This window comes from Pelodiscus sinensis, chromosome 2 (genome assembly GCF_052426305.1).
Source record: "Pelodiscus sinensis isolate ZL-2025 chromosome 2, ASM5242630v1, whole genome shotgun sequence".
Classification (NCBI taxonomy): Eukaryota; Metazoa; Chordata; order Testudines; family Trionychidae; genus Pelodiscus; species Pelodiscus sinensis.
The window spans coordinates 254,269,111-254,410,313 of record NC_143053.1 but is presented as its reverse complement, the minus strand read 5'-3'; the positions used below and the strand labels follow the sequence as shown (position 1 = coordinate 254,410,313).

Here is a 141,203-nt window from a genome sequence, read left to right as displayed (position 1 = left end):
GATTTCAGACCAGCTGCCCTTCTCTCGCTGGAGCTGGTGACGGATTTGTACTGGGGCCAATAACTAATAAGAATCTTGTAGGAAGATACCATTCATTGTGAAGAGCAGGAGTGCTCCCCAGCAGAAGAGCTGGGGAGTCACCTACAGCAGGGAAGTTGATATGCACAGTGGTATATTAACCCATGTTTGAGAACCTAAATCGGGACAAAGTCCACAGAGCCCCTGGATGGCCAGAGCCAGGGTTGAATGCTCAATGCTCTATTACCAGGAGACACTAAAGGAGAAGTTACTTCGCTTACAGCAACTTGAGTTCTTCGAGATGTTCTGTCCCTATGGGTGTACTCACCATAAGATGCAGGCATGCCCCTGTACTCTCAACCAGGGACAGCAAAGCAAGTCTGCAGGGGTGTACAGTTTGCACTTCATGCCCCCAAAAAGGCCATCAAAGGAGGCGGAGACTCATTACCACTCGCTTCCTCCTCTACTGGGAGGCAGAACCTCTGCAGCTGAGAGGAAGGAAGGTGGGAGGTGAAGTCGCACATAGGGACAACTCCTCTCAAAGAACTCAAGGTCCTATCAGGTAAGTAACCTCTCCTCCTTCGAGAGTGTGTCCCTACGGGTGCTCCACCAGGGGAGACTCCCAAGCAGTAACTTGACAAGGAGGCAAGTCCAAGTTGGTTCGCAGGACTGCGTCTCATTCCTAAGGGTTGGCAAGATGCCCTAATGCCTGGGAAAGGCGAGAATGGCAGACCGGGCTGAAGTCCTACAGATTTCTGTTATGGGGCCATCTTTCAGCTGTGGACTGAGGTCCAGGGAGAATGAACTGTCACTTGATGCAGGGCCTGCGTCATACCACGTTCTAAACAGGCTGCAATGTAGCCCAAACCGCTAGACAGTGGAAACAGGGTGTTCCTTCCAAGGCCGGACTAAGGGGGGGCTAGCCAGGCAGCTGCCCAGGGTGCCAACCTATGGGGGGCACCTGGCTCCTAGTGGGCTGCAGGGGCCGTGTTAATCCCCGCAGCACCGGCCAGCAGCACCTTTCCCCCCGCGGCCGCAGGGCCCTGCATGGCCAGGCGCAGCCCGCCTCAGGCGGCCCCGGACTGCACGCTATTGGCGGTGGCCGGGCCGACTGGGCAGCGCATCTCCATGCTGAGACCGGTCACTCAGTAGCGAGATAGATGACTCCCTGTGCTGTTAGCGGACTTCTCCGCATGCTGCTTCTCATGAGGTGAGGGGCTGGAGTCTGGAATCAGATGGCGCGTGAGCCGTGCCCTTACAGCAGGGGTGGCGAATCATTTTTGACCAGGGACTACTTCAGAAATTTTTGAAGTGGCCTTGGGCCACCCCGGAAGGGGCGGGGCCAAGACACTTCCGTGCTTCCCCACCAACAGACCCCGATTGGTCTGGGCGCAGGGGAGCAGCAGCCTGGATCAACCTGTTTGGCAGGCCGTGGAGGCCTTTTTTGCCCGTCCGCCTTAGAGAAACAGGTCTGCTGAGAGGGGGATTTAGGAGGCGATCCTTGACAAGGGGAGGAAGCTGCTTCTTTTCGGAAGTCCGCACCTCTCAAGGTGCTGCTGGAGGGGCCTGGGACATTGAAGCTGATGTACAAAAGACGACCCAAGCACCACTAGGGCTAGCGAGCATTTCATTAGAAGGAGATTCAGTCGAGCCTCTCTGTTTTCCTGAGACCAGCCTTTAAATCGTCAACAGCTCTCACACTTGGACAGGATGAGGGAGCCTCCGAGGCAGCTCGAATGCCTGTCGCTACGTGGAAAAGACCTGCGGCAGGTTTGGCAAGACTTACACCCCAGGATCCTATAGCATAATGCAGACTGCTAATGAACCAAAAGGGACCACGGGAAGAAAATGGGGGAGCCCGCATTCCAACACCACTTGAAAACTGAAAGCAGAAATGAAATAACCACGCACACAAAGCAAAAGTTAAGAATAAATCATGGTGCTAAGAAAGACGAGAAGCTCAGAGCCAGCAGAGATACAAGTGCTCCATTTCAAAGTGCAGACAACCGAGAAGAAAGTGAGTGGTAGCAGATCCATGTCCTCTTCTATGCCCTCGTTTGGAGGCACAAGGTGCCACTCCATGCAGAAGTGGGCCCGCAGACACTGCTTGGAGTCTCCAGTCAAGAGGGCATGGCATGCATGCATTCAATAGTGCAGCATCCAGGGACATATGCTCAAAGGACTAGTTGATGCAATGGTAGAACTGAGAATTTAAATACACAGAGGTCTGATTTAACCACAGGATGGGGGTGATCTGGCTTTTTAAAGAAAAAGGATGGCCTTGAATTTTGGGCACTAGCCTGCTACTCAGCACACTTGGGTTCCACTTGTGGCTCTGCCACGGATTCCCCAAGTGACCTTGGTCAACTCACTTAAATAAGCTGAACCTGATCCAAAGCCCTAGGAAGTCAATGGGAGACTTTCCATATGCTTCAAAAGGTTTAGGGAAACTAAATGTTAGAATAAAAGAGGCATCACAGCTATAAACAGGCTCCTCGCCTATTCTGCAGCGTGTAACTAAAAGGGTTACCTGCAGCTAGGGAACACTGGACCAGATCTACATCTGCAATTTCCAATTTGTTTTACATAGGACGGTGTGTGGGACGAGCTGCCTATTGTAAACTCTCTGGAAGCAGTGAGCCACTGGAAAGCAAAGGAAATGGAGAATAAGTTGTAATTGGAACCAGAGTAGGGGCTGATTCTAATCCAAGTGGAAACCGATCCTTACCCAGAGAGATGAGGGTCTCATAGTTCCCCTTCATCACATTCTTGTAAAGCTCTTTCTGCCATTCCTCCAAGTTCTCCCACTCCTGCTCGCTGAAATAGACTGAGATGTCATCAAATGTCACGGGCACCTGGAATCACAATGGTTACAATAAGGCCACTGAAGTGAACCGACTTCTAGCAGCTTTGAAGAGCCTTATGACAGAGAATGTAACTTGCGCCGAGCTCTTACACGCACCAAGTCTGGAGCAGTAATTGTCGCGGAAACTCTGAAAAGTCAGAATTCAGCAAGAAAATGTGTCCTGAATGGTACAGAGCTCTCTTCCTCTCCTCCCACTGACTACACAGAGCTTTTGCTGATGGTCTGTGAAGAGCACATGGTGCTGGTTCTTAACTAGATTTCCAAACAGTGTTTCCAAACTGCATCAGAGGTGATACATACGTACACTATGGCTGTGTCTACACTGGCATGAATTTCCAGAAATGCTTAAAACAGAATAGTTTTCGTTATAAGTATTTCCGGAAAAAGAGCGTCTACATTGGCAGGCTGCTTTTCCGGAAAAGCCCTTTTTCCGGAAAAGCATCTGTGGCCAATGTAGACGCGGTTTTCCGGAAAAGAGCCCTGATTGTCATTTTCGTGATCGGGGCTTTTTTCCGGAAAAGACTACTGGGCTGTCTACACTGGCCCTTTTCCGGATCAGTGTTCCGGAATAAGGACTTATGCCCGAGCGGGAGCAGCGTAGCTTTTCCGAAATAGCGGCTGATTTTGTATAGTAGAGTGTCGTTGCTTTTCCGGAAATTCAAGGGCCAGTGTAGACAGCTCGCAGCTTATTCTGGAAAAGCGGCTGATTTTCCGGAATAAGTGGCCCAGTGTAGACACAGCCGATTACTATTACTGCTCCACATTAGCACTTGCTGGAGATGAACAACAAATCAATGACTAAGCTGGAAGCAAAGCCCAAATATTCTGACTCTTAGCCCTGTACATTGTTCACCCTGACTGGGTCTGGCCAGTGAGTTACTGGACACTTTGAAGTTAAGAAGATTACTCCCTCCATCCAAGAACTTATCTAGTGGTGAATTAAAGGGCCAGCAGGACAGAAAACATGAAACCTGTTCAGTACCTAAGCTTCTACCCTTCAGCACTAGCTGGGATATTGTTACCTTGGGGACTTCTCCCTTAGCTCCTGGGGGCAGTCTTAAGATCCAGAAGTTCCTGTTTCTCAGCAAGTTCTCCATGTTCTCCAGCCTCCTCTGCAGGAAGTTATTCTCCTGGATCAGAGTTCCCAGCAAGGCCCACTTACTCTCCAGCTGGTTCCCAAATTCCAGCGCTGTCCTCTCACAGGCTGTCAGTTTCTTCTCCGCTGTCCCTGTTCTCCCCTCCAGATTCAGTAACCGGGTGGCATGAGAATCCACCTTCCTCTCCATGGCTTGGATGGCAGCCACCACTGTCCACAAGGAGATCTCGGTAGCGTGATAATGGGCTTCTCTCACAGGAGTGTGCCTAGGGGCAGCAGGAGCCTGCTTGTATGCGGAGAAACTGAGTCAGCATCTGGGAAACGGAGCCCAAGGGCCCCTCAGCACTGCCCGGGGCTGGATGTGCTGCTGCAGTCCGGATCCACCCAGGGGAAAGCTCTTTCCCTTCCTGTACTGAAGCGGGTTTGAACTGGGAACCCCGCGATGTTGGACGGGGGAAGCGCGGAATAATCTGCCCTGACCTCCTGCGCGCCACAGGCCCCTGGGTCTGAGCCAGCCACCCCGTACGGAGCCCGAGAGTCAGCGGGTCCCGACAGCTGGCGGCCTGCCCGGCACCGCTCCGCGCAGCCCCCGGGCGAGCTGCGGCCCCAGGCTGGCTCCTGCCCGCGGCTCTGCAGACAGAGCCAGCGCTCGCGGGGGCCAGGGAGGCTCCGCGCACCCCCAGCGCCGGGCCACACGTGCGTCGGGGAACCCGGCTCCGCGCACCCCCAGCGCCTCCCCCGCCGGGCCACACGTGCGTCGGGGAACCCGGCTCCGTGCCCCCAGCGCTGCAAGCCCCGGCGCCTATCCCCGCCCGGGAACCCCAGGGAACACCCCGGGGCATCCCCCGCCGGGCCCGTACCTGCGCAGCGGCCCGCTCGGCCATGGCCCCCCGGGCGGGCGGGGCTTCTCCAGCGGCCCCGAGCTGCGCTCCAGCTGCGGGCGGGCAGAGCCCCGGCGAGCGCAGCCACAGGGAGGGAACCGCGGCCTGGCTGTCGAGCCGCACAGTGGCCCCTGCCGGCGGGAAACTCCTCCTGCCTTTACCCGGACTGTCAGTCACTGGGGGAAGCCGAGTTCCGCCTCTCCCCTGCACCGCCCATCCCCGTGTCCTCAGACCATGGGGTCACCGCCAGCCGGAGTTGGGGCCAAAGAAATGGCACGCAGGGATGGGCACTTGTCCCTAGTCTAGGGCCCATGGACAAAGCACTGAGTCCCAGGAACCCAAGTCTGGGAATAGGGCAAAACAGGCAGCAGCCTCCAGGGCTGAGGCAAAACCCAGGGGAGAGTAGAGGTGAGAAAAGGGACTGAAGAGATTTTTAATGCAAAGCTGTTAGAAAGTTTGCTTGGTCTCATATTGTCAGTGACTTAGGGAGGTTTTTTTTTTAAAGAATCTAAAATACCCAGGCCTTTTATCCTTCCTCCCCAGCACCAACCTATTTTTGGATGCTGAGAGTCACCTGCATTCTCTTTTTAAGAGTTGACAGGTTATATTCTCCTTTTCCCTGCCCCTGGCTGTAATGAGCTCAGACTCACAATGTACTAGGGGATTAGGATATAATAGCAGATTTAAGACCATAGAGAAGCACTTTTCACAACACAGGGTCAACCTCTGGAACTTGTTGCCACTGGATGGTACGAAAGCAAACGGTATAGGTTTAAAAAACTGCCAAATAAAGCCTCCTCGTATAATTAAACTTTGCCTTTAGTGATATGATCAGAAAGAAGACTTTGTCAGGTGACAGGTATTGTGATGACAGAGATGCTTTAAGGAAAATGTTAGGAAAACCCAGGTCTGCTCTCATTCATACAGGTGTAAATCAACAGTAATGCCACTGAAGTCAAAGGAGTAACACTGCCTGTTGCAAATGAAGCAGAAGTAAGGTAACCCCTATGGGACAGAGACCTTCAGCAGTCCCTGTACAGATGGGGAGGGGGAGGTACTCATGAAATGTAGCCACACAAGAAAGATACTCATAGCACTGCCATCTCCACAGGTTCAAAAGTTGTGAGCCAGGCCCCTCAAAATCATGATTTAAAAATAAATGTTGGGTTCTTTTCTTTTGTTGAATTCTGGTCTGTCACATTTTCAAGTTTTTCTCTGAAAGGACAGAAATGTGGGGGATTTTTAAACAAAAGCTTTGAGTCTCATGTAATCAGTTCGTTCTAGGAGTTGGGGCTTGAAAAACATTCCATATCCCAAGACTTGAGACACAAATTTAAGTTAATAGTGTCTTTTGAATGGGAGTTAAGATCCTGTTTCTTAATTAAGAAACACTTTAAGAATCAGTAAGGGAGAGAAAAAAAGCAATGGGGACTGAAGAAGCACGTGAGCAGCTTGAAGGAGAAAGCAACAGCACCTTTTACCCCACACTGCAATAAGGTCCACATTAAAAGTGTGATCTGCCTATTAAAAATACTTACAATATCCTGAATACTACAGCAGGTAACAGCAAGCTCGCTTCACTCTAATGCTACATGTTCCCATTTCTGGGCTCATGCAAGAGGCTCTGTTTAGCCTTGGTTAGCACTGGGCAATAATCTTTTATTCGGATGTACATTCTGTAATTAGTAAGAGAAACCCTGAAATAGCCGAGGTGGTGTTAGGGATGGAGATGGGAATGACAGCCTTCTGACTCGAAGGGAAGGGAAGACAGTTACCTTTAGATCTTAAGAGTCATGATCAGATCAGACATGTTACATAATAAGAAACAGCACAAGTACCCCACATGCAACCCGCCTGCCCATGTGACAATCTCCACACTGGTGATTGGAGATCTAGCTCGAGCCAGGATTCTGGGGGAAACATCTCTTTGGCATTATCTACTAACATTCCATGGGTATTCCTCATCATCTCCTCTATTTTACTTGAGTCCCTCCTCTGCTGGAGTCACTACAGAAATCACATGTTCTCCAGGTGAGTGTTCTTGAAAGGCCAAGAACAGCTGTTTCCCAGTGTTCCAGCTCTGAGAGGGGGAGGGATGGCGCATGAATCAGCAGATATATGGTGCTCCAGAAGTGCTCGGAGGGAAGGGCAGGAGTAGGACGTGCAGGGCTCCAGTGCACAAGGTGTGGAGGGAAGAAGACGGGGTCAGCAGCCACAATTGCCCACCACTGGCCTAGGGGCTGAACTTGAGATGTCAGCTTGCATTTCAGGCAATTCCAATTCTGTGTTGACCAGTGAGGCTTGGCCATGGGCCTTCCAGACAGAGTGTCGGTCCCTCTCCTGCTCCCAGTTGTTGCCCCTTCTAGTTCTTCCTCTCCTGCTGCTGCATGCCAGCCACTGTGTGAAGATTCTTCCCAAGCAAAGGCTGGTTCCCATTTCAGATGGGGACAGAAGGAAGCCCACTGGCTGGGTTTCCGCCTCTCCACCAGGGACCAGTCATAATCTAATCTGAAGCTCTCTTGGGGACCTTATAACTCCTCCTCTTATCTTCCCTTCTGAGTGACTAGCACCCGCTGTGTGTTAACTCCTCTGGCTACCACGTATCTTCCATCTTTACAACCAGGAGCCCAGCCTCTGCTTCCTGTGCAGGGCTCTGAGAAACCGCCAGCTGCCTTTGCTCTGCGCTGTGCAGACTCTGATGTTCTTTCAGGGATTCCTTGTACCGAAAGCTTTTCCCACATGTGCCACACGGATGCGGCCCTTCCCCGGCATAGACCTGTTGGTGTGTTTCCAGCTTATGCTTCCCCCTAAAGCTTTCCCCACCCACCATGCAACACTGCAGCCCTTGTCCCGAGTCTTTACCCTGATGGCCAACAGGGCAGTTAGTAGCTGGGTCTCCCCTTGGGTGTCTCTCTTCAACATGGTTTCTTTGGTGCTTAATGAAGCTCGTCTTCAGCATGAAGCTCTTGCCGCACTTAGTGCACTGGAAGGGCCGCTCGCCGGTGTGCAGGCGCTGGTGGTTGAGCAGATATACCTTGCGGCTGTAGCTCTTGTCACACTTAGAGCACTTGTAGGGCCACTCTCCTGTATGGATGCGATAGTGGTTGTTGAGCTTGGACTTCTCACTGAAGCTGTCATTGCACTGGGTGCATTTGTAGGGCCGCTCGCCGGTGTGCAGGCGTTGGTGCGAGATGAGCACGGCCTTCTGCCGGAAGCTCTTCTCACACACTGGGCACTGGAAGGGCCGCTCCCCCGTGTGCACACGCTGGTGATTCAGCAGATACACCTTGCGGCTGTAGCTCTTCTCGCACTCGCTGCACTTGTAGGGCTTCTCCCCGCGGTGGATCATCTCATGTCGTAGCAGGTCTGACTTGCAGTTGAAGCTCTTCTCGCACTCAGTGCACTTGTAGGGCCGGACCTTGGCGTGGCTCCGCAGGTGCTTGACCAAATTTCCCTTCAGCCGGAAGCTCTTCCCGCATTCACTGCAGGCAAAGGGCTTCTCTCCCGGCTGCACAACGAAGCCCTTGAGCAGGCCAAAGCCTCGGTCGCACTGGGTGGATTTCTCCTCTCTGATAACGACAGAGTGAGCCAGCTGTGCACCTTCTCCCTGCTGTAGCCTCTGCAAAACCTCCTCTTCTGATTTCACCGACGACATCCCATGGGGCTCTAGTTTTTCCAGACATCTCTCCTGTGGCTTCGTCTCTTTGCTCGCTGTCCCACCACCTGCTAGGATACAGACAGCCAAGTGTTACTCCTTTGATCTGGAAGGAAAGCTGCCAAAGCTAAGAAATTCTGTGCAGAAAAATACCCTGATTTTTAATGGCCCAAAGAATATAAGTTTTGCATAGGAAAACAATAGACCTGAACTTGGGCTTGTTCCGGCTTAAATCTTATGTGCTAAACAGCACAATTTGGATTGGATGTCATGACACTTCTAGCCTAGACTCCTCCTGCGTCACAGTATGACTGATCTTAATGGGCCTGAAACCACGCCGCGTGTGAGGGATAAATATTCCCCCCACAGATGGCATGGGAGGAGCCCTGCTCTTCTGCAGCCATCAAACTCTCAGAAAAGTGAGACAGGATGAGTTGCCCCCATTAGTCCTGGTAGGTGGGGAGCTGTGACAAACTCCCACCATCAAGTGATGGCTGCGCATTTACGACAGGGCTATTAGACTGAAAGCTCTTTGGGGCCGAGATCGTCTGTTCTGTGTTCCAACAGCACCTACCACAATGGGGCCCTAATCCCGAACTACAATACAAATAAAAAACAATCACTTTGAACAAATAAGAAAACCCAGAGGTGGAAAAGCCCAATAGGAGCTGCAGGTAGCTCCTCCACTCATCTCTTTCGAGGCATTCCAATTCCATAAGGCCTCACTCCCCTCTACAGCCAATGGGAGTTTTGCACATGCAAGACCTGCAAGAGCAAGACATTGCTCACCCATGCTGGAGCCTGTGAGAATTGTTCCTTCTTCCCCCATGTCCTGTTGATCCCCAGCATCCAGCTCTTCCTCTTGCATGACCCAAGTTAAAGTGTTAGATGTGGAAACTGGTGATCACATTAAGAAGAAACAGAAGCAAATTAGAGTGTGTTCCACCAACTCCTGCTGACCTCTTCCTACAAAGGATCTGGGACTAGAGTTGTCTGGGATAGGCAGACAGTTGACCAACATTTTGTGCAGAAAAAGAAAAACAGATGAGAAAACACATCCAGACACATGCAGTTATACAAGCTGATAGGCCAACTGCTGTTCCCTCCCCTCACTGAGTCCAAACTGTAACCCCTTGCTCACCTGTGCTGGGCTCCAGATGAATTTCTCTGTCCTTGGAGCTCACCAGGTTCATGATACATGGCTCCTCTCCTCCTTCTGCCAGGGGGGGCAAGATTTCAGAGGTGGAAACAGCATTGCCTATTCATGAAGAAATGAGACTTTTATTCATATTCACCAGATATTTGTGCCTTTAACCCTTAATTGAACGGAGGCAGAACTGGTGATATTCAGGAAAGCTGATCTCTGCTAGGAAAGGGACTGCTTTTCCCATGGGAGCCTGAGTAATCCCAATATCATTGCCCCCAGTGCCACACCACTGCCCTTCCCACTCTTTGTCCTCAGCTGGTTCATGTCTGCCTGGGCACAGGTTAAGGTGAAAAGGGGGCGTGGCAGCCGATGAGAAGGGCATGGCTGGCAGATACATTTTAGGGCTCTCAAACTCCTATTGCCAGTCTGGAGTAGCAGCTCATCCGAGAGTATCTGCAGGTACATTTCCAACAGGAAGTTCAGTGCCTTTTATGGTGACAACAGGGAGCTTTGTAGCCCACTGACCTGCGCTTACAGCCCTGCTTTTCTCATCTCCCTTCAGCTTGTTGGATAAGTAACAAAGTACTGGGCTCATCACCAGCCTACTTACAACTCTCTCCCAGCCCTCACCCAAACCCTGCACATCCAAGCCACGTAACACTTGGCATAACTCACCTGCGCTGGAGACCTCTCTTTCCACCAACCCTTCTTCCTTTGGGAGTCTTTCCTCTAGTCCTTCCAGAGATTCCTGCTCATCCCCGACACATGGCTTCTCCCCTCGTTCAATGCGGGCCAGGACGTCTGGCTTAGACACAGCGTAGTCTGTTCATGGTAGCAGATGTTAAGAGAACATCACGGCCTATTTATAGTCATTGCAAATAATGCTAAATGATTTCAAACCAGCTGCCCTTCTCTCAATGGAGCTGATGGTGGATCTGAAAGGAGGCCAATAATTAATAAGGATCCTGTAAAAAGACACCATTCCTTGTGTAGTGTGCTCTCCAGCAGAAGAGCTGGGGCTCACCACATAGTAGGGGAGTTGATATGCACAGTGGTATATTAACAACTGATTTGTAAATCTAAATCTGGACAAAGTCTACAGAGCCCTTTGAAAGCCAAATCCAGTTCAGGATCGAAGGCTCAATTCTATATTACCAGGTGAGACAAAAGGAGAGATTACTTACCTTACAGTATCTTGAGTTCTTTGAGATGTTTTGTCCCTATGGATGTGCTCACTGTAAGATGCTCATGTAACCAACTTGCCTAAGAGGGAGATATTTCTAAGACAGTGGATCTCAACTCACAGGCCGGTCAGCACAGGGCTGTGGCCCATGTGACATCCTCACATACACGTAGTCTATATATTGCGTGGATGAGGCTCACATAATACACAGAGAGCTACATATGTGGCCTCACAGTGTGAAATCAGTTAAGGACCACTGCTTTAAGAGATCTAAGTGCAGAGAAGGTGGAATGAAGTTGCCCCTTGCTCATTGTTGCTAGGCAGATTTAGCACTCCACCTCCACTCGTTTCTGGAATTGAGTGTAGTAGCTTTGGGTCCAGTCCAGTAGGTTTCCTGTTGCTGGGGTCAGACTCCAAGAGGGCAAGGAGGCAGGGCAGCTGTTTTACAAAAGGCAAAGTGCCCTGTATGAGTTGGGAAGCTGAGGCCAGGAGCTGAGAATAAGTTATTCTCCCTAACACAGAAGCATTTTGCAGCAAGTTAGTGATGTTATCAATCCTACAACAGGGAAGCATGGCCCATATTAATTAAAGAAAAGGGAAACAGTGAGGGTACATTTACTTTATTTTAACTGTATACCTGGAATGTTGTTTTGGTTTTAGCCAAAGGACTTTAATTAAATTGTCTCAACTAGTATGTTTAAATGTGATTATGGGGAAAGAGTAGTTTATATTTTACTATTCTCAGGGTGCAGCTACACTGCGGGGGGGTTTTCGAAAGAAGGTATGTAAATTGTGCTCTCGTTTGCATATCTTCTTCCTATTCTTTTCCCAGAAGAGGTTTTTCCGATATTTGGCTCGTCTACACAGGGCCAAATATCGGGGAAAAAACCCTCTTTCGAAAGCCTTCTTATTTCTACAAGGAATAATGGGGCTTTTGAAAGAGGGTTTTTTTCCTGACATTTGGCCCCGTGTAGACGGGCCAAATATTGGAAAAACCTCTTCCAGGAAAAAATGGGAAGAAGATATGCAAATGAGAGCGTAATTTGTATACCTCCTTTCAAAACACCCCCTCCCGCTCGCAGTGTAGCCATAACCTCAGTTTTGAATTTTCTTGTAACAAGGTTTGTTTTATGTGTAGGTGCCTAATTGAGTGGTTGGTTAATCAGTTAGCTGACTGGCTAACAGCGATTTCAGCAGAGGAAGGTCTGCATGGATTCCAACTGAAGATTCCTTCAAGCAAGTGGAGGGAAGATGTTTCTTTTGACTCAACAGAGCGTATAGTTTGGCGATCAACAATTCATTTGAATTTCCTCTCACTGTTTCTGTGGAGACTGACTTGACTAGATTTGTATTCTTTATTTATGTTTACTTATAACTGTGAAGACAAGGTATGTGGATTATAAACTTGCCAAGAAACATCATAATTTCTACAATGCAACATGGCAAGTTTATAATCCACATATATTGTCTTCACAGTTATTGCAAATGTGTCTATTGCAAATGCTCTGGAAGCAGTGAGCCACTGGAAAGAAAAGGAAATGGAGAATAATTGCAACTGGAACCAGAATAGGGGATGATTCTAATCTGAGTGAAAACCGATCCTTACCTAAAGAGACGAGGGTCTCATAGTTCCCCTTCATCACATTCTTGTAAAGCTCTTTCTGCCATTCCTCCAAGTTCTCCCATTCCTGCTCATTGAAATACACTGAGACATCATCAAATGTCACCGGCACCTTGAATCAGAAGAGTTACAATAAGCCCACTGAAGAGAGAGCACCTGGCGGGTTGTCTCTCATAGGATTCCAACCATTGCTTCTGATGCAACTTGGAAACAATACAGAACTATGCTCGTAATATTACTTTTCCACATCAGATGTGCTTAAGATAAATAGCAAATCAGTGACCAAGCTGGAAACAGAGCCCAGATGTATTCTAGCCCCATTCTTTATCCACAAACAAATGGTGGTCTGACTGGGTCTGGCCAGTGACTTACTGGACAACTTGAAGTTAGTAAGTCACAAGGATTGCAATAAACCCACTCAAATGAATTCCACTGACTTCCAGAATCTTTGAACAGCTTTATGACAGAGATCGTCAGATGGTCTGTCGAGAGCACACGGTGGTCTGGCCACTACGGATGTTAAATATTGGTTAACTGAATAGTCGATTAATCTCATGAATTCTTATCAGTTACTTGACTGTTCTATAGTCCTCGGGGGTGGGCCAGCAGCCAGTGCACTCCGGCCCCACTCTAAAGGAGCTCCCTGCCACTCCGCACTGCTGCCTCTGTATCCGAGGCAGCAGAGTGGGGTGCTAGGCTGGAGGTGGTCCATGAGGGGAGCCAGTTTATAAACCAGTTGTCCCCTCATGAACAGGCTGCCTGTCACCCTGCTGCTGCCTCCAATACAGAGGCAGCAGCACAGGGTGGCAGCACCCCTTGTCTGGGGCAGGCTAAGCTCCCAGGCCTGGTGCAAGCTGGAACTGACCCAGGCTGCCCGCCCGCCTGGCTTCTGATACACTTTAAATGAAGAGCCCCAGAGGAGGTAGGTCCCGGACCAGGAGCAAGCCGGGACTGCGGGGGCGGGGGGAGAGGGAAATGCATGTAATCTATAGCACTAAACTCTGAGACTTTGCTTATCGGTTAATCAGTTAAATGATCACACTATTACATCCCTACTGCGCACATGGAGCTGACTCTCAACTAGATTTCCAAACAGTGTTTCCAAACTGCATCAGAGGTGATACATACATACACTATTACTGCTCCACATTAGCACTTGCTGGAGATGAACAGCAAATCAACGACTGAGCTGGAAGCAAAGCCCAAATATTCTGACTCTTAGTCCTGTACATTGTTTACCAATGACTGGACTGACTGGACACTTTGAAGTTAAGAAGATTACTCCCTCCATCTAAGAACTTATCTAGTGGTGAATTAAAGGGCCTGCAGGACATGAAACCCGTTCAGTACCTAAGCTTCTACCCTTCAGCACTAGCTGGGATATTGTTACCTTGGGGACTTCTCCCTTAGCTCCTGGGGGCAGTCTTAATATCCAGAAGTTCCTGTTTCTCAGCAGGTTCTCCATGTTCTCCAGCCTCCTCTGCAGGAAGTTATTCTCCTGGATCAGAGTTCCCAGCAAGGCCCACTTACTCTCCAGCTGGTTCCTAAATTCCAGCGCTGTCCTCTCACAGGCTGTCAGTTTCTTCTCTGCTGTCCCTGTTCTCCCCTCCAGATTCAGTAACCGGGTGGCATGAGAATCCACCTTCCTCTCCATGGCTTGGATTGCAGCCACCACTGTCCACAAGGAGATCTCGGTAGCATGATAATGGGCTTCTCTCACAGGAGTGTGCCTAGGGGCAGCAGGAGCCTGCTTGTATGCGGAGAAACTGAGTCAGCATCTGGGAAACGGAGCCCAAGGGCCCCTCAGCACTGCCCGGGGCTAGATGTGCTGCTACAGTCAGAATCCATCAAGGGGAAAGCTCTTTCCCTTCCTGTACTGAAGCGGGTTGGAATTGGGAACCCCATAATGTTTGACTCATACTAAGCATGTAGTATTCATAGACCTTAGGACCAAAAGGATAGTCTAGGTTAGGGCTAATCAACTTTGCAAGCCCCGGGGGGCCACAATGATACTCCCAGCACATCCCAAGGGCCGCCACTTAAGTGTGGTTGCATGTACATGCAAATATATATGCAAATAGCTTCTTTAATGCTGAGGGGCATGAATACAAAGATTAAGACAAGACTACGCAACACGCAGGCCCCACGTAAGTCAGTTCGGCTGAGATTAATAAAATGTAATATTCACCCGATTGCCTCTTTTAGTGACAGCACTAAAAAAATAATGACAGGGCAGGAATTTAACTACTAAAACCCATCTCAATAGAAGACCATGATACTGACTTCTTTTTTGGTTTGGCTCCCACCCCTGGGCCGTGTGTGCAGTAGACCGGGCCTAGCCTGACCTACTGCACGCCTCAGGCCATCGTGTTTTCCCTGGTACCCAGCCACATAACTGGCGCGGCGGTTTCCAAACCGTGGGGCGCCACCCCCCTGGCTCCCTGTTCACGGGGCTGCAGGTGCCGTTTGCAGTGGGAGGGAGGAATCAGGAGGGTTTTTTTTTAAAGTCCAAAACGGGGCCACCAGCACCACAGGTCTGAGCAGCACGGACCGAGCCTGCGCGGGGGCCCCCTCCCGCGACCCCCCCCCCGGCCGGGCCCCTCCCGCGACCCCCCCCCCGGCAGGGCCCCTCCCGAAACCCACCCCCGGCAGGGCCCCTCCTGCAACCCCCACCCCACCGGGCCCCTCCCGCGACCCCCCCCCCCCCGGCCCCCCCCCACCCCATCGGGCCCCTTCCCGCGACCCCCACCCCATCGGGCCCGCTCCCGCGACCCCCACCCCCGCCGAGCCCCCTCCCGCGACCCCCACCCCCCGCCGAGCCCCCTCCCGCGACCCCCACCCCATCGGGCCCCTCCCGCGACCCACCCGGCCGGGCCCCCCTCCCGCGACCCCCACCCCATCGGGCCCCCTCCCGCGACCCACCCGGCCGGGCCCCTCCCGCGACCCCCCCCCGGCCGGGCCCCTCCCGCGACCCCCACCCCATCGGGCCCCCTCCCGCGACCCCCCCCCCCGGGCCCCCCCCCGTGAGTGACCCCCCCCCGGCCGGCGCCCCCCCCGTGAGTGACCCCCCCCGGCCGGCCCCCCCGGTGCCTGAGGCTGCTCGGGGCAGCCCCGCCGGGCCCGTACCTGCGCAGCAGCCCGCTCGGCCATGGCCCCTCCCCCTCGGCGGGTGGGCGGGGCTTCTCTCGCGGCCCCGCGCTGCGCTCCCGCGGCGGACCAGCCAGAGTTCCGGCGCCGCTGCCGGGGCGCGGTGCATGCCGGGAGGGCCCGGCCAAGAGAGGCGCCTGGCGCGGATGTCGCAGACGAACGCACAGCGCCACCTGCAGGGCGCGGCGGGGGAGCGCAGCGCTGAGCCGCGCTCGCCCCTGGGCCGAGCTCAGGGCAGCGTGACTGGTTCGCATTTTAACCCCCCCCCCCAGTGCCCAGGCGGGCCCCCAGCCTGAGCCCCTGCAGCAGCCCTCCTGTTTCACCCCTCCCCCTCCTGTCCCCAGCCCCCCTCCTGAACAGTGACACCCGGCCAGTAAGTACCTGGCCCGGCTGCAGCCCCGCTGGGAAGCGAAGCCCCGTCACACCCTGGCTGTGTCTACACTGGCCAGGTTTTCCGGAAAATCAGCTGCTTTTCCGGAAAAACTTGCCAGCTGTCTACACTGGCCGCTTGAATTTCTGCAAAAGCACTGACTTCCTACTGTCTGAAATCAGGGCTTCTTGTGGCAGGACGATGCTGCTCCCGTTCGGGCAAAAGTCCTTTTGTGCAAAGGGCCAGTGTAGACAGCTCAGATTTGTTTTCCGCAAAAAAGCCCCGATGGCGAAAATGGCGATCGGGGCTTTTTTGCGGAAAAGCACGTCTAGATTGGCCACGGACGCTTTTCCGCAAAACGTGCTTTTGCGGAAAAGCATCCGTGACAATCTAGATGCTCTGTTATGAAAATGCTTTTAACGGAAAACTTTTCCGGAAAATCATGCTAGTCTAGATGTAGCCCTTGTGCAAGCCACTGCCACTTGCCCGGGAAGGGTGACAGAGCAGAGCCCGGGCTTCGTCCATCCCCGCCTTGCGTCCCTGAGCCACGGGAAGTCTCCCAAGGGGCTCTGATCTCTGAGGACCGATGGCTCCACCACAATACAAAATAATAAAGAGGGACGGGCAGTAAATTCCGCACAAGAAGAGATTTTAGATTCCTTATGGCATGTTGGCCTGACAGATGTAACAGCGGCTGTTCTCATTGTCTAAGCTCTGAATTATGCTTCTGCAGCCCTACTAAAATTGGCCTGGACAATATCTTGTGGCACACAGTTCCACTGGTCCGTTATGTGTTGTGTAAAATAGCATTTATTTTTAATCTGGCTTAAATTAGTTGCTTGTCAATTTCATTGGCTAGCTCTTCAGTCTCCTTTATGAGACAGAAAAGCAGCACACCAATTTACCTTCTGTGCCATTTAACTCAAAAACAGATGGGGGGGGGGAGGAGGAAGCACTATTAAGTATTCATCACTTTTGACCATCTAATAAAGTGCTCACAAAACTCCCAATCTACATCTCCAGCTCTGTTAGAAGGACCTCTATGAAAAAAGGGCAGACTAAACTTGACATCAAGCAGGAAAAAGAAATGTTAGTTTAAAACTAACAAAAATCTTTCAGGTCTTTTGTATACACCACCATAAAAAACCCAAGAGCGCAAACAGCTAATTCTTTTATTCCTTTTGCAAGTCACCTTTGGGAATGCTGTTTTTTATCGTAGTGGCACAGCTGTTTGTTGCAGTTATCACACCCATTCCTCACCACAATGGACAATTATTTTTTGACTCACCACCATGGTTTATGGCCATTTCACTTTTGTTACAACTGTTTTTATTAGAATAAATGGCAGGCTGGTAGCATTACAGGACAGATTTGTCATCCAGATTTTAAGACAAAAGAGGTACCAAAAAAGGCAGACAAGAGCTTTGCATGGTGCAAATATCCATTTCAAGACCAGCTGGCTGCGAACTATATAAAGGCAACCCAGGAATAAAAGCCCATGGTACAAAAAGCAACCAAAAATGGCACCCAGCAATAGTAAAGAGGAATGTACGTAACCTGGAGCTACTGAAACACCAGAACAAGTGGAAGGGGTGAGGAGGAGTATCAGAAGCAACGTACACTTAAACAACTTTGCTGTTTCGGTAACATCACAAAACTGGAACATCCATGCTCAGGGTATTTACAAAGTTGGTCCCAAAGCACAGCATTATTGTGAGAATCGATGCTACCCCAGTTTGGTTTCTTGGCAATCATAATAGTCCACTGTTCCCCACAAACAATTCATGGCGGGCCAGGATCCTCAGCCATTCTCACCAGTGAGTGATGATGGGGTTGAGCTGTCATTATGCATGAGAGAATGTGAGCCCCTATAAAACACCACACAGTGAGAGGCAAGGAAACTCCTCCTCCCTCCCCGAATAGTAAACAAAACTCTAGGAGGCCAGACCAGGCACAGCCGTAGTGCTGAAATGATCATCTTGGACCAAAAGAAACATACTTCAGAGGACAGCCAGCAAGAGAAGGGCTCTGGCATTGCAGGACAGCCACAACTCCCCACTAGGAGGGCAAGAGTACTAGGGTAAAATAACAGGGCACAAACTTTGCAGGAACAAATGATGAGATTTCAGCCTCACTAATCTAACCTACACTCTGCCTCAACTTGGCTTATGGGGATCCAGACAAGCTCCCCTGCCAATCTTAGCCCAGCTCACACTGAACTGTGAGCAAACGTGTGAACATCCAGCGTGATGCTTTTAGACGTCATTGTATGCAGCATCTTGCTAAGACAGCACTGCACAGACCTAGACTTTCTTTGTGCTTTCTTTGTGATGGTACAGCCCATAGAAAGGGAATAGGAATTCCCCTGCGCGTACCGGCACCTGTTTTCCTGGGGCAGCTCAGCTCCTGACGGAAGCCTGCTCGGGACACATGGCAGGTTTTTTTTCCTGCTCCCAGCGCTGCCTTGTGGCTCTTAAAGGGGCTGCAACTGCATTTTGGCTCCCAGCGCTTCCCCCACCCCCCAACAAGTTTTCTTTCCTTTTCTTTGGTCAACAAGTTTGCCCCAGAGTACCTGCACTTTTTTCTTACAAAAAAAAAACCACTGACTAGGTCACTGTCGTCATGCCCAGAGGGGCTTACCACCTATGTAACAAGACACAGCACAGGAAAACAGATCAGGTGTGGGGACTACTGGCAGGCAGGAGTTGCTTGGAGAAGAGAAATGGCTCTGTGCAGATGAGAACAGAGATGGCTCCAGAGGCGTGGGGCAGCATGATGCTGGGGGAGGGGGGAAGACAGGCAGAGCTAGGAAGGAGAAGCTGGACTCAGCACTCCAAGGTTTTACCATGGAGGTGCAGGAATCACAGCAGTAAAGCAGTTAACCCTTTCACACACACTGATTTCTTCAGGCAGCTCCAGCCTCCCCCTGCAGCACTGAGTGAGCAGAGAGCCCTCACGCATGTTTTAGTCAGCTCCACGGAGCAGAGATCAGACCCTTGTGTTTTCCCAGGGTGCTTACGGGAGAATGAGATACCTGGGGAGCTCCCCTTTATACTTCCCCCGAACAGGGTCATTTCCAATTGGCCAGGGAGACCCCTGCCCCACCCACCCACCCTCGCTCCAGCCCTAAGGCCACAAGGAGCACTCTGGGTGCTTTCCCAGCCATCCAAGCGCAGGGAGGAACTGGCGTGGAGACAACCTGCTAGTTACGACCTAGTCACCCATCCCACTCCCTGGGGTCTTCCCACTCTCCAGCCTGCCCTGGGGACGCCGGCTCTGGCTGGGGGACCCTTTGCTGATCCTGTGGTGGTGTGGTACATGGGGAGCCAGCCCCGCACTTTGCATGCGTACAAGGCTTCCTGGTCTTGTGGCTCAGCAGGTGCTTGTGGAAACTGGCCTGGACCTTGTAGCTGTTCGTGCAGAGGGGGCATAGGGATGGCCACTCCCCACAGTGCGCTTGCTGGCCATTCGGCAGATGCTGTTTCTGAGCAGGTGTCTCCCCACCCTCGGTGCACTGGCCGGCCTTCCCCCTAGCCTGGAGCCACTGGCCAGCCCAGAGCTCCGCAGGGCAGCTGCAGCCCTTGCCGCGTTCCTGTGGGTGCTTCCTCCCATGGCCTTGCTGGGGTCTGAGAAAACTCCCCTTCAGCCGGAAGCTCTTCCCACATGCAGTGACCGGCAACAGCCTCTCCTCCACGCGGACTTGTTGGCTATTCAGAAGGAACCACTTCCGGCTGTAGGTCGGCTCACAGCCGATGTATTTATAAGGCCTCTCACCAGCGTGGCTTGTGCAATGTCGGAGGAACTCCGTATGGCACCGGAAGCTCCTGGCACACTTGGTGCACTGATAGGATCCCTCCCTGGCACGATTCCTGTGCTGCTTCCCAAAGCTCACTTTCAGACGGAAACTCTTCCCACTCTTAGTGTCCGTGAGACATGGCCTCCCTCCTGCGTGGCTGGCCTGAGGTACGAGGAGAGGCTTGATGGCACCAAAATCTCCTCCACGTGGAGGTGGCTCTCCCAAGACTCCTGGGCTCCTTGGTGGTGTTACGGAGCCACACTGATCCTCCCGGGCCGCTGTAGCAACCGGACTCTGGGAAACACTTTCCCCTGGACTTCCCAGGAGCATGTCATAGGACTCCAAATCTTCAGGGTTCTCTTCGTGCTCCTGCATCTCCGTCTTAATCACAATCACATCATCTGCAGCAATAAAGAGAGAATCAGAGACACCACTCTCTTTGCTTGCGGAAGCCAGAGAAAGGAAGTCTCGGCTGACTATTAAGAATCTGCTGCAATGACTCCATGCCGAAAAATCAAACATGCTGGCTTACTGAACCTGGCAGTTAAAGATGAGAAGAGGAACGGGTTTCAAAAGAGCCCAGGAAACTTACAAAACGTAGTCTCATTTTCAAAAGTTACTTGAGACTTTTGAAACTGGGAGTTAGGCACTTTTGAAAACTTTATCCAAGATAAATAATGAGCCCACAGGCAATCTAGGGCCCGATTTTCAAATCAGCAGAGAAATCCCTCCCTCCTGCTCAGCACTTCTGAAAAATCAGAGCATTTAAACTGAGAGAGGAGATTTCTGGCCTTTCTGATTTTCTGGCCAGAAAACTTGTCTATAAACCTGAAGCTACAACACTTTTGGGTGGAACTCTGGGAAAAGGGTGTATTTAAGTATCAGAGAGTATGAAGCATCAATGCTGAGTTCAGAAGATCTAGACAACTGGAGGTCAACATTCACTACTGAATAGCAAAACCATCTAATTATGGTTGTAATTTTAATCCCATTATAATCCTATTTTCAGAAACAATCTTCAGAAGTTACTCCTTTGCCCTAAACATTTTCATACGTGGCCTGAAACCACTTCTTCTCAAAAAGTTTGAGTTAGATTTGTCTAGACATTCATGGAAAAAATAATTAACTTTCTCAGTTTTGTAATTTTACTGCTCATATTGGCAGGAGGTAGTATTTGAAACTTGGGAGGTCAAATTCTCAGCTGGGATAAATCGTCATTCCTCCATTGACTTTAATGGAGCTCCACCATTTTACTATAGCTGAGCATAAAGTCCATTTCAAATTTCACATGTGGCTAGTCCTTAGTGAGGAATAACTGTTTAGTACTTTTTTGGGGGAGGGGGATTTTAAACTGTAAAATCATAACAAATACGTGGTTTTTGGGAATGTGCTGTAAAGATGTCTATTACACAGTTAGCCTGCAGTCCAATATAGACGCAAAGTTTACATCATGCTACCCTGTCCAATGCTGCTAGAAGGCATATGGCATATCAACCCAGTGCTGTTAACAAAAATAACGTACGGCATTGCAAAGACTTGACAGACACATCTCAATATAGCACAGATCACTTCGTCCCCTTCCCCCATTTTTCTCCCCTCTTTTCTGCCTTTTTAAGAGAAAAGACAGAAGGAAAAAAGAACTTAAATGCAAAATCTTATGCGAGTTCAAAACTGGGGGCCTAGCATTGCATTAAGAACTATGGATAATGCACAAATGAAGGTTCTGATAATGATGTTAACTCGGCTACATCATGATTCTGTCACATTTAGGAAATGAAATGTATTTTGTAGTAGTTGCATTTGGACAGTGTCAAGGTTGGAAATTGTCTCTGGGTTTGAGGAACAGATGATTCCACGCCTTGTCTAAGTAGTTACAAACTCTCTCACCTGGGCAGAGCTCTGTATGGATTTGCCTTTCCTCCACGACCTGCACATCCCGCACGCTTGGCTCTTCCTCAACGTCCATCCAGCACGCAGGGCAGCGTGCCGAAGCGGAGCAGCCTGTGCATGGCAGACAGAGGAACACTTGGCTTTTCAGATCTCCACCAACACTACACAAGGACACGTCAGCAGACCAGAACCCGGGGCTGTTTCTGGCTTCTAATGGCTACAAGATTCTACTAAGGAGCCAGAGGAAACGAATGCAGGAGAAGTGGAGACAGGTGGAAATCCAAAGGTGGCAGCTGTGTCCATAAAGGGGCCGGTGGTACCAATAGACATGAGCTGCACAGAACAGCATTGCTCCAGGAGAGCTCCCTGGGAGTACAGAGCCTGGCCCAGCCCTTCGGAGAGAGCAGCCCCCCTGGCAGTGTGTAAGGCAGGGGAGGACTACAGCCTGTGGGCCACATCCAGTCTGTCGGACCCTTCAGTCCAGTCCCCAAGCTCTCGCCAGGGAGCCGGATTGGGAGAGTTTTGCTGGGAGGAGCCAGCCCAAGTCCTGGGCAGCGTGGTGAGCACAGGCAGCTAGCCCATAGCCCCTCTTCTATTGCCCCTCTCTCCTGCAGCCTCAGCTCCCCCAGCGCCTGGGCGCCGCCAGCCTCAGTGCCCTGGGGAGCATGGTCGGGGGTGGGGGGTTGTCTGGGTAGCAGGAGGCCTGGGAGGGATAGTGGAGGGTAGAAAATGGGGGGTGGTGGATGGGATAGAGGTACCTGGGCGATAGTCAGGGGGTGAGAAATGGGAGGGTTGGATAGGAGGGGGGAGGTCCCAGGGGTGGTGGTTGGGAGAGGAGCTAGATAGGGGGCAGGGTCATGACATGCCTGGCTGTTTGGGGAGACAGGACTCCCCCAGACTTCCCTACCTGGCCCTCTGTACAATTTTTGTACTCGGTGTGGCCCTCAGGGTAAAATGTTTGCCCATCTCTGGTGTGAGAGGTCTGGGGTAAGGATCTAAGCCGTCTCCTCTTTGGGGTACAGCTTCCAGCGGATTAGTGGGGAGCCATGACTGCACTCAGGACTGTCACAGCCAGGATAGGCAGAGGCTCCTTGCGCTAGAATCTCTTGCTCATCTGTACAGATACCAACCAGAGTCTGGGCCAAAGGTTTCCCTGGATTTCACTCTCTGCTTGGGCAGCTTAACACATCACTCACCAGCACATGGGTCTGTAGAGAGCTGTCCTTCCCCAGTGTGTTTCTGATCCTCAGCGTCCGACTGTTCCTCTTGTATAATCCACGATACAGCGTCACAGCCAGAGACTGTAGAAGTGGTTCACAGAAAGAGGTCTCAACAGGAGACTAGGGATGTTAAAATGCGTGTATTCAGGTAAACTTCAGCCGTTACACGTTTACACGCGGAGAGGAGGCAGTTCCAATGAAGCTGCCCGCCCCCACCCCCACGTAGCTGCTGCTGATACAGAGGCAGCAACGCAGGGTGGAGTCGGGGGGAGGGAGGAGGACGGGACACCTCTGTGTAATCAGACACCTCAGGCTCATTGGTTAGGCGTTTACATGTGTACACTATCACATCCCTATAGGAGACACTGTTTGACTCAGATCCTACATTGACTCATTTCTACAAAGCATCTGGTGCCACTTTAATCTGAGCAAAAGTCTCAGAGAGGTGGCCGTGTTAGTCTGTAACTGAAAAAAGACTTTAAAAACCCCAGCAAAGAGTCCTGCAGCACCTTAGAGACTAACAAAACATGAAGATGGTATCATGAGCTTCCTTACAACCCACTTCTTCAGATAAATGGAGTTTAAGGGGTCCAGGTTCCAAATAAATAGCGAAGAAAGGAAGGGGATGGGGGAGAGGAAAGGAAAGAAAAACATGGGGAAAGAATAGTCAATTAGAATGCAGCTGATAGAGTGTGTTCTATGTAATCTGTAAGTATCTGGTGTTTGTTTTTTTTACGTAGCAGGTGATCCAGTTAACGTCTTTGTTTAAACTTCTGTTCTAAATATCAAATTAATTATTAACAATCAAACCTATAACAGAGGTTTAAACAAAGACCTTGACTAGATTCCCTGCTACATTCCACATCCTAAAAAGCATGCATCCAGTGCTGAAAACACTGGATAACACATTAAAACCACGCTGAAGTACGCAGAATTTTTAATGCCAAAAGGGACCGTTGCAACTTATCTGACCACCTGCATAATGCAGACCAAAGAAAAATCGCTCAATAATTTCTGCATCCAGCCCATAACTTTGGTTCGAACTACACACTGGCAGAAAGGAAGGCATAGGCTATGTTGGTGATACAAAAGACAGTAAGTATGTAGGTATATACAAGCACATGAGAACTGCATAGGTAAGGAGATAGTATAATACATATACAGTAAAACTCCCATTGTCCGGCATCCAGTGGTCCAGCACTCCTGATAGTCCGGAACCAACTGGAACCCAGAAGTGCTCCAGCCAGCCGGACGGGGATTATACCCCTGTGATGGGTCTGCTGGGACCTGCACTGCGGCCGGGCGGGGTCGGCGGGGAATGACATGGCGAGGGGCAAACCCTTCATTGTTTTGCAGGGAGGCAGGGGAAAGCCTCACACAGCCGCCTGCTGCAGGCCAGCTGGGACGGCAAGTGGCGGCGGAGGAGAGGGGGTGAGGCGAGGGGTGGTGCTGCGGGACCAACCTGGCAGCACTCCAGCTGCTCTGCCCCACTGCTTTCCCAAGTCTACCGTTCATCAGTTTCAGCAGTGGCGGACTTGGGGAAGCAGCGGGGCAGAGCAGCTGGGGTGCTGCTGGGTTGGTCTCGCAGAGCCGCCCCTCACCTGAGCGGTGCTGCGGGACCAACCCAGCAGCACCCCAGCTGCTCTGCCCCGCCGCTTCCCCAAGTCTGCTGCTGCCGCTTGTAGCCCCAGCTGGCCTGTCGCCAGCGGCTGCGTGGGACTTCCCCCTTCTCCCTGCAAAACGGCGGAGGGTTCGCGCTGTTCCCCGCTGACCTCCTTCTGTCCCCCGCAGACCCATCACAGCCCCCCCGCCAGAGTACCTCCTGATACTCCAGCATATCTGATAATCCAGCACCCCCCGGGTCCCAAAGGTGCTGGATTATTGGAAGTCTACTGTAGCTTGATGCTATCAGCACAGAGGCGGGAGTATTACAGATGCCTACATTAGAAGGTAATATGCAGGTACACATAAGAGAGGTTGAATTTGGTCAGTTTGTAGTGGCAAAGACAGCCTGCACATTTCCTGGTTGCTGTTATTTTATGCTCCAGAATCTAAGCTTTCATTAAAAAAATAAAATCAAACCTAGCTTTTATAGTGGCATGACAACTGAATTTTATCATCACAACGATGTCTGCTGAAGTGTGCAAACAGCTTGAAACAGCAGCTCAGAAAGGGACACACCGCTCTTATTTATAGTGATAAGGTGTTGCCTCTGGAACCTACCGATGGCAATAGACTCTCCCCCCCCCCCAACATTTTAAGCTTTCACAGCTGATCAAAGCTCACAGGAAAGAAGAGGAAGCACACAACGAGTCATCTATTTTGGTGTCGCAAAAGGCAAAGCCGGGTTGAAAGTAAGACTTGGGAAACAGCCCAGCTCTTCTTTCATCTTTGATCGCACCGTGCAATCGGGTATGAGGAGGAGATGAATGTTTGGAGATAAATATTTCTACCCAATACTCTGCATTCTGGCAGAAGATCAATAACTTTCCTTCTGTCACACGTCACATGCAGAGAGGTAAGTGCAGGCATGCCGCTAGGCAGTGGTAGAAAGCTGGCATTAGATAAATAAATAGAGGCAAATCTGATTACTCCATGATTACCTCCATTCTGCTGTCAGTTAAGGTGTCTATTTCAGAGGCTTTTATTTTAGCCTTCAGCAAGGAATGTCTCTCTCTTCACTAACTCACAGGTCCAAGTGTAGTTAGAGAATAGCTGTGCAGCAGATGGCAAGGAATTGATTTGGTCTGACTATCTATTCCAACAGCTTTTTACTTCAATCACCCCGTGTAGAAGACAACATAAGCTTGCTGGGACTTAGGCGATATCTACCCTTTGAACCCATCTGAAGTGATGACGTCTACTTTTTGGAACGGTTTCAACCCATTACTGACCTGTGCTGGAGTCTGCAGGGACACGTCTCTCCTTAGCATCCCCCTGATCTCCAACACGCGGTTCTGTGCTTTGTTCGGGCTGGCACAACAGGCCAGGCGCAGCAACGGGAGAGGCTGCTCGTGGGGAAAAAAAGAGAGAATTCCATTCTGTGCATCTAAGATTGACCATTTTGGATACTGGCAACTAGGGATGTTAGCTATCGGATAACTGAATAGTCGAGTAACCACATGCATTCTTATTGGTTATTCGACTATTCTATGGTTTCCGGGAGCGGGGCCAGCAGCCCCACTCCTAAAGAGCCTCCTGCCACCCCGCAATGCTGCCTCTGCATCAGAGGCAGCAATGCGGGGTGCCAGGCAGGGGCCATTTGCAAGGGGAGCCGGTTTAAAAACTAGCTTCCTGCGCAGACCAGCTGCCTGCTGCCCCATGCTACTGCCTGATACAGAGGGAGCAGCACAGGGTGGCAGCAGCTCCTGTCCGCGCGGGGTCCGAGCTCCCCATGGACAGAGGCTGTTGTGGGGTGGACAGCTGCTAGGAAGCAGCCTCTCTCCACGGTGACCCGGGATCAGGGCTGGCTTTAGCAAACGTGGGGCCCGATTCCGGGGGGCTGGGACGCTCCTGCGTGGGGCCGCGCCTGCGCTATGGAGCCTCCGAGTGGGGCCACGCCTGTGCCACGCACCCGGGGCGTCGCCTACCCAGGGCAGCACTGCGCGTGCATCGCGCACCTGGGAGCAGGGCCCCCTTACGCGGGGGGCCCCATTCCAAGGAATTGGCCAAATCGGCCTAAAGTCAGCCCAGCCCAGGATGGCCGCAGACAGAGGATGGTCCAGCAGCAGCCCCTGTCCACGGAAGGGTCTGAGCTCCCCACGGACAGAGGCTGCTCTGCCTCCCATGGAGCAGCCTCTGTCCACAGTGAGCTTGGGCCCACTGCGGGCAGAGGCTGCTTCATGACAGCCTTTCCTGCCCCCCAGTCCCACGCCGCTGCCTCTAATAGAGGCAGCAGCACGGGGAAGGAGGCCGCGACACCACGGAGCCAGTGCTGGGAGGAACTGGCTTTTAAGCTGGATGCCCCCTGCACCGGCTTCTGCTTCCCCCACACCTTGCTGCCTCTGACACAGAGGCAGCAAGGTGGGAAGGGAATGTGAATATTTGACAAGATTAACCCATATGCCTAGGCTTATTGTAGGGGACCTCCGAGGCTGGAGGTTAATGCAGTGAGGCAGGAGAGAAATCTAGAAGGAAAACTTTATTATGCGTGCATGCAGGCTGACAGCTACCAGAGTGAGAGCAGCAGCAGCCCTGAGAGACAGTTTCAGGGATCCATTATACAGTATGTTCAGTTTAGTTGTTGATTGTTTTCTTTAACATATCAAAGTCTCAGCAGAAGTACTCTGAGAGGTTTCTGTTTTACAGTACAAAGGCACATGAGAACCTGAGTGAGGAGTCTGCAAGGCAACTGTGACAAAGATAAGAGTTTACATGGCAATTTGTGACAGACTAGGAGTCTCCATGAACTTGAGTTAGGAGGCCTTGTAAGGGTCTTGATTAGAGTTAAGATGATTTTCTGTTACAGGGAGAGAGGCCTGGAAAACTTTTAACCTTTACAGCAGATTTCTTTTAGAGAGTTTTGATTTCCTGCACAGTCCCCCCTTAGACACAATTGGAGTTATTTGATTTCCCCCCACATTATCGGTTAATTGTATAGTCGACTACTCGTTTACATCCCTACTGGCAACACATTCAAAACGTCTGAAAAGCTGGAACCACCGAGGTTCACAAGAACTTTGGTTTTTGCTTTATCCTTCTCGTGCCCTTTCTACATTGTTTTAATCCATCACTTACTGACATGGGGTTCAATAGAAACAGTCCTTTCTTCAGAGTCCCGTGGATCCACGATATACGGCTCCTCCCCTCGTTCTATCCGGGACAGGAGGTCAGGCTTAGAAACAGCATAGTCTGTTCACGGGAGAAGATATGGAGTGGGATACGGTTGGGTATTTTATTCATGTTAGTTACACCGAGATTGCAAGGATCCTTTCAACTATGACACGTGTTGGCTGTGTTTAAAAAAAAAAAAATCGCGTTCACAGCAAATCAGTTTAAATGAAAAGTAGAACCTGGGTTTGCTTACTCATTGTCTAGCGAGGGGCCGATCCTGCAGATGCTTTACTGCCAAGCACAGGGCTTATTGTTGTAAGTAGGCCCATTAACTGTGATGCCTGGCAAAGTTCTTTCCTGCAATACAGTAGCACTTAGAGGCACCAGACAAGATCAGGGCTCCATTGTCCAGATGCTTGTTCTTTTTGCTCCCCATGCTGCTGACATGGCTCCAGCCCGTGGACTATGTCTTGCCCACCGCAATCTACATTGAACTTGAACACGTAAATCCCACCATGCCTCTAGGGAAGTGGTGGCCCAAAGCCCAATAGTGCATCTTTTGGCACTTCTTCAACAGCAAGATGCGAGGAACCTGAGCTGTTGGGAACATCTAGAAGACTAATGGCAGCTGCCCAGCAAAACAACCCAAAGGGATGCGAGCGAGAGGAAACCCAGCCCACGAAAGCTCTCCCCACTTCTAACAAAGGAGTGAAAACTGATCTTACCCAATGAAATCAGGGTCTCGTAATTCCCCTTCATCGTGTCCTTGTACAGCACCTTCTGCCAGTCACTCAAGCTCTTCCACTCCTGCTCATTGAAATAGACCGAGATGTCATCAAATGTCAGCGGCACCTGAAAGACAAAGGGTGACACGTGCTCACCACTTTCTCACTCTTGTCGCACCCTAAGAACGTTTTAAAGTTATTTTAATGTGAGTTGGGCCAGAATCAAATTACTAGGGGCCGGATATTCAGCAAGTGTAAATCAGTATAACTCCACTGACTGAAAGCAGCAACACCTGGTTACACTAGCTGAGGGTCAGGTTGTTATGATTTAACATGACAATAGGTCCCTGAGGTCCCAGTCAGAATCTCTCTCTATTGTACTAGATCAGGGGCAGTGTTCTTGTAAGCTAGGCGCTTGTGCGGCTGCTCAGGAGGGATTCCAGTGCTGCCCAGCTGATTAGCAGAGCGCCCACAGTTAGGTTTTGTTCCTACTGGTGGTGCACAATCACACATGCCTCAGTGCACATAAAATTATTCCGCACATGGGTGGAAAAGATCAGAGGGACCACTGGATGGTGCTGTAGAAACAGCCGAGAAGCAGAGAGTTTTAAACAGATTATTTTTAAACATACAGTTTTGGGGAAATGTTGGATTACAAATGTTGCAGTCTGAGGGTCTTCTGAATCTGGGGTTTTGTTCAGTCCATTATAGCAACAGGACGCTTAAATCTAGAGCTTTGGTTCATGCTCATCTCCAAATTGTTCATAAAAGCAAATCTAGACACTGAGTTCTATCATCAAGTCACAAAGCAGGAAACAGCACCCCCCCCACCCCACTTTCCTGTGATCTGGAAGGATCATATTTAAATAAAAAGGATCGTTCCATGTCTGCAGCCCCTTCAGATATTGGCTTTTCCATTTGTCAATTACAGGAGCAGTTACCACTAGTTGTGCTGGTGGTGTCCATGACTGTCTGCAGGGAATATCTGAGCCCACAAGCCCCCATCCACTCTCATGCAAGGCAATGGGAGTTTAACACAATAAACATGATTCACTTTGCAATCTGCAGCTTAAACATCGCTGATATTCCAATGAGAAGAGTCTAACTAACATTGACTGAATTTGACCGAACAGCTCCAAGGAATCACAATCAGCTGATTGGCACAGTCAATAAGGTGCATTAACTAAGCACATCTGAATGGATTATTTTCCACTCTGTTGGAATTTCCTAACATTAAATTTGAGTGACACCGACGTTAACTGATCTAGGTGGTTCCCATTATGCCTTTCTGTTAACGGGCCCATCTATACAATCCTCTGCCAAGTGAAAAATAGACAAGAAAGCTTACCGGAGAGAGGCAACGCAGGTTTCACTTCAAGTGGGGTTTCACACACACAATAAAAGTCTGAGTGAGGAAAATCCAATCCCTTTCAGGCTGTTAGGGTGATTATAATTGCTCAATTAGTATCGGGGCAAGAGGGTAACATTTTGAAACACTCAGGCCCATTGGGCTTTGCCTAGGACAATGTAGAGTGCTGCGACGGAAGGCTCTAAAATGGAAGAGGCATCGAGGAAAAGTCGGAAACTAAAAAGGATAGGTTAGATTGGAAGGAGATCGATACTCCAGTGTTTGTGTGACCCACACACCTGCTGGGTGTGGTTCACGGTCTCATGTAGTAGCATTTAGACCACTGACAGAGAAAAAGAGAATGAGTTTGCTCTACTAGTCTTAGCTGAGTGCCAGCTGGCTCTTAGCTCAAGCTGTAGTGGCTCCTGCACCAAGCTCTAAAGGTCCCAGGTTCAGTTCTGCCCATTAGCATTACACTTGCAGTGCCAGACTGGGCTCAGGTCCTTTTGGCTATGAATATCCCAGAGGCCCTTGGACAAATCAGTCTTTCTGTGCCTCAAACTTACACATGGGGATTATAGCACTGTCCTACCTCACAGGGGTACAAATATTTTAAAAGATGGGGTGTCGCTCTCATGCAGGGCCACATAAAATAGATAGGGAGGATTTCCTGCTTCTGTCTCAGGCTATGAATTTCAGTCTTAGGTCTCTAAAATCTGGAATAAACTCTTCTGATTAAGGAAGATTGCTCTACCATTCCCTCCCCTTTCCCTCAGCTGTCCCCACCATCATCAGAATAGAGTGGGGTCTAAATAGTCTATCCAGTTCTGACCAGCACAGTGGTTGGCTTGAAAAACCCTCTGCAGCTCCATCAAATCCAAGCACTTTAAGAATAGCGAAGACAGCAATAAGATGGGGAAAAGAACTGGCATGGGGAGGAAAAAACACTTCTGTATCCAGTAATAAAAGGGACTTAGTTAATCCATATTTTAATGTAACACTGCGCCGTCCATATGGAGTGCCAAAAATGCTTTCCAAATACTCGTGGCTTAAGCCTCAGGTATCCCTATGCAGAAGGTAAATATCAGCCCCCTTTTAAAGGTGAGGCCCTGGAAAGTTAAGAGGTGTGTCCAAGACTGCACAGGTAGTTCGTGGCAGAGCTGAGAAATAAATCATAGAATTATAGCAGTGTAGGACTGGAAGGGACCTCATTTATTCATATAGTCCAGTCTCCTGCACTCAAGGCAAGTCTAAATAATAATTAGACCCAGATTTTGATTCCCAGGTCTGTGCATTTACTACAAGACCATCCTTTCTAGTCTATGCTGACTTCTAACTCCTTAGTACTATGTCTTGTCTACAGTAACCCCCGCCGTTGATCTAATCTACTTCACTTCCTCTACGCAGATCGTGTAGCTGAAGTCGACATACCTACCATGGCACCCTGTGCGTGGCAAGGTCAATGGAGGATGCTCTCCTATCAACTCCGTCTACTCTACTTGTCCTGGTGGGGTACTGGCATCGATGGGAGAGTGCTCGGTGATTGATTTATCATGTCTAAGCAGACATAATAAATCAATGGCCTGTGGATCGATACAGGAGACAAGCCTCTCGTTGAGATGTGCTGCTACAAAGCTCATTTTCCTAGCTCATCACTCTGATCATGTCACCCCCTCTACTGCCCATCACACCAGCAAAAAATGTCTCCTCTGTCCCCGCCCTGTTCCATCTCATTCAATATTTTATTGCGGACTCCTTGGAGGACTGTCTTTTAGTTCTGTGTCTGACAGCACCTGCTACAATGGGCTCCAGGGCAAGGACTTACCTTGGGCACCTCCCCGTGAGTCCCTGGGGGCAGCCTCAGGAGCCAGAAGTTCCTGTTCTTCAGCAGGTTCTCCATGTTCTCCAGCTTCCTCTGCAGCAGCCCGTACTCCTGGATCAGCGTCTCCAGCATGGCCCACTTGCTCTCCAGCTGGTTATTGAACTCCACTGCGGTTTTCTCACAGCCTATTAGTTTTTTTTCAGCGGTCCCCATTCTCCCTTCCAGACTCAGCAACTGCGTGGCGTGAGAATCCAGTTTCCTCTCAACAGCTTGGACTGCGGGTAAGACTGTCCAGAGGGAAGCTTCTGCACTTGCAGGGGGCGTCCCTTGCACAGAGGTTTGCTCAGGGAGGGCAGAGATGTGTAAAGCTGCCATGGGCCGAGGCTCCACCTCCCACTCATCAGCCTTCCCACTCATCATCTTTCATAGAGAGAAAACGAAAACGGGGTTGAGGTCACGTTCCTTATCAAAAAAGAAACCAGGCAAGCAGCGGCTCGCATGCAGGGAGCCGCCCGGACTGTTCAAGGATTGTGTCATTAGCATTATCGTCAGTCCACATGTCAGAGGCGTTGGTTAAAAGGCTGCTGGCATTTCCACGACTATCCTTGTTTATAGCGTCAAAGGGAACGGGAATGTCCCAGGCATCGGTTTTTGCCCTAACTTATTTGAGGAAAACTGCACTATAAGGCCAGAGCATTTCTAATCATATTCAGTTACAAACAAGACTAAATTAGCCTCAGAGAGGTAGCCGGGTTAGTCTGTAACTTTAAAAACGAGTTGTCCTGTGGCATCCTAGAGACTAACTAAACTAACTATACACACACACACACACACACACAGGGCTCGAAAAACCACAGCGAGAGCTACATGCCAGCACCGCACCACGCATGTGCCAAACCAGCACTGCTCATGCGCGCAGCGCCGGCGAATAGGGCGCACAGAGCGACCAGCTGAAATCTACTCACCACGGGCAAGTAGAAACAGCAGTTTGTCGAGCTTTCGTGGGCAAAGCCCACTTCTTCAGCTGATGATTAAATCACTACCGCAGTCCGACTCAGAGAGAATTCATGAGTGTGGTGCAATGGTCCCCAGAGACTGTTTGCACTGGAGCTGCAGAGGTAATTCCCTGCTTGAAGAGATCTACTTGCCCTAGCTCTAGAGAAGTGTAGGGCTAACTGCTCTGACTCCACACTGGCCAAGTCGAGTGGCCACACTCGCGGTAGCTGGCCTCTCCTGCTGCTTGCACCATGTCTACGCTCTACTTTTAGCATGTGAACTCAAGTGGCACTAGTGCGACTATGCCTCCTTAAGATGGGAATTACACAACCAACACAAAGTGTGGACGTTCCCTGGGTGTGTCTCTCCTCCCGTCATGGCCCATCTGTGCACCAACATTTCGCCCGGCAGGACCGTATCAGCAGTGACCATACAGGATAGGAACCAGTGGTGACTGGTGACAATGGAAGGGGTGAGCCCCACCTCTCCACCCTGGCGCGTTCCAGCCATTCCTGAAGTGATGCAGATGGAGAGTGGTGCCATGTGGGCTGGAGCCGCCTGCTTGTGCCCTCCCTACCGCTACTGCAGGAGAGTGGATGAGTGAGGGGGCGCATGGTACGGATACCTGCTACTGGCGCCAGCCTTCCCGCTGGCTGCTGGCCAGCTCCTCCCAGTGCATGGAGTTCCGTGTGCACTGCCTACGTGTCACCTATCATGGGAGCAAATTGAATCAAAGCAAACAACACTTCATCTCACAGCATCCCAGGGAGGTAAGTCCGTACCACAGCTGTCCCATTGTTTGCGTGCAAACACTGCTTAGAAGTGTTAAGCAAGGGCAGAGTGTAAACGTGGCCAGACCAACATTTGACTCCATGTCCCCTACTCCTCTTGTCCTTGTCACAAACTACGAGTTTGTCCAGCCCCTTCTCCACAGGTGCAGGAGCTAAGGGTGCAAGGGGGCGGGGGAGGGAGAGGTGCTGCAGCACCCCGGGTGACTCCCTGTGAGCTGTGGGCTCTGCTGCTTGCTTTGCATCCAGGAACCCAGCGGCTGCCCCACACTCTGGGGGTTTTGCTGCTGGTTCCATACCTGGGGGACCAGCTGCTGCCAGCCCTGTGCTCTGGCTGCAGCACTGCACACCAGGGCTTTGCTCTGGATCTCAGCTGAGGGGAGCAGGACAGGCGTAAGGGAGGAAGATGTCAACACTGGGTTGTTAGAGTTTAGCCGATTAACTAATAAGCTGACGCTGATCGGTTAATGTTATCAATTGAACTCTTCCCTGTTCGCAGGGAGGTGGTTTCCCAGGAGCAACGCCAGCAGGGGAGGCTTCGCTGAGGGCTTTGCAGTATAAAACGTATTTAATACTGGAGAACCCGCAGCGCCTGTAACCATGGAACCACAGAGATTTTCAGCAGTTACAGTTTTAACCGACTTTTAACATCAGCACGCCCACTCTTAAAAACCTTCCTGCGCCACTGCCTGTCTCAGTACTAATGCCGTAGCTCACTGTGCTTCTGAGGCAAATTATTTCACTCTGTCCCAGTTTCCTTTTCAATACAACGGAGTACTAAATCTGAAGGTCCACAGGATGGAAGATCTCTTCAGTCATCTAACTTGCTTGCCTTCCTAACTAAAGTAGTATTATCACTGTTCTTACAGACAGGGGTGGCCCGTGAGCCTAGGCGAGCTAGGCAGCTGCCTAGGGCGCTGTTGGCCCGGGCGCCCGATGATGACATCACGGGGCGCTGGGGCACCCTGTGATGATGTCATGGCCATTGATGGCCGTTAAGGCAGGGGCGCCGTTTGCGCCGCCCCGCCTAGGGCGCCAGCTGCTGCAGCCGGCCTCGGGCTGCTCCTGCTTACAGATGGGAAACCTGAGACCTGCTGGGGCTAAGAAACTTGCCTAGTGGTCACTGTGGTCCAGCAGTTTAAATACAGGCCTGAGTGACAGGAGAGCTCGGAGTGGGAGACCACGGACCTCCATTTATTCCCTCCCCAATTAGACAGAAGATGGCAGTGAGCCCTACTTATAAAGCACTAGAGAAGTGTAGTTTGGAATGGATCCCATATGAAGAGAGATTAAAAAGACTGGGACTTTTCAGCTTAGAAAAAGAGGAAACAAAGGGCTCTATAAAATCATGACTGGTTTCGAAAAAGTGAATAAGGAAAAGTTATTTACTTATTCCTACAATATAAGAACTAGGGGTTACAAATAAAATTAATAGGCAGCAGGTTTAAAACAAACAGGAAGTTTTTCTTGACTCAGTGCACAGTCAACTTGTGGAATTCCTTGCCAGAGGACTTGGTGAAGGCTAGGAATTTAACAGGGTTCAAAAAAGAACTAGATCAGCCATTCTCAAACTTTTTGGACTCCGGAGCCCTTTACGTGCGTAAAAATGTATGCAGAGCCCCAGTGGTCTACTGATTGCATGTGTTATACCTATCAATGTTTCCAGTTTGTCAACCCTGTGGAGCCCCTGGAGATGTCTCGTGGAGCCCCAGGGTTTGAGAAACACTGAGCTAGATAGATTCATGGAGGTTAGGTCCATCAATGGCTATTAACCAGGATGGGTAGGAATGGTGTCCCTAACCTCTGTTTGTCTGGAAATGGGTGACAGGAGAGGGATCACATGAGAATTTTCTGTTTTGTTCCCTCCCTCTGGCATTTGGTATTGGTCACTGTTGGCAGACAAGATACTGGGCTAGATGGACCGTTGGTCTGACCCTGTCTGGCTGTTCTTATGTTCTTAAGTGTAAAGCATTATCAAGGCCGGACAGTAACAGAATGGAAGTAGAGTTCAGGATCACAGATCTGTGCTCATTTCTCTAGGCCTGCCGAGATCCTCCTGGATTCACTCATCTTTTTTGTCCACCCCAAAACTGCTCCATTTTTGTCTAAGGTTCAATTAACAAGCTCAGATGCATGAAAACTCATAACCACCCCAGAGAGGTGTCCAGTATTATTCCCATGTAGATAGAGAAAAAAACTGAGGTTAAGTGACCTATTCCAGAATCACACAGCAAGTCAGTGGCAGAACTGGGAATGGAAACCATGACTCATAATACTCAATCCTGCACTTCAGCCATGAAACCGTCCTCCCTCGCAACACGAACACATAGCGTTATCCACAGACATTTGGGTACCTCGGGGATGACTTTTTTCCGGAAGGCTCCTCTTCCTTTTGGCTGCGATCGGGATGGCGGGTTCCCATTCATGTTCAGGCAGACATTCAGAGTGGGAACTGCTGTTTTGGTTAAAAGCAACCGCTTTCCAAATTCTAATTTTTTTTGCGTCATGCTGGAAATGTCAAAGCACTCGTCTGTGAAGTGCGCGGAGCAGATCAGCGAGCGGTCGTGTCCCCCTCTCCAGTCCACTCTCTTCAGCTGAACAAATCTGTCCCAAAGGCTCCTAAAGTGAGGGTCTTTTGGAAATTTGAACAAGGACACACCATCTTGGGTGGTGTTGGAACACCTGGCCACCACGCAGCGAGCTGGCATGGCGTGTAATGTAAAATGTTACTACATTACGACGTCACTAGCAGTTCTAGAGATTCCTGCAGCTGATGTTAGGGAAGAGACTTCAAAGATTTCTAAGTAGCTCCAGGAGTTGGTTGCTGCCTGGCCCAGGGAATCAGAGTAATGCTCAGAATCCAAAGGTGAGAATACTCCCTTCTTCAAACACCTTGGCTTTTTATTTGAACACCACCTAAAAAACAAATAGAAAATTCTCTCACGCACATAACTATACTGAAGTTCTGTAACCACACCAGGTGCACTTAAACCCTCAGGTATTTATTTTAAAAACAAAATTATGCCATGCTTTCAGAGCCTGGTTTTGAAAAACATTACACATGGAACTGCACATGCAAAACGAGTGCCCAGCTCCATGCACACAGTCCAGGTAACTGTATGAACAAAGACCTGGTTAGCCCCATATAAGAGTTAAGGGAATGTGGATTGAATAAATGGGCGGTAAAATGGACAGAAAGCTGGCTGGAAGGTCGGGCCCAGCACGTAGTCAGGATGGTAGTTGGTATCTAGCGGAGTGCCCCAAGGTTCGGTTCTGGGACCGGTTTTGTTCAACATCTTTATTAATGACCTGGATGAGGGGATGGATTGACCCTCAGCAAGTCTGCAGATGATACTAAGCTAGGGGGAGAGGTAGATACACTCGAGGGCAGGGATAGGGTCCAGAGTGACTTAGACAAATTGGAGGACTGGGCCACAAGAAATCTGATGAGGTTCAACAAGGACAAGAGTCCTGCACTTGGAACGGAAGAATCCCAAGCATAGTTACAGGCTGGGGACCGACTGGCTAAGTAGCAGTTATGTAGAAAAGGACCTGGGGGTTATAGTGGATGAGAAGCTGGACATGAGTCAACCAGTGTGCCCCTCTAACCAAGAAGACTAATGGCATATTAGGTTGCATTAAGAGGAGCATTGCCAGTTGATCCAGAGATATGATTATTCCTCTTTACTCGGCTCTGGTGAGGCCACATCTGGAGTATTGTGGCCAGTTATGGGCCTCCAATTACAGGAAGGATGTGGATGCATTGGAGAGTCCAGTGGAGGGCAATGAAAATAATTAAGAGGCTGGAGCATATTTCCTATGAGGAGAGGCTGAGGGAGTTGGATCTATTTAGTCTTCAGAAAAGAAGAGTGAGGGGGGATTTGATAGCAGCCTTCAACTTCCTTAAGGGAGGTTCCAAAGAGGATGGAGAAAGGCTGCTCCCAGTGGTGACGGATGGCAGAACAAGGAGCAATGGTCTCAAGTTGTGGTGGAAGAGGTCCAAGTTGGATATTAGGAAAAACTATTTCACTAGGAGGGTGGTGAAGCACTGGAATGGGTTACCTAGGGAAGTAGTGGAGTCTCCATCCCTAGAGGTGTTTAAGTCTCGGCTTGGCAAAGCCCTGGCTGGGTTGATTTAATTGGGATTGGTCCTGCCTTGAACTTGATGGCCTTCTAAGGTCTCTTCCAGCTCTATGATTCTAAGAGACCTAACCTCACCCAGCCTGTCTCTCGAATATGTTGAGACGGATACAGCTACAACTCCACCGCACCGAACATTTGCTGTTACAGAATTTGTGCCCACAATCACAACAGCACCTGTGAAAGTCACACACCTACGATTTTCCAATTGGGCCCTACCTGTTCAAACTACCGGGTTCCTCCCCTGCCCACCAAGAGCCTTTCATCCCTGCAGGTCAAAGCACTTTAAAAACAATGAATGTGTTTTCAAAACCCTTCTCTGAAAAATAAGAATCAACACCCACTCCCCTTTTGCAGGGGCAGCCTATTAGAGATGAAATAACCAGTGCTTCATTTGTGCCAGGGCTTGCCAGAGCTGAGCCCTGGTACCTTCAGGCTTGCCAGTGCATAGCCCCAGCATCTCCAGAATTTCAGTTCTGAAAGTCAAAACATTGCGTGAGCCCAGCACCTCTCCAAGTCAGCAGCAAAGTCAGAAATCCAGCTCTCTGGCACTGGGTCCTGCTGCTCTAACCACTAGTCCATACGCTGGCCTTTCCCAGCAACGCTCCTGGGTAAAAGGATGGGGATGCCCAGCCGCGGCCAGGCCGTGACTGCCACCCCCAGCAGGCATCTAGACAAGCGCAAGGTCCAAAGCCCACCTGAGACAGGTGAGCCGGGTTGCTAAGAGCCGCGCACCAGGAATCAAGGCATTTCCTTGCTCGCCGCCCACGGGAGCCGGGCAGCAGCTTCTCCCGGCTACACAACCTGTGGCAGGCAAGGCCCGGCTCTCCCTAGCGCTCGGAAGCGGGGTGCTCCCCCCGGGCTGGGGGTCAGGAGGCCCGGCCCGAGGGATCCATCGGAGCAGGGCATTCGGAGCAGCCGGGACGCGTGTAAACGCCCAGCCCAGGGGGTTCCGAGCGAGTCCCTGCGGGGAGGCGCCGGGCGAACGTGCCCCGGCTCTGCGGGGACATCGGAGCCACGCACCGCGGCGCCCCGGCCTCACGCCCTTACCTGGGCAGCGGCCCGCTCGGCCATGCTGCTCCGCTCCGGCCGCAGCGAGCTCAGCTAGGGAGAGGGAGCCGCGGCCGGGCTGGGACGCGGCCAGGCGGGGCGTGCCAGCGGCCCCTGCCGGCGGAAGCTTGGAAGCAGGAGCCGCTTTGCTGCCCTGGAAGCGCCCCAGCGGATCCCAGACCTGCTCTGGCTGTGGAGGAGGGAAATGAGCAAGAAGCGGCGACCCCAGGGGAGGACACTCGAAGGGCCGTTTTAGGAAAACACCTTTTCCCTCCGCATGGCACCTGTTTGTCTCCCCCGTGCCCATTTCTCCTGCCCAGGGCACTTCTCACCAGTTCAGGGGACGCTTTTGTTAGCAGCTGTAATGTCTGCCAACGCGACTTCCAACAAGGGACAGGCAAAGCAAAAGCAAAAAAAAAAAAAAAAGGGTCCCTCCCTTGTAGTGAGGGACCTGTGGTCACCCTACTTGTAGGGGAGAGTTTTACCACCTACTTGTGGGTGAGGGTTTAAAGGGGCCCACTCCTCCCTCCTTCCCTGTGACTCATTGCAAGATGGGTGTTGAGTCTGCTGTGCTCTTTTCTCCTCCCTCCCCACATTAGGAGCCTGTTAGGATCTGAGCCCTACTGGTCCTTTTCCCCTGTTGTCCCTGTTCTTCTTTCCCACTCCTCCTTTTTCCTCTGCCACACTTATTCATTGTCAGGCCTTGGTTTCCCTTCACTCCCGGCGCCGAGCAACCGGTTCCCTTGCAGACAATTTGCTCTTTACAGCACAAAGTGGACAGCTACTTTCTACCTGCAAAAGTTTCTGAGTGCCTGTGGATGTCACCCTAAGAGACTGCATTGTTAAAAGCTACTAAAATTGTCCTCGACATACACACACTCATACAAACAGTTCTACAGAGGGGATATAATTAAAGACAAAGTAGTTTCTCACCTGCACCCAACATTTTGGATTTCTTAAAAAAAGGGATTAATTTTTTTCCATTTAATTTGTCATTTTTTAAAATGGGAATTCCATCAAAATTCACAAGTGTATTTTTGTCTTCATCCTTATAAATGATTATTTACTATAATAAAAAAGCACCATAGTCAATGTGGTTTCCAGTAACATTGTCTTCTAGTTTTCAAACCTTGAGCATTGACATAGCTGTGTCAAAACAGAGCACTAGTTCACATTTCCCCATTTTTCTCTTTTCTGCAAGATTGAGAAGTGCTACTATTCCAGATTCATCCAACTTTTCTGGCTCATCTTGGTTCAGTCTCTTTCAACATTCACTCACTTATGGCAATTTTGAGGACTGTATTTGTTCTGGTGATTGTCTGGTGATTGTCTTTTCTGCTTGGTTTTAAGAAAAGCAATCCCGTTTCAGGCACACCCCTTTTATCCTGGCATAACCAAACCCTTACACTGCTTTAAGTTATTATAAGATGAAACTGTGTAGCAAATTTGATGGTCCTAGCTTTTACCATTTAGGAGTTATTAAACAGACAAACTCTTTAAAATAAATAGTAGACTAGCACTTTTATCTGGCATTGCTCAGGTCCTTAAGGAGGCGCTCTGGGCAAGGGGTGCAGGAGTCAGGGTTGGGGATGAGGAAGGGCTCTGGGCAGGGGACTGGGTGTGTAGGTGTGTGGGTAAGGGGGTGGGCAGGAAGTCTCCTGACATTTGTACCAGGACTGCTTGCTCTTCCCTTTCCTGTCCCTGTCAGGGAGCAAGGGCAAAGTGCACAGCTCGTCTGCCACCTGCGCTCCCCAGCCATAGTGAGGAATGCACCAACTGTGCACTTCCCCCTCACTGAGTAAGGGGAACAGCCAACAGTGTCTTCAATTAATGTTTTTGGGGGTGGGTTTGAGAACTTCAGTCCCACCCACCCTACCTACCTAAAGGGCATCTGAGGAGTGGGTGGCTTGGGGATGGGGCTGTCCTGGATGGGTGGGGAGGTACCCCAAGCCAGCCCTTTTCACCTGCCTGGTGATTCAGTCTCTTTTCTGTATAGTTTTATGAGAAACAATGCCATTCTGGACACATCCCAGTTTCCTGGCACAGCCAACCCCTTAAATCTTGCTTTAAGTTATAAGAGGAAAATATATACCGAATTCGGTGGTCCTAGCTCTTACCATTTAGAAGAAGTTCTTGAACAAACTCAAATATATAGTAGATGTTTACTCAGTGCCTATAATATCACTTCTCTCCCACTCCCATTTACATGCTTCCATGAAGATCTTCTAACAAAACACATGATAAAAGAGTTACTATGTTTGGCATCCTTCATGTACTTCTTTGACCAAGTTCAGATCGACTCTAATTTATTCTAAAACATCCCCTTGTATTAGGATAATTGCTTATTTTGCTGTGCTCTCCAATGTTTTGCTCATGCTGTAACTTGTCAGACTAAAATCACTTTTTAAAATTTTGTTATTGAATATTAATAGCAAACTAGCTTCACATACAGTATGTGACAGACTGTTGCCATATAACACAACAGGATACCATAGAAAGAAGCACTTAAAATACAAGTGTAGCTACATGAAGACATTACACTATTTGTGGGTTGTACGTATATTCATTCTGTTTGGAGACAGGGTAAATGGCTCTGCAACAGTCCTCGTCTTGGGTAACGAATGGATTGGAAAACTGTTCAAGTAGTCATTAGCAAAAATGTTTCATATTTTATTAATGGTAGGCATAAATCCAAGGTATGTTTTCAAGATCTGTGTTGGTAGAATAAAGGTGCTTTTAACAGAGATTCAAGGAACAAACATTTAAATAAGAGGTTAACTGAACTCAGAAAACATCTTTACTACTATGTTATTTCTGAAGGTGACTAGCCTCACATGAAAAAATACCTACTAATTTTACACAGTATAATATTACATGCTGGGGGTGGTGGTGAAATTCACATAAAAGTTATTTATCCACTCTGGGTCCAATCTTTCTCCCATTTAAGCAAATGGCAAGATTTCCATGGACTTCAATGGAATTCAGGAACATTCCCTATAGCTTTAGAAACTAAAACTTATCTTCATTAGCTCCAAATGGCCTGCTGAAGCTCCATATTTTCTTTTTCACTTTATTTTAGGTCCAATAAAGCTTTGCATTTTATCACAAAGATACTGCTTCACAATTAAAGCAGACTGTTTCTAACAAGATACAATAATGCTAATTCAAGCTAAATCTACACTGGCACTTTTCAGTGCTGTAATTTTCTGTTTCAGGTAGGGATGTTAAAATGTGTTCAATTGTGTAACCAATGATATTTTCTGTGGTTACACAAGTGGGGAGGCAGGCAGGAGCTTCTCCCTATAGAGGCAGCAGCATGAGGGTGGGGAGGAATGGGGGAAAAAGGGCAGGAGGCTCCATGTGCATAACCATAGAGGTTAACTGATAAGCCCAGGCTCACAGGATATAATCATGCTAATTCATGATTGCTAGATACTGTCTAAATCTACATTGGCACTACAGCACTGTAATTTTCTGCCTCGGGTAGGGTGTGACGTAGTGGGGGTACCTGGCTGGGTTCTATGCTGCTGGCTCTGGGGTAACCCCCACTGGCTGCCGTGGGTACCACGACCCAGCAAAACAGGATGAGTCACTATGCAAACCAGTATGGCCAGACACCCCCCATGGAGAGGAACAAAGGAAGGTGGAATGCTGCCCTGGCTGGGGGGCAGGGCTGGAAGAGAGTGTGTTGCTTGCTGTCTGGGAGCATGGAGGAGACAGCCTAGGGAGAGGGGCTGGAGTTTAGGGGCCCAGTCTCCCCCCCATCTCAAGGGGGCCTGAGGCATCCTAGCCCAGCTCTGTGACCAGATTACATCTGTGCTGTGCTGTATCCTGGAGAGGCAATAAACTTCCTCTATTCCACCGGCTGGTGCAGTCTGTTTGTGCCATTTCGGGGTGCAGGAGACGGGGAACCCCAACGCGCCGTCACATAGGGACAAGATACAATTCTGTAAAGCCACAATATAGACTAAGCTATAGCACTGGGAGTTGTGCTCCGAGCACTGTTAGCTACCCCCTCATGGAAGGGGTTTACATAGGGCACTGGGAGATCTCCCTTCCAGTGCTTGTGCCACGGCCACACTGTGGCTACATCTAGATTGCAGGCTTCTTTCCGAAGAAGCTTTTCTGGAAGAGATCTTCCAGAAAAAAAAAAAGTTATTTTGAAAGACAGCATCCACACAGCAAAAGTGCATCAAAAAAAGCGATCTGCTTTTTTCAAAGAAAGCGTCCAATCAATGTGGACACTATCTCACGTTTCAGTTGTGATTACTATGGACGGAGTGGCCACTAGGGCACCTGTGCTTTTTCCTGGAGGCCTCTTCTTTTGAAAAAAGGCTTCTTGCTTGTAGAAAGGGGTTTACTGCTGTCGGAAAAACCCCTTTGTTCTTTCTGCTTTGTCAAAAGAACACAATTGCAGTGTGGACGTAAGTGTAGTTTTTCAAGAGAAACTCTGCAGTGTAGACACACCCTTTAGTAATCAGAAGTCAGCATTGTGATGCCCTACTGAATCTCCTGCGCTGTCAGTGATAACTGTTCAGGTGCATGTGTTGTGTTGGCTGCCTGTGCAAAGTCAATACAGCAGACTCTTGCACCCCCAAAGACCACAAAAATCAGGTAAGGATCAAAGGCACCAGGCCAGGTTTATTGTCAAACAAAGTACAATAATAGTTGTCAGTAGACTCTACCAAACCACTATGCATATGTACCCCCAACAATGGTCCAGCTCAGTCAGCAGGAGGTCCCACTGACCCCTAGGCTGGTCAAAGACGGCTCCTCCGAGACACAACTTTATATACAGGTACAAATAAGTTACACATCAGTCCTAACATACCAAGTTGCCACCCTCTAACATTACCTAGATACTGCCCATCACTCTGTATCTAGTGGTTCAATTAGAACTCCTCTATGTATCATGCTGTTATTTTAGAGACTGTCCTGAATCTGGGTCAGTATGACCCTGTTATCTGTGTAGAGCGTGGGGTAAAGGTGCTTCTTAAAAGGGTGTTACCACACTTCTAAAGGGTGCTTTCAATCTATGCCCAGTACCAATTAGTGTTTTACAGCCAGTGCCTAGTACCAATTACTGCTTTACTGTTTGGACTAAATTACGTGAGCAGGAGCCTGCCTTTTGCTCGCAGTTTACATTTGCTTTATACAGTAAAACTCCAGTTGTCCAGCATCCAGTGGTTCGGCACTCCTGCTAGTCCAGCACCACCTGGAACCCAGAAGTGCTCCAGGCAGCTGGACAATTGGAGCTGCTCTGCCCCGGGCTTCCCCGAGTCAGCCGCTGGACAGTTTCAGTAGTGGCTGACTTGGGGACGCCTGGGGCAGAGCAGCTGGGGTGCTGCTGGGTTGGTCCCGCAGCGCCACCCCCCCAAGCTCCCCAGACCCCTCATAGCCCCCCCTTCTGATAGTCCAGCATATCCGATAATCCGGCCTCCCCTGGGTCCTAAAGGTGCCGTATTATCGGAAGTTTACTGTATTAGGAAAGTCTTGACCATTGTTAGCTAGGCCTCAAACCAGACCTGTGATACATGAGCTTATATTTCAGGCTCTCATCTTATATACTATCAGTTTAAAATGCTGCCATGGCTGTACTTTAAACTTTTAAGGGTACCAAAGCCTCAGCGAAACACTTCACAGAAGACTCAGAAGGGGAGTAGTTCTCTTTTTGCTGATGTGCTCAATCCCAAATTGGGAAAAGCACACATTTGGTGCCATTTACACATCCTTGTCAATGTCCTTCTGCCCATGTGCAAGTGCAAGTGAAAGTGCAATTTCCACAAAGTAACAGATACAAAGACTCATGATTCCAGGTTTTTACTCACCTCATTTCCAACTAAGGACAAACAATCCAGTTAAACAATAATGGCATCTGATTCTTTGTCACCCTTCAACATTTTGAGCTGTTGGTTACAAAATAAATAAAAACAAACAAACAAAAAGCAGCCCTGAATGCCATTTCTATAGTTCTCCAGAACTCATATTCCCTTTAGCTCTGAATTTCCATTACATTCTATGGAACCAGGGGCGGCCCGTCCATATAGACGAACTAGGCAGTCGCCTAGGGTGCCAAGCTAAATGGGGTGCCAAATGGTGGCGCAATATCCTTGAGGGGTTTGGAGGTGGGGGCGCTGATTGAATGGTTTGCCGAGGGCACCAGTTGCTGGCAGCTAGTTTAGGGCTGCCCCTGTATGGAATGGTAGTGGGCACTGAGGCCCAATTCCTCTAGTTCCCCTCCACATAGTTTCCCCCCCTCCACCACTATTGCTAAAGTGACATGCACTTAAAGCAAAGGGCACATGAAGTGAGATGTGTGCTGATTGCACATAACACTGACAGAGAGCCCTGTGCATAGAAGGCACTGCTATGGTTCAGTCAGCACAGCCTGCAAATTCTAGGTATACAAGTGCAGTTAGCAAAACTACCCTATCCCAGAAGACCATCTTGGTTACAACAATCTTGCAGTTCACTGAGATGACAGAGGGCTACTCATATGACCCACTAACTAGCCTAGGTTGCCTATTACTGCTATAGGAGCTCACCCTTATTGCTTAACAGCTTTCACTCTGGGGCAATGTCTACATTGCATCCCTCTTGTGCAAAAGCCTATGCAAATGAAGCATGGATTAGCTTTTGCTGTGCTTCATTTGCACAATTAATTAGGGGCCGGGACCCTTCTTCCTCATTTTTTCAGGAAGAACAGCTCTTGCACAAGAGGGCTTTTTTGCATAAAAAGGAGCTATGTAGACAGCTCCTTTTTGCGCAAAAGCCTCTTGTGCAAAAATGGCCCCTAATTAATTATGCAAACGAAGCATGGCTTTTACACAAGAGGGATGCAATGTAGATGTAGCCTGGGGGAATCTAATTTTATTGCCAATCCTCTTCAGTGGTCAAAGTTTTCAGCTTAATGTTTTATCTGATTACCATCTGTACAACATTAGAACGTATAAAGTGTTATAGGGCTAGGCTTGGAAGGATTAGATTTTTATCAGTGTCGGAAAACGTCAATTTCACCACACAAATAAAAAAAAAATATTTGCATTAATAACTGCCCTTTACAGACAGGCAAAGTTAAAAAACAAACAAAAACAACACCCACCAACACCCCTCCCCCCCCCCGACTGAGAACTTAAGAGTCAATCCAGTGATTGAAACTTCTGAATTAGATTTGGTACAAACAGACTAGAGAATGAATATTAAAAACAGATAAAGATTTGTTGATTTAAGGATATTTTGATATGTGATGTTGAAATCTTGTGTTTGTGATTTATAAAACTTTAGCATTTTACATCTCAATGTCCACCATTTTTCAATAATTTTCTGATCTCTCATAATTTCCTGCAAGTGTGAAAATTCAAATGGATAAAAATAAGAGTATAAAATCCATCATTTTGCACAGTAAAATTTTTAAATCAGTAAAAATTTAAAAAATGCTTAACATACACTCATCTGCTAAAATGATATAAAAATATCAAATTATGCCAAACTTTTGATAAAGTTTTGCATCCGCAACAGCTATTGTTTACTTGTGTTGTTGTTGGATGTTCTGCTTTATATTTTCTATCTGTCATCAATGTGCGCTCTCTGCCCTGGAACTGAACTATTGTTACCACATGGAACCTTCCTTCCCAACAGTGGAAATTACATTTGCTATTGTACTTGTTGAGCAAGGAGGGAAAAAACATTCTACATAGTCATTTGACTAGATCCTGCCCTTGGTTGCACCTGACCAGCCAACTGTAGGAGTGTACTAGAGCGATAGATACAGCCCTCTGTTCCAGAAGGTTGTTGAACTAGGGATGTAATAGTGTAGTCGATTAACCGATAAGCAAAAGCTTATCGGTTAATGCTATAGATTACACGCATATTCCCCCCCCCCCCCCGGCCGCACAGCCAGTAAATTTTTTAGCAGGTTGGCCAGCAGACCAGCTCAGTCCTGACTTGCAACAGGTCCAGGACCTACCCCTGCTGTGGCTCTGCATTTAAAATGTATTATGAACCAGGCATGCAGGCAGCCTGGCTCAGTTCTGGCTCACACTAGGCCTGGGAGCTCAGACCCCCTCCCAGACAGGGGCTGCTGCCTCGCTTTCAGAGGCAGCAGCACAGGGCAACAGGCAGCCGGTCTGAAAGGAGAACTGTTTTTTAAACTGACTCCCCTCATGGACCAGGTCCTGCCTGGCACCCTGCACTGCTGCCTCTGATACAGAGGCAGCAGTGTGGAAAGGCAGGGGGCTCCCTGGGAGTGAGGCAGGAGTGCACTGGCTGCCAGCCTTGCCCCCAGGGACTATAGAATAGTCAACTAACCAATCAGAATTCATGAGGTTACTTGACTATTCAATAAACTGATATTTAACATCCCTATCTTGAACCATTTCATGGTTTGAATCACATTTTAATGCAGAGCTCATGTAAGGGATCAAATGCCCACACATTCATGATTGCAGAGAATCCCCATATACGAGCACATATTCTACTGCAGCTGCTTACATGGGAAAGTAATAATTGTAAAATATTTAAAGTAAGTTTAAGTCCCTCCCGCCCCCAATGTGATTTAGCAGTTAGAAGGAGAAGCCAGAAAAATAAGAGAGAGTTCTTTACAGACCCACCACTAAGCAGTCATGGACCATCTTTTGAGGACCTCTGCTCTATTGAATATGCACTTTGCAAAATTCATTATTTTAACTGCTTATTTGCCAGTTAATAAAACAAATATTTAAGAAAGGAAAAGACTAAAAGTTAGAGAAAACAGAATAGTAAAAAATGTGGCAAACCTTCCCATCAGTTCAGTTACCAGTAGAGTTGCCAACTTTGTAATATTTAAAAACCAGACACTCCACCCTTCCAGAAACATCTTGTCTCTGCACCCCCCATTTCCTCCTGGCATTCAAGGTCCTGCTTCTGACCCTAAGGCTTCACCACCACTTGCTTCTCTTCTACTCTCCCGTCACTTGCTGCTTTCCTTCTTTCCGCTCCTCGGTCCTGGCTGGGAGGGACTGGCCTGAAGAACCAGGGCTGGAAGCTGTAGCTGCCCAATGCAAGTAGTAAGTGACCTTAGCTAAGTAGGGGCTGGCACAGGTTAGTGACCAGGTGCCTCCCTGCCCTGATTTTGGGTATTCAGTCAGTAGATCTGACCAGACACTGTCAAGTCCCCCATTCAATTGGATTTTCCAATCGAACACTAGGCACTTGGCTGCTCTGGTTATCTAGCAGCATTCACTGAAAACAGATGTTATTATGTATACTACAACACAGTATTCTCCATGTAACAGCTGATCATACAAAACAAAGTTTTACTGCCCCCCCTCCCCTCCCACCTTTAACTCTCCCTAACTGTTCGTATGTAGACACAATTGGGCAGTGTTAAAATCAACACTATAGAACTTGGAGTATTTATTTTAATCCCACCCCGACCCCAGGCAAGAAATTCTACATCATGAAGTTAAAAAAGGGGCACAAATCAGATATTTATAACTCTTTGCAGGCCACCTTTAAGCAAGGTATTGAACAAGATGCCTATGATTGAACAAGATCTCTATGATTTTTCTGACCTGTTGATAATGTTTTTAAGCAGATGACTCCACTATTTGTTCCCTGTCTCCATGAGCTGGCTCCAACTTCAGATGAAGCATCAGTCTCCATTTGGTTTATAGTGAATAATCTCTTATAAATTTCACCTCTCATCTTTCATGTGGCATAGAAGCAATAGAAAGGAAAGTATTATACATTTGTTTTCCCTTCCAGGAGCTAAAAAATGAAGCCTGTATCTTGTGTGCTACAAATTACTCTAAATTGTTGAAGTTTGAACTGCATTTTGGTCTTTGGCCATACTAACATGTGTGGTTGGTACTTTCACTGTTGGTATCTCTGTCATTTGGACTATACTTAATGGACTTTTACCATTTATTTCCACATAATATGGAAATATACCATTTCTCAGAACTAGAAGGGACCTTGAGAGGTCATTGAGTCCAGTCCCCTGCCCTCACAGCAGGACTAAGTACCATCCCTGACAGATTTGCCCCAGATCCCTAAATGGCCCCCTCAAGGATTGAACTTACAACCCTGTGGTTAGCATGCTAATGCTCAAACCACTGAGCTATCCATCCCCCAATTACTAAAGAAGCCCAATCTCTAAATGTGATCTAGAGCTCTTTGAAGCTCTAACTTCTATCAAAAATTCTGTGAATGACCATGCTCTGTCCCTGGTGAAGTGGTCAAAGATTCCACATGTCAAAAATCTCCATTTTCTGCAATGAAACAGTCTCTCTCTAATATAGGTGCGTTGATATTTTAGAATGTTTTTTTAAATGTATTTTTGGTATAGTCAATGTTCTTTTATATGTCTGTTCCTCCCTGGCATGAATCATTGATAGCTCAAATTCAATTGATGCTCAAGGTTTAAACAGAGGAGCTACAAGGATAGGTCCAACACATGCTTGAGTTGAATTCAGTGTGATAAATGTCTTCTTAAACAAAAGCTTTTCCTCCAGTCAGTAAAATGTGTGTGGTCCATATTCTCAGATGGGTTTGATGGTGACTGAATGGAAAATCAGTTCTCATAAAATTTTTGCCACAGTAGTTATATGCAGATGTTGTGAGTTCGTAAGTGATTAGTAAGTCTTGGTTTCTCAGTAAAGCTTTTCTGGCATTCTGTACATTTATAAGGTCTCTCTCCTGTATGAGTTCTCTGGTGTCGAATAAGATCGGCATGGCGACCAAAGCTTTTTCCACAGTCTGTACATATGTATGATGATACTGGACTCTTTTTTGCATGAATTCGCTTGTGTTTTAGAAGGCCTATCTTCAACTTAAAAGTTTTCTTACATTCTGTACATAGGTATAGTCTCTCTCCTATGGGTGTTTCCTGATAGAAAAGGATCTCTCTGAATTTATTGCCATCTCCTTCATCCGAAGTAGTGTTACCCATTCTGTTTCCAGTAAGATTCCCTGGCTCTGTTTCTGTTCTCCAACGACTCTCACAAGTCATTCCCCTGTCAGAAGTTTGGAAAACCAGGTCTTCTGAGCTTGAAAATGATCTATGCAATTCCATATTTTCTGGAGCGTCCTCATTATCCTGCACTTCAGTTTTGATCACAATCCCATTATCCTCTGAAATAAAGAGCATCCAAACATTCATTTCATCTGCTTGGAAAAAGGAGATCTAAGAATAAAACAGTCCTGATCCATAATTAACAAAATGTGTTTAGGTCATATTGTTCTGGGGAGAGCGTGAGGAAGAGACATAAAAGCCAGAAAAAATGATAACTTATTGGACCCATAAATAGTGTATGTCACTCAAACTTTTGCATATAAAATGCCTCTTGAACTTCCAATTTCTGAAGTTTAAAGAATTTAGGTTAAAAGAACTCCACTCTAGGTTATCTATTCTATCTCCCTGAATTGTAACAGGATTTATTTGACTTCCTAAGCTATCCCTAGTAGAAGCCATGAGTATGGCCAGAAGTGATTCTACAATTTTAGTACCCTCAAAATCCACCTGTGCCCTTCTATTGTTACTGACAAAACCATTGTCCATACCTTTGCCATCACACTTTGATTTTTTGTAATTTCCTCTGTGGCCCCCTCGAGTCTAACCCCTTCCACTCCACTCCCTGCAAAAAGCCACTGCTAATGTCATTTTTCTCCGTCACTTAAACTGAATTACTTAACTCCGACCCCCTTCACTGTCTTCCTCTTAAAAAAACAAAAACAAAACGAAACAAAAAACCCCTACATTAAACAGAAATATATCCTTACCTTCAAGGCATTTAGATCATCCTCCCCCCGCCCCACTCCCTCTCTATATTTCCCATGCTTCTCCCTGTTCCCTCACCTTACTGCTACCTTTTCCTTTAGCACTGTTCCTTAGAGTCCCCCTATATGTGGGGCATCATCCCTTTTCTTTGGCAAGCACTTTCTCGACTCTTTCAGACCTTTTATTGAAACACCTCATGGAATTTTTCCTGCCTCATGTGCCTTATTAATAATTCTTCGCCACCACCAACTGTCCTGAATTATTTTTCTACATCACTCAACCATTATGTTAATAATGATGGTCATACAAGTACCAAAGAGAGGTTTCTTTTTAGACCACATGTTCTGTAGGAAAGGGCATGTGTCATACTATTTGTTTAATAATGATTAAGTACATTTTTTATCAGTAGGGATGTAAATGGTTAATCAATAAGAGCTAGAGCAGCTCCCTGCCTGCCCCATGCAGGGATCTGCCCCAGCCCCATGGGCCCACCAGAGCAGCCTCTATCCGCAGTGGGCCTGGCCTCTCTGCTGCATGCTACACGCTGGCTTCCCAGAAACAGGCTGGCAGGGAAGCCAGCTGCAGAGCCTGCAGCAAAGCCTCCCTGGGAGAGGGGCTGGCAGGGGCTGTGGCTTCACTGCGGGCTCTGCAGTATAAAGCTCAAATAAGATTATTTAAGCTTTACACTGACAGCATGTAACTGCTAAAAGTCATAGCAGTTACAGTTTTTTACATCCCTAATCAGTGTGATTTTTAATCTTAAAAAAATGTTAGTCATATGTATTAGTTACACATAACATTACACATAGTAATAACACACTTAATCCAAGCAGTCAGAAATAGGGTGATGAAAGGAGAGAAACTGCCTTGTATCACAAAGTTCATTGGTTCCCATATCTACAATGGGTTCACGACAATTTCTGGTTATACAATAGCTCTATAAGAAAAAAGACAAAGCTATAGGAGTTCATCATGATGGTTTTTCTTGCCATCTTTAAGTCATTTACTCTTCCAGAGATGTCTTAATCCATTACTCACCTATGCTAGGATTCACAGACATTTCTCTTTTCTCCAAGCCCTGCCGAGCCTTGATATGTAGCTCTTCTCTTGACTGAATATCATGTTTGGAGACTGAATAGTTTGGACAGAAAATTAAAAAAAATGCCCATGATATCTTAGATATTTTTCAACTTCAAAGAATGTCACATTATCTGACACTAAGATACTTACATTGCAGAGGTAGTAGATAAACGGAGCAGAAGCAACAGTGTTAAAGGTGTCCATTTTTGAGCCTGTTTATATTTTCAGCTTATGAGATTTTTGGCCTACCTATTTGTGTGTGTCAAAATCACTGTTTTCAGGAATATCTGTTAAAGGCAGTGGCTTTGACCTGTCCAGGAAAACCAAGGGACTGAAATGTAAGTTCTGCCCCTTGCAAATGGAAATAGATTTTTCTTCTCCATCCCCACACAACTCCTCTGTACTGACAAATGGTATATGTATCATCTAGACATGTTAAAATTAGATTAATCGGCTAATCGAATTGTCAATGGAATTTCCATCAACTATTTGATTAGTCAATAAGAGTGCTTCTGCTTTGAAATGTACCAAGAGCCTGCCCAGCTGTTGCTACATTTCAAAGGCAGAAGTGCTGTGCAGCATTCTGCTTTTGAAATGTGCAAGAGCCCCAGCAGAAGCTCTTGTGCATTTCAAAGATTGAAACACTGTGTGAAGCCTGGCCCCAACAGGAGTCCTGCCACAGGCCCCAGGCTCCATGTGGCGCTTCCACCTTTGAAATTTACAAGAGCCCTAGCGGGGACTCTTGTACTTTTCAAAGGTGGAACTCCGCCACTGCGCCCCTGCTCCCTCCCTCAGAGCTGGAGGGAAACCGGCACCTCCTCCTCTTCTCCCCACTAGCTGCCTCTTTCCGACGGAGGCAGCAAGGGGGAGGGGTGGCAAATGACTAGTCACTTACATACCTAGTACCATGCCTACAGAGCATGCTCTAACTCTGGGGCTGGCAAGATTTGGCCTGCCACGCCTTTTAATTTAGCCCATGGCACACCCTGCCTGTAAGGATATGACCTTTTTCTGGAGCCATATGGGAAGGCCTGTAGGCATAATGGAAGGTCTAAAACTTAGGGCCTTCATCTGCAGCCAGACTGAAAGAATAGTAGCCATCAGCTGTAAAGCAGGAGTCACAGACTCACATTCCATCTAAATTGCATTAAAATAGTGTAATACCAGGCTGTTAAAAAGACAGCACCCACTATTACCAAATAAACAGATTTCAAGATGGGTAAAGAAAATGTAAAAGCATTTCATCTGTCAAGAAACTCCTTAGAAATAGTAGGGATTCTGGAATCCTCATTCTAGGATTATGGTCCTCACTTCCCTGTTGCTAGTCTGTATGCTTTCTGGTTTTTTTAATTGTTTCTGTTTGCCGTATAATTAATTTTAGTAGGTGTAAATCAATTAAGGTGATGGGGTATGATTGGTTAGATAATTCTATTACAATAGGTTAGGACTGGTTAGTAAAATTTTAGTAAAATAATTTATTATGGTCTAGCTTAGCAGGAACCAAATTTCAGTATATACATTGGGGGCCCAAAAGGAAGTTCTTTGGAAACCAACTCCAGAACACAGCTCCACGATCAGAGCTGCCAGACCCCAACCTTGTGCTAGTACTATGCAGAAACTGGAGTCCCCCAGATCCTGACTGGCCATCAAAACAAGTTAATTGTCTTATTGGAAGTGGTTAGTGCGTGCATTCTGCTGAGGACCAAATGTGTGCCCAAAACTTCAATGGGGGGAGGCGGGGAGTACATGATTAGAAGTAAAAAACAGATGTTAATTTATGAGTAATCCTGCAAGACATAAGAAAGGATTTGCAGATTACTGTTAATAAAGATCCTGCAGAAAAATAGAATGTTTGCTAAGAAACTCAGGGAGAATCCCGATTGCACTACATGTAGTAAGCCACCTGGCAGTTTGTAAGTCAGCTGAAAGTCCAGATTCTCTTCAAGAGGAAGACCATACACCCCTAATCTTTTCCACTGCCATTTTTTTTGTCTTAGAGTTTGCATACGGATTAGAAAAGATATAATCACAGATGATAACTACTTAAATACTTCATTTTTGACATCCTTTACTGAAGCAAAATACAGGACTATGTAGCACTTTAAAGACTAACAAGATGGTTTATTAGATGATGAGCTTTCGTGGGCGAGACCCACTTCCTCTGATCAAAGGTACCTTACCCATTACAAAGATAGCTTCCCCAATTATCACCTCTAATACCATTAACTCACAGACACCTACCCTTCCCCACCTCTAATATCAACTCACAGACATTTACCTTCCTTTCTCCCCCCCGTATCACCCCTTCTGTTCTGAAATGTGATTTGTCCGTTTCATATGTGTTCATTTTTTTTAATTGTATCCTTTGGTATATATGGTTGTGACTATTTTCTTCCACTATTTGATCTGAGGAAGTGGGACTGGCCCACGAAAGCTCATCATCTAATAAACCATCTTGTTAGTCTTTAAAGTGCTACATAGTCCTGTTTTTTGTTTCAGCTACACCAGACTAACATGGCTACATTTCTATCCCTTTACTGGAGGAGTGTTTTATTCATAACACACATGGAAAATAGCATCTGTGCATGCGGATTCAACATATATGCTATTTAGTTGTGTAAGCATTTTTCACTGCAGAAAGGCAGTGGATGTACAGGCACTAGAAGCATGACTGTGTTTAGCAATGTTCTTTTACCGAAAAAAACATATGGAGTCGATCTTTTATCAAAAGGTTCTGGAGAACCTAAGCAATGATTAACCAGCAATCAAAAGTTTGAGAAAACTGTTAGGCTGGCTTCTGTCTAAGAACTGTACATATCTCAAGTTCTAGAGAATGGCGTGAAAACTGACCGTTACCCAGAGAGATTAAAGATTCATAATTGTCCTTTATCACTTTTTTGTAAAGCTCTTTTTGCCACTCTTCTAAATTCTTCCCTTCAGGAGCTGCAACAGTATCAAAAGTCCCTGGGACCTGAAACAGAAAGTATTACATACTTAGTATCATTGATTACATCCTGACAAGGATATTACTGAGAATATTAAATGAACAGTTAGTTGCTGGGTGTTTCTGATGGCACTGATGCTACTATATATATCACCCATTTGCAAAAAGGAATTAGATAATTCTACTGCTATTTCTATGTCTCTCACAAAGTCAGCATAATATATCAAGGTGGTATTCCTTAACTCCTTACTGAAGTCATGATTTCTCAAGCAAAAGAATCAAGAGAGACACATTGATCAATAAAGTCATCTTGACCAACCTCTGAAAGTCAATGCAGTTCTCTTCAATACATTATTGAGTGCTTTCTTTGTCCACAGTATTTTAAATGAGTCAAGCTATGAGGCAACTCCACAGTTTAATTGATCTGACTGCCAAGATTTCTTTTCCATAACGGACCTAAACTTTTCCTTTACTCTTTTATAATACCTTACTTCTAGGTACACTGCCTTGCACCACACTAAGTAATTCTTCGCCCTCTTTAGAAAATTATACCTTTCAAATATTGGCAGACTAGGGACGCAAAATCCCATTTAACTTAGGGATGTTAAATAGTGGTTAGGAAGCTAATCGAGTAATTGATGGAATTTTGCCGCTGCTCTGCTTTTTCAATGTAGTGAGAGCTACCAGGCAGCAAGTTTAAAACAAACAAAAGGAAGTTTCTCTTCACACAGTGCACAGTCAACCTGTGGAACTCCTTGACAGAGGATGTTGTGAAGGCCAGGACTTTAACAGGGTTCAAAAAAAAGAATTAGATAAATTCATGGAGGTTAGGTTCATCAATGGCTATTAGCCAGGATGGGTAGGAATGGTGTCCCTAGCCTCTGCTTGTCAGGGGCTGGAAATGGAGGACAGGAGAGGGAGCACATGAGGAGTTCATTTTCTGTTCACTCTCTCTGGGGCATCTGGAATTGGCCACTATTGTAAGACAGGATACTGGGCTAGATGGACCTTTGGTGTGACCCAATATGGCCATTCTTATTGTCAAGAACTCCTCCTAAACAGTAAGATCATGACATTTAATACACAGTTTCCTCTTATAACTTTTTCAGTACTACACTGAAAAAGAAGAGGCACAGCATCTGGGATCCAGTGGGAGCCGGGAGTGCTCAGTCCCGGCTTGCACCATTTCCCCCCACTGTGCGTCTGCCTCCCCTGCCCCTCACAGAGACGGTGCTGGATGGAACCAGCTTTTAAGCTGGCTCCCCCCAGCTCCGGCTCCTGCTCTCCTGCCTTGCTGCTTCTGATACAGCCTCTGTTTAACCCAGAGGTGGGGAACCTAAGACCTAGGGGCCAGATGCAGCCCCCAGCTTGCCTGGGTCCAGCCCTGAGGCTCAGGGTCCCCCCCACCCCAGCACTTGGGAACCTGCACTGGCACTCCAGCCCTTTCTCTCTGCCCCAGGAGTGGAGCACTCAAAATCTACTAGGCTGGCCCCACCCCATAGACTCTGGTGTGTGAGGAGAGTGTGTGGAGTGTCTTTCTGCTTCTCAGTCGGGGGCCACATCAGTGACAGTTTGGGTTTTGTTTCGTTTCATCACTTGTGTGAGGCCCCCCCAACTGATTCTTCTGTGGGTCAGCAGCCCTCGATCCAAAAAAAGGTTCCCCATCCCTGGTTAACCCACTAAGTGGGTTCCTAGGTGGGGCTGCCAGCTCCTGGCCTGTGAGGGCTGGGAGTTGGGAGTCCTATGCTCCAGTGGGGCTGGAGCAGTCCTTTGCCTGTGGCAGGCCATGGGCATGGAGGAGTTCCTGGTAACAGTTACCCAGTAAGCATTACTCAATAAATGTGATGCTTACTGGGTAACTGGTTACCTGTCCACATTCCTATTGCAGAGTGGTACATCACTTCTTCACTAAATACATTTAAAAAAAAAATCTTTCCTTATAAATCAAACCCTCCGACCCTTTAGTCTATTTGGTTGCTCCTTTTTGAATTCCCTCCAACTCATCTAGACCCTTATGATTTGAGATAACCAGAGCAAGTGCAGTATTATAGCTGCAGTTTCTTAAGTTCTTTTCCTCTTCCATGTCTCAGATAGGAAGTGCCTTTTTTGGTCTTGAATCTTGTGCAATGCCCACAACTTCCACAGAGATTAAACAATTTCTGACATTTTTGCTAGTATTCTTCCCCTCCAGTTATAAGCATAAAATTTTAAAAGTAAAAACATTAATGAAAAGCTAGTGGAAATACATTCAAGACTGCTAATGACATATCTGGCCTGTAGTCCCCCCCCCCCCCCCACAATTAATTTTAATGTTAAAAAGGACACACTACATGTAAAATTGTATGAATACTTGCCTGATCACTATTATTGTTGCAGGACAGCTTTTATCCATTTGGAAATTTGTGAGTGAACACTCTGCCTTTTTGTACTGTCTTTCATTTGAATTGGTATCTAAGCATTTAACTAGTATTGATAGTACAACATATGGACCCAGTTTTACAAACCAATAGTCAAATGAGTATTCATTTTTAAATTAGCAAACTATTCCATAAGTAAACTCTACTCAGATGTGGGTTTGTAAGATCTGGCCTTAAGCAGATAAAACTCATGTACAAGATACCAAACTGAACCTTAGCTACTGTTTAACAGTTCTCAGCAAGGTCTACCTGGATCTGAAGAAAAGATCTGTGTAGCTCAAAAGCTTTCACCAACATACTGGTACAATAAAAACAAAATCTTCCCATTTTGTCTAATATACAGAAACCAACAGTGCTTCAATACTAGACCCAATAAATGCGTACAGTATAAGCTTTATACTACAAAATAGTCAGCCCAAAGAAATTGAGATTATTCACATGAGTAAGGACAACTCACTCATATGAGCACAGTTTTGCAGGATCAAGATTCATCTTAGAGTAGGAAGTAAAGAAGAGCATGGTATCCAATTGAAATGCCAGACAGAAATTTTTACTTGGGCAGAATGCTATTACACAAGCTGAAACAGGATCAAGAGAAGGGTACTGAGATATTTTCTGGATTTACAAGAACTCAGCAACCATATGCCTTCTAACTCCAAGGTATACAATGATTAAAGTAGCAATTCAAAAGGAAAAGTGCACTCTACTGAATTATTTGTATTTTTTATTTCCTGCAGCACTGAGGGGTTCCCTTGAAGAATTCTCATCCAAGTATTCTCTTATTATGCCCTCTTAATTGAGCAGAAATAATCAGAAGATATAATATTGAAAATTACCTTCAAATTTTCAGGATTCCGGATTCGTTTTCGAGTTTTATTACTTATTCCACCACAGAAACTTTGAGGTGTTCCAACAAGCCAATTTCCATCTTCACCCAAAATGAATTTTTTGGGCACTGCTTCTTTCAGTAGGCGTCGGTTTTTTCTAATTTTTAGAGGATCAATTTCAAAGGAACTGTCCTCAAAATGTTTAGAACATAGTCGTTGGTGTTTTGACGGAGTTCCCATTTCCCGACCCATATTGTGAATCCACTGCTTCAAAAGAGGTTTGTTATGCAAAGGAAAACCATAGAAAGTAACTGTATTGTTCTTATATACGCCACTTGTAGCATTTTGACAGTTCAAAGCTGAGCAATAAACCATTGTAAAGTGAGCAGAAGCAGCAAAACTAAAACAATAATATGATGCCAAGAGGTCAGTTTGAAGGGTTTAAAATAAACTATTGCTTTAATATGAAGAGTAGCAGATATATGCACCTCAACAACATACAATACTGTAAAATACAGGAAAAGATTAAGTTCTCAGTGAAGCAAAATGTAGTCGTGGAGCTAGACTTCAATATAGGAGACATGTGGCCCTCAGCATAGCTGACATCTGTAAAATACAGAGAAAAGTCAGGCTCCTGCTTTCTTAAATAATATACTGGTCTTAAACATATACTGGTATACAGTTTCCACAACTTCAAGTACCTATTTACACCTCTGAAGTAAAGTGTTCCTTTTAAAACAACATAATTTAATATTATTTTGCATATCTCCCAAGTATTAAACACCCCTACATTACGAATACAAACAAATATATGCTATCCATCAGTATATAGTCTTAGGATTTTGCCATATTCAGGAACAAAAAGGTATTATAACATTAGGGTTACACAGAAGGCAGCAACAGAAGGGTGATGTACAATGTCCAAAAGCAAAGCAAAACAAAAACGAAAACCAAATCACACAGGCTACGTCTACACTGGCCCCTTCTTTGGAAGGGGCATGCTAATTTTGAAAGTGGGAATAGGGAAATCCGCGGGGGATTTAAATAAACATGGCCGCCGCTTTTTTTCCAGCTTTGGGAAAAGCCGGAAAAAAGCGTCTAGACTGGCCCGATCCTCCGGAATAAAGCCCTATTCTGGAGGATCTCTTATTCCTACTTCAAGGAATAAAAGATCCTCCGGAATAGGGCTTTATTCCGGAGGATCGGGCCAGTCTAGACGCTTTTTTCCAGCTTTTCCCAAAGCCGGAAAAAAAGCGGCGGTCATGTTTATTTAAATCCCCCGCGGATTTCCCTGTTCCCACTTTCAAAATTAGCATGCCCCTTCCGAAGAAGGGGCCAGTGTACACATAGCCACAAGGAAATGTTAGCTTGATACCTGTCAAGAAAAGAAGAAGACTTTGAGATTTCCTTCTTCAGTGTGCAACCACAGGAAGAATATATGAGCAGAGCCCTGCATATATGCAGCTATCACATCTGCAGATTTGCAGGGTTCTAGGAACAGATTTTGTATTGAAACAAAAGACAGGACTATGTAGCACTTTAAAGACTAACAAGATGGTTTATTAGGTGATGAGCTTTTGTGGGCCAGACCCACTCACTTCCTCAGACCAAATTGTGGAAGAAAATTGGCATTGGTCCCTGTGGCTCATTTTTGCAGATATTGATAGAAATGCTATACTTAGATCCCTGCTAATTTGTGAATGCAGAGATCTGTGGAGCATTTCTGCACACATGGATTGCAACTTGTACCTGCGCAAGGTTCTATATATGGGAAACCCAGGGGGAGGGAGAAGGTCTTAGGAGAATTAGGCTGGCATGCAGGAGCACAAGTATATGCGGATGCACAGGGAAGGGTGGACAATACATCAGCTGCGAATTAGCGTTTTAGATGGGGCCCAAGGCACGTGTGAGGGCAAAGACAATGTGGAGAGAGGAGCAGCTAGAAGGGAAAGGGCTGGGGACGCCTTATGCAAACCAATTTAACCCGTTCGGGGGGGGGGGGCCTTCCTGTGGGATACATCTCTGAACCATTCCCACATTCCTGACCTGCAGCTCTGGGGTGGGGGCAAAGCAGCTGCAGCCCCCGCTCACCGCCTTGATGCATGATGGGGGGGGGGCGCTACACCGCCACCCCAATGCGTTGCGGGAAATCCACTGCCCCCCCCACGCAGGGCATGGCGGGCAGAGACCAGGCCCTCTCAGAATTACTGGGGGGGGGGCATCCCTCCCATTGCCCCGGCGCATCATGGGAAGCGCCCCCTCCCCCCCCGGCTGCACGGGATTGTCTCACCTCCGCTGCCGGGCAGCCACCTTCGCCCTCTCAGGCCCGCCCTTTATCCCGGACCCACCCACCTTCCCTGTGCCCCCCTCAGCGCGCGCCGCTGCAGCCGTTTATAACGGCCCCGTTCTGCGCCCAGCGCGCACCAATGGGAGGCGGCCGAGCAGCCGTGACGAGAGCAGGGAAACGATTAGGGGATGCCGCGAGGACAACGACCAATCAACAGCGACGCCACGCGCCCTGCCATAGTAACCGAGCTCACGAACCGCGCCGCAAAGCTTCAGACTTACCCGAAGTGCGACTGTATTCTCCCGTTCGCCCCTTTGATTGGTCAATTTCTTCCGGCTCCCGTCTACTGGCTGATGATCGACGGCCTGAGGAACCAATCAGCCTCCCTATTTAGCGCTTTACCCCTCCAATCATCAGTTGGTGGGCCGCTCTCTTCCTAGCATTCCTATTGGCTCAGAGATGGCAGAGCCTAGTTCTGATTGGTGGAGAGAGCTGTCGCTCTTGCTAGGAGCCCGGGATGGTTGCTAACAGGGTGAGAACCAGTGCATGCTGGGAATGTATAGTCCAAAAACCGCGGCGGGAAACACTGGGACTTTGTCGTGTCATTCTCCTGCCGCGCTTACTGGTAGGTGTCTCCCTCAGGCACGCGCACCTCGCCCGCCTCCCACCACCCCCAGTCACACCCAGCCCCCCCGTCACACTCAGTGCCCCTGAGCCCCCAGTCACACCCAGCCCCCCCGTCACACCCAGCCCCCCCGTCACACTCAGTGCCCCTGAGCCCCCCAGTCACACTCAGTGCCCCTGAGCCCCCCAGTCACACCCAGCCCCCCAGTCACACTCAGTGCCCCTGAGCCCCCAGTCACACCCAGCCCCCCAGTCACACTCAGTGCCCCTGAGCCCCCCAGTCACACCCAGCCCCCCAGTCACACCCAGCCCCCCAGTCACACTCAGTGCCCCTGAGCCCCCCAGTCACACCCAGCCCCCCAGTCACACTCAGTGCCCCTGAGCCCCCCAGTCACACCCAGCCCCCCCGTCACACTCAGTGCCCCTGAGCCCCCCAGTCACACCCAGCCCCCCAGTCACACTCAGTGCCCCTGAGCCCCCCAGTCACACCCAGCCCCCCAGTCACACCCAGCCCCCCAGTCACACTCAGTGCCCCTGAGCCCCCCAGTCACACCCAGCCCCCCAGTCACACTCAGTGCCCCTGAGCCCCCCAGTCACACCCAGCCCCCCAGTCACACTCAGTGCCCCTGAGCCCCCCAGTCACACCCAGCCCCCCAGTCACACTCAGTGCCCCTGAGCCCCCCAGTCACACTCAGTGCCCCTGAGCCCCCCAGTCACACCCAGCCCCCCCGTCACACTGTGCCCCTGAGCCCCCCAGTCACACCCAGCCCCCCCGTCACACTCAGTGCCCCTGAGCCCCCCAGTCACACCCAGCCCCCCCGTCACACTCAGTGCCCCTGAGCCCCCAGTCACACCCAGCCCCCCCGTCACACTCAGTGCCCCTGAGCCCCCCCCCCAGTCACACTCAGTGCCCTGAGCCCCCCAGTCACACCCAGCCCCCCAGTCACACTCAGTGCCCTGAGCCCCCCAGTCACACCCAGCCCCCCAGTCACACTCAGTGCCCCTGAGCCCCCCAGTCACACCCAGCCCCCCCGTCACACTCAGTGCCCCTGAGCCCCCCAGTCACACCCAGCCCCCCAGTCACACTCAGTGCCCCTGAGCCCCCCAGTCACACTCAGTGCCCCTGAGCCCCCCAGTCACACCCAGCCCCCCAGTCACACTCAGTGCCCCTGAGCCCCCCAGTCACACCCAGCCCCCCAGTCACACTCAGTGCCCTGAGCCCCCCAGTCACACCCAGCTCCCCCGTCACACTCAGTGCCCCTGAGCCCCCCAGTCACACCCAGCCCCCCAGTCACACCCAGCCCCCCAGCCACACTCAGTGCCCCTGAGCCCCCCAGTCACACCCAGCCCCCCAGTCACACTCAGTGCCCCTGAGCCCCCCAGTCACACTCAGTGCCCCTGAGCCCCCCCGTCACACTCAGTGCCCTGAGCCCCCAGTCACACCCAGCCCCCCGTCACACTCAGTGCCCTGAGCCCCCCAGTCACACCCAGCCCCCCGTCACACTCAGTGCCCTGAGCCCCCCAGTCACACCCAGCCCCCCAGTCACACCCAGCCCCCCAGCCACACTCAGTGCCCCTGAGCCCCCCAGTCACACCCAGCCCCCCCGTCACACTCAGTGCCCTGAGCCCCCCAGTCACACCCAGCCCCCCCGTCACACTCAGTGCCCTGAGCCCCCCAGTCACACCCAACCCCCCAGTCACACTCAGTGCCCTGAGCCCCCCAGTCACACCCAGCCCCCCAGTCACACTCAGTGCCCCTGAGGCCCCCAGTCACACCCAGCTCCCGCAGTCACACTCTGTGCCCCTGAGGCCCCCCATGTCACACCCAGCCCCCCAGTCACACTCAGTGCCCTGAGCCCCCCAGTCACACCCAGCCCCCCAGTCACACTCAGTGCCCCTGAGCCCCCCAGTCACACCCAGCCCCCCGTCACACTCAGTGCCCCTGAGCCCCCCAGTCACACCCAGCCCCCAGTCACACTCAGTGCCTCTGAGCCCCCAGTCACACCCAGCCCCCCGTCACACTCAGTGCCTCTGAGCCCCCAGTCACACCCAGCCCCCCCGTCACACTCAGTGCCCTGAGCCCCCCAGTCACACCCAACTCCCCCAGTCACACTCAGTGCCCTGAGCCCCCCAGTCACACCCAGCCCCCCAGCCACACTCAGTGCCCTGAGCCCCCCAGTCACACCCAGCCCCCCAGTCACACCCAGCCCCCTAGTCACACTCAGTGCCCCTGAGCCCCCAGTCACACCCAGCCCCCCATCACACTCAGTGCCCCTGAGCCCCCCAGTCACACCCAGCCCCCCAGTCACACCCAGCCCCCTAGTCACACTCAGTGCCCCTGAGCCCCCCATGTCACACCCAGCCCCCCAGTCACACTCAGTGCCCCTGAGCCCCCCAGTCACACCCAGCCCTCCTGAGCCCACCATGTCACACCCAGCCCCCCGTCACACTCTGTGCCCCCCCAGTCACACTCAGTGCCCGAGCCCCCCAGTCACACTCAGTGCCCCTGAGCCCCCCAGTCACACCCAGCCCCCCGTCACACTCAGTGCCCTGAGCCCCCAGTCACACCCAGCCCCCCAGCCACACTCAGTGCCCTGAGCCCCCCAGTCACACCCAGCCCCCCAGTCACACTCAGTGTCCCTGAGCCCCCCAGTCACACCCAACCCCCCCAGTCACACTCAGTGCCCTGAGCCCCCCAGTCACACCCAGCCCCCCAGTCACACTCAGTGCCCCTGAGCCCCCCAGTCACACTCAGTGCCCCTGAGCCCCCCAGTCACACCCAGCCCCCCCGTCACACTGTGCCCCTGAGCCCCCCAGTCACACCCAGCCCCCCGTCACACTCAGTGCCCCTGAGCCCCCCAGTCACACCCAGCCCCCCAGTCACACTCAGTGCCCCTGAGCCCCCCAGTCACACCCAGCCCCCAGTCACACTCAGTGCCTCTGAGCCCCCCAGTCACACCCAGCCCCCCGTCACACTCAGTGCCCCTGAGCCCCCAGTCACACCCAGCCCCCCGTCACACTCAGTGCCCTGAGCCCCCCAGTCACACCCAACTCCCCCAGTCACACTCAGTGCCCTGAGCCCCCCAGTCACACCCAGCCCCCCAGCCACACTCAGTGCCCTGAGCCCCCCAGTCACACCCAGCCCCCCAGTCACACCCAGCCCCCTAGTCACACTCAGTGCCCCTGAGCCCCCCAGTCACATCCAGCCCCCCCATCACACTCAGTGCCCCTGAGCCCCCAAGTCACACCCAGACCCCCAGTCACACTCAGTGCCCCTGAGCCCCCCTAGTCACACCCAGCCCCCCAGTCACACCCAGCCCCCTAGTCACACTCAGTGCCCCTGAGCCCCCCATGTCACACCCAGCCCCCCAGTCACACTCAGTGCCCCTGAGCCCCCCAGTCACACCCAGCCCCCCTGAGCCCACCATGTCACACCCAGCCCCCCAGTCACACTCAGTGCCCCTGAGCCTCCCAGTCACACCCAGCCCCCAGTCACACTCAGTGCCCTGAGCCCCCAGTCACACCCAGCCCCCCAGCCACACTCAGTGCCCTGAGCCCCCCAGTCACACCCAGCCCCCCAGTCACACTCAGTGTCCCTGAGCCCCCCAGTCACACCCAACCCCCCCAGTCACACTCAGTGCCCTGAGCCCCCCAGTCACACCCAGCCCCCCAGTCACACTCAGTGCCCCTGAGCCCCCCAGTCACACCCAACCCCCCCAGTCACACTCAGTGCCCTGAGCCCCCCAGTCACACCCAGCCCCCCAGTCACACTCAGTGCCCCTGAGCCCCCCAGTCACACCCAGCCCCCCCGTCACACTCAGTGCCCCTGAGCCCCCCAGTCACACTCAGTGCCCCTGAGCCCCCCAGTCACACCCAGCCCCCCAGTCACACTCAGTGCCCCTGAGCCCCCCAGTCACACCCAGCCCCCCAGTCACACTCCGTGCCCTGAGCCCCCCAGTCACACCCAGCCCCCCCGTCACACTCAGTGCCCCTGAGCCCCCCAGTCACACCCAGCCCCCCCGTCACACTCAGTGCCCCTGAGCCCCCCAGTCACACTCAGTGCCCCTGAGCCCCCCAGTCACACCCAGCCCCCCGTCACACTCAGTGCCCCTGAGCCCCCCAGTCACACTCAGTGCCCCTGAGCCCCCAGTCACACCCAGCCCCCCCGTCACACTCAGTGCCCCTGAGCCCCCCCGTCACACTCAGTGCCCTGAGCCCCCCAGTCACACCCAGCCCCCCGTCACACTCAGTGCCCTGAGCCCCCCAGTCACACCCAGCCCCCCGTCACACTCAGTGCCCCTGAGCCCCCCAGTCACACCCAGCCCCCCGTCACACTCAGTGCCCCTGAGCCCCCCAGTCACACCCAGCCCCCCAGTCACACTCAGTGCCCTGAGCCCCCCAGTCACACCCAGCCCCCCCGTCACACTCAGTGCCCCTGAGCCCCCCAGTCACACCCAGCCCCCCCGTCACACTCAGTGCCCCTGAGCCCCCCAGTCACACTCAGTGCCCCTGAGCCCCCAGTCACACCCAGCCCCCCCGTCACACTCAGTGCCCCTGAGCCCCCCAGTCACACTCAGTGCCCTGAGCCCCCCAGTCACACCCAGCCCCCCCGTCACACTCAGTGCCCTGAGCCCCCCAGTCACACCCAGCCCCCCGTCACACTCAGTGCCCCTGAGCCCCCCAGTCACACCCAGCCCCCCAGTCACACCCAGCCCCCCAGCCACACTCAGTGCCCCTGAGCCCCCCAGTCACACCCAGCCCCCCCGTCACACTCAGTGCCCTGAGCCCCCCAGTCACACCCAGCCCCCCCGTCACACTCAGTGCCCTGAGCCCCCCAGTCACACCCAACCCCCCAGTCACACTCAGTGCCCTGAGCCCCCCAGTCACACCCAGCCCCCCAGTCACACTCTGTGCCCCTGAGGCCCCCCATGTCACACCCAGCCCCCCAGTCACACTCAGTGCCCTGAGCCCCCCAGTCACACCCAGCCCCCCAGTCACACTCAGTGCCCCTGAGCCCCCCAGTCACACCCAGCCCCCCGTCACACTCAGTGCCCCTGAGCCCCCCAGTCACACCCAGCCCCCAGTCACACTCAGTGCCTCTGAGCCCCCCAGTCACACCCAGCCCCCCGTCACACTCAGTGCCCCTGAGCCCCCAGTCACACCCAGCCCCCCCGTCACACTCAGTGCCCTGAGCCCCCCAGTCACACCCAACTCCCCCAGTCACACTCAGTGCCCTGAGCCCCCCAGTCACACCCAGCCCCCCAGCCACACTCAGTGCCCTGAGCCCCCCAGTCACACCCAGCCCCCCAGTCACACCCAGCCCCCCATCACACTCAGTGCCCCTGAGCCCCCCAGTCACACCCAGCCCCCCAGTCACACCCAGCCCCCTAGTCACACTCAGTGCCCCTGAGCCCCCCATGTCACACCCAGCCCCCCAGTCACACTCAGTGCCCCTGAGCCCCCCAGTCACACCCAGCCCTCCTGAGCCCACCATGTCACACCCAGCCCCCCGTCACACTGTGCCCCCCCAGTCACACTCAGTGCCCGAGCCCCCCAGTCACACTCAGTGCCCCTGAGCCCCCCAGTCACACCCAGCCCCCCGTCACACTCAGTGCCCTGAGCCCCCAGTCACACCCAGCCCCCCAGCCACACTCAGTGCCCTGAGCCCCCCAGTCACACCCAGCCCCCCAGTCACACTCAGTGTCCCTGAGCCCCCCAGTCACACCCAACCCCCCCAGTCACACTCAGTGCCCTGAGCCCCCCAGTCACACCCAGCCCCCCAGTCACACTCAGTGCCCCTGAGCCCCCCAGTCACACTCAGTGCCCCTGAGCCCCCCAGTCACACCCAGCCCCCCCGTCACACTGTGCCCCTGAGCCCCCCAGTCACACCCAGCCCCCCCGTCACACTCAGTGCCCCTGAGCCCCCCAGTCACACCCAGCCCCCCAGTCACACTCAGTGCCCCTGAGCCCCCCAGTCACACCCAGCCCCCAGTCACACTCAGTGCCTCTGAGCCCCCCGTCACACCCAGCCCCCCATCACACTCAGTGCCCCTGAGCCCCCAGTCACACCCAGCCCCCCCGTCACACTCAGTGCCCTGAGCCCCCCAGTCACACCCAACTCCCCCAGTCACACTCAGTGCCCTGAGCCCCCCAGTCACACCCAGCCCCCCAGCCACACTCAGTGCCCTGAGCCCCCCAGTCACACCCAGCCCCCCAGTCACACCCAGCCCCCTAGTCACACTCAGTGCCCCTGAGCCCCCCAGTCACACCCAGCCCCCCATCACACTCAGTGCCCCTGAGCCCCCAAGTCACACCCAGACCCCCAGTCACACTCAGTGCCCCTGAGCCCCCCTAGTCACACCCAGCCCCCCAGTCACACCCAGCCCCCTAGTCACACTCAGTGCCCCTGAGCCCCCCATGTCACACCCAGCCCCCCAGTCACACTCAGTGCCCCTGAGCCCCCCAGTCACACCCAGCCCCCCTGAGCCCACCATGTCACACCCAGCCCCCCAGTCACACTCAGTGCCCCTGAGCCTCCCAGTCACACCCAGCCCCCCGTCACACTCAGTGCCCTGAGCCCCCAGTCACACCCAGCCCCCCAGCCACACTCAGTGCCCTGAGCCCCCCAGTCACACCCAGCCCCCCAGTCACACTCAGTGTCCCTGAGCCCCCCAGTCACACCCAACCCCCCCAGTCACACTCAGTGCCCTGAGCCCCCCAGTCACACTCAGTGCCCCTGAGCCCCCCAGTCACACCCAACCCCCCCAGTCACACTCAGTGCCCTGAGCCCCCCAGTCACACCCAGCCCCCCAGTCACACTCAGTGCCCCTGAGGCCCCCAGTCACACCCAGCTCCCGCAGTCACACTCTGTGCCCCTGAGGCCCCCCATGTCACACCCAGCCCCCCAGTCACACTCAGTGCCCTGAGCCCCCCAGTCACACCCAGCCCCCCAGTCACACTCAGTGCCCCTGAGCCCCCCAGTCACACCCAGCCCCCCCGTCACACTCAGTGCCCCTGAGCCCCCCAGTCACACCCAGCCCCCCGTCACACTCAGTGCCCTGAGCCCCCCAGTCACACCCAGCCCCCCGTCACACTCAGTGTCCCTGAGCCCCCCAGTCACACCCAGCCCCCCAGCCACACTCAGTGCCCCTGAGCCCCCCAGTCACACCCAGCCCCCCAGTCACACCCAGCCCCCTAGTCACACTCAGTGCCCCTGAGCCCCCCAGTCACACCCAGCCCCCCGTCACACTCAGTGCCCTGAGCCCCCAGTCACACCCAGCCCCCCAGCCACACTCAGTGCCCTGAGCCCCCCAGTCACACCCAGCCCCCCAGTCACACTCAGTGTCCCTGAGCCCCCCAGTCACACCCAGCCCCCAGTCACACTCAGTGCCCTGAGCCCCCCAGTCACACCCAGCCCCCCAGTCACACTCAGTGCCCCTGAGCCCCCCAGTCACACTCAGTGCCCCTGAGCCCCCCAGTCACACCCAGCCCCCCCGTCACACTGTGCCCCTGAGCCCCCCAGTCACACCCAGCCCCCCGTCACACTCAGTGCCCCTGAGCCCCCCAGTCACACCCAGCCCCCCAGTCACACTCAGTGCCCCTGAGCCCCCCAGTCACACCCAGCCCCCAGTCACACTCAGTGCCTCTGAGCCCCCCAGTCACACCCAGCCCCCCGTCACACTCAGTGCCCCTGAGCCCCCAGTCACACCCAGCCCCCCCGTCACACTCAGTGCCCTGAGCCCCCCAGTCACACCCAACTCCCCCAGTCACACTCAGTGCCCTGAGCCCCCCAGTCACACCCAGCCCCCCAGCCACACTCAGTGCCCTGAGCCCCCCAGTCACACCCAGCCCCCCAGTCACACCCAGCCCCCTAGTCACACTCAGTGCCCCTGAGCCCCCCAGTCACACCCAGCCCCCATCACACTCAGTGCCCCTGAGCCCCCAAGTCACACCCAGACCCCCAGTCACACTCAGTGCCCCTGAGCCCCCCTAGTCACACCCAGCCCCCCAGTCACACCCAGCCCCCTAGTCACACTCAGTGCCCCTGAGCCCCCCATGTCACACCCAGCCCCCCAGTCACACTCAGTGCCCCTGAGCCCCCCAGTCACACCCAGCCCCCCTGAGCCCACCATGTCACACCCAGCCCCCCAGTCACACTCAGTGCCCCTGAGCCCCCAGTCACACCCAGCCCCCCGTCACACTCAGTGCCCCTGAGCCCCCAGTCACACCCAGCCCCCCAGCCACACTCAGTGCCCTGAGCCCCCCAGTCACACCCAGCCCCCCAGTCACACTCAGTGTCCCTGAGCCCCCCAGTCACACCCAACCCCCCCAGTCACACTCAGTGCCCTGAGCCCCCCAGTCACACTCAGTGCCCCAGTCACACCCAGCCCCCTAGTCACACTCAGTGCCCCTGAGTCCCCCAGTCACACCCAGCCCCCCGTCACACTCAGTGCCCCTGAGCCCCCCAGTCACACCCAGCCCCCCAGTCACACTCAGTGCCCCTGAGCCCCCCTAGTCACACCCAGCCCCTCAGTCACACCCAGCCCCCCAGTCACACTCAGTGCCCCTGAGCCCCCCTAGTCACACCCAGCCCCCCAGTCACACCCAGCCCCCCAGTCACACTGTGCCCGAGCCCCCCAGTCACACCCAGCCCCCGTCACACTCAGTGCCCCTGAGCCCCCCAGTCACACCCAGCCCCCCCAGTCACACTGTGCTCCTGAGCCCCCCAGTCACACCCAGCCCCCCCTGAGCCCCCGATGTCACACCCAGCCCCCCAGTCACACTGCTCCTGAGCCCCCCAGTCACACCCAGCCCCCCTGAGTCCCCCATGTCACACCCAGCCCCCCAGTCACACTGTGCCCCCCAGTCACACTCAGTGCCCGAGCCCCCCAGTCACACTCAGTGTCCCTGAGCCCCCCAGTCACACTGTGCCCCCCCCAGTCACACTCAGTGCCCGAGCCCCCCAGTCACACCCAGCCCCCCGTCACACTCAGTGCCCTGAGCCCCCCAGTCACACCCAGCCCCCCAGTCACACCCAGCCCCCCAGCCACACTCAGTGCCCCTGAGCCCCCCAGTCACACCCAGCCCCCCCGTCACACTCAGTGCCCTGAGCCCCCCCAGTCACACCCAGCCTCCCCGTCACACTCAGTGCCCTGAGCCCCCCAGTCACACCCAACCCCCCAGTCACACTCAGTGCCCTGAGCCCCCCAGTCACACCCAGCCCCCCAGTCACACTCAGTGCCCCTGAGGCCCCCAGTCACACCCAGCTCCCGCAGTCACACTCTGTGCCCCTGAGGCCCCCCATGTCACACCCAGCCCCCCAGTCACACTCAGTGCCCTGAGCCCCCCAGTCACACCCAGCCCCCCAGTCACACTCAGTGCCCCTGAGCCCCCCAGTCACACCCAGCCCCCCGTCACACTCAGTGCCCCTGAGCCCCCCAGTCACACCCAGCCCCCAGTCACACTCAGTGCCTCTGAGCCCCCCAGTCACACCCAGCCCCCCGTCACACTCAGTGCCCCTGAGCCCCCAGTCACACCCAGCCCCCCCGTCACACTCAGTGCCCTGAGCCCCCCAGTCACACCCAACTCCCCCAGTCACACTCAGTGCCCTGAGCCCCCCAGTCACACCCAGCCCCCCAGCCACACTCAGTGCCCTGAGCCCCCCAGTCACACCCAGCCCCCCAGTCACACCCAGCCCCCTAGTCACACTCAGTGCCCCTGAGCCCCCCAGTCACACCCAGCCCCCCATCACACTCAGTGCCCCTGAGCCCCCCAGTCACACCCAGCCCCCCAGTCACACCCAGCCCCCTAGTCACACTCAGTGCCCCTGAGCCCCCCATGTCACACCCAGCCCCCCAGTCACACTCAGTGCCCCTGAGCCCCCCAGTCACACCCAGCCCTCCTGAGCCCACCATGTCACACCCAGCCCCCCGTCACACTGTGCCCCCCAGTCACACTCAGTGCCCGAGCCCCCCAGTCACACTCAGTGCCCCTGAGCCCCCCAGTCACACCCAGCCCCCCGTCACACTCAGTGCCCTGAGCCCCCAGTCACACCCAGCCCCCCAGCCACACTCAGTGCCCTGAGCCCCCCAGTCACACCCAGCCCCCCAGTCACACTCAGTGTCCCTGAGCCCCCCAGTCACACCCAACCCCCCCAGTCACACTCAGTGCCCTGAGCCCCCCAGTCACACCCAGCCCCCCAGTCACACTCAGTGCCCCTGAGCCCCCCAGTCACACTCAGTGCCCCTGAGCCCCCCAGTCACACCCAGCCCCCCCGTCACACTGTGCCCCTGAGCCCCCCAGTCACACCCAGCCCCCCGTCACACTCAGTGCCCCTGAGCCCCCCAGTCACACCCAGCCCCCCAGTCACACTCAGTGCCCCTGAGCCCCCCAGTCACACCCAGCCCCCAGTCACACTCAGTGCCTCTGAGCCCCCCAGTCACACCCAGCCCCCCGTCACACTCAGTGCCCCTGAGCCCCCAGTCACACCCAGCCCCCCCGTCACACTCAGTGCCCTGAGCCCCCCAGTCACACCCAACTCCCCCAGTCACACTCAGTGCCCTGAGCCCCCCAGTCACACCCAGCCCCCCAGCCACACTCAGTGCCCTGAGCCCCCCAGTCACACCCAGCCCCCCAGTCACACCCAGCCCCCTAGTCACACTCAGTGCCCCTGAGCCCCCCAGTCACACCCAGCCCCCCATCACACTCAGTGCCCCTGAGCCCCCAAGTCACACCCAGACCCCCAGTCACACTCAGTGCCCCTGAGCCCCCCAGTCACACCCAGCCCCCCAGTCACACCCAGCCCCCTAGTCACACTCAGTGCCCCTGAGCCCCCCATGTCACACCCAGCCCCCCAGTCACACTCAGTGCCCCTGAGCCCCCCAGTCACACCCAGCCCCCCTGAGCCCACCATGTCACACCCAGCCCCCCAGTCACACTCAGTGCCCCTGAGCCTCCCAGTCACACCCAGCCCCCCGTCACACTCAGTGCCCTGAGCCCCCAGTCACACCCAGCCCCCCAGCCACACTCAGTGCCCTGAGCCCCCCAGTCACACCCAGCCCCCCAGTCACACTCAGTGTCCCTGAGCCCCCCAGTCACACCCAACCCCCCCAGTCACACTCAGTGCCCTGAGCCCCCCAGTCACACTCAGTGCCCCTGAGCCCCCCAGTCACACCCAACCCCCCCAGTCACACTCAGTGCCCTGAGCCCCCCAGTCACACCCAGCCCCCCAGTCACACTCAGTGCCCCTGAGGCCCCCAGTCACACCCAGCTCCCGCAGTCACACTCTGTGCCCCTGAGGCCCCCCATGTCACACCCAGCCCCCCAGTCACACTCAGTGCCCTGAGCCCCCCAGTCACACCCAGCCCCCCAGTCACACTCAGTGCCCCTGAGCCCCCCAGTCACACCCAGCCCCCCGTCACACTCAGTGCCCCTGAGCCCCCCAGTCACACCCAGCCCCCCGTCACACTCAGTGCCCTGAGCCCCCCAGTCACACCCAGCCCCCCCGTCACACTCAGTGTCCCTGAGCCCCCCAGTCACACCCAGCCCCCCAGCCACACTCAGTGCCCCTGAGCCCCCCAGTCACACCCAGCCCCCCAGTCACACCCAGCCCCCCAGTCACACTCAGTGCCCCTGAGTCCCCCAGTCACACCCAGCCCCCCGTCACACTCAGTGCCCCTGAGCCCCCCAGTCACACCCAGCCCCCCAGTCACACTCAGTGCCCCTGAGCCCCCCTAGTCACACCCAGCCCCTCAGTCACACCCAGCCCCCCAGTCACACTCAGTGCCCCTGAGCCCCCCTAGTCACACCCAGCCCCCCAGTCACACCCAGCCCCCCAGTCACACTGTGCCCGAGCCCCCCAGTCACACCCAGCCCCCGTCACACTCAGTGCCCCTGAGCCCCCCAGTCACACCCAGCCCCCCCAGTCACACTGTGCTCCTGAGCCCCCCAGTCACACCCAGCCCCCCCTGAGCCCCCGATGTCACACCCAGCCCCCCAGTCACACTGCTCCTGAGCCCCCCAGTCACACCCAGCCCCCCTGAGTCCCCCATGTCACACCCAGCCCCCCAGTCACACTGTGCCCCCCAGTCACACTCAGTGCCCGAGCCCCCCAGTCACACTCAGTGTCCCTGAGCCCCCCAGTCACACTGTGCCCCCCCAGTCACACTCAGTGCCCGAGCCCCCCAGTCACACTCAGTGTCCCTGAGCCCCCCAGTCACACCCAGCCCCCCCGTCACACTCAGTGCCCCTGAGCCCCCAGTCACACCCAGCCCCCCCAGTCACACTCAGTGCCCCTGAGCCCCCCAGTCACACCCAGCCCCCCGTCACACTCAGTGCCCTGAGCCCCCCAGTCACACCCAGCCCCCCAGCCACACTCAGTGCCCTGAGCCCCCCAGTCACACCCAGCCCCCCAGTCACACTCAGTGCCCCTGAGCCCTCCATGTCACACCCAGCCCCCCAGCCACACTCAGTGCCCCTGAGCCCCCCATGTCACACCCAGCCCCGCCAGTCACACTCAGTGCCCCTGAGCCCCCCATGTCACACCCAGCCCCCAGTCACACTGTGCCCTGAGCCCCCCATGTCACACCCAGGCCCCTAGTCACACTCAGTGCCCGAGCCCCCCCATGTCATACCCAGCCCCCCAGTCACACTCAGTGCCCCTGAGCCCCCCCATGTCACACCCAGCCCCCCAGTCACACCCAGCTCCCTCGAGTAACACCCACCCCACCCCAGATGCCTGGTGCTTTTCCGAGGCGTCCCCCCACACCTCAGTCACATGCAGCCCAGCAGCCAGCTCTTCTCAGTCACACCCTGCTGCCCTCTTCCATCTCCCCAGGGCTCTGTGTCACACACCACCTGCCCTCCTCTCCTCAAAGCTCCCCTCAGTTGCACTGTGCCTGCCCCTCTGCAGCTTCTCTCAGTCACACCCAGGCCCCTTCCCTCTGCTCTCCCTAAAGCTCCCTCTTTGAAAATATGCTTGTTAGGCTCAGAGCTGTTCAGTCATTGATAGGGATGTGAGCTTGTAGTTGAGTACACAGTTACACGCAGGCCTCACCCCCACTGCCTCTGATATAGAGGCGGCAGGGGATTTGTCTATTATGTTTTTATACAGAAGACTTGAAAACATCAAAGTTGTCCAGCAGTGTTGGCTGATTTACTTGGATACCATTGACAAGGTTTTCTGTTTCTTCTGCAAGCTCTTTGACTTGAATTCAAAATCATCCTTAGTAGTCGAGGGGTCTGTCAGGACTGTTTCCTCACTCTGGGCACTCCAAGTACACGTGGGGAGGGTCCTCAAGAGAACTTAAAAACCTTTTGTGACTGGGCAGAGTTGCACCACAGTGCTGCATGGGGAGCATGGAAGTGAAACAGCCATTTGTGCCGCCTGCTCCTGGGCTGTGGCTCAGCTGAGCGGTGCGGATGCTGACTGACAACAAGCACCACAGCTGGGGAGACGTCCGGGGCATGATGCACGGAAGGGGGGGGCGGAGTCCCAGCGAGCGTGTGTCATGGATGTCGGGCAGTGGGGCGTCGGCATGGGCAGGTGCCATATTCAAGGGGGCCATGGAGGATAGAGAAGGACACGCCTGCTCGAACTAAAGGCGGCGGGGTGATGGGGGGGAGGAAGTAGGGCAGGGCTTCCTTGAAGGTGGCCTGTGGGCTGGTGAGTTACAGCTGGAAGCCCTACCAGTCGAACGGGACCATAGCGGAACCTGTCCTTAGGGCCTTGGGCGAGGGCATCCTACCTCCCCACCGTTTATTTTGTGGACAGCCCCGAGTGAGGCTGGGCCATGTAAACTGTGTGTTGCGGTGACGGAATAGGATTGCCAAATTAGTGGTGGAGGCCACTGAGAACTCGTACGGGCGGACAGCGAATAGCTGACACAGCCACCCAGATGGAGAGGAGGGATAGTCCCCCTCCTTCACACCTTGCCTCTACAGGCACTGGTTACAAAAAACTCCCCACCCACTCCAGAATCACAATACACAGATTTTGGGGGGTTGTTGCCACTATCAAGTAATTTTTATTCTTGTGTAGGGTAAAAATTTGAGGCAGGCTATGATATTCTGTTAAGAACCCCTATTCTAAATTTGGAGTCTGGAATTGGCACACTAACACAGAAGCAGACTGTGAGGGACTCCAAGAAGATCTCACCAAACTCAGTGATTGGGCAACAAAATGGCAAATGAAATTTAACGTGGATAAGTGTAAAGTAATGCACATTGGGAAAAATAACCCCAACTATACGTACGTAGTATGATGGGGGCTAATTTGACTATGACAAATCAGGAAAGATCTTGGAGTTATTGTGGACAGTTCTCTGAAAACTTCCACACAGTGTGCAGCGGCGGTCAAAAAGGCAAATAGGATGCTAGGAATTATTAGGAAAGGGCTAGAAAATAAGACCCAGAATATCTTACTGCCCCTGTATAAAACTATGGTACACCCAAATCTTGAATACTGTGTACAGATGTGGTCTCCTCACCTCAAAAAAGATATTTTGGCCTTGGAAAGGGTTCAGAAAAGGGCAACTAAAATGATTAGGGGTTTGGAACCGGTCCCATATGAGGAGAGGTTAAAGCGACTGGGACTTTGCAGTTTAGAAAAGAGGAGACTGAGGGGGGATATGATAGAGGTCTATAAAATCATGAGTGGTGTGGAGAGGGCCGATAAAGAAAAGTTATTTATTAGTTCCCTAAATAGAAGAACTAGAGGACACCAAATGAAATTAATGGGTAGCAGGTTTAAAACTAATAAAAGAAAGTTCTTCTTCACACAGCGTGTAGTCAACCTGTAGAACTCCTTGCCAGAGGAGGCTGTGAAGGCTAGGACTATAATAGAGTTTAAAGAGAAGCTAGATAATTTCATGGAGGTTAGGTCCATAAAAGACTATTAGCCAGGGATAAAATGGTGTCCTTGACCTCTGTTTGTCAGAGGCTGGAGAGAGATGGCAGGAGACAAATCGCTTGATCGTTGTCTTCGGTCCACTCTCTCTGGGGCACCTGGTGCTGGCGACTGTTGGCAGACAGGATACTGGGCTAGAAGGACCTTTGGTCTGACCCAGTATGGCCGTTCTTATGATGGTTAACCCCTCCCCCCACCTAGCCCGTTGAAGAAAGGTAGTCATAGTGCTAATGACCCAGGATGGGAGACAGGACATGACACATTCAATGGTGCTAAGAACAAATGTAGAATAGTGATAGAAATGTAGCCGTGTTAGTCTGGTGTAGCTGAAACAGAATACAGGACTATGTAGCACTTTAAAGACTAACAAGATGGTTTATTAGATGATGAGCTTTCGTGGAAGTGGGTCTGGCCCACAAAAGCTCATCATCTAATTAAACCATCTTGTTAGTCCTTAAAGTGCTACAAGAACAAATGTGTAACTGTCAAGTACTCCTAATGTCTCTGCTTTAATCCCCAGATGGACCACATCCGTTCAGACACCTTCTTGAAGCTAACAGACACATCCCCACTTGGCACATAGTTGATATTTGATGTTTGCTTTGTTTAAATACTTGTTTTACTAGCTATAAGGTATTATGTATGTTTATATTATTGTTCTTATTTTGGGGCAAGGAATAGCTCAGTGGTTTGAACATTGGCCTCTTAAACCCAGGGTTGTGAGCTCAATCCTTGAGGGGGACATTTAGGGATCTGGGGCAAATCTGTCAGGGATGGTACTTGGTCCTGCTGTGAGGGCAGGGAACTAGAGTCAATGACTTTTCAAGGTCCCTTCCAGTTCTATGAGAGAGGTATATCTCCATATATTATATTATCTATCCAGGGGGGTTCAGGATCTCCTCCACCCAATCACTTCATCTGCCCATTGAACATCCTATATAATTAATTGTAACCTATTGGTTGGCAGTGTTCACTGAGCTTAACAGGCATATGATGTGACACTCCGCCAGCACTGTGTGTTTAATAAACTTTCCTGCTTGCTTCATACACTGGTGTCCAGATTCTGTTCCTACACCTAAAAAACAGGTGAACACTTGAACCCACCCCCAGGGGAACACCAAGCTCTTTTGCATCAAAAGAGCTTGAAAAAAGAAAAGGGAAAAGCAAGCTGCAGTCTCTGGTAGCTGATCTCTCAGTCTGAGGCATGCAGACACACAGGCAGACCTTCAGTACCTTTCAGGACACAGAAGCAAATCCTTGCATGGTGACAAGTATTGGAGGGATAGCTGTGTTAGTCTGAATCTGCACAAACAACAAGAAGTCCTGTGGCACCTTTTAGACTAAGAGAGTTATTGGAGCATAAGCTTTTGTCGGCAAAGACTCACTTCATCAGATGCATGTATCTGACGAAGTGGGTCTTTGCCCATGAAAGCTTACGCTCCAATAAATCTGTTAGTCTAGAAGGTGCCACAGGACTTCTAGTTGTTTATGAGAAATCAAATCATCACCTTAAAGTGATTTTTATTACAAAACAAAAGATAAACTTGAGAAAGCATACTTGGTTGCTAGATGTTACAGAGCAACTAAAGGAAACATTAAAACACAGAGAAAAATCTCTGGGAACAATTCTAGATGGTAAATGGGGAGGGGAGGCATAGATCCACACACAGCAGTTCAAACCAAACCCCAAAATAAAGAAAAATTACCCTGAATGTGACTAGATTCACTTTTTTCCCCTTACTTCCAATCTTCTCTTTGTTCAGTCCACTTCCATGCCCCGAATTCCTTGGAGGCATGGTAGTCCTGCCTGGGTTTAAATCATTCTGTATGTCTGAACTCTTGGTTTAACTCTGCCTGCTTTCTTTGTGTGGGAAAGATCTTATACAATTCAAAGTTCAGCCTTCTATCTCGATGGGTTCTTTTGGCCCCCTCACTTGCTCGCTACCTGAGTTTAACTCTTTAGTCTTTGGGTGCTGGTCAGCACTCCTCCTCTATCCATTACAGGGTCGAATGATTGGAAGAACTTGTCTGAGCTTCTCCTGAAGCATGAAAAGTCACCTAGTCATTTCAATTCCTACCATATGTGGTTCAAAACAGAGCGAAGGCTTAAACAGGATAATTCACCAACATGAATCTTCAGTGTGTGAGTAACCAAGAGACAGAACACCAAAACGTTATAAAGAGGCTCAAGATAATAATACTTTATCGTTCTTAAAATACTGACTTTTCAAGGTGTATCTGGCAGGCTTTTCACGAACAATGAGAACTTCCTAGGTCTGGTGGAGTTACTAGGAAAGTATGATGAAGTAATGAAGGAATATATTTTCTAGGGAGGTGATGGATCACTACTTTGAAAAAACAATCCAGAATGAGATAATTGAATTATTGGTGAAGGAAGTCCTGCAAGATATTCTTAAAAGGTTAAGAAGTGCTAAGTTCAACTCAGTTATATTGGATTGTACTCCAGATGAGAGCCCTTATGGTAAGATGTCTTTCACTGTTCGGTTCATTGATACTTCAGCTGGAAAAGTGATAATTCAGGAGCACTTTATGGTTTTAAAACAGTGGATGAGTCCACAGAGGAAGGACTGATACAATAATTACTACTCTGAAGGAATGCAACATAAATATATTCAAGACTTCCGGGGCTAAGGTTATGACAACAGTGCAAACATGAAGGAGAAGAACAAAGGTGTACAGGCAAGAATTCTTAATCAAAACCTAGAGCATTTTTTGTTCAATGTGGATGCCACTCGCTCAATCTTGTGGGGGATGCCACATCATCTTCAGCAGAGACCTTCTCCCTCTTTGGCATTCTGCAAAGGATCTACTTTCTGTGCTCTACCTCTGATCATCATTGGAAGATTCTCACATATTAGGTCAATGTCACTATGAAGTCAACATGTGAAACATGCTGGGAGTGCAGAACTGACTGGGTTAAAGCTGTTCTATACCAAACAGCTGAAGTCTATGATGCCCTCGTTACTTTGGCTGAATTAGAGCAAGCAGATACTGTTGCTCATCACCAAGCACTCTCCCTGACATGTGAAACTAAGTGAATTCAAGTTTCTTGTCTCCATTGTGGTGTGGTATGATATCCTTTTTCAAGTCAATGTGGTGAGCAAAAGCATGCAAAATAAGACAAGCTTCAATGTTGCAGCCACAAAATTGATAAATGCTTGACGTGACATATTATAAACTACAGGGAGGTTGGGTATGAAGGAGCTCTGACCACTGCTAAGGAAATAGCTGAAAACCTTGATGTTGATATAGAGTTTAAACTACTTCCACGTGTTCATCGTTAAAGCATAAATTCAGCTATGAATGTGAAGATGAAACAGTTAACAATCCAGGGATCAAGTTTAAAACTGAATTTTTCAACCAGCTTTCAGACACTGACAGCACGTCTGGAAGAACGGCTTAAGCAAATGAATCAACATGTGAAACTTTGGGGATTTTTATATAACAAAGTAACTCCATAATAAAATTTTGATCAAACGCTGTAACAATCTTCATTGTGCACTGACATACGGAGAGAGCTCTGACATTAATGGCAGTGATCTTTGGCTTGCTCCAAAGTCTGCTTCCAATGGACTGTAGTGCTCCTGAAGAAATTCTACAATTTATTTACAATTATCTTCATCACAACTTCCCAAACACCTAGGCTACGTCTACACTGGCGCGTTCTCACGCAAAAACTCTTGCAGAGAAAAACTGTGCTGAACTGATAAAGCATCCTCTAACACAGTGTTTCTCAACTTTTTTTTTAATAAAGTACCCCTTTTAAAAAAAATGTTAAGTACCCCCAGTACCTACAATTTTCAGACACAGAATTTTTTTTCTACCATTACAACATATTTGTTTAAACAACTTAATTGTAGCTGGGTGGGCAATGAAATTTTTTGGGCGTAAAAAATACAAAAATAGTAAAGTGCTGTAAAACTTAAAAATTCAGTTTTCTCCAAATTTCAGTTGTGTTGACATACCCTCCAGATTTGTCTCGAGTACCCCTAAGGGTACTCATACCACTTGTTGAGAAACACTGCTCTAACACATCAGGCCTAGATTACACAACCACCAAGCTAAAAGATGGTTTGAGTGGTGGTGTTGGGATTTTAACTTCAAAGATGTCCCCTCTCCTTGGCCTATTACTGCTCACATATATATTTTTGGTTCATTGGTTTTTTCCATTAAAGAGGGATCAGCTTATTTTGATAAACACAACCCTCGTACTAATGGATTTTTGAGTTCTATTTATTAAGTAAGTAAACAGCTTCTAATGTTAAACTTTTGCAGTAATTACATCATACTATTCAAAAAGGAATATAAAATATACTGTTGTGAGTAGGATACAGTATCCCAATGGCCACGAGAGAGAGAATTCATGCACATAATGCCAACCTTAATGAAAAACATTGGTGGAAAAGTTAACTTGCACAAAGATGGCTTTCATGGCATTTTTTTTTCAGTTTAACTACTCAATACTGCTGCTCCCAAAGTTCTTTTCTCCCAGTGGGGCATAGTGTCATAAACATCAGGATCAGACACATTTTCTTTATTATATCAAGAATCTGGTGTTATTGTACAGAGCTGGCTCCTCGCTCAGGTACATTTTTGTCCTTAAAGCAAAAGGGAGTGATGCTAGAGAATATCTGCTGCAGCAAGCCAAATGTTTATCCACTTTATTCATCAGGTTTCCTACAGAACCTAAAATGTGGTAAAAATTAAGGAAAATGTTCTCAAAGCCAGGACAAATATCAACATATAAAAAATCTTCAGTCTCCAGTAATGCACACATTGAACCACATATACAGTCTGTAATAATCTGGAACATTACATTTGAAAGGTGGAAAACTCAGGCTGTCCAAAAAGGAATATATACTGTAAGCTTTCCCTAGTCAGTTTCCAACTCTCCTTATGAGTCAGCCAGGTAATCTTCAGTTATCTCCATTTTTCTGGTGTCAGTGAGCTAGAAGTCTGATTTATACAGGTTCTGAATACCAAGTACTACCTTTCACTTCAATGGGAGGTATGGATGTATTTCACCCCTCAAGCCCCATTCCTAAGTATCTGCTACTTCTCTGAAGGGGTTTAGAAATCCATTCCATGTTTCAAATGTCCCTCCTTTCACTGAAAAGCCAACTATCCCTTTTTCCTGTTGTGTGTCACAAGAACATGCATTTTCTGACTTATTTTCAGTTAGCTCTGTCTCACATGGTAGCTTGTGAATTGATATTAATGTATCCCCTCTTTCCCACAAGTTGGCTTCTCTGTCAATCTAGGCCCCTGTGAACTCCTCAGGTGGATTTACTGGGGATAGGATTAATTCTAAGGGTCATATATTTCCTACTCAGTTTTTCCCAAACCTAGTGAATTTTCTAGCTTTTCCATATGAATCAATTGGTGTCTAAGACAACTCAGTTGACTACATTGATTGGGTCTCTTTCATGTGACTTTGCTGATGCTTAGCTAAACTTCTTTTCAGCACAAAACTTTTCCCACACACATTACACTGGAATAGTTTCTCCCCTGAATGCCGGCGTTGGTGATTTAGAAGATAATCCTTTCTGCTGTAGCTTTTGTCACATTTGGTACATTTATAGGGCCTCTCTCCACTGTGAATCATTTGGTGTCTAACGAGCCATGAGTGGCAGAAGAAGCTTTTCTCACATTGGCTGCATTCATAGGGTTTCTCTTTTCCATGCCTCCTTTGGTGTTTTACCAAACTTACCTTCAGTGGGAAATTTTTCCCACACTCAGTGCATATGAACAGTCTCTCCTCTTTGTGGCTTCTGCAGTGATTAGTCAGTTTGGATTTGACAGTGAAGCTTTCCCCACATTCTGTGCATGCATATGGTTGCTTACCCAAGTGTCCGCCACAGTGGTTGCTAAGTTTGTATCTATCCTCAAAGGTTTTCCTGCACTGAGCAGAGGCAAACTGTCTGTCTTCTAAGTGGTTTCCACAGTCAGAGTACTCATATGGTTTCTCGCCCGGGTGGAGTCTCGGATGCATTACAAGAGCAGTATTATCTCTGAAGTTTCTCTCATGCGCAGTGCATTTAAACAGTCTCTCTCCTGTGTGGGCTTGTTGACGGTTCTGAAGATATACCTTTGGAGTATAGTTTCTTTCACATTCAGGGCTTGTATACAGTCTCTCACCTGGGTAGGGTTCTTCCTGATGGATTAATAATTTTTTGTCACACAAAGATGAAACCCCCAGATAGTTCCCAGTAACAGTTGCTGGTTGTGTTTTTGAATTGTAGTGATTCTCCCATGTCACTCTCTCTTTGAGATTCTGCAAACACTTTTCTCCAAGTCTTTCATATAAACTAGACTCATACAAAATGCTTTCATAAGGTTCTCCAGGGAGTTCATCTTTGTTTGTGCTTCCATCTTTCACTGAAATAAACAATCACAAGAAGGTGAAATGAATAATGGAACTACTTCTGATTGCAACCAACCAAATAACTTAATCAGAAAAATGTTTGTGGTCATAATGTTCCTGAAGAACAGATAAGCCGCTAGGACTTTACCAGGGTTCAAAAAAGAGCTGGATGGATTCATGGAGGTTAGGTTCATCAATGGCTGTTAGCCAGGATGGGTAGGAACGGTGTCCCTAGCCTCTGTTTCTCTGGAGGTGGGTGACAGGGGAGGGATCACATGAGTAGGGCTTGACAAACCCCGGCGAGAGCCACTCGCAAGCCCCGCAATGCGCATGTGCCAGACCGGCACTGCGCATGCATGAAGCGTCAGTGAATGGGGTGCACGGAGCGACCAACTGAAATCTACTCACCACGGGCGAGTAGATTCAGCAGTTTGTCAAGTCCTGCACATGAGGATTACTTGTTGTGTTCCCTTCCTCTGGGGCATCTAGTATTGGGCACTGTTGGCAGACACTGTGGGCTGGATGGACCATTGGTCTGACCTAGTATGGCTGTTCTTATATTCTTAAGCAACTTAAATACAAATCTAGACTTTATTACTAAGTAGAACCACTTGGAAAATTTCCACTGAAATTAAAAGTTGAATGAAAAACAAAATATTTGTGAAAGCCTCTGTAACCTGCTCTATTAAAAATCACTTATGCAGAGTCATAGATTTGGTTCAACACTTTTACAAACCTATGGCAAGACCTGTTCCCTGATTGTAAGAGTTTAGTCTTAGCACTTGATCAGTAAATACACAAAAGCTCAGGGAGCTGTCCTTCAGAGTACCCAGACCCCCAACCAAGTCAGACTAGAATTAGTGCATGCTCAGCACCTCTGAAAAAAATCTGATCTGTGATGTACAAACTGCTTCTGCATTAACTGTTAATTCCTGAAGAAGGAACATGATTAACCTAAATGTTTACCCAATGAGACCTGACCAGTGCTGAGCATAGCACAACATTAACCTTACCAAGGGCTCTGATCCCAGAACAAATCTTTGTGAAGAGCAACCCACTGTGTACATTCAGAGCTCTGCATCCTGGCTTCTCCATGCTGAGAACTCATTGCAGAACTAGTACCTTACAACAGACTTGATGCTACGGTGAGTACAATCCAACATAGTATGTGATGTTTTTGCTACTGCCATCCTGTGGGCATATTCCTTGTATTCTATAAGGAAAGATTCCTCCCCACATTCACCATATGACATTTAGCTTCAAAGATTCGTGTTTGAAGTTTTTCAGCAGACACGTCCAGTATATCATGATCACTATACTTTGTCTCCTTCCTCAGTCTTTGTGATCCGTCCCCTCTTTGTCTCATCCATGCATTGAATACATTAAGACTCCATTACACTCTCTAGGTAAATGGCATCTCTTTCACATGTACCATAGTAGGACACCACTTATTTTAGTCTCACTTACCTATGTTCCACACAAATTTGGTGTCCCTTCAGTTCTACTGTTGACAATTATTTACATCAGTAATAAAGCCCCATGAAGCTCAGGTCACTGAAAATCATTTACTCTACAGAAATTAATGCCACACAATTAGCAATTTCCTGTGTGAATAATTTGTGTGTTTTTTTTTTTTTCATTTTGGGTCTTTCCCCAATATTTTATCCTGTATTTGGGTCCTGGCAGGTTGAAAGCTGAATTACTGACCTGTGCTGGGATCTGAATGGATTTCATTTTCTTTTGAATCATGCTGCTCACAGACACTCTGCTCTCCCTCTTGTTTAATCCGTGATAAAATATCAGTTGTACAAATTTGAAATCCTGTTCATGGGAAAGAATTACATTACAGAGCATTCATTATAAAAGTTAGGAAAACACGAAGGATCTTGGAACAGTTAGAAAACACAAATGACTTCTGATTGAGGTTGTTGGAAAATCTCATTTGTCATAATGATTAAAAATGTGCAGATTAGGAATGAAGCATGTAATCGAGTTGAGTACTCGACTACTTGCTCCCCCCCTCGCTGCTGCCTCTGTATGAGAGGAAGCAAGGGGGGTGGTAACAGGAGCCGGTTCCCTCGAGAACAGTCTCTGCGGTGCTGCCTGCCCCCTCCAGGCTCCTCTGCTGCCTCTATGAGGGGAGGCTGCTCCAGCAGCAGCCCCTGTCTGCAGCCAGCCCCAGCCACTGCAAATAGGGGGTGTGTTGGACCCTGCGTGAGTCGGGACTGAGCAGTCCCGGTTTGCAATGATTCGGGACTGCTGTGTGTCTGCATTTAAATTCAGTAAGAGATGGACGGCTCTTACTACATTTGAATTGCAGAGCTGCAGCAGTCGCGACTCGTGCCGGCTCCAGGAACTACCCCCACTGCAGCTCTGCAGAGTGGCTTACTTGATACAAATTGCATCGACTACACGATAAGCCAAATAACCACTCTTTAACATCCTTAGTGCAGATAAAACATTAGGAAATAAATGATTATAAGAGCTTCCAAAGAGATTGCTGGGTGTCCGACTTTGTGTTACACCATTCAAGTTGTTCTAATCTATTACCCACCTGTGCATGGGTCTATAAGCATCTCTACATTCTCTGAATCTAGTGGTATCCTGACGCATAACTCTTTGCCTTCCTCAGTCTGGGATAAAGTGTCAGACTTTGAAACTGCATGATCTATTCAAGGAGAAAGATGGAGATACAATACTGTGAATGAAAAATCAGCTGCAAAACCTGTTCCCCGCCCCCACTTCAAACCTGGCTTGCTTTGTACATCTCAATTAGATCTTAAAATAGACATACATACCCAAGCTGTGATATACCTCCTTATACTGCATAAACGTAAGGAATTCCAGTTTATTTTGTATCATTATGTATTATTTTTAACAGATCATATGAGGATCATATTTCAAGGCATAACCAAAAGATGGAATTAAGGCTGAAAGTTCAAAATGTTCCATTTATGAAATTTTCTTCCCTGAACTCCAAGATGGTTTAGCTTGTCAGTTTAGATGGGCATTTACTTTGGTCACTGAATGTAAAAACAATTTGTGCAAAAACATAAAGCAATCTGGTTGTGTTGTTATATTAAAATATACTTCCCCTCCTCAAATTTATTATATTTGCTCAAATTTTCCAAAACAAAGCACCTGGCAAAAACATCTAAAATATAGGAATTTGTATCAGAAAGTTATGAGAAACCGGAAAAGAACAGCTTGGGCTCTGGAGCTCAAAACTGACTTCAATGGGCTAGATCAGGTGGGCACCCGTGGTCCACAGCGTATGGCCCGGAGACATTTTCCTTATTGTTACCTACGCACAGGGTTGCCAAATTCCATTGGTTTCTGTCCACATAGTTTTTTTCCTACTAGTTTTACTAAAGAGACATGGATGTAAAAGGGCACATGAAGTGAGCTGCATGCTGATTGCACATAACTTTGACTGTGATAGCTGTGCACTCCCTCTGCATCCAGTCAAATTGCTTCTATGGTTTGATCAGTACACCTAGCAAATTCTAAGTACACAAGTGCTATTAGCAAACCTACCGTGTCCCCAGGAGACCCTCTTGGTTACAATGGTCGTGCAGCCCACTGAGATGAAAGAGGGCCACTCATGTGGACCACTCACTAGCCTAAGTTGCCCATCACTGTGCTAGATGTACCCACCATGACTGCATTTCTAATTGTATATAAATGTGTGTATATTCATGCACTATGTGTACAGGAGAAGATGGTAGTGCCACTTATTGTTAAGGTTGCCCAATACCTTCCATCATAAGACTCTGTTTTCAGTTGCTTATACATTTTGCCAAAAAGGATATATTGGAATTGGAAAAGGTTCAGAAAAGGGCAACATAAATGATATGGGGCATTACTAGAAGATTTACCTGGTGTTACTAACATCCGTCAGGGCAGTGGGCTAGAGGGATGGGGTGCAAGAGTCAGGGCAGGGTCTTGGGGATGTGGAGGGCTCAGGGCAGAGGGTGGGGGTTGCAGATGTCAGGGTTGGCACAGCCCACCCGCCGACTCTCCGCGGGGACTGGCCAGGTTGCTTGCTACCCCACTGTAGTCATTCTGTTGTATAACTGTCCTCAGTGCTTGCTGGTCATTCACATCAGAGCCCCTACTTTCTGACTGATGAAAAACAATCACATTCTAAGCACATCTCATTGTCCTAGCACAACCAACCCTGACTTTGCTTTAATTTATGATAACAGGAAGCTGCATATCGAATTTAGTCGTTCTTACTCTTACTGTTTAGGAGGAGTTCTTGAACAAATAAACAGATTTGCAAACAGATGGACGGACAGACAGACACACAAACTTTCTCAAATATATAGTATAGTAGATAAAAAAATGTAACACACACATATATTCTCTCAGTACATACCCAACTACAAGCACAAAAATCTTCCCAGATTCAGGTGCTTCCTGGCACCATCTGCCTGAAAAGATTGATCACATAAGACCTGGATCCAAAAGCCTTATTTAGGAAAAAAATCACGTAATCTCCTTAGCAATTCATGCCCATCTTGGCTGAAAGGCATTCCTATATCTACTAACTTCTGCATAGGAAAGAGGCAGTCACCAATCCTGTATTCTCAGAAAATGGATGGAAGACTAGAAAGAAAAAATGCCCGAAATTATTCAGGATTAGTAGAAAGTCTGATTAACGTCTGCCGTGGAGCTATAAACATATGTTAGCAGTAGATTTGAAACATACAGAAAAAGATAAAAGAACTCACAAAGTTTATTAATCTTTCAATTTCACTCTCCATTTGAATTACTTTAACTCACCAGTACAGAGTTCTTTAGGGACTGTTCTGCCCTCTAGATCCTGCTGATCCCCAATATGCAACTCTGCCTCTTGTTTAGTAAATAATAAATCCTCTTCTGTACAAACGGGAGACTCTGTCCATGGGAGCAAAAATTCACGTTTTTCTAACATATACCATATGGTTAGAAAAGAGTTCATGAGGGATTAGTTAGAGTTAAAAAAGATCTCAGTGGTGGTTGTCAAGAGAAGTAAGAAAAGAGGCAGAAGGCTGATTTACCATTGTGTTATTCCAGTGTTACCCCTATATAACACCACTAATGGTTCAGACCAATGTTTTGTGTGCACAAAATGTTACACTGGAGTTACATTTGCACAAATAAGGAAATAAATATTGGCATGGCATTTCAGTTTTACGAAAAGTGTGAATACCAGAAATTCAAAGATAAAGCTATAATTAAAAACCACACAGATTTTGAAATATACAGGCAGTCCCCGGGTTACGTACAAGATAGGGACTGTAGGTTTGTTCTTAAGTTGAATTTGTATGTAAGTCGGAACTGGCGTCCAGATTCAGCCGCTGCTGAAACTGACCAGTGGCTGACTACAGGAAGCCCGAGGCAGAATTGCTCTGCCCTGGGCTTCCTGGAATCAGCCACTGATCAGTTTCAACAGTGACTGAATTTGGACGCCTGGGACAGAGCAGCTGGGGCGCTGCCGGGTAGGTCCCCGCAGCGCCGCACCTCAGCGCTGCGGGGACCAACCCGGCAGCACCCCAGCTGCTCTACCCCAGGTGTCCCCAAGTCAGCCGCTGCTGAAACTGATCAGCGGCTGACTTGGGGACGCCTGGGGCAGAGCAGCTGGGGTGCTGCCGGGTTGGTCCAGTAGCGCCGAGGAGCGGCGCTGTGTGACCAACCCGGCAGCGCCCCAGCTGCTCTACCCCAGGTGTCGTTGGCGAGAAAAACGTGGTCTGCTGGGGGGGGGAGGGCGCACTAGCTGCGCTCCCCCCCCCCCAGCAGACAAGGGAGATGCGGGTGGTGGGACCGCTGAGACGTGCCACGGTCCCGCCCGCATCCTCCGCGGCTTTGCTCCGCGTCTCCCTGGTCTGCTGGGGGAGGGGCTCCCCCCAGCAGACCAGGAAGACGCGGAGCAAAGCCGCGGATCTCGCGGGCAGCGGGACAGCCCAGATGCGCCGCGGCTGTCCCGCTGACGGTGTCCTCCGAGGCTTTGCTCCCTGTCTCCCTGGTCTGCTGGGGGGTGGTTCCCCCCAGCAGACCAGGGAGACACGGAGCAGCTTTTCTCACCCTGGAGGACGCGGGAGGCCTCACCCACGTTCCTGTTCTACTTATGGGGGGCTTGGCATAGTGGCAGCAGGGGTTCCCCCTGCTACTCATCACAGCAGCAGGAGCTGGAGCGGCCTGCCACCCTACCCTCCCTGCCAGGAAGTGGACTGCCCTGGGTTTGGGGCTCTCTGCTTTCCGCTACTGCTGAGAAGCTGCACACAGCAGGCCAGTAGAAGGCAGCAGGGTGGAGCGAAGAAGGCTGCTGGGTTGTTCTGGCTTCCTCTGTGGCGGTGAGTACGTGTTGGGAGGATCCTTGCTGCCACCCCAGCAGGCCCTCAGCCCACGGTAATCCCACGGGTCGTTGATGGCACGGAAAAATGCGGAACTTGGGGCCCTAAACTACTACAGATGGGATGGTTCTTGTAGTGGGAAGTGCAGCAACCCAAGCCCAGCACACTCTGCACGACCCAACGATGGCAGAGCGGAGGGCTCCCACCACCGCTGAAGAGCGCCGGGACAGGCCTGACCTCTGATGCTGACCCCAGGTTCTCTCGGGCCTCCTAAAGCTGGGGGCCTGAGGCAGCTGCCCTGAAGCATCCAATGGATGGGACAGCTCTGTCAGCTAGCAAGGACAGTGAAGAATAATACAATGTCAAGCCTTCTGTCAATCAGAGATGAGGAAGGGAACACGTTAGGAGCTGCACCGATCATGCAAAGCTAGTCACAGCTACGGAGAGATCAAGCTCTTGCCACACGAAGAGTGCAAAAGTCTTGCAGGATTTCCAACGTTCTCCTGTCTTAACTGTTCGAGTTGTGCAATCGTATCAGTCACCTGTGCTGTGGTTGATAGAAATCTCTCTCTTGTCTCCATCCCCTTGATCCCCGACACTCAGCTCCTCCCCTCGTTCAATCCGGGATAGGATGTCGGGTTTGGAAATGGCATAGTCTGTTCATAGGAAGAGATATTAAGGGAAAGCATATAGCAATAAGCTACATGTACCCAAGTCTGTCCTTTCACTGCACTCTAGGGATGGGTGCACCCTTTGAGGGCTGCAGCCATCCACAGAATGATGTGAGGAGGGGAGAAGGAAACAACTTCTGCTGCTGCTTCCTCCCCTCTAGTTACTTCCTCCCGGGCAGCAGCCACACATACATTCCATCCAAGAAAGGTTTGTAATGTGTACATTAGCCACTGGAGTCAGAGGATGAGGCCCCTAATGTCCCGTTATTGGATTTTTAAGGGGAGCAGCCAGATCACTGCGGTGCCCATGGGGTGTTTGCCCCAAAATCTATACAAAGGAGGGCATGTGAGGTGTCAAATGAAAGCTTATGTTCTACTGATTCTATATATTGATAGAGATACACCCGTGTTAGTCTGGTGTAGCTGAAACAAAAGACAGGACTCTGCAGCACTTTAAAGACTAACAAGATGGTTTATTAGGTGATGAGCTTTCGTGGGCCAGACCCACTTCCTCAGATCAATATGTGGAAGAATGCTATATATGCTACTCATGTACTGGTATGATGCCTGTATGTGGAGTTATGAATATGGGCTCTGGGCTTGTACTGTAAGTGTTCTCTGCCTGAGGCAGAGCAATGGGCCTGGACTGCCTGTCGTGAGGAAGGAATGTCCAGTGTATGACTGTGCTAATTAGCAGGGCCCCAAGGACAATGGCTTTCAAGGTGTCCAATACACACCTGAGTAATGCGTCTGGAAACCTGCAAGCCAGTCAGTATCTAATGGCTGCTGGCATGGGACACAGGAATAGGTCACTTGGCCATGTGACCCACTCCAGCTTGGAAGGTACCAGGAATGGATATAAAGTGACATGAGGCAGACTCTATCTTGACTTCAATTCTGCTATTGATCCCAGATGCAGCCTTGCGAGGGACAGAGAGCTGGGAAGGATCGTGGACCCATCCTGACATAGGATGTACACTAGAGACTTTTAAGCTAGCAGTTTGTCACATCTCTGCTGAGTGCCTGCATCAAGAACTTGGTGATTGGTGCATGTAATGTATTCTCCTTAATAACCTTACTCTCAACATTTTCCTTCTTTCGTTAATAAACCTTTAGGTTTTAGATTCTAAAGGACTGGCCCAGCATGATCTTGTGGGTAAGATCTAAAGCGTAAATTGACTGGGACTCTGTGGCTGGTTTTTTGGGACCAGGAGAACCTGTTTAGGGTAGGTGAGATGGGGTTCTATAACCCCTTACCTGTGTATTAGGCCTGGGGCTGATCGTGGAACAGGGAGAGCTGGGGTGTCTGAGGGGTTTTGCTCGTGAGGCATCCTGCTAGCTAGCTGAAGTGCTTGGTGTGACTGCTTTGTGGCCTATTTGGGAAAGGTCTCCAGTCTGGGGCTGTAAGCAGCCTTGGTTTTGAGCAATTTGCCCTGAGCGGACGCCCTCAGCTGTGCCCAGATCCAGTCCGGTCCGTCACACCTACCATGTGACAGACAGGGCTGGATTATGAGAGAAGCTTTAGGGCTGTAGCCCAGGGGTGGGTGAGAGATGGTGGACATGGGGGGGAGGGGAGGCTCTGCGTGCTGCCATTCTCCCTCCCCCCATGCTAGGGTCCCATTGCTGTTAGTGCAGGGAAGCTCTCTGTCCCTGTGCTCACCTGCATCATTTCCCCTGCTGCTCCCATTGGCTCCCACAGGAATTGTGGCCAATGGGAGCAATGTGTGTGGGGAGGGGTCTAGGTCTCTACAGCTGAAGTAGCAGGGTTCCAGCCCTAGCAACTGGGGATATGAGAGATTTATAAAGCAATTATGTCAGTTATCAGCCACATTAGTTTGTTGCTCTGGAAGGGAACCAGGGATCTCCACACACACAGGCATATATCATAGGATAGTAGGACTGGAAGGGACCTCGAGAGGTCATCGAATCCAGTCCCCTGCCCTCTATATATGTATAGCACAAGTATTAATCCACTTGTATAAGAACCACTATGTAGGTTCTTTTATCATTCCTACCACTGCAGCATCCATGCACCTTGCAAAGCTACAAAGAGGCTGGGTCCCAGTGTATGTGTGGCTGCTTCCAAGGCCAATCCATGAGAAAGCCCAGTGCTTATTAAACAACAGCGTTAACTAAAATTGAGAATGTAAATCTATGAAAAGCAGGAAAAAACCCAACAGTCGTTTGAATGCATAAACATGGAAATAAAAGCAGTGGGTGCACACTCCACACTGCAGAGAGTTTTAAACCAGATCCAGTCCCTGGCAAGTTTCCATGCTGGAGAGGAAAGCCCGAAGCCTCAGCACCTCCCTCACCCCCACAGGGCTGACACGTGAGCACTAGCAAGCCCAGCTGTGAGTGTGGAGCCCTGGTGCCCCCAGCGGAGTATGAGTGGGGTGAAAGGTTTTTTTCCCCCCACTCCTCACGTGGGGGCCAGGTAATGAGTGGAATGCCACTCGTCATGCAGACAGCAAAGGGAGTTGAGCCTAGATCACCAAGTTTCCAGTTACTAGAAGGGCCAATCCCCAGAACTCAAAGAACTGGAATAAACCTGGAACCAAATGCAATATTTCAAAGATCCAAACTTTTCTAACAGAAGAGCAAAAACTTATCTTTACCCAGTGATATCAACGTCTCGTAGTTGCTTTTCATCACATTCTTGTACAGTTCTTTCTGCCATTCATTTAAATGGCCCCACTCTTGCTCATTGAAATAGACTGAGACGTCATCAAATGTTACTGGCACCTGGAATCACAAGTATCACACATTCAGTGCCTTCTCTTGTGACTATATTCTGAGGCCTGCTTCCCTCTACCTTCCATTAAAAAGACTTCCCTCACTTCTGTTTCCTTTTAAATAAAGTACTAAACATGGGTAATTGTGAACAAGAAAAACACAAATGACCAAATCAGTTCCTTTGTTCTAAGACATTTTATGAATGGTAAATTAAAGGGCCAATATACCAATTTCTTTAAAAAAAATCTTTAATCGTTCATTGACTTTGTAGCTACTTTTCACCATTAGCTGGGATATTGTTACCTTGGGAACTTCCCCCTTTGTGCCTGGGGGGAGTCTCAGGAGCCAGAAGTTCCTGTTCTTCAGCAGGTTCTCCATGTTCTCCAGCCTCCTCTGCAACAGCCCGTACTCCTGGATCAGAGATCCTAGCACAGCCCACTTGCTCTCCAGCTGGCTCCCAAACTCCACCACAGTTCTCTCACAGTCTATTAGTTTCTTTTCAGTCATCCCTGTTCTCCCTTCCAGATTCAGCAAACATGCAGCATGAGAATCAACTCTCCGCTCCATGTCTTGAACAACAGCCCGGGAGACCTCTGCAGTTTGCAGTTGTGTTTCTCTCAGTGAAGTCTGTCTGAGGCTGGTGGAGGGATGCAAAAGTGTCAGGTGCCGCCAGGATTCTAAGTCCCATTCTGGAGCCTGTTAGCAAGGAGAGAAATTCCAAGTGGGGACTGTGACTCTGATTCACCTGGCAGTCTCCTTTCTGCATCTCTTCAAATGCTTGAATAGTACGGGGCTGGCCTGAGATGAACTTGTATTTTGGCAGTCCCCACTGCCTCTGAACCCCTAACCTCTGCCCTTCTTCCTGCACTCCCCCTTTTACTCTAACCTCTGCATTCACATGGGGAATCTGATCTGGATGCACAATAGGGATGTAATAGTATAGTGGATTAACCGATTAATCAATAAGCAAAAGCTTTTAGGTTAATACTACAGACTACATTGTATTCCCCCCTCCCTCCTCCAACCCTTGCCAGTAATTTTTTTTAGCAGGTTGGCCAACAGCCCAGCTCAGTCCCAGCTTGTACTGGGTCCTGGACCTACCCCAGCTGAGGCTCTGCATTTCATGTGTATTAGGAGCCAGGCAGCCCAGCTCAGTTCCAGCTTATGCCAGGTCTGGGAGCTCAGACCCTTCCTCCCTGGACACAGACTGCCCAGGAACTACAGAACAGTGTTTCTCAACCTTTTTTTTTTATGAAGTACCCCTTTAAAAAAATTTATAAGTACCCCCAGTACCTATAGTTTTCAGACACACAACATTTTTTTCCTACCGTTGCAACACATTTGTTTAAACTACTTATTCGTAGCAGGGTGGGTGATGAAATTTTTGGGTGTAAAACGTATAAAAATAATAAAGTATTGTAAAACTTAACACAAAAATTCAGTTTTCTCCAAATTTCAGTTGTGTTGATGTACCGCCTGCATACTTCTCTCAAGTAACCCTTAGGGTACTCGTACCACTGGTTGAGAAACACTGGTATAGAGCAGTCGACTAACCAATAAGAATTCATGAGGTTAATCAATTATTCAATTAACCAGTATTTAACATCCTTAATGCACAGAGCAGCCAGCATGCATTACTGCACCCCCTTTCACTGCTGCTCCTTTGCGCACCCCTTGGGGGCTCTAGGGAGGGAGCAAAGAGTGACACCAGGTAACTCCTGCATCCAGGTCACTTTCCCCACTCGGGCTGCGTAAGGGAAGGACAGGAGAGCAGCAGCTCCTGATGTCTCGCTTCACAGCACAGCCCAGGTGGCGAAAGTGACCTGGATATGTGTGGAGTGCAAAGTGTTGCTTCTCACTCTCCCATGCACAGCCCCCTGGGGGGCACATGGGAGGAACACAGGGGGGAAGCAGTATCTGTGTCTCACTGCTCATCCCCCGTCAGTTCCTTCACCAGGAGGAAGCAGGGAAAAGTCTGGGGCACCTCTCTATTTGGTGTTCCCCTGCTAGTCAGAAGCAGTTTTTCACACTAAACCATCAGTGTGCACAATGCCCACACAGATAGCCCATCCCTAAGGTCCAGACTCCAATGGTAATGAAGGCACTAGGGTGTTACACTATCATTTCAATAAAAATAACATAGAGAGTCTGGCTACCTATGAGGAGAGGCTGAGGGATCTGGGTTTGTTTAGTCTGCGGAAGAGAAGAGTGAGGGGGGATTTGAGAGCAGCCTTCAATTTCCTGAAGGGAGGTTCCAAAGAGGATGGAGAGAGGCTGTTCTCAGTGGTGATGGATGGCAGAACAAGGAGCAATGGACTGAAGTTACAGTGGGGGATGTCTAGGTTGAATATTAGGAAAAACTATTTCCCTAGGAGGGTGGGGCAGCACTGGGATGGGTTACCTAGGCAGGTGATGGAATCTCCATCCCTAGAGGTTTTTAAGTCTCGGCTTGACAAAGCCCTGGCTGGGTTGATTTAGTTGCGATTGGTCCTGTCTTGGGCAGGGGGCTGGACTTGATGTCCTCTTGGGGTCTTTTCCAGCTCTATGACTCTGCCTTTCTTTGTCATGTACCACTGCCAGTATTAAGTGTTCAGTAAAGCATCTTTTACCATTAAGGCCACTTTGGCTTTGAGTCATAGAAGGAAGGAATCATGAGACTGGAAGGAAACTTGAAAGGTCATCAAGTCCAGTCTCCTGCACTGATGGCAAGAGCAAGCACCATCTAGATCAGGGGTGGGCAAGAGGGCCTCCGCAGGCCAGATCCAGCCTGCCAAGTGGGTTGATCTGGCCCATGGAGGCCCTGCTGCTCCCCTGCCCTCAAATCAATCAGGGCCTAGGAATGGGGGAGCGCATGGTGCTTAGAGTCAACCCTAGCAGTTGACTATAAGCACCTTGCGCCAGAGGGCAGGGAGTGAGAGACTTTGTGCGCTTTCCCACTGCCCCCAGGTCAGTCAGAGCCTGGGGGCAGGTGGAGAGTGCACAAAGTCTCCTCCCACCCTGCAAGGGGCGCGGCGCTTGTAAGTGCCACATGCTCCTTGCAGGACGGGGGCAGGGTGGAAGGAGACTTCGGGCATCTAAGCCAATCAGGGCTTGAAGGCAAGGAGAGCGCGCAAAGTCTCCTCCCGCCCTGCAAGGGGCTTGGCACTTAAAGTCAACCGCCAGCTGCTGCTCAGCTGGAGGCTGACTCTAAGCACGGTGCACCCTTGCAGGGCAGAGGCAGGGAGCGAGAAACTTTGTATGCTCCCTCTTCCCCAGGCCCTGACTGACCTGGGGAAAGAGGAGGAGCATGCAAAGTCTCCTCCCACCGCCAGAGGCATGGGTGCCTGGAGCAGGGGTGAGCTATAACTTTTGATGGGGGGGGGGCACTTCAAGATTTTGGAAAGTGGTCGAGGACCTCACTCTCCCATGGTATTAATGGAGGAGGTGCAGGGTCTGGAATGGAGGTTGGGAGCAGAAGGGAGTTTGGATAAGGGACTGGAGCACAGGAGGAAGAATGGAATCTGGGAGGGACTTTGGATGAACAAGACAATTGTGACCTAGGGCAGGGAATTGGGGTGCAGGGTTTTGGGACGTGACCTAGAGTAGGAGGAGATTATGGTCTTGGCAGGAGACTGGAGTGCCAGATCGAGGAGTGGTTATGGGTGCATGTGGAGTACCGGGGTAGGAGGGGAGACAGAGGGTTGGGGAAGGGAAGGGCTGGGGTGGGGTGCCAGAGGCAAGGTTCTGGCCAGGAGACTTACCAGCCAGCAGCCAAACCTGCCTGCCTGCCTGCAGAGCTAAAAGCTTGCAGAGCTTAAAATGTTTCTGTCTTCTCGGCCATGTTCTTGAGTAACTGAGCAGGAGAGTTGTGCTTCGTGGCTACCTGTTATTCAAACAGGCAGCTCCCACTGGCCAGTTTATGTCCAGAAACTGACCAATGAGATTGTGCTGGGGGGCAGGAGCAGCATCTGAATCTTCCCCCCTCCCCTCTGGGCTCATAACGAGAAATTGCCCAGCAGCTGTGTTTCTGAGCAGTCTGCGGGGCAAGCAGGGGAGCCTGCTTGGGGCTTCCTACTGCCTCAGAGGGCTGGATCTGGTAGCTTGGCGGGCTGCATCCAGCCCACAGGCTGTATTTTGCCCAGGCCTAGCCTAGAGGGAACTGCCAGCTGTTCAGAACAGCTGGCAGTTCTCTGGGAGAAGGATGGGGGCAAAGACTTTGCTCACTCCCCTTCCCCCGGACCAATCAAGAGTCTGTGGGTGGGGAAGCATGGAAGTGTCCTGGCCCTGCCCCTTCCGCCTGAGGCTCTGCTGCTCCCAGGGCGGGCCAGGGCCACTTCAAAAATTTCTGAAGTGGCCCCGGTCAAAAATTATTCCCCACCTCTGATCTAGATCTTCCCTGACAGATGTTTGTTTAGCTTGCTCTTCAAGATTTCCAATTATGGAGATTCCACAAGTTCCCTAGGCAATTTATTCCAGTACTTAACCACTCTGTCAGTGAGGAAGTTTTTCCTAATGTCCAACCTTTATAGGTCATATTTTTAGATCTTTAATAATTTTTGTTGCTCTTCTCTGCACCTTCTCCCATTTCTCCACATCTTTCTTGAAATGTGTGCCCAGAACTGGACAGAATACTCCAATTGAGGTTTAATCTGATCAGAGTAGAGCAGAATTACTTCTTGTGTCTTGCTTACAACACTCCAGGGTATACATCCTAGAATATTTGCTTCTTTGCAACCATGTCACATGGTTTACTCACATTTAGCTTGTGGTCTACTAGGTCCCCACAGAACTCCTTGCTAGGCCTCCCATATTGTTTGTGTGAAACTGATTTTTCCTTCCTATGGTCTCATTGATGCACATATAAGACTTTGCCTTCACCAGTTTCTCAGAGGGTAAATGAATTAAACTTAATGTTGTTGCTGACACACAAGAAACAGACTCCAACTAGCTATGCTGCCTAAAAAGTGCAAAAAAACCCTAACCACTTATTTCTGCCCTTTTTCCAGGCAGCTATGGTGCTGAGCATAGCTGCAGGAATAGGACTGTATTTGGCTATCAGAATACGTGAGGCCACGTGGCTATTAAAATGTACTCCACATTGGGAAGCCTGAAGTTTGGGGGGTGAGAAAGGAAAAAGGTGTCAGTTAGTCCATGTAGAATGGGAACCACCAAAGCCCAGGACCCTCCAAAACCCAGCAAGTGGCTCCAAACCAGCAGGAGCTGCCCGTAGTGCCTAGGAAACACAAATCTGATCTTTCAGGCACAGCCCCAGGGCGACCAGGCCAGGCCGTACTAGGCTCCCCATGGGTGAAACTGGCTTCCAGGGCCCAGGCAGGGCAAGGAGAAACTCCTGGGGGATAAGGCTCCCCTGTCAGGGGATTTTTTGCCCATAAGCTCTGGAACTATAAGGGCTGGTGAAGCTGCAGCACCCCCTGACTTGAAGTTTTCCATTAGAGAGGGCGTTCCCTGTAAAACAGGCACCCGCTTAGAAGAGTCAAAAGCCACCCAGTGGATGAGCAGAACACCCACAGCTAGGTTTCTGCTTCTACTAGTGGTGCACATTCACACATGCCCCGTGCACGTACCATTTATTCCGCACATGGGTGGCACAGATTAGCGGGAACATTGGCGGAGAGCGGTTCAACAGCTCTGCCAATCAGCACCCCCGCTCTACACATTGCTCCAGCCCCGCCCGCCGGCCGGCCCTTACCTGGGCAGCCGCCCGCTCAGCCATGGCCCCGAGCGGGATGGGCAGGGTCCCGGCCGGGCGCTGGAGCAGGGAGGGAGCCGCGCAGGGCCCTGGGTACCGCCTGGCTCGGGGCTGACCACGCCCCGCGCGTCCGGGCTGCAGCTGCGTGGCTGGAGCACCAGGGGGCGGCGCCTCTCCCCTCGCTCCGCCTGCGCGCCCCGGCCCTGCCCGCCCGCCCGCGGCAGGGGGCGCTGTCCGCGCGCAGGGGCGCGCCGCGGAGCCGCTCTCTCTCCCTCCCTCCCTCCCGCCGCGGCGGCGCTGCTCCCGGCATGCACCCTGCCTGCCCAGCATGGCCGCGCGGCCCAGCGCCTGCGCCTTCCCCTAGCGAGGCGGCGCCGGGACTCAGCCCAGCCCCAGCGGCAGCGCAGCTCGGCCGGGCCGCTGGAGAAGCCCCGCCCGGGGGGGGCCATGGCCGAGCGGGCCGCTGCCCAGGTACGGGGACGCGGGCGGGGCAGCCTCGGGGGGGGCGGCTCTAGCTGATCCGGGGGGCGGGGGTGGAGCGCGGGGGGCGGCTCTAGCTGATCCGGGGGGGGGGTGGGGCGCGGGGGGCTCTAGCTGATCCGGGGGGCAGGGCCCGGGGCGGGGGGGAGTCCCGGGGGGGCTCTAGCTGATCCGGGGGGCGGGGGTGGGGCGCGGGGGGGGGGGGCTCTAGCTGATCCGGGGGGCGCGGGGGGGGGGGCTCTAGCTGATCCGGGGGGCGGGGCCCGGGGGCGGGGGGGGGCTCTAGCTGATCCGGGGGGCAGGGCCCGGGGCGGGGGGGAGTCCCGGGGGGGCTCTAGCTGATCCGGGGGGCGGGGGCGGGGGTGGGGCGCGGGGGGGGGGCTCTAGCTGAACCGGGGGGCAGGGCCCGGGGCGGGGGGGAGTCCCGGGGGGGCTCTAGCTGATCCGGGGGGCAGGGCCCGGGGCCTGGATGGTTCCCCGGCAGCGGGGACCGGGCCCCCTTACTGGTCTCAGGTACCTTGAGCCGGGTTGGCTTTCCCCAGGGGAATACAGGGGTCTTGGGGGGGGGGGGGGACTCGGTTCCCGAGCAGCCCCCCCAGGTTTCTACGGCCTGTGCGCTGGCTCTCGTGCTGCAGGAGCCTGCCGCAGTTTATACCTTCAAGTCAGTGGCCCCGCTATGGGCACCCGCATGGCCCCACAACAAGCCAGCCTTTTTATGGCTGATCTCCAGTGTTTCCTCAGCTCTCGGGGCCCTAGCTCCCTTCCTCTGCTTGCGCTACACTGATGCCTCTTCGTCACATGGATCCAAGGGAAGGAAGAATTTCACAGGGATTTCAACAATTTCCACCCTGCCATCAACCTTAGCCTGGACCGATCCACTTCCTGGATGCTACAGTACAAATAAATACCGCCCTGTACTGGAAACCTACTGACGGCTATTCTTACCTACGTGACTCTAGATTCCATCTAGGGCAAATCTCACAATCCACTGTCTGCAGCCAAGCCCTAAGATTCAACCTTATCTGCTTCAATGCCTCAAAGAAAAACACCTACACGTTCTTTATCAAGCATTCTTAAAACTAAAATACCCACCTGGAGAAGTGGAAAAAAAACCCTGACAGAACCAAATGAGTACCCAGCAATCACCTACTACAAGAGAGGCCCAATAAGGAAAATAACTATAACACCACCATTGGTTATCATCTCCAGCCCTTAGCTAAACCTATCCAGTGCATCATTGACAATTTACAATCTATCTGGAAAAATGATCCCTCATTCAGACCTTGGGGGACAGGTCAGTCCTCACCTACAGACAGCCCCCCCACACTTAAAGAAAATACTTAGCAGTAGCCACACACCACACCACAGAACCTTACCTAGGAACCTACCCTTGCAACAAACCCCATTGCCAACTCTGTCCACACAGCTATATGAGCGACACCATCACAGGACCTAACCACTTATCAGGGCCTCGTTCTCCTGCACATCCACTAATGTGATATATGCCATCAAATAGCAGCAATGCTCCTCTGCCATGTATACTGGCCAAACCAGACAGTCTCTATGCCAAAGGATAAATGGACACACATCAGACATCAAGAAAGGTAACATTCATAATTCTGTAGGAGAACACTAACTTCCCTGGACATTCAGTAATAGATGTAAAAGTATCTACAAAAAAACTTCAAAACCACATTACAAAGGGAAACAGCAGAATTGCAACTCATTTGCAAATTCAGTACAATTAAATTAGGACTAAATAAGTACTTAAATTGGTTCTCACTACAAAAGCAATTTCCCCCCCTTGGTTTTCACACCTTCTCATCAACTGCTGTGGAAAGTATGGCAAAAGACTGCCTTGGCTTAACGAGGAGATTTTGCATGATCTAAAAATAAAAAAGGAGTCATATAAAAAGTGGAAACGGACAAATCACAAAGGATGAATATAAGCAAACAATACAGGTATACAGAGGCAAGATTAGAAAGGCAAAGGCATAAAATGAGTTCAAACTAGCTGCCGGCATAAAGAGAAACAAAACATTCTGTAAATATGTTAGAAGCAAGAGGAAGACCAAGGACAGGGTAGGCCCACTGCTCAGTGAGGAGGGAGAAACAATAACAGGAAACTTGGAAATGGCAGAGGTGCTTAATGACTTCTTTGTTTCGGTCTTCACCAAGAAGTCTTGATGATGAAGGAATGCCTAACAGTGAATGCTAGTGGAAAGGGGGTAGGTTTAGAAGATAAAATAAAAAAAACAGGTTAAAAATCACTTAGAAAAGTTATGTCTGCAAGTCACCAGGGCCTGATGACATGCATCCTAGAATACTCAAGGAGCTGATAGAGGAGGTATTTGAGCCTTTAGCTATCATCTTTGAAAAATCATGGAAGATGGGAGAGATTCCACAAGACTGGAAAAGGGCAAATATATTTCTATAAAAAGGGAAATAACAACAACCCAGGAAACTACAGACCAGTCAGTTTAACTTCTGTGCCAGGAAAGATAATGGAGCAAGTAGTTGAGGAATATATCTGCAAACACCTGGAAGATAATAAGATGATAGGCAATAGCTAGCATGGATTTGTAAAGAACAAATCATGTCAAATCAATCTGATAGCTTTCTTTGATAGAATAACGAGTCTTGTGGATAAGGGAGAAGCAGTGGACGTGGTATACCTAAACTTCAGTAAGGCATTTGGTATGGTCTCGCATGATCTTCTTATCAATAAACTAGGCATATACAACTTAGATGGGGCTACTATAAGGTGGGTGCATATCTGGCTGGATAACTGTTCTCAGAGAGTAGTTAGTAACAGTTTACAATCCTGCTGGAAAGGCATAAGAGTCTGTTTTGGGACCGGTTCTGTTCAATATCTTTATAAACAATTTAGATATTGGCACAGAGAGTTCGCTCATTAAGTTTGCAGATGATACGAAGCTGGAAGGGGTTACAACTGCTTTGGAGGACAGGGTCATAATCAGGGCTCGCCAAACCGCGGCAAGCCCTGCTCGCCAGCCGCGCTGTCCAGCGATCTGTGCATGCGCAGATCGTTCTGCACATGCGCAGATCGCCCAAACCCGGCTCTTCCGGGTTGCAATCTGCTCACTACGAGCGAGTAGATTGTATTATTTGTCGAGCCCTGGTCATAATTCAAAATGATCTGAAAAAACTGGAGAAATGGTCTGAGGTAAATAGCATGAAGTTTAATAAGGACAAATGCAAAGTACTCCACTTAGGAAAGAACAATCAGTTTCACATATACAGAATGGGAAGCGACTGTCTAGGAAGGAGTACTGCAGAAAGGGATCTAGGGGTCATAGTAGACCACAAGCTAAATATGAGTCAATAGTGTGATGCTGTTGCAAAAAAAGCAAACATGGTTCTGGGAGGCATTAACAGGAGGTTGTGAGCAAGACATGAGAAGTCATTCTTCCGCTCTACTCTGCGCTGATTAGGCCTCAGTTGGAGTATTGTGTCCAGTTTTGGGCACCACATTTCAAGAAAGATGTGGAGAAATTGGAGAAGATCCAGAGAAGAGTAACAAGAATGATGAAAGGTCTAGAGAACATGACCTATGAAGGAAGACTGAAAGAATTGGGCTTGTTTAGTTTAGAAAAGAGAAGGCTGAGAGGGGACACGATAGCAGTTTTCAGGTATCTAAACGGGTGTCATAAGGAGGAGGGAGAAAAATTGTTCTCCTTACCTCTGAGGCTAGGAGAAGCAGCAATGGGCTTAAACTGCAGCAAGGGAGGTTTAGGTTGGACATAAGGAAAAAGTTCCTAACTGTCAGGGTGCCTAGACACTGGAATAAGTTGCCTACGGAGGTTGTGGAATCTCCATTTCTGGAGATATTTAAGAGCAGGTTAGATAGACATCTATCAGGGATGGTCTAGAAGATGGTACTGGGTCCTGTCATGAGGGGAAGGGACTGGACTCAATGATCTGTCAAGGTCCCTTCCAGTTCTGGTGTTCTATGATTCTATGAGTGAGCCACATTCACTCTGACTTAATTGGCCTCATTAACAGTGGTCCTACACTTGATAAGTAATTTCCTTTTCTTAAATATATACCCCTGCTTCTGTAATTTCCACTCCAGTTCATCTGATGAAGTGGGTTTTACCCACAAAAGCTTATGCCCTAATAAATCTGCTGGTCTCTAAAGTGCCATATGACTCCTCATTTCTTTTCTAGTCAGTGAGTGTGATTTTATATTTCCCAGGTGGTGCTGGGTGCTCCACTGGACAAAGAGTAAGTCAGAGGCCCTGGTCTGAACTAGGGATGTAAAATCTCAGTTAATCAGCTCGCACTGGGGTTTGGGCTGGCTCCTGGCCCCTGCCTGCAACATGCCCTGGCCACCGTAGACTGGATGTCTGGAGCAGCCCCTTTCTGCGGCAGGCCCCACAGGGCTGAAGCAGCCCCCTCCTCACGGTGGCCCCCACCAGTTATCTGGAACCAGTAAGCATCATCATAAAGGATGACTCTTACTGGTTAACCTTTCACATCCCTAGTCAGAAGCCTTTCAATCTAGGGGGCTACTGCTGCTTTTTGACCCAGAGTTCCCATGAAGACTATGCATCACCATCGAGGTACAAGGGTCATCCTCTGTGGATTCAGTTGTAGGCTTGGGACCAAATTTTTAGACATGACTAGTGCATGTAACAGGGAGAAGGGAATGACTGTAGGGCTCAGAAGAAAAAATAATTTTACAGCAATATGAGTATCAGACAGCCACTTAGACCCTTATCCTGTACACTGTTCCTTGGTGATGGACTTCCTGCCCTCATCCCTAGTGCTTTGACGCACAGGGTTCTGCCCACATACAGCAGTCTGCAGTATCTGGGTACTTGACATATGCATATTCTGGTGGTTCAGTTAAGTTTTTATTTTTTCATAAAACTTATTACAGTTGTTGAGAGGTGAAATTACATGCCATATGTTACAGTGCAGATCAGTGGCAGAGGTGGGAATTAGAAGCCAAGTCTCCTGACTACCAGCCTACTAGATCAGTGTTGGTTTTGTTGGGACTGTTTGCACAACTTTATATTGGACCCTATTAAAAAGAAAGATCTAGTTGCAAGAAGGTTTGAGCAGCCTGTAGCCTGTGAGCTACTTTTATGTTTTTTTTCTCTTTGTAGTTTATTTTGCTAGATGGGAACAGTAACCCATCTCTCTTCAATTTTTCCTTGCAAACAGGCATCAGAATGGGACACAGAGGTTCAAGCTCCCCTTATCCCAGATGTAAGTTTTGTGAAAGAAACCCAACTGCAGACTGCAGCCATTTCCTTGTGGACTGTGGTAGCTGCTGTTCAAGCTGTGGAGAGGAAAGTGGAGTCTCACGCTATGCGGTTGCTCAATCTGGAGCGGAGATCAGGGACAGCTGAGAAGAAATTTGTGGACTGTGAGAAAACAGTGGTAGAGTTTGGTAATCAGTTAGAAAGTAAGTGGGCTGTGCTGGGAACTCTGATCCAAGAGTATGGGTTGCTGCAGAGAAGGCTGGAGAACATGGAGAACCTGCTGAAGAACAAGAACTTCTGGGTCCTAAGAATTCCCCCTGCTAGTAAAGAAGAAGACTCAAAGGTAACTAGCCCACCTAATACTGTAGAGTAAAATGAATGTAGACTGTATCAGCAAAGTCTTCATGTCCCTATAAATTGCCATTGTAAGTAGCTTGACTGGAGGGGAGCTACTTGACTGCCTACTAGCTGTGGTATTTATTAAGCAAGTATCCAATCCATGAAATACACGAAAGCAGTTATGAAAGGTCTGCCCAAGTTGCACTGCCCTACTCCAGTGTATAAAGCAGAACGAGCGTTATTCTATAGCGAACAGTTCAATATCAATAAAAGGAAGAAATCTTATTTTAAAAAAGGCTAAGGAATTCCATATAAAAGCCCCTACGTTAAAATAATATTATGCATCCAAAGTGAAAAAGTTAATCCATATATGCCAAAATCCATTGCCCCTTCAAATATAACTCTGTTTCTTTGTCTATAATGCATTAGGATACAGTCTCTAGGTATACATGATTACAGGCTGTTTTTCCATGAGATTCTGGACCCCTGCTTCACACAACAGAAATTAGGCACTATCCCAGATACCATGTCAGGACCTCCTTTGGGTTCACCTCTGTTAATGCAACCCCTCTCCCCATCCGCAGTAATTAGCATTCTGGTTGGATTTGCACAAATGAAAGCTCCATTTTTAACAGTTTGTTTGAAAACTATTGGCAGGTAGTCAAGCCTAGATTAATCAATGTGTACTCTCATAGGGCCTCTGTCTCAGGAGGCCCTGAACACTGGACCATTAAGAGGGATGGGCAGCTGGTATCCCGGGGTAACACATGTAGCTGGCCCGCTCATTTGATTTGGCCCACCACTTTGTGTGCAGAAAGGGGAGGGCTCTGCCTCTTCTGCCTTCCTCCTCTCAACAGTTACTCCTGTGTCATCCATGTGGAGCTTGTGACCAGCTGCTAGCCATTAAAAGCATGCTGCCACTACTGCAGTGAGAGCGCTCTAGGCCTCTTGCGATAGATGGTGCTGCGTATGCCCACAAAGCTATTTGCTTTGAAGTTTTCTTTCATTTCATAGGCTACACTTGCAAATGCAACCTTTTAACAAAGCTTTCTGGGTGGGATATTGGATGCTTGCAATTTTTAGATGTATTTTTCGGAGTACCTTCCCTCAGCTGAATGATACATACACATGAGAGCTGGGACCATCTAAACAATTTCTATTACGTTTATTTTTTTTAATGAAGTAGGTATATTAACTATATGAAGGATGGATGACAATGAATACAATGTGCTATAAGTCATTATGATCCACAGCCAGGAACTCATCTGTTTTAACATAAAAATGTCAATTACAAGGAAATCTGTTCAGTCTGTTTTTATAAAAAATTATATATTTCATTCAAAATTTATATTTTTCTACCTTGTTTATAAAAGGTAATTGTTATGTCCCTATCTTTGGAGGCATGTCATTTTCTACAGGGAGAGCTGATGGGACAGTTTCTGTTGTAAGTTTCACTGACTACTCCGGATTCTGCTGCAAGTGAAAGCAGGATCTGGTCCCAAGCCCTGGACGGTAAAAAACTATTGTGTTTGGGATGGCTTCCAGTCTACAGCTTGTAGCAGTTGTCTTTGCACAAACTCCTAGTGAGCATGGTGTTTGTGCTCTGCCTTGTTCCAGTACAGTATCTGAGAACTGAATAATACTTGAGTCTGGAACATATTATTAAAATAGGGCAAAATCACCATGTGCAATTAGTCACCTCTTGGTCCATTACCTCTCCAGCACTTAACCTGAGTGATCCATGGTAAATATCCTAGTTAGGAGAAATTTGGTTTCTGTAAAGGGTTTATGGGTGGTTAGATTAGAAGGATAGTGAAGTAATGTTACTGAGAGGGGCTTGGATTCCAGCATGATATGTGGCAGGGATATTAAAAAGTGTCTGATTAGGTAAACGTGAAAAATCTTAGAAGTTACAGGTTGTGGACTCTGCAGCATAAAATTTATACTGCAGGGCTGGCTGCTGGCTCCACTCCTGGAGAGCTGGCTGCACTGTGGGCTCTGCAGTATAAGCTTTATACTATAGAGCCTGCAGTGTGGTGTGTCAGCCAGCTCCCACCTGCTGACCCGCTCCGGGGGAGTTGGCCACCACCTGGAGCAGAGGCAGAAGTGCAGGGTGGGAGCCAGTGTGTGCTGGGAGCCAGCTTTTAAGCTGGCTCCGGCATACGGATGTAGTCGACTAGTCTCTGGACTACTCGCTTCCCCCTCTCACTTTGCTGCCTCTATCAGAGGCAGCAAAGGGGGAGAGCAGGAGCTGGTGCTGGGGAGAGCCAGCTTAAAAGCAGGGACCGGGCGCAAGCTGGGAATCAGTTGATTCCTGGCTCATGCCCAGTCCCAGATGCTGCACCTCTGCTTTTTAAATGTATTCAAAGCCTGCTGGTTCTTAATACATTTAAAAATCAGAAGCGCAGCAGGGGGACCCAATGCGAGCTGGGACAGTTGATTTTAAATACATTTAAAGGCTGGTGTGCAGTGGGGCGGGGGGGGGGAAGGGCTGTGAGAGCTGGGAATCAGCTGTCCCAGCTTGTGCTGGGTCCCTCCTGCTGTGCTTTAGCCTTTTAGCTGGGTGCCTCCAGCAGGCTCTTAATACATTTAAAAGGCAGAGCCATAGCAGAGTTAGCTCTCGGCCTGGCTAACCCCGCTGCAGCTCCCCTGCTTATTGCTTGTATGACTGGAGTCATATAAAAAGCTATATGTAGGCCTGCAGGGGTTAAATTTGTATTCCTCTAGGCCAGATATGAGCCCTGCTGGTGAAAATACTAGGTGTTCTTTATCAGACGGCCTTCAGCAGCTGCAACTCCCTATGCTTGCTAGCTGAGAGCTGAGTATGGGATAAATAACATGACCTCGGTTCTCAGCCCCGTGGGAACGTAGAGTGTAGCACTGGGCCAACTCGTGCACACTCAGTAAACAGCTAAAGTATAAGATCACTGGGAGTCCCGCCCCTCTGAGTCTTACCTGGGACCTAGACCTTGAAGGGTGCCCTGGATCCCCCCAGCTGGAGCCGCGTCCACTGCGGCTGGGTGCGAGGTGACCGGAACGGGGCTCCCGGCAGATTGAAGGGGCACAAGCATTTCCAAGTGCCTGTTACTCTTTTATGCATTGCTTTGCCTGTGCTTATTGGCGTGTTACTTTGCAGTAGTTGTGTAACCATCTAGCAGAATTAAGCCTATAATAGTAGTGATGTAGTGAGATTAATAAACACAACTATCCCTAATAGATTCTGTCTTGAAGCAACTCTACAAACCTGTTGGGTGCTACCCCGATGAGTTGACAACTAGTAAATGGAAAATCCATCAACTTCAATTAGTTGATTAAACTAAATTTAACATCCCTACTCCAGGCCCTGTACCTGGCTCCAGCCCTGCTCCCAGTGAGCTGGCTGCCTCTCTGCACTGCAGGCTCTGATACAAGCCAGCAGTGCAGGGTGGCAGCTGGTTCCCTTGGAGCAGGGCCTGTAGCCGGTGAGTAACCACTCCAATAACCAGTAAGCTCATGCTTATCTGTTAACTGTTTACATTTTGACACTATTGCATCCCTAATACGTGGTATAAATTCTCAAAAGACAAGTAACACCTTAAACAGTCACTAAATATATACAAATCATCTTGAAGTCCATGGCCATAATTACATGCTGCTGACTTCTAACATGCTTTGTTTGATTTTTTTTTTTTAAATGGCAAATCAACTTTAAAGCGTCTGTGGGAATACTGTTTGAAAGTTTTTTCCATATGAGCCTGATGTATCCGTTCCCTCTGCCTCCCAGCTCAAGATGCTATTGTCGCACATACTGTACCTGATCTGGGGAGATCGCCTCTAGGGGTGAGCCAGTAGTTAATTCTCCAAACCTCTCCCGTCCTTTCTCAATGCAGAAACTTCCAGCCAGGGCTTTATTTGGTGCCAGTTTTCATGGTGGTTATCCTGGTGCATGGACATGGGACAGAGACCCACTCGCTCTCATACTGAACAATGGGCAGTCATCCAAAGCTAAATTTCTGCTGTTTTTTGCCAACCCATTTTTCTGTTCTACAAGGTGAAAGAATAGCTGGTGACAGGAGGTAATAGCAGCAGCAGGTGCTGAGTGTGTGACACTTGTAATTTCAGGTCCCAATGACGTTTGATGATGTCTCAATCCAAATTGCCCGGGAGAAGTGGGAGAATTTAGAAGAATGGCAGAAAGAACTTTACAAGAATGTCATGAAGGGCAACTATGAGTCTTTGATCTCACTAGGTAAAGAGCAGTTTTCACTTAGGAGAGGCTTTGCAATCTGACTTGCTGAATTTCTTCTATTTCATGGCTGTTCTAAACTTCCTCTGATTTCTGTGGGTCAGCCCTTATATCAGACCCTGTGTAATAAACCAGCTCCACAAACCTTCCCATTTTAGAGAAATTTCAGAATACTGAAAGGTTCCTAATCCTCTATCTTCTGTGTTTTCTGGAACTAAGTTAACTGTGCAAACTCAGGCCATATCCAGGAACCTGACCTATTCAATGTGCAAAGGTGTTGCAAGATCTTCTGCATTAATGGCTGTCTCGAGGTTTCTGCCCATGTTACACAAGAAACACATTTTAAACGATAGAACTTTGCAAAAAGTTCACCTAGAGCCCTGAGCCACCTGAAATGGGGGAAGATTGAGGTGCTGTTAATTTATGCAAACCTGAGAGCACCAGCAAGTCTCAAGTCTTACTAGGTCCTGGCTCTGGAAACCATCCCTTGGTATGGACTATTGACTTACTTTGAATCCCACCTTTTATGATGAGGATTATAGCAAGGCAACACTGGCAGTATCTGGAGGAGCCAAGGCAATTTGAGCCCAGGCAGCTTTGTTTTAGGATTGGCTCCTTAGTCAGTGATCTCTTCCTGGCAAGAAATGAAGCTCCAAGCATCTATTCTGATTCTTTTAGCCCTGTCAGATACGTTTGATATTGCTGGCCTCAAGGTATTCTTGACTTGTCTGCCTATCTTGCTGTGTGGCTAGATACCTGCTCATGAGTGGCAGCTTCTTTTTCTCCCTGGAAGGAGATGCTGATGAACTTTGGAGAAGTGACTAACAGAGTTAAGAGGTTTCCTTTATTCCCTAGCAGCACAATGCATGCTGGGGTGCCACAGAGAGTAAAGCCCTGCAGTTTTGTGAGGGACCCTAATCCCCATCCTACACGGAGCACTGCTTTCCAGTAGACATTTGCTCTTACATCTGTGCAGCTTACTGGCCTCTTCCAGAGAGTTAAAGAGGTTGGCTTAAAACCAGCAGAACCCCTACTTGCCCCCCTTTAAAACTAAAATCAGTGCTCACTATATCCTCAATAATGCTTTCCCCTGAACAGACCATGCAATTTCCAAGCCTGATATTTTATCGCGGATTGAACAAGGGGAAGAACTGTGTGTTGGGGACCCGCAGGACTTGGAAGTGAGAGCGATCCATATAGAGTCCAGCACAGGTGGGTAATAGACTGATCGGGAATTCAACTGAAGAATGGAAATATATGAGAAAACCACATGAGCTAGACAGTTTTCTTTAACTGACCGTTTTCTTATTTTCTTTGCAGATGTTCATGACTTTCCACCTGTCCCAGTTACTTCTGGTACTGCCGGTCCTAGCACAGGTAATGCAGAAATTCCACTTGAAACATGAGGAATCCTGCTCATGTAGCCACAGCTTAAATTTCGGAGAGCAGATGGCTCTTATGCTCTTGCACCAATTTCATTTTGTCCTAGCTCTTCAGAGCATTCTGATCATTTGACGTATTAATCCCGTTTTTTTAATTTCCATTTTAACATGTGCACCCCATCAGAGCGTGCATCTTTTCCAGTACATCCTGGCTACATCTAGATTGCATCCCTTTTTCGTAAAAGGGATGCAAATTAGACATATCGCAATTGCTAATGAAGTGGGGATTTAAATCTCCCCCGCTTCATTAGCATAAAAATGGCTGCCGCTTTTTTTGGCACGGAGCTTTGCCGGAAAAAAGCGCCATTCTAGATGTGGATCTTTCGGAAAATAAGGCCTTTTCCCAAAGATCCCTTATCCCTCTTAAAATAAGGGATGCAATCTAGACGTAGCCAAATAGTCACTCTCTCACCACTGGTATATGCTAATGCAGCTCTCTATTGAAATCAGCGGAGTCGGGCCAGATACTTGTGGTTTCAGATTAGCTCTCAAATACCAAACAATCTGTTCAGTGGACTGTAGAAAAATTGCGATGTCACCTTGTTTCCTCTGAACAGAATCTCCCATTTCTACCACGGACATCATCTCATGGATTAAACAAGAAGAGGAGCAGAGCATAAGGGCTCAAGAGACTGCTAAAGAACAAGAAATGCATAAAAGTACCTGCACCAGTGAGTACAGGCCTTAAATAACTAAGGAACAATGAGTAAATTGCCTAAGAGTTACTTTCCCATGGTGGCTGGTCCCCTGGCTTTGTCGGGAGGCCCAGGCAGCTCTGTCTCTGTATGTGTTGGGTTTAGAATGTCCTCTTGGAGGGAGAACATTCACCATGGATGCAGCACCAATGGAAAGACAGAGGCAAGGCTTTGATAATGTGTCTCAGGTGAAGGGGCAGCCTTTAGACTTCCTGTGGGGAGGAGATGATGAATGAGGAGCGACAAGTTTTCAGCAGCTACGTGGGCTCTAGAGGTATGTCTAGACGACACGCCTCTGCCGACAGAGGCATGTAAATTAGACTACCCGACATAGTCAATGAAGCGGGGATTTAAATATCCCCGGCTTCATTAAAATAAAAATGGCCACCGTGCTGTGCTGGCTCAGCTGATTGTCGGCACAGTGCGGCAGTCAAGACGCGAATCGGTTGACAGGGAACGCCTTTGTCGACCGCTTCTGTAAACCTCATTTCATGAGGCATAAGGGAGCGGTCGACAAAGGCGTTCCCTGTCAACCGATCTGCGTTTTGACTGCTGCGCTGTGCTGAGCTGGCACAGTTCGGTGGCCATTTTTATTTTAATGAAGCGGGGGATATTTAAGTCCCCGCTTCATTGACTATGTCGGGTAGTCTAATTTACATGCCTCTGTCAGCAGAAGCATGTAGCCTAGACATACCCTATGAATCCTAGTTGCCCAAGCAAAGAGAGAGCGGGGATATACATTTTTTTCCTTTTCCTCTTGGAGAGGGTGCCCATCTCTTATGACTGATCTTTACAGAACTGGACTTCTTAATTAGGGCTGTCAAGCAATCATGCAATCAAACAGTAAGAGAATACCATCTAGTTAAATATTTTGGATGCTTCCTACATTTTCAAATATATTGATTTCAATTACAACTCAGAATACAAAGTGCTCATTTTATATTGTTATTTGATTACAAATACTTGACTATAAAAATAGTAGTGTTCAATTTACCTCATATAAATACTGTTGTGCAATCTCTTTATCATGAAAATTGAAGTTACACATATAGAATTGTGTACAAAAATATCTGCATTCAAAAATAAAATAATGTAAATCTTTGGAGCCTATGTGACGGCACGTTGGGGTTTTCCCGTCTCCTGCACCCCCGTAATGGCACGAACAGACTCCACCAGCCAGTAGAATAGAGGTGTTTATTGCTTCTCCAGGATACAGCACAGATGTAATCTGGTTACAGGGCAGGCCTAGGATGCCTCAGCCCCCTCATGAGATGGGGGAGACTGGGCCCCTAAATTCCAGCCCCTTTCCCTAGGCTGTCTCCTCCATGCTCCCAGACGGAAACTAACTCACTCACTTCCAGCCCTGCCCCCAGTCCCCTTTTTCCCATTGTTCCGCTGTCTGGGGAAGAACTCGTCAGACAGGTTTGAAGCCCCCTTGCATAATGACTCATCCCCTGCCCTGCTGGGCCGTGCTGCAGACAGCAGCCAGTGGAGGTCACTCTCAACCCAAGCCTAGCAACCAGCAAGGTACCCACACTACGTCACAGCCTATAAGTCCATTCAGTCCAATTTCTTATTCAGCCAATCACTAAGACAAACAAGATTGGTTACAGTTTGCTGGAAATAATGCTACTGTTTATTGTTTACAATGTCACCTGAATGTGAACACAAGTGTTCACATGGCACTGTTGTAGCTTGCGTTGCAAGATATTAAAGTGCCAGGTGTTCTGAAGATTAATATATCTCTTCATGCTTCAACCACTGTTCCAGAGGACATGCATCAGTGCTGATGACGGGTTCTGCTAAATAGCAATCCAAAGCAGAGCGGACTGACACATGTTTGTTTTCATCATATGAGTTAGATACCAACAACAGAAGGTTGATTTTTTTTTTTTGGTGATTTGGGTTCTGTAGTTTCTGCATAGAAGTGTTGCTCTTTTAAGATTTCCGAAAGCATGCTTCACATCTTGTTCCTCTCAGATTTTGGACTGCAGTTGAGATTCTTAAGGCTTGGGTTGAGAGCTGTAGCTGTTTTTAAAAATCTCACATTGGATCCTTCTTTGCATTTTATCAAATCCGCTTAAAAATGTTCTTAAAATGACTTCTGGGTAGCCATGTTAGTCTGTAACTTTAAAAGCAATGAGTAGTCCTGTGGCACCTTAGAGACTAACAAAAATATACCGTATCATGAGCTTTTGTGGGTAAAACCCACTTCATCTGATGAAGTGGGTTTTACCCACAAAAGCTCATGGTACTATATATATTTTTGATAGTTTCTAAGGTGTCACAGGAATACTTGTTCTTAAATTGGGCATATGCTGGGTCATCATCCAAGACTGCTACCACATGAAATATATGGGAGAATGTAGGTAAAACAGAACAGGAGACATACAATTCTCTCCCAAGGAGTTCAATCACAGATTTAATTAATGCATTTTTTTTAACGAGTATCATCAGCATGGAAGCAGGTCTTCTGGAACGGTGGCAGAAGCATGAAGGGGCATATAAATGTTTAATATATTAGGGATGTAAGTAGTTTGCAACGCTAGCTATAAAAGTGCCATGAAAATGCTTGTTCTCGCTTTCAGGTAACATTGTAAATAAGAGGCAGGCAGCATTATCTCCCGAATATGTAAATAAACTTGTTTGTCTCAGCAGTCGACTGAACAAGAACTGAGTAGATGTATAAGCTCTAAAGTTCTACATTGTTTCGAGGGCAGTTATGTAACCAAAAAAAATCTACATTTGTAAGTTGCACTTTCATATTGAAGAGATTGCACTACTCTACTTGTATGAGGTGAACTGAAAAGTCTATTTCTTTTATCATTTTTACAGTGCAAGTATTTAATCAAAATACTAATATAAAGTGAGCATGGGGCATTTTGTATTCTGTGTTGTAACTGAACTCAATATACAGTAAAAGCTCTGTTATCTAGCACTCAGTTAACCAGAAAGCTCAATTAATTGGCATTTCTGATATCTCCCAATACAAATCTTCAATCTAGTAACCAGGACTAGTATACAGCCCAGCATGTTATCCAATGTGTATACTACACTCTACTTTTATGCAAAATAGGCAGAAGACAAGTGAGTTGAAATTGGGATCTTTTTTTCCCAAAAAGCACCGTTCAGGGTATGTCTTAGCGTTATTACAGATTCAGCCCAATCTCCTCCACCTCCTAAATGTACAATGATAATTGATGTTGATAACAATGACCCTGACTCATCAAAGAAAGATTAAATTAGGTTCAGTATAGCTTTACTGTTAAGTGTATTTTTAGTGATCTGGGTAAGCACCAGGCCCCATAGTGATGAGGGATCTAATAGTATAGTCGATTAACCAATAAGCAAAAGCTTATAGGTTAATGCTATAGTCTACTTGCATTCCCTCTCCCCCCCACCCCACCAGTAAATTTTTTAGCAGCCTGGCCAGCAGCGTGGCTGTGGTCCAGGACCTACCCCTGCTGCAGCTCTGCATTTAAAGTGTATTAGGAGCCAGGCGAGCAGGCAACCTGGTTTAGTTCCGGCTTGTGCCGGGTCCGGGAGCTCAGACTCCCCGTGCACAGGGGCTGCTGCCACCCCGCACTGCTGCCTCTGTATCAGAGGCAACATCATGGGGTAACAGGCAACTGGTCTGCGAGGGGAGCTTGTTTTTAAACTGGCTCCCCTCGTGGACCAGCTCCCACCTGGCACCCCACACTGCTGCCTCTGATACAGAGGTAGCAGCGCGAAGTGGCAAGGGGCTTCTCAAGAGTGGGGGCCAGGGTGCACTTGTTGCCGGCCCCACCCCCAGGGACTATAAAATAGTCAAGTTAACTGATAAAAATTCATTAGGATAATCAACTATTCAATTAACCGATATTTAACATCCCTAAAAGTGATACCTAGTGTCATAAGAAAAGCCACCGTATAGAAAATTGGACATGTATAGACTTAAGTGCTTCAAGAAACCAGCAACTCTGCAGAGCAGTACTACTACTGGATTGGTGAATAATACCTATGTGCTATTTTATACTATATTCATTTTCTTGTATTCTACTTCTTTGAAAATTGGTATTCCATTGGTAAAGTACAACTCAGTTACCCAGCATATTCAGTTAAATGGCATTCCCTCCCCATTCCTCCAATACAGGCAGTCCCCGAGTTACGCGGATCCGACTTATGTCGGATCCGCAGTTGCGAACGGGGCTTTTCTCGCCCCGGAGGACTGGAGCGGCGGGATGCCCAGATGCGCTGGCAGTCCCGCCGCCCCCGTCCTCCGGGGCGAGAAAAGCTGCTCCACGTCTCCCTGGTCTTCCCCCCCCAGCAGACCAGGGAGACGCGGAGCAAAGCCGCGGAGCACGCCCGCAGCGGGACAGCCCGGGCGCACCTGGGCTGTCCCGCTGTGGGCATGCTCCAAGGCTTTGCTCCCCATCTCCCTGCAGACCAGGGAGATGCAGAGCAAAGCCGCGGAGCACGCTCGCAGCGGGACAGCCCGGGCGCGCCTGGGCTGTCCCGCTGCGGGCATGCTCCGCGTCTTTGCTCCCCATCTCCCTGGTCAGCAGACCAGGAAGACGGAGCAAAGCCATGGAGGACGCAGGCGGTCCTGCCACCCGCGTCTCCCTGGTCTGCTGGGGGGGGGGGGGTGCAGCTAGTCCCCCCGTCCCCCCCCAGCAGACTAGGCTTTTCTTGCCTACGCCTGGGGTAGAGCAGCTGGGGCGCTGCCGGGTTGGTCCCGCAGCGCCACTCCTCGGCGCTACTGTACCAACCCAGCAGCACCCCAGCTGCTCTGCCCCAGGCGTCCTGATTCAGCCGCTGCTGGTCAGTTTCAGCAGTGGCTGAATCAGGACGCCTGGGGCAGAGCAGCTGGGGGCTGCTGGGTTGCTCCAGTAGCGCCAAGGAGCGGCGCTACTGGAGCAACCCAGCAGCACCCCAGCTGCTCTGCCCCAGGCGTCCCCAAGTCAGCCGCTGCTGAAACTGACCAGGGGCTGACTACAGGAAGCCCGAGGCAGAGTTGCTCTGCCCTGGGCTTCCTGGAATCAGCCACTGATCAGTTTCAGCAGCGGCTGACTTGGGGACGCCTGGGTTTCTTAAGTTGAATCCGTATGTAAGTCAGAACTGGCGTCCAGATTCAGCCGCTGTTGAAACTGATCAGTTTCAGCAGCGGCTGACGCCAGTTCCGACTTACATACAGATTCAACTTAAGAACAAACCTACAGTCCCTATCTTGTACGTAACCCGGGGACTGCCTGTACGTGAAATAACAGAGCTTTTACTGTATTTGAAAAAGTAGAACATCCAAAAATATTTACTAAATTTAAATTGGTATTCTGTTGTTTAACAGTGTGATTAATCAATTTTTAAATCGTATTAGTTAACTGTGATTATTGCTATTAGGGCTGTTGAGGATTACTTATTTTTTTTGTAAGTCTGTTAATTCTTATAGTATTGGAACTTCGTTTTTCCTCTTTCTGTAGCAGTGAAAGCTTCACTCTGCTCCATAAGGTTTTATTCCTATATAGGAAACCTTTCTGTAAAGAGAGAAGCCCTGATCTTGCACTGAGCGCTGCACAGTTCTCTTATCTCTGCAGAACATCTTGCACGATTGAGGCTTAAAACGCTACTAGAAGGCTGGTTACATACAGCACACAAAGCTTGTCTATAGATGATTTCTAGGTAGAAACAGTTTCTCTTGTATCTTGATCTTATATTTTGAAAATCGGAGAGTGTGTGTCAGTCCTCTTATCTTGGTGTGACTGAACGTAGATCTAGATGCATGTATTTATTGCAGCTCCTTAATTCTGAAGCTTTGGAGTTAGAATTTTCTTAAAAGTGAAACTTATCACAAAAGAACACAGTTCAATTTCTTCTTGCTGTAATGCACTAGAAAAAATGGAAGATTTTCACTCAGCTTCTGTCCAGTACCTGTTGTATGGTCATGCAATAAATGAGGTTCAGGAATAGCTGTGTTGCAATTTTGGTGAAAAATGATGGGGCACGGCCAGTTTGGGGAGGAGCTAGAACAATGGATAATTCTACATAAATAGCTGGATATGGGTAACTTCCTGGGACCTACATATTTGGGAGTAAAGGGTTTTACCTGGCACTGTCTCCACAGACCATTCCTAGTATTTGTGTAGCGTATGTAGAAGAGAAATCCAACTTTATGGGATGCCATTATAAAACAGAAACCTCCAAATCTTAAGAGGCTTCTTTATTCCAGTGTGATGTATAAATAATATAAGAATTCTCTCCTCTCCCCCCTTCTAGCAAATGATAGGATCTTGGTCAAACATGAGGCGTGTCCTGAGGTGAGAGGTCCCGTGAACCAGGAACTGCCTGTGGCCTTATCAGGAAGATCAGAAGCATGCATTTTCCAGGGAACTAGCTGTGAAAATCAGCCCAACTCTCACATGCAGCTCATCCCAAACACAGCCCCTACAGCAATCAGCCTAGGGGAATCCACTCAAGGAGAAACAGAATTTGGCCAGTTTCCAAACGTTGCTGCCCAACAGGGAAGCCAAATGGGGGAGAGACCATATTTGTGCAGTGAGTGTGGGAGGTGCTTCAGCCGGAAAGACATCTTCATGTCGCATCAGAGAACCCACACAGGTGAGAAACCCTACTCGTGTTCTGAGTGCGGGAAAAAGTTTGCCCAGCAATCCAATCTGAACAACCATTTCCGGCTCCACACAGGTGAGAGGCTTTATGTGTGTTCGCAATGTGGGAAAAGCTTCATCCACCAATCCAGGCTTACTTACCACTACAGAGTCCACACAGGAGAGCGGCCTTACATGTGCACAGAGTGTGGGAAGGGCTTCACCGAGCAATCCAAACTAACAAACCACTATCGAATCCACACAGGTGAGAGGCCGCACACCTGTGCCGAGTGTGGGAAGAGCTTCAGTCTGAAGATAAGCCTTATAATTCACCAGAGAAACCACTCCAAGGAAAGGCCTTATGAATGCACTGAATGCAGCTTAAACTTCAATTGTCACTCGGGACTTATCAGGCACCAGATGATTCACACAGGGGAGCGCCCTTATAAATGCACGGACTGTGGGAAAGGTTTCATGCGGAAGGAGCATCTTCTGAACCACCAGCGCTTGCATACGGGGGAGAGGCCGTATCAATGTACAGTGTGTGGGAAGAGCTTCATTCGGAAGCATCATCTTTTGAAGCACCAGCGGATTCACACGGGAGAGCGGCCCTATCAGTGTGCTGAGTGTGGCAAGAGCTTTAGGTATAAACAGTCGCTCAAAGATCACTTGAGAATTCATAGCGCAGAGCAGGGGCAGCCGGAAATTTCCCAAGGCCTTTTGCAGGAAATAGAGACGGGGCTCCTTGATGTTAAAATAGAAAATACATGGTAGCATGATTGTAAATAGCAAGCTGCCTGATAAAAATACATCAGCTCCAGCAGATTGGAAAAGGATATTATCCCATTATAAAGTACAAAGGTAAGTAAAAGCAGCCGTTCAAACGTCCTTGTCGTTGAGGAACACACTCATGAACTTTTAAATCCACGAGCCCTTGAGAAGAAAGGATGCTCAGTATACTCATGTGAACTCCAAAAGGGAAGGTAGAGCATGAACCTTGGCCCTACATTTGTCAGTCTCCTTGAGATGATTTTTACCTTAGTGTTGGTCTAACTCCTGTGTGAAGATCTTCCTGGTTAAAGCTTAGCTTGCTGCATATGTCAGTGTGTTATACAGAGACACATATGGTATAAAAGCTTCTTGAATGTTTCATTTGAGCAGTCAGTGCTTTTCTTTAGTTCTTGGGACTTTCTTTTAGAGAAAACCAACAGGAGCAAGAGGTTAGACATGACCCAGGTAAGAGTTTGGGTTTTTTAATAAAAACGATTCCCTTTAGGATCTTGCAGCCTCATCAACATGAACCATGTCTTGGAAAACTTGTGTGCAAAGTGGTCAAGTCTGAGAATTCAGTGGTTTACGATGCAGCAGAGTTGTTAATAACTATAGCTTTTATAAGATAGCCTAGTGTTGTTTGCATGCATGATATTACCAGTATTAAGCGTAAGACCACTATTTATAAACCAGGCATTTATTATTGTGTGATTTTGTTAAGTGTTGAGGTTTTTCACTCTCTTGCTCAAAAAAGACAAGTTTTTTTTCAGTTTTCTCAGTTTTTAAAAGTTGAATGACTGGAAATAAAAGTGAGATTTCTGTACATATGGAAACGGGAACATTGTATAAAAAGTATCAACTTTTGTTTTATATTTTCCCCCTCAGACATGCAACTGAAATAATGTAGTATTGTGGTCATTCCAGTAACACATCTCTATGCTGGAATATTTAGTGGTCCTACTGCCTGGAGAGGGCACCGTTTGTACATAGATTCCACAAAGAACTTTTTTTGGGGGCTGGGACGATGACGACGACTGGTAAAAAATGTAATTCTTCTGAGGCACTTGGTTCTTCATTGTTTAAGCATTGATATATATAGGTGATAATGTGGGTGTCTGCTTCTGTTTTTAGTACATGACTTACTCACATTTGCAAAGTATAAACTGATTTTTCTCTATTGCTAGCCTAGCACCAAATTAAGATAATTTAACTTCTTGAGACTGAGCAGCCTGCTACACCTGTAAAAGTGCCCTGCTGAGGACGCTAAGGCTGGACACCTGCAGGAAGTTGCAGGATTGGGACCTAAATATGACTATATATGCACCAGCACCCTGATCCAGATTACCCTGAAGCCAATGAGTTTTTTCCATTCACTTTGGTAGGCTTTATATCAGGCCGCTAGTGTGCTAAAATATAGAAAACTCAACACAAGGACCAAAAAAGACCCAGCAATTGAAGACATTTAGAATAAAATAGTTGAGGCTTGTTTGGGGGCTTTTGTTCTGTTTTTGCTTTGCTGCTGCTTTACGCTTCATACTTATCCTGCAGCCAAAGTCCTGAAAACCCCTCTGAAAATAAGTCTACTAAATATTTCACCATGCTTAGGATGCTTCAATCTCTGAATACAACCAACATTTGGGAGTGGGGGAGAAACTGACAACTTTTTTTTTCATTTACATTAATTGCAACTGGCTGATAAGTGTTAGCATCAGAGAAGAGTATGCCCTTATGACAAAGTGACTGCAATACGTTCAGGTGAAAAACATCTTTATAGAGTTTACAGTATATGCTGGATGCACGTCTTAGTTTCAAGAGGACATGGGGCTGAGGCTTAAGAGTTTTGAACACTTGCAATGTCCAGTCGTCTCAGGATTTGGACTATTATTGATAGTTTGAGTGCAAAGGAATTACTTTTGATTCACTCTGCCATTTCAGGCACTATATTTCCTCAGCAGTAACTATGCAACAGTCTTTCTAAATCTCAGCTCACATGAACATGTCCATCCATTACCAATTATTGCTATTCTCAGTCGGTCTGCTCTAGAAAGTAGATGAGGATGCACAGAATACCATTCAGCAGCCTGTGGTGTAATCACCTCAGTGTCTTTGATATATAATCAATGTCATTGTGTTAATTTAAATAACTGAGAACACATCAATACAACCTTTTATGTAGTCTCTGCTTTTGTATAACCTGCCAGCACTTGAAGACTTTTAACAACTTTGGCATGAAAGCTTTTGTGTGTTAACTTTTATGGACCAATAAATGCTACTGCTTGATTTACCCTGTCTGCTGTTTTTAGCACACTGGAGTAGAGGTTAAAATGTAACACAGCAGGTTGTCTGAAGTGAGAAAATGGATAGACTTTTCTGCAGCCTTTTTTTTTTTTTTCTTGTGAGATCACCTCTCTTTTCCTGCCATTTCAAGTGCACTGCAGCTAGTCAAAGGAGTTCCCGTGAGTTAGTAAAGGGCAAGCTCCAAAATGGAAAAGAAAAAACATATTTACGTAGGCCAGGTCTATACTACGAGGGAACGTCAGCTTAAGATACGCAATTCCAGCTTCATAAATAACATAGTTGGAAATGACATACCTTAAGCTGAAATTTGACACCATTCCCACAGCGGGAAGGTCGATGGAAGAACCACTCCCATTGATTTCCCTTACTCCTTGCAACATAGAAGAGTACCACAGTTGACCGGAGTGTCCTCAGTGTTTGATTTAGTGGATCTTTACTAGACCTGCTAAATCGAATGCCAGAAGATCGACTACCAGAGTGTCTATCTTCCTTCAAGTCTAGAGGTGGCCTTACATTGGAAGCTCTTGGGCATGGATTTCTTTTGCTCTCTTGTTGTAATGCACCTAGTGCAATGTGGTCCTGGTCTGAGAGTGCAGCTCCTAAGTGCTATTGCCATACAATTAATCTTTCAAGCTTGCATAAAGCCTGTAGCTTTAACCAGTATTTAACCAAATTGGCACATTTTAAAACTTAATTCTAGTTGGAAAAAGCGTAAATACACTTTACCTCACTTCTGTGGAAAGAGGCCTTATGTGAATTAGAAATGATTTTTGAAAATAACTTTTTATACTTTTATAGGTTAAATTGGTTCAGCTAGACCAGTGGAAGATGTTAAATCCACCCTGAAAAGTGAAATTGTGACAATACTCAATCCTCTGTGTACCAAGAACCTTAGCTCCTGACTTCAGTAACAAAAACACGTGTTTCTTCTGCTCACCTCTTTGAGTCTGCAGAGCCAGCAGTTTTAAGACAGAAATTGTCATTTCCTTCATTGCCAACATTGCCATCCTAATCTTCGACCTATGTAAACCCATTGAAAGCAGTGAGGTTTCATGGGCGTTCGTGAGGAATGAATGTGGGGATGTATCGGACTGAGCCTGGCTTGCCTCACATCCTAGTCGGAGATAGCAGGGCGCTGAAAGCGAATTCAACTCCCCCCCCTGTGCATCCTGCCCATCCCCTCCCAGGGGCCTGGGGAAGCGTCACCTGTACAAGGCAGTCCCGCAGTACGCCGGAGCCAAAGGCTGTAGGTCCCCAGGAACATGCCCCAGGGCCGGGGCAGGTCCTGCGGGGATTCCAGGCCGGAGCGGGGGCGTTACCCGCGGGGAGCGGGGTGCACCGACTCCCCCGCCGCTGAGCACCAGGGCAGGCGCGTTCCCTGCAGGGAGGGACCCGGCCAGGGGTGCGCGGGCCTGTGCGGGTTCAGGGGCAGCAGCGGGGGGTGGCCGCTCCGCAGGGCGCCGGCCCGGGGTTCAAATCCTGCGGGAGCTGCGCGCTGACGCGGCTTGCGCGGCCCCGCCCGCCGGCGCCGGGACTCCGCCCAGCGGGAGCGCAGCTCGTGCCGCTGCGGAAGCCCAGCCCGGGGGGGCCATGGCGGAGCGGGCCGCTGCCCAGGTACGAGCCCAGCGGGGCAGCCTCGAACCCGGGGCCTTGTCCAGCTCTCGGGACGCGCGGTGCTGCCCGGCGGGGGAGGGGCCTGTGGCTCGGGCCCCGCCCCTTTCCCGGGTTGCGGCGCGCGAGTTCTCGGCGCTCCCAGAGCGACCCCTGTCGGAGCCAGCTGGCCTGGGCCCTGGGCCGCCTTGCACGGGGCAGCCTGGGGCGCCCCCCCCCCGGCTCTGCGCGCTCCCCGCCAGGCAGCGCCCCGGGTCTTGCTTGTCCCGCTGCAACGTGTCTTCCCCGCCCCCACGTTCCCCGCCCCCGTAGAGCCCCAGCAGCGTGTATGGCGTGAATGGTGATGTGCTCCGTCGCGGAGGTGGCGTGCACGTAACAAAATTCGTTCTGCACCTGGGTGGTCCGTGTGGGTTGGGGCCAGGGTTCGGCGTGTGGGAGGGGGCTTCTGGCTGGGATGGCAAGCTCTGGAGTGGGGCTTGGGATGAGGCGTTGTGATGCAGGCGGGGGCTTCAGACTGGGCCCAAGGGGGAAGCAGGGGGGTCTGGGCAGGAATTTTGGTACAGGAGGGCACTCAGGGTGTGGGGTCTAGGAGGGAGCTGGGGGGTGGGGCGGGGTTAGGGTGCAGAACAGTGTTCCCCGTAAACTATGCACTTGTGCAGCTGCTGAGGAGAAATTCAAATGCTGCCCAGCTGTTACCGGAGCGCTGGGGTTAGGTTTTTATTTCTACTGGTGGTGCACACTTGCACATGCCTTGGTGCATGTAAACTTTATTCTGCACATGGATGGAAAAGATTAGAGGGAACATCGGTGCAAGGCACTTATTTGGGGCAGCTCCCATTGGTTGTTATGGGGGACCAGTAGCTTTGGTTGGCCCATGCCCCCTGCAACTCCCATTGTCCGGGAATTCCGGACAATGGGAGCTGCAGGGACAGAGCTTCCTGACATTTGTGCTGATGCAGCTCCAGCTGGGGAGGAAGGAATCTCAGCACATGGAGCCACCCCCTCCTCCCTCTGCCAGGAAGGGCTGGCCCAGAACTCAGGCTTTGTGGGCTGCAGCCCATTGCATAATCCACCCCTGCTGCTGAGGCCAGAGGAGTGTGCTCCTCCCCTGGCCAAGGAAACTCCTGGCTGTAGCCAGGGCAAGGGAGGTGCACTCCTCTGGCCCCACAGGTAAGACACCCCCCCCCCCCCCCGCAGAAAGCTGGTGGGGGAGGGAGCAGGGTGCTCCTACGGCCCGGTAGCTCTGTAAGTGGCAGCCTTGAGCCCCTGTGTGGGGCTTATGAGGCAACTGCACAGCAGCTTAGCAGGAATGTTGAGTCCTAGCCAGAAAGGTGGTCAGATTTTCATAGTGGGGAACATGGGGCCCAGAGATCAGGAATAAGAAGGTCTGGGAGGGCAGGGGAGGAGTAGGAAGTGCGGGGCCCTAATGCGCAAGAGGTGCATGGGGGAAGGGGTGCTGCCGGGGAAACCTCAGTGGGTTGCATGAGGCCCACAGGCCACCCACCACTGGCATAGAGCTGAGTAGCTGCTAGTATGTGAGCAGCTTGTGTGCTGTTTACCTTGGTAGATGTCTTTCCATTTCTGTCCTTTCAAACAGGCTCCAGAATGGGACGCAGCGTCATGGTGGCCAGCGCCTTGGCAGCCACCTGCTGTCCCTGAAGAAACAGCAGAGATTTCTCTGACCGTGGTGGCTGCAGTTCAAGCCATGGAGAGGAAGGTGGCTTCTCAGGAGGCCCAGTTGCTGAATCTGGAGGGCAGAATGGGGGCAGCTGAAACGAAACTGGCTGGCTGTGAGAGGACTGTGGTGGAGTTTGGGAGCCAGCTGGAGAGCAAGTGGGCCGTGCTGGGAACTCTGACCCAGGAGTACGGGCTGCTGCGGAGGAAGCTGGAGAACGTGGAGAACCTGCTGAAGAACGGGAACTTCTGGCTCCTGAGGCTGCCCCCAGGCAGTAGGGGAGAACTCCCCAAGGTAACACTATCCCTGGTGGGGCAGAAGAGCAGAAGTAAAACTGATTGTCCACTATCAAAGGGGCGTTTGTGCCTGGTGGCTGGTAGGTTCTTTAAGGCACTGCTGATTTGGATTATCTTACTGATGATGGATTCTTTTGTACTCAGGAATAAAATCTTGGGGGACAACTATTGCCGTCCCCTTGCATTCTGGTTTCCCCAGTCAGTCTTGATGTAACGCTCAAAGAGACTCTGACCTCCTCTTCTGACTCTTCTCATTCAAATTCCAGAGACTTGAGTTAGGAAGGGATCCCTGTGTATCGAAACTTCGTTTACAGAGCTCGCTTCCTGTGAGCGAAGTTTCCTTCCATCTGTGTCTTCTCTCATGTTTTTGGTTGGGCTTTTTTAGTTTGGGTGTTTTGGGGGACCAAACTCTGCTGAAGTAGCTATACCAACAAGCAATGAAATTCCACAAGCAGTGAATTTGGCCTTTAGTCTCTAGGGTCGAAGATATTTCTGTGTCTGTGCACATTCACGTCTTGGCTTGCTAGGTGTCTACCAAGGAGGAGACTAACTGAAGCTACTCGATCGCTTCTTTGTGGACACCTAAGTTGTGTCTACGCTTCACGCATCTCGTGATGGTGTATAGAGGACATATGCTGCTCGAGCTTGGGAATAAACAGTAGTGTAAACAATGAGGCACAGCTTAGGTGAGCAACACCGTGCCAGAACCGTAGGGTGTCTGTCTTACCCAGCTCTCTATGCGCCCAATCAGTGCCGTCTCTCCCTCTGCACTGCTATTTTTAACAAGGTAGTGCCCTGCTATTGGAGCTTCCCCTCCCGCCCGCAAGGGAGAGCACGCAGCACTTGGGATTTCAGTCCCAGCTTTGCTTGATTTGTCTCTGTGTTTCATTGAGCAGGGATGGGAGAGCGCAGACAAGTGGCAGAAAGTGCTTGACGAGAACGTGATGAAGAGCAACTATGACACTCCGATCTCCCTGGGTAAGAATCCGTTTTCACTCCCTGATTACAAGCCTAGTGAGGTGGCAGGGACTAAGCCAAGGCCAAGCCACAGTTATTTGCTGAGGGTCAGATCCTCACTGGTGTAAACTGTCCATTGAAATGGACAGAGATGTGACACTTTACACCAGGTGGGGATCTGCTCTCTGATCTTTATGAACCATGCAGAGTGTATTGTTTTCCTCAACCTCTGAATCCGCTGCCGGGAGCCCATCATACCTGTGGCCAACTATCTTAACGGTCCACTGCTCTTTATTAACACAATTGCAACTTGGTTCATAGGCACAGGTGCCTTCAGTGGCAAAATAGTGATCGTCAGTATTTAATTACATGCAACTAGATGTGGTTTTAAACCAAAGAGACCTCTTCTCCATGAACAGACGCTGTGATTTCCAAACCCAGCATCCTGGCTCAGATTGAACGAGGAGAAGAGCCGTGTGTCAAGGATGCGCTGGAAGAGGCAGAACTCCCCACAGAGCCCAGCGTGGGTAAGGACGTGGTTAAAACTCCACAATCTTGGTGGGCTTTTAGGGTTTTGCATGTCCCACGGTTCCTTATCCTCAAGCCAATTCTGACCCCAGATTTTTTCCCTTGCCCCCTGTCGGTTCTAAGTCAGCCCTTTCCGACTGTCCCTGCCCTTTCCGACCGACTGTCACTGCCCTTTCCGACTGTCACTGCCCATTGAGCCTGTCAGTTTTCTCTGAATCACCCTGATTTACCCTGCTCACATTTATTCAGGAAAGAAATGGCTTTGGCCAGAGACTGCTTTTCAAATCCTTTGCGCAGCATTCTGTGAGACAACACAGTCCTCTTTCCCCTGAACAGACTCTATGGTTCCTATGCAAGAGATTTCCTGCTGGATTAAACAGGAGGAGGAGCTGGGTATCTGGGATCAGCAGGACTCCGAGAAGAGCGAGGTCCCTGCAGTTCTTAAAATGGGTGAGCAATAGATTTGAACAACTGAGAAATGACAATAGGCAGAGTTGAAAATCGGATCAAACCTTCCTGAGCTATTGTGGTCCTGTCTTTTTGTAAACCTATCATAACTTTGTAACTCGCCTTTTTCAGTACATAAGAACAACCACGTAGAACATCCATTTAGCCCATTGGTCACCAACCTGTTGATTGATCGTGGCGCCCCTAAGAGTCAGTCGCCGCGGCCAGTTGGCTGGGTGGCTGCCCGTCTTTGATCCAGCCTTGCTGGAGCGTGGCACAGCCTCAGCAGACAGAACACAGTGGCTACCTGGGCTGGAGCAAAGAGGGGCCGTCGTCTGGCCAGCTGGCCGTGGCATTCAACCTGCCAAGGTTGCCCTGCACTCCAGCTGGGCTGGATCAAAGAGGGGCAGCCCTTAACTTGCTGGCTTGAGTGGAGGGGGGAGAGGCACATGTGCGCCCATGGCTCTTGCCTCCTGCTCTGGGACCCAGGCTATGCAGCACTGTTCCCTGTGGGCTGCGTGCAGGTTGGGGAGCCTCTTCCCCTGCACCTTGCTTCACCCAGATGGGCTGGAACCAGCCCTGGACAGCCCCAGACTTTGCCTGCCCCAGCTCTGGAGCCACTGCCTGCAGGCAAAGGGCTGGGCCGGGCACGGAAGAGACTCTGCCCGTCCTCCCCCCTGCCACTCCTCACCTCCAGCGCTGTTCCGGGGAGGCTGTGAATCGCAGTGCTGCTGGTGAGTGTGCTCAGGGCACAGGGATGAGGGGCTGGGAGGGGGAGTGAAGGAGGAAGCAGAGGCAGGATGGGTGGGGACAGGGGTTGCACTGAGGGGCATGGGGCAATGCAGGGGATCAGGATGGGGGGAACAGGGGTTGCACTGAGGGGCATGGGGCAATGCAGGGGGTCAGGGTGGGGGGGGACAGGGGTTGCATTGAGGGGCATGGGGCAATGTAGGGGATCAGGATGGGTGGAACGGGTTGCACTGAGGGGTATGGGGCAATGCAGGGGATCAGGATGGGGGGGAACAGGGGTTGCACTGAGGGGCATGGGGCAATGCAGGGGATCAGGATGGGGGGGGGAACAGGGGTTGCACTGAGGGGCATGGGGCAATGCAGGGGATCAGGCTGGGGGGATCATGGGGCTGAGGAGAGTGAGGCTAGAGCAAGGGAAGATATGAGGGGGGATACAGTTTTACTTTGCAGAAGCTGCACTTTCATTTACTCCCCAATTCTTTGACTCCCTCCCAGCTAGCTATTCGGCTGCGTTCTCACCCTCTCACCTTTTGTGTGTGACTTCCCCACCCCCCTCCCACCGCCAATCTCTCTCTCGTACCCCCACCCTCTCCTGCCACCAAACTCCCTTCCAGACCCTGCTTTCCTCACCCTGTCCTGCACCCCACCTCCCGCCCAGACTCTGCATCCCTATCCCACTCGCTGGCAGCCCTGTCCCGCACATTGAACCCCTCAGTTTTGTTCCCACCCCAGAGCCTAAGCGGGGAGGGGGTCCACAAAATCCACCAACTCCGGAACCCAGGAAAAGTAAATCTGGCCTGTCGGAAGCCCTGAACCTCAGTCCTCCCTGACCCTTACCCTTGACCCACGGGGCCTGAAACAACAGCGAGGTGTTTCAATTGGAGGCCACATCAGCGAGGGTTGGGGTTTTTTGGAGGAGGTTTTTTTGCTTCTCCTGTGTGTGGTCCCCAACTGATTTTTCTGTGGGTCAGTGGCTCCCGACCCAAAAAAGGTTCCCCACCCCTGCCATAAATAAAGAAAACATTGAAATCTTTTGTGTTGGACATAATGTTTTACTTTATTTAAAATGAAGTTTGAGCAACTAACACAAGAAAGTTAAAACGCTTAATCTGTTTATTAAGGCTGTGTCTAGACCACATGCCTCTGTCGTCAGAGGCATGTAGATTAGACACATAGGCAAAGTCAAATGAAGCCGCGATTTAAATGATCGTGGCTTTATTTAAATTTACATGGCTGCCGTGCTGAGCTGACAAACAGCTGATCAGCTGTTTGTCCGCTCAGCGCGCTAGTCTGGACGCTCCCCTACCGACATCAAAGCCCTTTGTCGGCAGCCCCGTTATTCCTCGTGGGATGAGGTTTACCAGGGCTGCCGACAAAGGGCTTTGATGTCAGCAGGGGAGCATCCAGACTAGCGCGCTGAGCGGACAAACAGCCGATCAGCTGTTTGTCGGCTCAGCGCGGGCAGCCATGTAAATTTAAATGAAGCCGCGATCATTTAAATCGCGGCTTCATTTGACTTTGCCAAAACAACAAATCTACATGGCTCCGTCGACGGAGCCATGTAGTTTAGACGTACCCTAATTTACATTAAACCATTCTCTCTAGCTGCAGCCCTAGCACACTGGCTCAGGCATGATTATGTAATTAACGGTGCGTTTCCATTAGCAACGGGTAGTCTGTGGAAAGGTTTATAGAGGGCGGGGCCTCAAGAAAGGGGTGGAGTCACGGGGAAGAGATGGGGTAGATCCTGGCTTGCCCTGACTTTTAAAAAGTGATGTTGGGTTTTAAAACAGTTGGCGACCACTGATCTAGCCCAGTATCCTGTCTTCTGAGTTTGGCCATTGTCAGATGCTTCAGAGAGAGTGAATAAAATGGGGCAGTTTAATTGACCGATTTGTGCCTTGTCGTTTCACTCCCAGCATCTAATGTTTGGAGTCTTAGGGACACCCGGAACACAAGGTGTGTTGCTGACCATCTTAGCTGTTGATGGGCCTAATTCTCTTTTAAACTCAGTTAGCTTTTGACCTTCACAACATCTCCTGGCAAGGAGTTCCACAGGTTTATGGTGTATTGCATGAGAAAGTATTTCCTTATGTTTGTTTGAAAGTTGCTGGCTATTAATTTTATCATGTGACCTAATTTTTGTGGTGTTTGAAGGGTTAAACAGCACTTCTTATGACAGTTGTGGAGAAAGGTGAATGATTGAATAGACCTTTATTGTATCAACTCTTCATCTCCTCTTTTCTAAGTTGAACAGTCCCAGTCTTTTTAATCTCTCCTCATGTGGAAGCTGTTCCAAACCCCCTAATAATATTTGTTGCACTTCACTGTACTTTTTCCAATTCTAATATGTTTTTTGAGATGGGCTGACTAGAAATGCTTGCATTATTCAAGATGTGGGAACACCATGGATTTATATAGAGGCAAAATGGTATTTTCTGTCTTTTTTTCTATCCATTTCCCAATTATTCCTAATAGTCTTAGCTTTTGGGATTGCTGCAGCACATTGAGCAGATATGTTCAGAGAATTATCTATGGTGACTCCAAGATCTCTTTCTCAACGGGGAACAGCTAATTTAGATCCCATCATGTTGTATATGTAGTTGGGTCCAGGTATTTTCCAGTGTAATGTGCATTACTTTGCATATATCAACATTGAATTTCAACCACTCACCCAGTTTTGTGAGCTGTCCACTCACCCAGTTTTGTGAGATCCCTTCGTAACTGTTCACATTCTGCTTTAGACGTAACTAATAGTTTTGTATCCTCTGCAAACTTTTCCACCTCCCTGTTTACCCCCTTTCCTAACCACTTACGAGTATGTTGAACAGCACTGATCCCTGTATAGATCCTTGGGGGACCCTGCTATTTACCTCTCTTCACTGTGAAAGCTGTTTATTTGTACCCTTTGTTTTCTGTCTTTTAACCAGTTACCAGTCCATGAGAGGGTCTTCTCTCTTATCCCAGGCCTGCTTAGTTTGCTTAAGAACCTTTAATGAGGGACCTTGTCAAAAGCTTTCTGAAAGTCTCTGTACACTGTATCCACTGGCTCACCCTTGTCCACATGGTCGCTGACCCTCTCCAAGAATTCTAGAAGATTGGTGAGGCATGAATTCTCTTCCCAATGGCTGTGTTGACTCCTCCCTAACATACTGTGTTTATTGAGGAGTCTGATCATTTTGTTTACTACAATTTACCTGGCCCTAACGTTAGACTTGCCTGTCTTGTAATTGCCAGGGTTGCTTCTGGAGCCTGTTAAAAAAGTGACGTCACATTCGCTATCCTCCTATTTCCCTGCACACTCTAGGGTACCCACCTTTACCCTTCCGTGGGCTCAAATATAACCGGGCCACTTCAGGCACATCCCCTTTCCCAGCTCCTAGTGCTCAGGACATACTCTTCTGTGGGTTTGCAGGGTCTTTTACAATGAAAGAGCCTTACACGGTTGCCAAACAGAATGCATTTGCTAATCATACGATGCTCACTGCCCCCAATGAGGCAGACCAACTTTTCCTGGTGACCAATTAGGATTAGATCACCTGGGACACCAGTTTCCTGCACGGTGTGATTGGCAGGTGTTGGCACCTCTCATCTTGTGCTGTGTCTCGGGATTAGGTTCCAAAGAGCTTCCTTTTGGACCCCAGTTGATATAGTGAAACTTGTGCTCTGCTTAGCTCTATTTTAACCAGCCATTTTAAACGAAAGTGCTACAAACGAGTACTCTTCACCAATAACCCATTAGAAAACCTGGCCTTGCGTGTGCCTTTGCTGTGTATTACACAGATGTCACGGGGAGGCCAGCCTTTCTCAAATTGGAGGTCCTGACCCAAAAGGGAGTTGCAGGGGGATCACAAGGTTATTTTTGGAAGGTCACGGTATTGCCACAATACAGAGCTGGGCAGCTGGAGAGCAGTGGTTGTAATGTTGTCTGGGTGCTCAGCTCTGAAGGCTGCATGTCCACCAATAGGAGCCCAGAAGTCAGGGTGGCAATACCATACCCATGTCACCCTTACTTCTGCACTGTTGCTTTCAGTACTGGGCATCCAGACAGTGGCAGCTGGTAACTAAGGGCCCAGCTCTGCAGACAGCAGCACAGAAATCAGGGCAGCAATCCAATCCCATCCCATCCTTACTTCTGCGCTGCTGCTGGCAGTAGCGTGGCCTTCAGAGCTGGGCTCCCAGCCAGCAGCCACCACTTTCCAGCTGCCCAACTCTAAAGGCCGCGCCGCCGCCAACAGCAGCGCAGAAGGAAGGGTAGCCATGCCGCAACCCCCTCTACAATAACCTTGCGACCCCCACACACAGCTCCTTTTTGAGATAGGATCCCTACAATTACAACACCATGACGTTTTAGATTTAAATATCCCAAATCATGAAACTGACTATTGTTAAAATCCATTGACCAAAATGGACAGTGAATTTAGGAGGGCCGTGACCATGTGGCGTATGGAGAATGCGTGGCGGTGCAGTCCTATCTAAAAGCTTTCCTAGCCCTTGTTTGGGATGTCCTGCGTGGTGTGGCCATTCCAAACTCACGCTGAGTGTGTACATATTTCAGAACCCTGCAGTGTGTTCTCCTGGCAGTCGGCTGGAATATTATAGAGCAGGGCTACTCAACTTTGGAGGCCCCAGACGCCATGATGATACTCCCAGCATATGCCAAGGGCCACAACTTAAATGTGGTTGCATATACTTGCAAATATATATGCAAATAGCTTCTTTCATAATGGACATGAATGCAAAGCACTTCCCACAATGCCCCGATGCGCCTGGCACCTCCTCCCTGGAGGCTAGAAACGCCGACACCTTGTACCTCTCTTTTCCAGCCAGCCCATCCGCTTGTGTCTTCCAGTGCTCACCCCGCCTGGGAGATGCCTCACCATTGTACAGCATGTTCCCAGGGGAGGCCATGTTCAAAGGATCCCACCTGTGGGCCATGTGTTGAGCCCTGCATAAACCCGAAGCTCACCACGGGCCGCATGTTGAGTAGCCCTGTTATAGATAAATCCCATTCCTCACCTTGCCTTTGAAACCTGATTTCCCGCTGCTGTGCTGACCTGCATTTCCTGTGTGTCTCAAACTGGAGGCCAGTCTGCTGCAAAGCATTCTGGGTGCCCTGATTCCCAGTTGCATGTGTGTGGGAAGGAAAGGCGAGCAGGCCAGTGAGTGTCTATCAGCCCAGAAAGAGGGGGAGTAGAGGTGCTATATAGGTGGAGACTGCAGTGAAATATACATTTGTGCTTGCAGGTACCAGATGACAGACTCCAAAGGAAAATGTTTTGACCATACAATTGGTTAATTCCCCCCCCCCCCCCCCCCCCCGGTAATACAAGGTCTCATTTTATCTACTTTTTCCCTTATAGACTAGCACTGCTGCCAAGCCTTTCTACAGTGTGTATTGGAGACTTCCTCCACCTGAGCCAGATGAAACAAACATCTGGATTCTCTCTTTTGTGCCAGCAGATCCTGAGCCGGTGATCAAAACAGAGGAGCAGCATTCTGAGGACGACCCTAGGAGCGAGGAGCTGCCAGGAGGGGAGCTTTGCCAGGCTACTGAATGGGAAGCCGCCTTGGAGAGTCCTTGCACTTCAGTCAGCTCTCCGGGTAACCACCTGGAGGAATTGACTCGGCCTGAAAGAGGCATCAGAGAACTGAAGACTGTTGCTGCCCATCCAGGGGGCCGTGCCGGAATAGCCGCCTATGCCTGTGCCAAATGCGGAAAGAGCTTCACTCGCAAGGACACGCTCCTGTCGCACGAGAGGTTCCACACGGGCGAGAGGCCCTACTCCTGTGCGGACTGTGGGAAGAGCTTCCGACTCAAGTTGAGCTTTGCGAAGCACCAGCGATGCCACACCAAGGAGCGGCCCTATCCGTGCAACGAGTGCCAGAAGAGCTTCAAGTTCCACTCGGCACTCCTGCGGCACCAGAGGATCCACCGGGGGGAGCGGCCGTATAAATGCGACCAGTGCGGCAAAAGCTACAGCCGCAAGGAGCACCTCCAGAACCACCAGCGGCTGCACACCGGGGAGCGGCCCTTCCAGTGCGCCGCCTGCGGGAAGAGCTTTGGCCAGAAGTTCGTGCTTGTCTCGCACCAGCGGATCCACACTGGGGAGTGGCCGTACAAGTGCACAGAGTGTGGGAAAGGCTTCAGCGAGAGAGCCAAGCTGACCAACCACTACCGGCTCCACACCGGTGAAAAGCCCTACAGCTGCTCTCAGTGCGGCAAGAGCTTCCGCCTCAAGGAGAGCTTCTTACGGCACCAGAAGAGCCACGGCCCTGAGAAGCCCTACCAATGCACACAGTGCGGCAAGAATTACAGCTACCACTCCGGCCTCCTCCGGCACCAGCTGGTCCACGCGGGACAATGGCCACATCAGTGCAGCAAGTGCGGCAAAAGCTACGCGGAGAAATACCGCCTGCGGAACCACCAGCGCGTCCACCTGGAGGAAGGCCCGCATGGGGGCGTCCCCTGTGAGAAGAGCCTCTCAGAGGAGCAGGGCCTTCAGGGCCAGGCCGCCGAACGCCCCGAGCGCACCGGGTGCGAGCAAAGCAGCTGGCTCCTGGGGAGCAGCGTAATGCACCAGAGAAAGTCCGGCAAAGGGAAGCCCTACCAATGCCACGACTGTGGGAAGAGCTTCACGGGCCAGGCGCAGCTCACCCGCCACCGGAGAGTCCACCCAAGAGAGAGGCCTTACGCCTGCACAAAGTGCGACAGAAGCTACAGCCAGAAGTACCATCTCCTCCAGCACCTCCGCGTTCACGTGGGGGAGCCGCCCTCACAGTGCAGTTGACTGTGGGAAGAGCTTCACCCGGAAGGAAAATCTGGAACCCCAGCGGCTCCCTACTGGAGGGAGGCCTCACCTGTGCAGCGAATGTGGGAGAAACTTCCCATGTAAGCTCCGCCAGCGGGCTCGTGGAGCAGAGCCTGGTCACCCCGAGGCTTCCCCAAGGCCCTGGGTTCCTGAGGGCAGGTTCCGGCTTCCCCTTTATTTACTAACAAGTGAGAGTTCTCGTCACCGCTGTGTTTTATTTCTACAGTTTGTTTTTGTTCCCCTGGGACCTTCTGCCTCCTATCCAAGCCCTCACGCTCCTGGGCTGCAGACTGGAGCACTAGTGCTGGTGGAGCTACAGCCGCGCCGCCTGGCCAGAGCTCACAGCTGCGGGGGGAACTGAGGCTGCGGGGGGAGAGGCCAGGAGCATGCCTCCTTGGGCAGGAGCTCGGGGGCTGGATGGAAGGGTCTGGCAGGTCAGATCTCGCCAGCGGCTGCAGTTTGCCCCTCTCTGTTCCAGAGTCAGGCATGCGCAGTCCTGTCCTGACCTTTTGGGGCTGAAACCAGCCCTAGCTCTGCTATTGCAAATAAATTCTCTGGGGCAAGCAACAGATTGGAAGTCGCGTGTCCTAATCTTGTGTCCACCTGCCTGGGGCAGATCCCTTCATGGCTGTGCCTCCATCCCCCCACTTGGAAAATAGAAGTGATCCAGGGCTCTCCTTATGGAGGTACAAAGTACAGCGCTTTGCACTTGTGAGCTGCTCAGTGTGACACCCGGTGTTTGCTTTCCAGCCACTACTAGCGGTGGCAGGATGTGTCCTTTCTGGCAATGGCCATGAAGGACTCACGTAGAGCAGTTGTTCTTCAGGGGCCACTTGTCTCTAGTTTCTGCAAGTGGAAAAAACACAAGCCAGTGCTGGCGCTGCTGTGCCAATACATTCTTCTTGGATGGCAGAGGGCCGATTCTGGCTGCTGGGTGCAGTCATTCCATTCCCAATGGATCGATGGCTTGTCCGTGACTTTGGACAATGCGACTTTATTCCACGCATCGGTGGCAGACAAAGCGCGTTTGATTTACCGGGTAATTTGTTTACACTGAGTTGTGTGTGACTGTCAGATGGGAGGAGCCCAGGACACTTACAGCACTGGGGGGAGGAAATAAGGGCTTACAGCCACAGTGCTCTTGACATGGAGCTCCCGCTCTTGGTGCTGCCCAACTATCTGGAGCCATGGTAGTGAAGGGGTGGGGGACTTGAGAGGACAGGCAAATGCAAACTGCCCTCTGGCTCCAGTCCCACGCCTCCAGTGCTTGCTGCAGTCTCTGACCAAGAAGGGGGTGCATTGTGAATCCCGGTATGACCTCAGTAATAAAGGAGCCAGGGGCAAGACATGGAGCATGCGGAATCCTGACTCCACATGGCTAATCCGGCAGCAGGACATGACAGGAGGGGGAAACAGAGGCAAGGAAGCTTGTATGACTGGCTGAGCATACAGACCCGAGCAGGAGGGTTACATGGGCTTGTTTAAATATACACAGCTGGATTCTAAGCCCCCTTGAAGGCATAAATTTAGCTACATTATTTAAAAAGCCGAATGTAGACAGTGTGTTTCCAAGCCCAACACCGAGGTGGGCTTTGACACAGCAGTTCGCCGGGACTGTCCCTGGCAGGCTGCCGCTACTATATTTACCTGCACAGCTGCACGTACCGGTAATTGCAGCTCCCACTGGCCGTGAATCGCTGTTCCCAGCCAATGGCGTGGCGGGAAGTGGTGTCCTGGTCTGCACTGCTTCCTGCTTCTCCCATTGGCTGGGAACGGTGATCTGCAACCAATGGGAGCTGCGATCACCAGTCCTTGTGGCCCGGCAGGTAACTATAGTGATGGGGGCCTGCCAGGAGCTTGATGGCCCAGATCTGGCCCCCGGGCTGCTGTTTGCCCAGCCCCATATGCAGAAGTGAAACAGCTGTGACATGTTTGCCTCCCAACATTTCGCTGGAGGTGGGCAAGGAAGTGCTTGCTATGGCAGCATTCCTGGGTGCATGAATCTCTAGTGAGACTCATGAGTTCAGCAAAATAAAGGACTTACTACAAAATTACCTGAGGCCTTAATCCTGAATGGATCTGTTCTGGCAAAATTTCCATTCCCTTGAAAGCTCCTTACCTGCTCACTTAAATGGAGTGGCCAAATGCAACCTGAGACACCTCTGGATTGTTCTGGTTTCTTATTGAGCGCAATATTGGCAGCAGAAAAGTGAGTCCTAGGAAAATGCCAGTATGTCAAATTGCCAGACTTATTCCTAATACACTCTCTGCTTTAAAAATAGGAATTCTTGGGACCTAGATTTCTGGCAAAATTTCCATTCCCTTTTCAGTCCCAACCTGAGGTAGGATGCGATTTTGACCCACTTGCACCAGTGTTTGTCCCCTTCCAGGGACTGAGGCTGACTTGCCTGTAGGTCCCCGGATCCTCTTTCTTCTCCTTGTTGAAGATGGGCACCGCATTTGCCATTTCCAGACATCTAAGACCTCCCTCGCTCACCAAGAGTTTTCCTTGTACCCTGAGCTGCATTCAGTTTGGCTTATAGACTTGTGAATGGCCAGCTTTTCCCACAAGGGAAGAGAGGGTCAGGAGCTGCCCTTGCCACATGACAGTGAGGTGGGTGAAGAACGGGTGAGACTCCACACACAGGTGGCCTCTCACTCTCACACACACACACAGGTGGCCTCTCACTCACATCCGACTGCGGGCTTTGTCCCCCACCAGTTCTTGTTTCTCTCCACCAGACATTTTAGCACATTTCCGATGCCTTGGGGCTCAACGCCATGAAACAGCCCCCAAAGTCCTCTACTGCCCATTAACTCACTTCTGCTAGGCATTTACACACGGGTCTCCCTTCCCATTGGTCAGATTGGGAGCCTGAGGTTCAGAGAAGGGAAAGGGCCTACGCCAGGTCACACCGCCAGGGGAGGGCAGAGACATCATGAAAACCCAACAGTCCACTCTTTCTGTAACCAAGGGACAGCAAACCCTCACCCCCTAGTCGCAGGCACAGAGCTCAGGCATTGAAATGGTGGGAACCTTTTAATGGAAACAGTTTTCTTTTGGAAAATGCCATGAACATTAAACAAGTATTTTTGTAACCATGAATCAACTGGGATGAAAATTGTTTGCAAGAATGTCATTTTTTTTACAAAACAAATGCATCTCACGAAGCTCACTTTGATTTAGAAACTGGGTAAGATTTCAGTCTGGGCTAAGAAGTGGCTGCCCTTTAATGACTTAAAATTAATAAAATGCCAATAAAATCAGTTATTTTGTCTATTACACAGTCGGCCCCTGTTTATTGCATCCAGTCTGGACCCAGGCCAAATCAGATCATCAAAAACGTAGATAATCCGGAGACTAGGAAATGGCAGGGCTGCATTGCCATCTAGTGCCTACAGGAGAAATCGTCTGCTTCTGGACCTTTGTGCACTGGTTACTTGGGTAAAAGGGAAAACTGTGTAACGGAAGGTGGGAAAAACCAACTGGTTTCTACTGCACTGCACTGTAATCTGTAATGACTCAGCATGCTAGGACACCTGCTATTAGACAGTGCTCCTAGTGAACTTTCAGACATCTGTTCAATGCTCTCCAACCCATAGCTCCCTGCAAGGGGCGTGCCTGTGCAGCTGTGCACAAAAAATTCTCCTCCACCCACCTTGTGTGCAGCATCACTTACCATCCTGCTGGAAGGTGAATGGCACAGCAGGCGGCTGCTCCTGGTTGGGGCCTCGTGGTGGGGGGCCCAGCAGCTGGGACTCACCATGTGATGGGGGGCAGGGCCTGTTCTAGCAGTCTGGGGGCTGGGGCCTGCCGCAGCCATGTGGCGAAAGGGCTGGGATCTGCCACATGGCAGAGACGGGGGCCTCCTCCGGCAGGGGGTCAGGACCTGCCACGTACCGGAGGAGCAGGATCTTCTCTGGCAGCTAGGTCCTGCCATGGCTGGGTGGGGGACGACAGAGGAGCTGGGACATAGCTACTCTGCTCTGGCTCCAACTCCAGCCCTACCCCCATATTAAAGGTGTTTGGTTTTGGAGGCCTCTCTTAAATTATAAACAATTTTTAATACGCTTCTATGCCTCGCCTGTTTGTGATTTTGGTCTTTTGTCGACAGACTCTTACTAGATTTTTATTCTGAAGTTGATGGGGTTTTGTTTGGGGGCAATATTCTGGAAAAACAAAACAATTTACTATGTCCATACTAGGCATAAATGCCCAATACATTTAATTTCCATTCCTAGTAAAATCATGGGGAAATGTTAAATCAATAATTAAGTAATATATGGGATGAGGGGAATTGGGGGAAAATTTTACCTGTCTGGACTGGCTGATTTGTGTATGTTCAGATTTTCCCATTTTTTTTTAATCAAGAACTGTTTTTAAAAGTTTTTCTTTCATTGTTTCCTAATTGTAGACTTTCATTCCTGAGGGTAGATTTAGAAAAGGCACTAAAATATCTCATTGAGTTGTGATTCCTGCTTAATTTTATTCCCCTCCTAACTTACTAATGGAACTACTTTTCTAGTAGTCAAATATTCAAAAGCAGTTACGTTTTCAAAAATACTTTAAAATTCTCCCCATAGGTAGCTAAGTTAATGAAAATGGGGTTTAGGCACTTCTGAAAATTTGACATGCAGCACATTTTGCTCTGATGTATTTGTGAAAGCTCCTTCCCTGCTCAATTAAATGGAGTGGCCAAATGCAACTGACACCCCTCTGGATTGTTCTTTTTTCTTATTGAGCGCAATATTGGGAGCAGAAAAGTGAGTCCTAGGAAAATGCCAGTATGTCAAATTGCCAGATTTATTCCTAATACAATCTCTGCTTTAAAAATAGGAGTTATTGGGACCTAAATAGGCTGACAGCATTCTTTTCAGAAGAATAACATTTATCAAAGCACATTGGTATTATAGTCACAACAATTTTAAACTAATCCCTGGAACACTTTTCTCTAGCTCAGTGGTTCCCAACCTTTTTGAGCATACAGACCCCTTTTCAATCTATTAAAATTTCATGGATCTCCCCCCCCCCCCCCTTGCTGGGGGAGGGATAAAAAGGAAAAAAAGCAAAGAAAGAAAAAGAAGAGAAAAAACAAGAGAGAAAAAGAAGAGAAACATAAGGACAGAGAAGACAAAGAAAAGAATAAGTATTGGGCTTACTCCTGTTCCTTTTGTTTGTTCATTTACATAGCTTGTTACAATTCTGCAATGGGAAACGGGGACGTTTCTGATGCAATCTGAGAGTTCCAAGTCAGACCACCCTGTTGATTAAAGTTTTGAGTGGTGCTGTGTTGTCAACTGAAGAGAAAGGTCATGCCAATCATCTTATGGGCCATGCCACTTTGGGGAGATTTTTACACAGACCAATCTCTGACAGAAATTCAATCTGAGAAATCAATCCCTCCTGGCTGAATTATGGAGTCAGTATGCAACAGGGCTACAACAGCAGGGAGTCACCTTTTCAAATTAAATACGTAGCCGATATTTAAACTGGACATCGTGAGTGGGCTGCATGGAACCAAATCCCCATCGGCTTACGTCTATCGGAGGGATCTCCTCTTTCTCGTTAACTAGCTCCAAGTCATAGTAAGCCACCATCAGGAACACAAACAGTTTGATTTCATTGACAGCAAAGAACCGCCCAGGGCAGATCGAGGTGCCTGCACCCCAGGGCATGTTAAAATATTTCAGTTTTTTCCCATTCTTGTAGAAATCTTTTTTGGTGCCGTCTTCGTTCAGGAACCGGTTGTATTTGAAGGTGTGGGGCTCAGGATGCACTTCGGGGTCCATCTGCACAGCGACGTAGGGAAAGAGGGCTAGTCTGTCCCCTTTGCGGAGGGTGTATTCCCGGCCGTTGGCCATCCTGAGATTCAGGTCCTCAACCACTGCTCTGATCAGAATAGGGGCTGCCGTGAGGCGCAGGGTCTCCTCCACAGCGCTGTCCAGGACTGGGGTCTTCATTAACATGTCCCTGGTGATGGTCACCACAGGACTGCCTGGCTTTACTTCCTGACCAGCTTCTCTTAAAACTGTGTTCACTTCTTTCCTCACAGCCTGCATTGCTTCGGGATGTTTCATGAGATACAAGAGGAGCCAGAAGGAGCTTGGGCCTGTGTTACCTTGAGCTGCCCAGAGAAGCAGAAACATGAACCGATCCCGCATGTACTCAGGCATCCCGGCCTCTGCCAGGAACTGTTCTTGGTCACTTATCCACCCGCTGATGTTATCCTTCTGATAGCTGTTCTTCACAGAAAGCACCTTCCAAAAGAGCCTTTTCAGCCTCTCTGCTTCCATTTTATCCCTGGGGGGCAGCACAGCGTAGGCCAAGCGGGGGAAGAGGCGGTCGTACTTCCGGAACTCATTAAACAGCTCTTCGGAGTGGGCGAGATCACGCTTCTGGGCTTTCTCCTCACGCTGTGTCCCTTTCCCCGGCTCGTTTCCAAACAAAGCCAGGTAGCCAGCTCGGAAGACAATGTTGTAGCTGTAGTGGAAGAGTCCATCCTGCTGCCAGGGTCTCTCCTCTTCTCCTGAACCCCTGTTGTGAAACAGGAGGGTCTGCAAATTCTCCATCATGGCCTGGGTCATGACCACGAGCCCATCGCCCATGAGGTGTTTTGTGCTGGCCAGCTGAATGGTCTTATGGTCTTTTTGACACGGGTGATACCCAAAAACCCTGATGACCAGTTCTACCGCAAACGTCTCGAAGTCGAGTTTGGCTCTGGGCGCCTTCACAATGGTGCCGAACGAGAAGGGGTCCATGACGAAGGTGAAGTAGTAGCCTCCAATCAGCACAGTGAAAATGTCCCCATGTCTCTTCTGCATCTTTTTCAGGAACTCTGCGCTGTTCTTTCTGAAATCTAGTGCGTACCCCAGCCATGGAATATAGCCCTTATCCAGGGGAGGCTCCTGCGGTCTCCTCCTTCGAAACGCTCCCAGGAGATAGAGCCCACAGAGAATCGAGGCTAGCAGTACGTAGAGAACTGCTTCCCAGAAAGCCATGGCTTGAGAGCTGTGATCCGGAGCAGGGACTCCAAGCACACTGAAAGGAAAGGTACAGTGCTGTGTTTATCAACTGTCTGTGATAGACAGCCTAGGAGAGCCTGACTTATAGCCTCATTCTCTGTTTGCGATTAACTCTCTGCCAACAAATGCTGAGTTCTCAGTTTTTATTTCATTTCCTAATAGCTCCACAAACTCTTACGGCCAGCCTGGGCCGTGTGTAATGAAGGTGAGGGGAGACAAAGCCTCCCCAAACCTCGCGTTACCAGAGACAGATTTGGGGCTCCAGTGAAAATCTGCTTTCACCACAGCCCCAGCTCTGGAGCAGCTCTTGCTTCCTGTTGTGACCCTGGGGCCATGGCAAGGACATAGAGCTCTTCCAGTTTGGGCATTTCAGTAGGGAGGAGGAAGAAGGAACAAGTAGGGTCCGGGCCTGAGGGGATAGGGCAGAGTGGGGGTGGAACTGAAGAGGAAAGGGCAGAATGAAATTGGAAAAGGTTTAGAAAAGGGCAACAAAAATACGTAGGAGTTTGGAACGGGGTCCCGTATGAAGACATTAAAATGGGGGTGGGCAATAGTTTTTAATGGGGAGCCACTCCAAGATTTTGGCAAGTGCTCAAGGGCTGCATTTCTACCAAGGGGGTTTGGAGTCTGGGACAGAAGTTGGGTGCAGAAGAGAGCTTGGGGTATGAGACTGGGTGCAGGAGGGTGTGTGGAATCTGAGAGGGAGTTTGGGTGAAGGAGGGGTTTTGATCTGGTGCAGAGTCCAGGAGGGAGTATGGGTGCAGGAGAGGATTCTGGCCTGAGGGAAGGTCTCAAGGAGGAGGTGCAGGGTCCGGGAGGGGGTTGCGATTCGGGTGAAGGGGGTGCAGAGGGTTTGGGGTGATGGCTTTGGGCAGGGGAATGGGGTATAGGGTGAGGGAGCGGGTATGGGTGCTGGAGAGGATTCTGGCCTGGGGGAAGGGTGTAAGAGAGGATGCAGCATTTGGGAGATAGAGTTGCAAAAAAAAAAAAAAAAAAAAGCATCATTTTACATGTCTGGTATTTTCTGGGGTTTTTTACAGGGCTGATACTGGACACCTGGCAACCCTACTGGGAGGGAGTTGTGACCTGAGGGAAATGGGTGCAGAGAGCTTGGATGATGGCCTGGGGCAGGTAATTGGGGAGGGGAAGAGAGCGGGGGTGCATAGTAATTTCTTTAACTCGGATTGCAAGAAAAACTAAACATGAACCTGACCATTAAAGGCTCATGTCAGGAATAACCCTAGCAAATTCAGATGCTGCAGTTTTAGCTAGCATTATCTGAACTTATTTTACCTTTGCCAGCATCTTTAAACAGAAAATTTCCTCTTGCTGAACTCGGTATCCCTTCAACACAAATGCAGATTGAAATTGCCACAGGAAGTCACATGTCTCCTTCTATTCTTTTTTTGTATCTTCAGGGTTCCTAGAATATTGCTGGCACGTGGCACAGTGCTGAAGTATTTTGTCTTTGCTCAATATTTTCAGAATCAGCAGATTGCCAAGTAGAAATTAAAGGAACAGTGATAGACAAAGGTAAAACAAAAAATAAAATAAAACAAAACAACCCACTCACTTCAGCGCAGTGAGAAGAGCATCAGACATAACTTTTCTTTGTTGTTATTGGAAGTTGTGCGTTTTATCCTCTGTGCAGATACTGAAATCTTAAAGATTTTAATTCAAATCCTGCTCTGGTATATGAACAACATATAACTTCCTTTTATAATTTCACTATTATGTAGAGTTTGGCACCATGTCCATACATCTTTGATATTTGGATGCCAAAGAAGTTAAACAGTATTCTAGGAACCTTGAAGATACAAAACTAGAATAGAAAGAGACACGTGAGTTC

At 49.8% G+C, this 141,203-nt stretch overlaps 6 protein-coding genes across 15 annotated transcripts in view; 1 reads left to right on the top strand and 5 right to left on the bottom strand.

The window, feature by feature from the left end:
- LOC149525464 (zinc finger protein 783-like) overlaps window positions 1-6,347 on the bottom strand; it is a 13,204-nt gene extending 6,857 nt beyond the window's left edge. For 4 of the 6 annotated variants that reach the window (XM_089775930.1, XM_089775932.1, XM_089775933.1 and 1 more), the window contains exons 1-3: window positions 4,841-6,347; window positions 3,907-4,266; window positions 2,747-2,873 (exon numbers count right to left, since the gene is read on the bottom strand). In XM_089775930.1, coding sequence (XP_089632056.1) covers window positions 2,747-2,873; window positions 3,907-4,266; window positions 4,841-4,864 — 511 coding nt within the window. In that variant the 5' untranslated portion in view covers window positions 4,865-6,347. Of the gene's footprint in view, window positions 1-2,746; window positions 2,874-3,906; window positions 4,717-4,840 lie in introns of those variants that run through there. The other 2 variants (XM_089775931.1, XM_089775935.1) reach the window with 2 other exon arrangements.
- A 152-nt stretch (window positions 6,348-6,499) lies between these two features.
- Window positions 6,500-38,666, bottom strand: LOC102446752 (uncharacterized). The gene is made up of 17 exons (XM_089776022.1): window positions 38,533-38,666; window positions 35,697-36,258; window positions 31,562-31,978; window positions 28,389-28,515; window positions 27,628-27,741; window positions 25,785-25,898; window positions 22,867-22,971; window positions 21,668-21,781; window positions 19,206-20,181; window positions 17,273-17,307; window positions 15,594-15,751; window positions 13,858-14,217; window positions 12,453-12,579; window positions 10,339-10,485; window positions 9,658-9,774; window positions 9,306-9,413; window positions 6,500-8,587 (listed from the first exon to the last, which is right to left on the bottom strand). Exons 2-17 carry the CDS (start codon window positions 36,048-36,050, stop codon window positions 7,455-7,457), a joined length of 4,506 nt encoding a protein of 1,501 aa, XP_089632148.1. The 5' UTR covers window positions 36,051-36,258; window positions 38,533-38,666; the 3' UTR covers window positions 6,500-7,454.
- A 4,481-nt stretch (window positions 38,667-43,147) lies between these two features.
- LOC102445153 (zinc finger protein 212) lies at window positions 43,148-60,253 on the bottom strand. Of its 4 annotated transcripts, none has more exons than XM_075919781.2 (5): window positions 60,127-60,253; window positions 57,568-58,164; window positions 54,221-54,341; window positions 51,329-51,421; window positions 43,148-49,644 (listed from the first exon to the last, which is right to left on the bottom strand). In XM_075919781.2, exons 2-5 carry the CDS (start codon window positions 57,931-57,933, stop codon window positions 49,115-49,117), a joined length of 1,110 nt encoding a protein of 369 aa, XP_075775896.1. In that variant the 5' UTR covers window positions 57,934-58,164; window positions 60,127-60,253; the 3' UTR covers window positions 43,148-49,114. The 4 variants fall into 4 exon arrangements, with proteins under 4 accessions (XP_075775896.1, XP_075775898.1, XP_075775894.1 ...); XM_075919783.2 differs by lacking the exon at window positions 60,127-60,253 and adding an exon at window positions 59,849-60,080 and having other exon boundaries at window positions 54,227-54,341; XM_075919779.2 differs by lacking the exon at window positions 60,127-60,253 and adding an exon at window positions 59,849-60,079.
- Window positions 60,254-80,042: 19,789 nt separating this feature from the next.
- LOC102445804 (uncharacterized) lies at window positions 80,043-97,588 on the bottom strand. 2 transcript variants are annotated; one of them, XM_075919749.2, is made up of 8 exons: window positions 97,194-97,588; window positions 91,808-92,200; window positions 91,387-91,513; window positions 88,640-88,753; window positions 86,548-86,661; window positions 84,314-84,427; window positions 83,467-83,580; window positions 80,043-81,773 (listed from the first exon to the last, which is right to left on the bottom strand). In XM_075919749.2, the coding sequence occupies exons 1-8, from the start codon at window positions 97,521-97,523 to the stop codon at window positions 80,800-80,802; spliced, it is 2,280 nt and encodes a 759-aa protein (XP_075775864.2). In that variant the 5' UTR covers window positions 97,524-97,588; the 3' UTR covers window positions 80,043-80,799. The 2 variants fall into 2 exon arrangements, with proteins under 2 accessions (XP_075775864.2, XP_089632055.1); XM_089775929.1 differs by having other exon boundaries at window positions 97,069-97,204.
- A 516-nt stretch (window positions 97,589-98,104) lies between these two features.
- Window positions 98,105-135,478, top strand: LOC102446039 (uncharacterized). The gene is given in 15 exon segments (XM_089776021.1): window positions 98,105-99,277; window positions 102,867-103,250; window positions 107,348-107,474; window positions 108,570-108,683; window positions 108,792-108,848; window positions 109,471-109,584; window positions 115,858-116,956; window positions 117,365-117,422; window positions 120,387-120,869; window positions 122,464-122,835; window positions 123,734-123,815; window positions 124,214-124,321; window positions 124,659-124,772; window positions 130,980-132,307; window positions 132,309-135,478. Coding segments are annotated over 15 exon segments (4,851 nt in total). The 5' UTR covers window positions 98,105-99,250; the 3' UTR covers window positions 132,693-135,478.
- A 1,638-nt stretch (window positions 135,479-137,116) lies between these two features.
- Window positions 137,117-139,426, bottom strand: CYP8B1 (cytochrome P450 family 8 subfamily B member 1). Its single transcript, XM_075919778.2, has one exon. It carries the CDS (start codon window positions 139,328-139,330, stop codon window positions 137,798-137,800), a length of 1,533 nt encoding a protein of 510 aa, XP_075775893.1. The 5' UTR covers window positions 139,331-139,426; the 3' UTR covers window positions 137,117-137,797.
- Between the last annotated feature and the right edge of the window lie 1,777 nt (window positions 139,427-141,203).

Coding starts and splice junctions, on each gene's coding strand:
- LOC102446752 (XM_089776022.1), bottom strand. CDS start 36,050: ATGCCAGCTCGCTGCGTGGTGGCCAGGTGTTCCAACACCACCCAAGAT. Junction 22,972..25,784: donor CCCTGCAGACTCCAGCACAG/GTCAGTAATGGG, acceptor CCACTTCTACAG/TCTCTGGCTGTGACGCTGTA. Junction 15,752..17,272: donor AATGGCCATAAACCATGGTG/GTGAGTCAAAAA, acceptor CATCCGCGCCAG/GCGCCTCTCTTGGCCGGGCC.
- LOC102445804 (XM_075919749.2), bottom strand. CDS start 97,523: ATGCTGGGCAGGCAGGGTGCATGCCGGGAGCAGCGCCGCCGCGGCGGG. Junction 91,514..91,807: donor CAAAGGGGGAAGTTCCCAAG/GTAACAATATCC, acceptor TTGTGATTCCAG/GTGCCAGTAACATTTGATGA. Junction 88,754..91,386: donor CGAGACGTTGATATCACTGG/GTAAAGATAAGT, acceptor TCCTATGAACAG/ACTATGCCATTTCCAAACCC.
- CYP8B1 (XM_075919778.2), bottom strand. CDS start 139,330: ATGGCTTTCTGGGAAGCAGTTCTCTACGTACTGCTAGCCTCGATTCTC.
- LOC102445153 (XM_075919781.2), bottom strand. CDS start 57,933: ATGGTTTATTGCTCAGCTTTGAACTGTCAAAATGCTACAAGTGGCGTA. Junction 54,342..57,567: donor GGAATCCTGAAAATTTGAAG/GTAATTTTCAAT, acceptor TTTCTGTTTCAG/GTCCCAGGGACTTTTGATAC. Junction 49,645..51,328: donor GTCTGTGAATCCTAGCATAG/GTGAGTAATGGA, acceptor TCTTTATTTCAG/AGGATAATGGGATTGTGATC.